Raw genomic sequence first — 144,179 nt, 5'->3', positions numbered from 1 at the left:
CAAACGTACAAAACTGCTATTTTGCAATGCTCAGAAGTCCCTTAGCCCTTACGGCTCTGCAAGTTGGTACAAGTTATTTTGAAACCCGGGGAAGGGGTGCTTTTTGATCCAAAGGAAGTTCAAAATGAGTTTTTTTTTTATGTTTATTTCTCATTCACGATTTAATCTTTGCGAATCAAATAAGATTGCTAAGCAGTCTTCGGGGGTTGGTGAGCGTTAGCGAGCAGAGAGCAAGGCCCCCTAGTTTTGTAAATAATTGTTTTATTGCAATGTATATGCATATTTCTAGTGTATATTATAATATGTAGCATTGCTTTTTCAGTTCGAAGTATTTTTTAAACCTCCCTCCCCATACTATTGAAGTTGGTGGGGGGTGGGGGGTTGAGCACCCTCTTTCAGTTGAAATAGGAAGCTAAAATTCTTCCAGCATATTGCTATTCAGAAGTCTAAAAATATTGAGGGATGTCCCGGTATCTAGGAGAAACTTTTTTTTTTTACATGTAATTTTGAACCACCTTAGACGGCATCTTACTTAGAGTTGTTGTTTAATGATACTGAACTAACTTAGCAGTATATTGAACCACTTATATAATTAAAAATATTAACCCAATTTTTTTATATTAAAGGGCAGTTGTTATTGATACGTCCACATCTGAGCCCATATGTTATTCTAAAGAGAGATAATTTTATACGATCTTTTATGTTAGATATCCGATATTTGAGTTCAAATGTATTAATTTTTTTCAATTCTATTATCAATATACATTTTGATTTAAATTCGCTTAAACCTTAAAGTATTACAACTGGTTTAGTTGAATATTTTCAATCTTCCTAAATCAAAGTAATTTTTAAATATAAACTATTTTATCGTTCTTGGAAATTTCATTTTAATATAAATTGATAAATATTAGATATATTTCAGCAAATAATCCACAGATATTTCAATTTATGTTCCTGCATTTAAATAATCATCAATCTTTCTTACAATTTAGTCATTTGAGCAGAATGATGCCAACCGTTTCATCAATGTCACATATTTCTCCAAACTGTCGGTAAACAACAAATCAATTAACCTTTTCACCGCGGCAATTACTTAAAGAATTCCCAGTCTTATTGTTTAGTTATGACACTGTACATTAATCAATAGCTGTTTTGCCATTTTCAGCCGATATGTCACACGAAAAAATTGTTCTTAAAAACTCACTGTGCAAGGTGAAACAACTCTTTCTTTGACTGTTCCTAAAAGTCGTTGGCATAGTGACAGAAATGAATCTTTCCTACATAGTCAGGGAACGGGTGGCAACGAGAAATAGTTATGATAACTAACAATTTCAAAATGAAAAAACATGAAATTTATTTTGAAATTTATAGCATAAAAAAATTACAATGTATTTTATTATGAAACTTCAATTAAAATATTATTTTTTATTTCTGTTCTAAATTCATTAATTATTCTAAGAGAAAAAATTAAAGTAAGACTTAAATTTGCTGTTGGAATTCTTTTTCTTATTTTGTATGAATTTCTAATTTTTAACCCCCCGACACATAAAGGAAAGTGGTTATAAGTTTGACGTGTTTGTGTATCTGTGTATATAAGTGTCTGTCTGTGGCACTCTAACGCCAAAATGAATGGACCGATTTTGAAAAAAAAAAAGCATTGTTCAAAAGGAGAGTTGATCGAGAGTGTTCTTAGCTAAGATGCTTCGTTGGATAGCAGTAATTATCGCAGATATTAACTAAAAACCTCTAGAAAGATTTTTCGCGATTTTTGCAGTGAAAACATAGTTAAAAATTTTAACATGTAGTACCAAAATAAAGAAAAAAAAATCCGTGTCTAATAGAATGTGTTTGGAACTTCCATATTTCATAGAACTCATATTATAACCTTTTTTAAAGCAGATTTTAATAACTGCTAAGCCTTTATTCACGCGATTAATAACCGGATTCATTGTTGGTCGACAAGGAAACTAGAGTGCCACAGACAGACACACAGATACACAGACACGTCAAACTTATAACCCCCTTCCTTTGTGTGTCGGGGGTTAATAAAACGCAACGATTTAAAATTTTTATCTGTTGCTAATTTCTATTTAATAGCAAATAAAATATCTGACATTGATTTTTAATAATGTAAGGCTTTTAAAAGGATTTTCAATTTCCCCTCTTAATTCCACAGTTGCGACTCAGTCGGGGTTTTCTAAATTTTTTAATTTTATCATTGCTTGTGTATGAATTAGTTGATGATTGTGCAAAAATCGGAGCCAATGACATTGTAAATGAGCAATACATATGGGCACTGAACCTTAGGATTGCCTTATTTGGCACATTTACCTTTTCAAATCTGAGGTATATATTAAATTAATTATCGTCTCATATTCATAAGCTATTCTTCAAGGATATATTATTATTTTTCAAGCTTCTTTTTTTCGAATAACATTCCGTGGACCATTTCAACTTTCAAACACGCAAAATAATATTGACTAAGTAAACCAAAATGAATTTCAATGCCAAGAAGCTGTTTCAAAATAAATAGCCAAAGCTGACTTCACTTTGAAAAACATTTATTTTCTGCCTTACATCTTACTTCGTAACATAGTTTTAATGATTCTCATAAAGAGAAAATGATGAGTTTTTTGTTGCTAAAAGTATATGACAAAGCTTTCCGAGGAATGGAACTGTTTTTTCTCGCTATTTTCATACTTTTTCCGAGTTTCCAACTGCGAGGTTCTTTTTCTATCAATAAACTAAGATTTTTTCGCAATCAAATAATTTAAGCCTATATTTTATTCCAAGTATATTATTAAAAGTAATGACACTTTGATTTTTTAGACTCTTGGAATTGATAGTCATTCTGCAATTAGTAGAAAAGCGAGTTACATAGAAATTAAATTTAAAAATAAAATGAACAAAATCGAAACCGATGACGATCGATTGCTTGTGTGCTGTGATAAAAGTTTTGCTTGGCAAAAATATCGTGAAGGGTGAGTTTAAATCAAAAATCATTGAAATTAACTTGGTACATTTAAGTATGTTGAAGCTTATTAGTATTGATAAAAAGGACAGTAGAGAGCACTAAAATAGTATATAAAGTACTAGGGTTCGAAAAAATGATGGATGATTTTTTTTTTGGAAAAAAAAAAGAGCTATTTAACCCTAAAACTTGTTTATATATTGGGATTAAAATCACGTTTTAAATCAAACATAACAATTTATGAATAAAGCCTTGCCTCTCCCCATCTTTTATTGGAAGTTTCAATCTTGCTTATTATTATTATTACTGGAAAATCGCCCGTCAAGGCATGACGGGTGAAAATTGCTTCTACATTTGAACGAAGGCATTGCCGGTTTGGTGATATTTTTATAGTTGAACTTCTAAAGCTAACTCCAGTGGATTAACCCTAAACTCCAGTAGGTAGCGTTCATTGTTGACCATTTTTTCGTTTCTTCATTCCCCTGAAATGACGCAGTTTTACCAGTAAAACAGTCAAGTTGCCGGATAGAGTTCAACCTTGTCACGTTAAAGCCTTTCCCTGCATGTTAAACATTACCAAAACATATTATAAAATTATCATGCCGTGGCGTGAGTTTCATTGTTGAAACATGCGAGTTACTCGATCATCGTCTATTATATGTAAGAGGACTGTGACTATTATTATTCTTTGAAATTGCGTTAACGCTCTTCGTTCCGAATGTTTCCTAAAATGACTAATGGAAATTCAAAAACTTTTGTTTTGTTTTACTTTAAGTGGGGTTTTAACCAGCTGGAGTGGGGCAGGTTGCCTGTCTGTCAAGGCAATCTGCCCCAAAGCTGCTATTTTGTTTCGTTTTGTTTTTTTCGAACAAACTATATACTCGTATTGTTTGATTATGATAGATTTTACCCAACATTAGGATCTACCTACACTAAAAGAGGCAGAAAGTTTTGTTTCTGCTTTTTTCTTCTTTTTTTTTTTTTTTTTTGACTTTTACTGGAGAATCAAGCTAAAAAGGGCAACAGATTTTTCTTCTCAATGATTTTATTCAAGCTGATTAAATCTAAGCTAGCGGCAGGCGATAAAATCCATATTTAAAATTGATTTTTTTCTTACCTTAAGGTGCTTATAACTTCTCTGTTCTTGATTTTAGGTAAGGGCAACAGATTTTTCTTCTAATGATTTTATTCAAGCTGATTAAATCTAACTAGCGGCAGGCGATAAATTTCATATTTAAAATTGATTTTTTCTTACTCTAAGATGCTTATAACTTCTCTGTTCTTGATTTTAGGTATTTGGTGGTTTCCTTTCCAAGGGAAAAAAAAACTTCTAAAATGGTATTTTTTGCCGGCTTTCGAATGCGGCTAAAATGGAATCGATCGGATAATTATTTCGGGTAGAAAGAGCCATTTAATGCCTTTTTCGGGTCCTAAAATTAAAATGTGAACGTTTCGTTTTTTTTTTTTTTTTTTGGTGTTCAAAACACCTTACGTTTCTTTCCGAGTGCCCAAGTACCTCCCTGTCAAATTTGGTCGAAATCCGATGTAAACTGTCATTTTTGTAGGGAACATAAATATAAACATGCATACATATATACGCACATATATACATTCGATTCCGGTTAATAGGGCCGTATTGGGACGGGACCATTTTGGTTCTAATCACCAGCTGGTCTGATTAAGTGAACAGCACCTGTGCAACATGACATAACATGATATACACAAAACATTTAAATTCCCTTATGATTATTGTGAGCCCCATGTGTATGGAAAGCCTACAAAGAAGAAAATTGCAGTTTGCGAAATTTTTCCATTAAAAAAAATAAATTAGAGCGACTCATCTTTCTTTTTAAACTCGTTCAACAACGTGTTTTCCTTTCAATCATTATCGATTAAATTCAATAACCAGAGGTAACTAAAAATGTGAGAGTGAAAAAATAAGTGATAAAAAGTACTAATTCGTCATTACAAATTCCAATGAAATTTATAAATTAAGAATATTACATCTAAACATTCTTTTTTTTTTTTGAAAATTTTTTACATTTTTGAACGTGCTAACTGAACTGAAGAAATTTGAAATTCAATGAAATTTTGATCTCTGCTGGAACAGTGCAACTATGCAATGGGAGAGAGGGAGAGAGTTTCGGTCATCATTTTTTTTTCCCTGCAAACATTGCTGAATTTAACTGAAAGTTACAACGAACCATTATTAATGTTTATTGCATAAACTATTAAATTCGATGATACACTTCAAACTCACTTCAAGCGGTCATTTTTTAATTATTTTTCAATTTGTTCTCATGTTCCTTGGTCCGAATAAAGGAATAATGTTAGGCTTGTATAATGGGATTTGTTTTGGTTCTTTAAAATTTGGTCCGAATAAGCGGCTGTTCCGATCAACCGGTGGTCCATTTAGAGTGGATTCCACTGTATTATCCGTTTTATTTATATTGATTAGATATACTTGCCATCCGTGGTTATGATGTCACGTAAACAAATAACAAATCTTGCAAGACTGTTGAAGTGCCGTGATGACTTAGATTTCGATGACCTACTGAATAGCAGTTTTGCTCTCAGCTGTTGTTTTTGAAATATTTTTTGTTAGAGTTTCTAAAAAAAAAATGCCTCAAAAACAATGAACTACAATAGATCAGGAAAATAGATCTGTCGATCAATTACCATTGCAGTAGTCCCAGAGTGCATAACAGTGAACTCTGACTCTTCAAATTGCTCTTCCGTGCTTTTAAATTCACTTTCAGTAGATCGCCCTTAAATATTTTGTTAGTAGATCACTAAACATACAGATAAAAATTTAATGTTTTGAAACATCGATGCTTTTGGTAGACGTAACAGATACATTAGACTCACGGCGAAGTTACCGGTAGAGAAAAAAGCCACCGTTTTGTATTATAAGGCTTAAAAGTTATACTAAAAACCAATAGAAATAAAGAATGTCTTTTGTTCAAAGAAACAGGGACTCTAGTACCGTTAAATAAATTAAAACAGAAGAACCTTGTCTTTATTACAAAAACAAAAGATTTATGTAATGTATTAAAGTTACAGCTTAAGTAGCTGTAAATCTTAAGAAAAAAGGTATGTCCATGTGTTTTAATGCTTCAAGAGCAAAAGAAACATGAAACGATCTAAAGTAAAGAATTAATCTGTGTACTTTAAAATAAGGTTTATACGCGTGTCAAACTATATCAATGCGAACAGTTTTATCAAATGGAGGAATATGTTTAAAATGTACATTTTCTTTTTGGGACAAAGCCATTTTTTTAACAAATAAAATGCTTACTGCAAAAATATATTGAATATCATATATGGACTGTACAATCTGATAAGTGTTTTGCTTCAAAAATGAAAGCAAGATTAAATTCCCTCAACATAGGTGAAAGAACAACAGTCGTTCAGATAGACAGGTTCAGTTTTAGTTTCCGATTTTAAACAAATGATTTTTTTAGATTTTGTCTCTGATAACATCAACTAGTTGGGCTCGATTTCCTTAGTGGTTCAAATCACGAAATCACAACGCATTGTTTTCTGTATTGAAGAAGGAAATTTAACAACGACTTGCCGTTATACTCCGGTAGCGAACAAATGACCCTTGTCATTGAGAAAACGACTACAATCCCTAAAATAGGTAAAGAAGGAAGAAAGGATGCGTGATATATTTTAGAATTTAGCACCATTTTGGCGATATGAAAAAAAAATGTACTCCTAGTATACTTTCGTTATGTGATTATTTAGACCTGAAATGTTTAAGCTGCAGCAAAAATTGCATTGAGTTGGCGAAAAAGTAAAAATGACCGAGCTTTGCATTCTTTATAGCAACCTTTCTCTCACCCATTTTTCATTTAAATTAATTATAGAAGGCGATGTTATCTCTGACCAATGGCTGCTGAAAGAAGTAAAACCAAGACCTATCCACTTACGCAAGATGTGATCAGTCTAATGAGACATCTGCCTTGACCGCACAAAATTATTACTATTTTTTACCTTTTTGTTTAATTTCTTAAATTCTAAGGTGACGTATTCAAGCTCTAGAACCAATGACGCACTTGTAAATTTCGTTCTCCAACTTTCTTCTCCGTATAGCCCCTTCACGAAAATGAACGCTTCTGAAACAAGGCGGAGTCAAGGGCAACTCTTCGCAGTCATACTTGAATTGTTGAAGAGAAATGTATTCTGAGTCATAGCTCTATTTAAAGAGGAATGTAGCCTTAGATAGTTTCTCTTACAACCGAAGACTGAAAAAAAGTGAAAATATTTCATTAGCTACGAAGGTTATTTTAAACAATTATTTGTCACAATTTCCCAAAACTATGAAGTTCTGAATATTGGAAGATTATTTTGTGTAAGTTTACTGCTTTTGGTGCTGTTTTGCTCCGGAAGTTAATTAACATCCGACAGCATCTCAGTTCCAAATGACAGCTGACAGCTGACACAAAGTCAGTGGAAAACAACTGGATGCCGTCAGCGCTGCGGAAGCAAAAGTGAATGTTTGGTTTCAAAGTATTTTAAAGATGTCCACGCTAGCTATATTGCACTTTGTTGTCTGAACTTAAAACTTGATGTGTAAACAAACGCTATTTCCGAGTTTCAAAACACACTGCCAGTTAAGTTTTGACAGATGCTATTTTGAGAACCGCGAGTGCTCTTGTGAAAATATTTCTTTCAAGCAAAGCTTAACTAGATAACTTTATCGAGTTAAGAGTTGTTTAAAAAATTATAAATGACAGCAAAAGGATACATTATACTTAATTAAAGTAATGAAATTTCCATTTATGTGCATTATTATAACATCGTTAAATACAGAAACAGTCAAAATTTTCGACACTTTTGGATTTTTTAAAAATATTGTATGCTTATAGAAAATGTTCATCATCAGTAGCTCACCAGTCTCTAGCTTTCACAAGAAGAGGACACCGTTCTTTGCCATTAAAGCCGTGGTGGCCAGATCGGTACGGCGACACACTCGTAACCTAAGGGTCCGGGCTCGATGCCAACCGGTTGAAGATTATCGGTGTTCGTCAATAGAAATGTGAAAGGCAGGGCCTGACTGCCGCACAGGCCCCCTCGGACTGTGGCCCCATCCTCGCTAGGGGCCTCAAAGTACTAAAAGAAATATGCATAGCATGACAACTATGCAAAAAAGATTATTTCAAAAATAATAATAAAAAAATAATGACTTAGTAAGAAAAACTTCCTTAAATAATAATTTCTATTTATTCGGTCCGAAGCGATTTTACCGTTTTACCGTATCGCAATTATGAGGGGCCCCGAATGGGATTCATAAATGCACACAGATGATACAGGATTTACCTAGATCCGTGATAGACAAAGGGGTCTTTGAAAATTCATTCCGACGGGCCCTAAATTTGTATATCAACCACTGTATTCCGTTAGAGTTTTCAGGGGGCCTCTAATTTATTGCGGGCCTAAGGCCTCACTTTTATTCGGGCCCTCATAAAGTGAGTGCTAAAGAAGTTTAAACAATAAGTAGAAGGAAAATGGTGAAAACTTTAAGCGTCAAATTTTCTTTTAGTAATGTTAGTGACACAATGAATTTACGATTACCAAATGTCGACAAAGCAAAAACTGATCTAACGAGACTTATTAGGACCAGTGTTGGCCGGATTGGAAGCAACTGAGTTGGACTCAATGCATTTTTTTTGAAAAAACCCATTTAAAAAAACCCATTATTTAACCCACTTTTTAGTTTTTTAAATTTTCTGAGAAGTTAAAAAAAAAATAATTTAAATTCTTTCAAAATTTAAACTTTTTTTAAATTTGTTCTTCACCACAGACAATGGACATAAAAATTGAATTTTGAACTTTAATAGTATTTCTTAACTCTTAACGGCATTAAAAAAATACTTCAAATATTTTAAATAAATATATTTAACTTTTTTCTTTAACTGGTCAATAAATAACTTGACTAAGTCCTGTCACGTGTGATTTTCTCAATATTTGTAGATTGTACAGAGGAAACTACTCTAGCTAAAAGGCTTTCATGTGAATTATTTCTGAAAACCAATACGTAACAAATCTAGAATAAACTAGGTATATTTTTTAGAAATTAACAGATTTTACAAACGGTTGGACAGAAAACAGAATAGGATGTACAGTATTTTCATTATCTTACAAAAAAGTTTAATATGTCTTACTCTGAACACAGAAATAGAAAAACAGGCAACATAAAATTCAAAGAAATGTCTTGATTAAGCTGGAATTCAGTAAAAAGGGATTTAAACTACTTGAGGTTCTACAGTAGTTTTGCATGACAAAATGAAATACAATAAAGTAAAATGCAAAAAAAAAATGTAGTAATTAAAAACGAACAAACAAACAATAGATTTTATCACCCGAGAAGTAACTTTGCTATAACTGTTGATAATCATGGAAACTAAAAAAATCCGAAACTTCACCATTCTTGGGTTTTGTCGTCTTTTATACTTTTCTTCAGAAAACGCTGAATTTTCCAGCTTTTTTTACCCTAAGACAATTTTTGTGCTTTGTCCATATACTTACGCTACAATATGCTACAAGTACCAAACATTTTCCCTAAAAAAAGACAAAAAAAAAACCTGCATTTTTTTGGGTTTTATTTAAAAAAGTCTAAAAAACCATGGATCCATGGGCTTTTTTATAAAAAAAACCCGGGTTTTTGCCAACCCTGATTAGGACATTAGAAGTTCAAAGCACAGAATTTATCTGTTATAGGTTCAACTTCAACAACGATATACCAGATATCAGTTCATAGCTTGTGGGGGGAAAAATTGGCTCGACAATGTCTTATCTAGCAATATCTCTTTGAGAATATGCTAGAAAATCATCTTATTCTGGAAGTCGGTCGCGTTGTGTTTGCTAGGAGGATGACCAGTCTGATTAGTGCAATCGTAAAGAGTCTGGCAAACTGCATGATTATAAATGTCATAGCCGTCTAATATGCCTAAATAAGTGCACTTGTCAGTAAATAGCTGAAGAATTTTATTTCTAGATTATGGGTTTGGATTTGTATGGTAAAATATCGTTTTGTATAAGTTCTAAAGATAAAATAGTTTTCTTTACTTAGTTTTTTATTTTTGGCAAGTGAAAATATTTATTTAGAATTATGCTATATTTTCATGCTAAGGCCACCACGCCTTTGGTGGCTGCTTAAATTAATTGGAAGACAGGATAAAAACTATTTTTATCAGTGTATATGTGTCTTTACTTCTGTCTGTCTGTCTCTCTCTCTCTAACTATTAATCCGTGTATTCTATCTCTATCTAATATATGTTAAACTACTCTCTATTTATTAATAATCTTCACCTATCAATTTCAAGAATATTTAGCAATCTATAATTATCTATCTTGTATCTAAATATCTATATCTATCTAATCATCTGAATATCTATATTTAGTTATCTATCTCTGTATGCCTATATTTATTCATTTAAAAAGTATTTATTTCGAGGAAATACTTTATTTTATCGTGTTAACTATCAATCCATGTATATCTATTCCTATATTTCCTTTAAATTTGTTTTTTGTCTGTTGGGTTTGCATACACCCATCTATATTTATCCAACTATCTAAATCCCTATATATATCATCTATATTTATCCGTCTATCTATTCATCTATGTTTAACTTACTATTTATGTCTCAACATTTATCTATTTATCTCTCGATATTTATCAATATACTAGAAAGTCACCTGTCATGGTATGACTTGTGAAGATTTGCTTCTACATTTAAACGCAGTCATTGCAGGTGATATTTTGGTAGTTTAAGTTTTAGCTGTAACTACAGTGGATTAATCCTTAACTCCAGTAGATAGCAGTCATTGTTGACCATTTTAACATTTCTTCATACTCCTAAAATAACAGTTTTACCACTAAAACAACTAAGTGACCGGATCGAGTTCGGCCTTGTCGCAATCAAATCTTTCCCTCCATGTTATACTCTACCAAATTATATTATCAAATTATCATGCCGTGGCGCGAGTTTCATTTTTGAAACACGCGGGTTACTTTATCCTTGGTTATTACTTATATGAGGATATCAGTCTGTACTACATTAAAAATTAAAAGGGAAATTCGTCAACTGTTTCAATACTGTTGCATCGCTGAATTCATAGCACATTGTCCCCTACTTTTCGCCGACAAAAATCCTCCCCCCCCCTGCTTTTCAGTTTCAAGACTACCTTTGATAGATTTGACAAAGAATGAAAGTTTAAATATCGCCCCTTGAGTTCGCAAAATTCTGTAATTGATTCTAAGAATTACATGACTACTAAAATTGAATTTCGCTATTTACAACAATGCACCAGCACAACAATTAGAGAAAACGTGCTAAAATCACATAAGACGTTAAATATTTTATTTTTCAATTAATTTATCAAAAAATTAAGGGACGAGATGCAACCCAACGGCAAAAACTACATCTGTATACCAAATTCCATGTTTTCCTTTACCGTTTCCCGGGAAGCGTGCTACGCAGACACATAAACAAGCCTGTTATTTTATTATGTACTAGAGCAAGGCTGTCTAACTGGCGACCCGAAGGACCGCTTACGACCCGCCGCCAACACATATTGTGCGACCCGCATCGATGTTGACGTATATCGATATTGACATTCCTGCCCTTGTCAAGAAGGCGGATCGGCCCCAGTTTTCCCATTAAAATTTTAGCGAATTGTTTTATAATCCTTTTAATTCATTGTTTTATAATTAATAATTCAACTATCAATTGTTATTGTATAAAAGGTAAGAGGTTTTGTTCAACTTTTTGAAACTGCTGCCCGCCAGGTGATCAGTGACCGAAATTCTGACCCGTGGCCTCTTTGCAGTTGGACCGCCTTGTACTAGAGGTACCCGCACGGCTTTGCCCGTAGCAGATAATCAAAAGGTCATTTGGTTCGCTGTATATTTACAAATAATAGATGATGAATTTCTCGCCAATTTGCAATGTTCATTTGTCAGGCCCATGTTACGGTTCTACGTTATGATATTTTTCCCAGTAAAATGTTCTTAAAATTGGAATAAAAAAGAATAAAATTGAATTTTCGAAAAATTGCTTCGAGGTGCACACCTCCATGCTATAAACCAATTCTGTGCCAATTTTCATGAAATCAGCCGAACGGTCTAGGTGCTATGCGCGTCACAGAGATCCAGACATCCCGACAGAGAGACTTTCAGCTTTATTATTAGTAAAGAAGATATTAGGTTTAAAAAAAATGTTTTGCGAAAAATCACATAAAATCATACAAAATAATCCTAAAATTAGTTTGAATTATAGTTTAAAATGTAATAATTATAATTTTTGAACAATTAAATTTCTTTTATCACGGACCAAGGAAAAATCTCAGACGACTGGTCTTTCTTTTTTTTTTTTTGGCCTGCCCCGTGCCAGCGATTGAGAATCGAAGGAAAGATTTGCGTATTCACAATACGATGAATTTGAGCACGAATTCAATCGAACTTGTTTTACACATGCTCTTCCAGTGACTTTTGACAATCCAGGTGGCGCAACAAGCTTCCATATACCTTTAGAAGTTCTGGAAAGGAATAAAACAGTTTTCAGCAGACTGTCACTCGGAAAGGCGGAAGTTCGAAAGGGGAACCGTGTCAAATCCCGCTTGACTTAAATTCACTTACAGCTGAAGTTGCGCTTTTAAAAAAAAGAATTCTTTCGGAATCTTGTTTTTCATATTTTTTTACACTTTTGGATTCATGTCGCTCTTATGTTAGGCAACAGATCATGACGTGAGATTTTAACGAAAAGCTAAACAATTTCAATGTTTGAAAATACATTACGTTTTACTCTGACGCGTTTTAGTGAAAAAGCTGGAAAATACATTACTTGATTTCAAAAATACCAAATATTTTCAACACATGTTTTCAATGACAAATTTCTAAGTGCTTCAAAGGAAAAAAACTTAAATGTGGATAATTGTGTGATTAATATGTTTGACAGAAATTTTGACAGTGATATTTTTCAATAGATTAAAGAATTGCAGTAATTACACGGAATTAAAAAGTTTTCTATCATTTACAAGATTCGGAGTACTTAACATTGGTGTATTTGAACATAAAATTATTTTTAATTTGAAAAGATGCGGAAAATTCTTTATGAAGTAATGCTCTATATCATCATATACATTGATACTGAATACGAAACTGAGATTAGATCCAAATAAATCCCCAGAAATCTTCAAGGCCAACAACAGATTTGAAAATCCGAATTATGAATATAGCAGTTCTGTTAAGAAGTTCCCGTTTCGAATACATTAAAAGCTCAAACTTGAAGAAATCATGTTTTCTTTTCCTTACGTTTCAGGTATGTTGTATTTCTTCTTTAAAGTAATATTGCTCATTTGTTCTTTTCTTTGATTCTGTGAAATGTGGAACCATTCTATCAATTATATAGTTATATATTACTGAGACGTTATTATTCTGTCAATTCTGTTGCTGTATTTATTATTTGCCTATTTAAAGAAAAAATCTAACACCATATTAGAAATACATCTGTTTTGCTATAAAAAGAAATTTTATATGAAATTAAGCACGAACATTATTGAATACGTTTTACTGAAAAAAAGTCTTAACCAACTTCAGAGAGAAAACGCTAATTAATTCATACCGTATGAATACATTTTTTATCTATCTTTCTTTGTTTCTTTCTTTTTTTCCCCATCCATAACTATTCATGGGGTAAACCGATTTATTTTAATACATATATTGTGATCTACTTAGGTTTCCCATCTTCGTTAAACAATATCTATTCAATAGAAAAAGTTGTGTGTGTGTGAGGGGGGAAGAATCAATGATTTTCGTGCAAAAGTGAAAGGCTTACTATGGTATTTCTGTATTAATCAGGTGATTAATTACCAAATTCATTGATTGAAAGAATTGGTTACCATAAAACTGTAATGCATAATGAAAGATGGAAACATGTCAAATGATGACGACTCTGAAACGAGCAAAAAAAATATCTTTTCACTGATGGTACTTTCGTCTTAATTTTATTGGATAGCTCGAGAAGACTTCATATAAATTTAGATTTTATAAATTTTTCACACATATATTCGTTGACTTAATCAGCATGATTATAATTAATAATAATATTTAAAGTACGTTGTGATCAAACAATTTACTTATATCTAGCTGTCTAAAAATCGGAGCACGATAAATATAAATACCCTGTTTACACATTATTTGCATTAAAGCTTTTAATTTAACTTGCTGAGAATAATGTGGGGATTTTCCATTTTTGTATAGTGTCATCTAGTAATTTTAAAATCTTCAAAATTTTTAATTTGGTTAGAGTAAAATGTATTTCCTCTTGTTAGCTTACTAAGAATTTTTTCGTGTAAATAAACCTTAATTTTAATTATAGTAATAAATAATAATTTTATTGAAAAAATTTCCAAAAGTTTTGATTTTTATTTCAGATTTATTCAATATCGCCTGTGTAACATTCATGACCTTTAGATGGAATCAATAATTGAATAAAAATTCCATTGAAAAAAGAAAGTTAAAAAATTAACTTTTGAAGTTTCTAAATTAAAAGGTTTTTTTTTTAAAGAATAGTTTTCAATTTCATTCTATATACGGCAGTTATGTTCTAAATAGGAGATAACTCGATCGGACGGCAGAATACGATTTTCCCATGTCAATTGCTTCTCTAAAAGAACAAATTTATAGTACAATTTGTTGTTTTCGTTAAGGTTGGTTCGTTTAATGTTTATTATAGGAAAGGAATGTGGAGCAAAGTGAAATATTGAAATATCCACCTATGATGAATCTCCACCTATCTGGTAATATTTTAACTTTGTGTGTAACACATGAAATGTATTCCAGGCAGGAACAAATTTGCATTGAAAATCAAAGAATATGATAATGCAAGGAGTTCTCAAAAAATGTTAATATTTTTTTGCAAGTCAAATATTATTTTTGTTATTATAAAATGTAAGTTCCTGTTGTTAACATTTTAAATATTTATTGAGACTTATATACTTTATTGAGACAAATATTCTCTGCAGTACTTATTTATTTAACATTAATCTAATTTATATTTTAAATACCGTGTACGACTACTCAAGTGCATACGGGGCAAAGTGAAATAGTACATTTGGTTTACTTATTCAATTCTTTAATACGTATGTGATTCTTAAATCACTTACGTATTCTATTATTAATTGATTCATCACTCGTCCATTTAATAAATCTCTTATGTATTCATTCATTCATTCATTCATTTTTCTAATATATTTATTTATTCGTTTTTTCTGATATTTATGCATTTATTTATTTATTTTCTCAATCATTTCATTTAAAATATGTTTAACTGATAAAAAAGAACATTTTTATTCAAAAATATATTACTTTTCACTTTGCCCCATTGGAAAATAGTTAACAATTACCACTCCTTATTTTTGAAGGTAAGAATTTACTTCCGAAAATAAGAAAAAATGTTTACATGCAGTGTTTAATATAAAACATATTGTTCTTTCTTTATGTATTGTAGTTTTCAAAACAAATTTCCCATATGTCCATTTTGAAAAAGGTATCTTAACTATTTCATTTTGTCCTACATTATTCTATATTTGCCAAGAATAAGAAGCAGTTAGTCTGTAACTAAAAGAACTCACTTTTCTGTATTGAAATACACATTTCATAATATTTTGTTGTTCATAAGGATTTTTGGATTTAAATTGTTTGAACTATAATCAATTTCCTTAGTTTTTGGCATCATTGAAAGTTAAAGAATAACTTCTCTTTGAAACTGAAAATCTTAAGTTATTTATAAACCAATAATAAAATGTATTCTCCCAAAGTAAATTTTTACCACTGTCAAGTTTTTAGTAGTAGGGGAATGTGGGGCAAATTGAAATGGTGAAATATTGACTTGGTTTTTATCACCGATTATCTAGTAATATTTAAAATACGTGTAGTCTATTCCAGTCAAGAAAAAATTACATCTGAAAACCAAAGAACATGATAATACAAGCAATTTTCCAAAATTGATACTCATATTGTATTATTTTGCTGTAAGTCAAAAGTTATTTTTGGTATTATTAAATGATAAAGTTATTGTTATTAAGATTTGAAATATCGTCTGAGTCCTACTATTATTCAGGGCAGTATTTATTTGTTTAATATTATGCTTATTTGTATTTTAAATGCTTTGTACAGTTAGTCAAGTCCCTGCGTGGCAAAGTGAATAAATTTATTTTATTTACTTATTCAGTCTTTTGCCAAATCTACTTATGTATTCATTTATTAATTAGGTCATTTACATTTCTTTTTTTAAATTCCCTTATTAATTCATTCATTCACTCATTTTCATATCCGTTTACTATTTTATTCACTCATATATTTATTTATTTTTTTTTCAACAATTAACTTATTTGTTTATTTATGAATTCGTTTATTGTTTTGTTTTCGTTTCATTCATTATCTCGTTCTTTTATTTACTAAGTTATTTGATTAAAAATGTCTTTAAGGATCGAATAGAAAATGTTTTATTTTTTACTTTGCCTTATGGAAAAAAAAGAGAGAAAAAGTTCCACCCTTTTTCGGAAATACAAATTTGTTGCCAAAAACAAAAAATAATGTTTTAATGCAAGTTGTGCTGCAAAACACATTGCTCTTTCTTTGTGAACCGTAATTTTCAGAAGAAATTTCCATTTTGTTCATTTCGAAAAAAAGTTGTCTTAACTATTTCACATTTCTTCACATACCTCCGGTGCATTGATAGCATGTAAGAAAAGATATTGGTAAAATTAAAGAGCAAACCTGATTAAATTAACTACAAATTCTCTCTCTTCTGTTTTTTTTTTTTTTTTTTTACTTTTAAAAATAGCACAATTGAATCATGATAAATTTGAACCTGTAAGTATCAAAATTTCATTATTTGATTCCACGTGAACAATTGCTTTTTTGTTTCTATTTTCCCAAAAAAGAGCATACTAGTAATTTTAACTGCTCTAACGACTCGAAGTTCATATTGGATACGGATTTTTATTAGTTTACCGTCTGCGCGTTCTTGTCTTGCGCGGTATTGTCTTTTTGTAATGGCAACAGCAAAAAGAAATAATACAGAACAGTTTAGTTGTTGTGGTGGAATGGGAATGATGGGTTTTTCACGCCCCCTATGTTGGCAGATAACGTAATTTATACTGTTTACATAATTATGCAATTAAAAATCTTATTTTATAAAAAAATAAGAAGAATTTGCTTTATTTAGTGAATTACAGAATTGTATTTATTTATTTATTGAATTTTTTAAAGTGAAAAGGAAAAAAAACACATAGGAACGGCAATAACTCATACAATGAAAATTATTTTGTTTATTATTAACATCAATTTTTGTTAATCAATGGTTATTTGAAGTTTATTTTGGTGACTAATCATCTCTATCTCTATAATATCTCTGCATCTATAATATTTTAAAGCACATAACCAATTTAAAGTAGATTTTTACTTATTACCAAAGTTAATACTGTATGGCATTCTAACTAGATTTCACTTCTGTCTTTTTTCACTTTTTGTCGTAAAAACTAATATCGAGCCATTTTGTTATTACCTAACTCTCCATTATATTTTAGTTGTATATCATTCAGTAGGTTCTGTTAAACATTTTATTGAATAAGATCATGATCATACAACACTCGTAAACGCATCAAGTAAGATTTGATGAACAAAATATTGCGTGCATGATGAATAGAGGTGAAAAATATCGTTTAAGATAAAATGTTAGTTTTTACACTTGAAAAAAAATCCTTGCAATTTTTTAGCAAAACTGATGCCGTCATATTTTGCTGTCATCCGAGGATAGCTTTTCTCGGATACATTTACATACATGAACTCACATTTCTTAGCATTGAAAAAGGGGTTCCTTGAACTCCAAAATACGTATCTGCATTAAATTTGCTAACTTGCGCTTTATCTCCGTAGTTTACTAGTGTTACTAAATTTAAAACAAAATAACATTTTCACTCATATTGAGATAAATAGAAAAAAATATAAGAACTAATAGATACAGAGATACATATATAAAGAGATAAAGTGATAGATATAGAAATAGATGGATAGATAGATATAGAAATTGATAGATAGATAGATCTATCTATTGATAGATATATAGATAGATACATATATAGAGATATACATAGGCAGATTCAGTGATAGATTAACGTGCGAGTAGATGGATAGAAACGGAAAAAGATTTCTTGAAACTAATAAGAAGAAAGAAATTGATAAAGATAGATAGATAGATAGATAAATACAAATATAAACATAGACAGATTCATAGATAGATTTACATCAATGGATAGATACAGAAAACGTTTTATTGATGCTAATAAGAAGATCTAGATTGATAAAGATAGATAAATATAAAAATGTGTTAACAGATAAATAGAAAAAAAGGTACAGTAATAGACATAGGCACAGGCAGATACATATATAGATTTACATCTATGGATAGATACAAACAAAGTTTTCTTAAAACTAATAAGAAGATATAGATTGATAAAGAGAGATAGATAAATATTTAAATAGATGGATACAGAAATAACGTAGATTGACAGACCGATATAAATTGATAGATAGATAGATAGATAATAGACATAGGTAGACGAAGATATAGAAAGATTAGACAGATGTAAACAGACTCACTGATATATAGAAACAGATTGAAATAATTTTAATACCTCCTCAAAATTAGTCTATGCAGCCGCTATAAAAAGTGAATTACATCAAAAGTAAATTTCGCAAAAAAAAAAAAAAAAAAAAAAAAAAAAAAAAAACAACGACACATTTAACCGCCCAGGATGGCTTGTAAAAAAATACGAGGTGATATGTACAGTTGAGGCAAGCCTAACCTGGCAGCATTGTGAAGGCTACGTAGATCCTGATCATGGCAGCGACGCTTAGGTTTGCCCCAAGTATAGAGATCCGTGATGCTTCTTGGTAAAGTGGTTAGGCCTAGAAACATAAAATTTGGTTTTTCAGATGTAGTTTTTGTCAACAATGTGCACCATATCACCCGTTTTGCGATTCTTTAAAAAAGTTAGTTAATGTTTTATGTGATTTTTAGAACTTTTCATCAATAGAATTGGAACACATTGTTGTTATATTGCTTCTTCTAATTGTTAAGCATCTGTAAAAATAAAAGTTTCTCCGAGAATTCAGTTCAGGGTAAGAAATAAATATCCATTGTTGTAAATTACGTCAGGTATTTAGGCAAGTAACAACTTTGAAAAATATTTTCACTCCCATGGAAATATATAAATAAATATTAAAATAGATAAGTACAGAGGGATAGGTATGCGTAGATGCACAGTTAGGGGAGGGTGGCCAAAAGCGGGTAGGTCGCCTAAGGCGGGTAGGCCCTCGTATGCCCCCCTCCCATGGTGTGTAAGCGGCGATACGTATGTCGTGTTTGCATGAACACCCCCCGAGTATCAATCAGTCCCAGCAAAGCGGCATGGCGCAACCAGGCTTTAAAAAAAAAGATAAATTTCTTTTAAAAAAAATGAAGTTTTGTAACTTGTGATTAGTTGAAGTCCAGTTTATTTTCTTGATTGTCAATAATACTACGTTATTTTGACACCATCCACTTGTAAACTACGATGGTCATTTCGTTTGTTTCTTTTTTTAAATTTAAGGTTGTAATTATTTATACATATAATAAAATAAGATGTTTGTGTGTGTGTTTGGCGCGCTTCCCGGGAAAACGGTAAGGCCCAGAAATATGAAATTTGGTATACAGGTGCGGTTTTTGCTGAAGATGTGCACCTTGGGCTTCGATTTTTGATACTTTATTTAGAAAAAAAGTTATTTAATGTTTTATGTATTTTTTGCACTTCTTAGTACTTTTTACCTCACAGACCCCGAACCAATCGCACCACACAAATATTTTTTTTACTATAGTGTAGGAAATTTAATTTTAAATGTGATGAATGAAAAAATTTTGAAGATAGAGCATTTTTTGTATTTTTTATAGATTTTTGAAAAAACCTTTAATTTGCATTTTTTCTTGGGTTTTATTTTTTTCTAATATCATCTTGAGAGAAGTATCAAAGCCTCATTTCTAAAATTTAAGTTGGTAATAGTAAAAACCGCCCTCTTCAGAAGAAAAAAGTTCTTAAAAATATGCAATAGTTTTTTTTGTACAATTTTTTTAATGCTGAACACATCATGTCTTTCCACGCATCGGTCGAAAAAAGCTTGGATTTCGATGGAAACTTAATCGCAAACAATGTTAATCTTTTTTTTTTTACTATATAGCTTACTTCTATATTTTATGACGTGATGACCATGTGTTTTTCCGGCAGCGCTTGCTTTTTTTCTTCTTTCCATTTTTTTTTTTAACTTTCTTCTATATCTAATATATAGAAGAAAGTATTGGATTCGTGCAAATTTTCGAATTTCGAATTTTGAGGGATTCGAACGTTTTGAGGTGTGCTGAGTCCATTTCGACTATTTTTGGAAAATGTCTGTCTGTCTGTGTATGTGTATGTGTGTGTGTGTGTCACGTCTGTGTGTGACCAGTTTTTTGTGGCCGCTCTACAACAAAAACTACCGCAGGAAATCGAACGAAATTTGGTACACATATGTGCCCTTATGTGAAATTTTGCCCATTGGTTTTTGGCGCGAATTCCTCCAAGAGGGTGGAGCATTGGGACGTTTTTTGAGTTACGCGGGCTAGCTATTCCTCAGGAAGTAACTGGCGGAATCAAACAAAATTTGGTCCATAGGTTGCCATTAATAGGAACAGGTGCTGATTCAATTTTGGTGTCAATAACTCAACCGGGGGTTGAGCTATAGAACGTTTTTTGTCGTCAATTGTGACTGCTGTATCTCAAGAAATAATGAACGGAATGAAAGAAAAATTTATCGGCAAGTAGCCCTTAGTGGGTATAGGAGCTGATTTTATTTTGGTGTCAACAGCTAAAAAGGGGGTGGCGCAATTGCCCGTTCTTTTTTTCCATTGTGAGTGCCCTATCTCAAGAAGTAATGCTACGTTCTGGTTGAAATTTGGAATATATGTGAATCCATATGTAAACAGACTTTGGTTCAATTTTGACGCCAATCGCTCCCAGAAGTGTTGATTTTTTTTTTTTTTTTTTTTTTTTTTTTGCGAATAGAAATAGCTTTATTAATGCAACAATAGGAAAGATAAATCGTAATAGATTGTCGTCTGCGTATTTGTCGTGATTTTAATTGTATGGAAATGACCGGAAATATTATCTCAATGATTTAAAAATTTTAACTGTTGCCATCTTATGTTTGTTAACAAATAAAATATTTGTAATTAATTCAAGCAAGGCTTTTAAAATAACTTTCAATTTTCGCTCTTTGCTTTGCTTTTGTAATAATTCAGACATTGGGATGGTCGTCAAGTTTTTGCATGTGTAATTTTGTTTTTGTTGGGAATATTGCTTCCTTGTTAAGCATGGGGAGGGATTAGAATTATAAGAAAGATATAGAAGAAAGTTTCGTGATGGCCACAACATACTAGTTTTTTTAAGGATTGCATTTATTTCTTTTTCCATTCCCCCCCCCCCCCCATCTGGACGTTTTGGCATATCTCTATACTAAGTTACATTTCATAGTTGTGCGCATTTAATTCAATAAAAACAGCGAGGTTTTTTTTCTTTGTCAAACGCTACTTTTTTCACACTATGGGAAATTTTGGAGTTATATATTTTTTTCTTGCTCTACTTAAATTTAAAAAAAAAAGGTTTTTTTTTTGAGTGATCTTTGTTTTAATTAGGGAGGTAGATAGCCGCCGAAGGCGGCAATCTTGGCGTAAAAATGTGAATGGCACAAAAAAAAGGATAGAGATGGCTTGATTAATACTGCGGCCAAATTTATTTTAACGGCCGCCGAAGGCGGCGAACTTGAAGTAAAAAGGTATATGACAAGTAAGCCAAACAGTCGCCGAAGGTGGCTGCTTACATAGAAAGGCGAATGGCGTAAGAAGGCGAAACAGCTGGTCGCCGCAGGTGACTAGTTGAATAATAAACATGCCTTTAGGCAAAGCGGGTATTGGATTTAATCATATATTTATTTATAATTTCTTGGTTCGTGTACTGACTTCGATTTCAATAAGATAAGTATGCCTGTTAAAAGTTATTTTTTACGATGGCAACTAATTAGTCTATTAATTTAATCAGTTATTTCTTTACGTTTTATAAACAAAAGAGCTGTCTTTTAATTGGATAAGTACAACTTTTTTTATATATTTTTTTTATAATGGCAGGTAGCTAGCCAATTATTTTATAACTTCATATTTGATTGGCAATTGCACCAAATCACAATTAGTTAAGCTTATCCGCTTTTCGATCTCTGGTAGGGCAAAGCGGGTTTTTAAATGTTTGTTATGTTTGACAATAAATAAATATTGGGTTTAAAATAATAAAAAAATCATTTTTTATTTTGAAGTTAAAGAACCCTGTTAGGAAATAAACCGTAATTGTGATAAAAGTCCAAAAACTGCAAGTCGCGAGCGTTCTTTGAAAACCTACCCGCTTTGGGTCACCTTCTTCTATAGATAAACATTTCTTGAAATAAATAGAATATATATATTGATAAATATGGAGAGGTGTAGGTAAATATAGAGATGGTTGCACAGATAGATAGACATATACATAGAGATACGTAGCTACTGAAATCAATAAATAATGTATATTTTTCATAACTAAATTCAAAAATATATTATTTTGGTTTAAATAGTTTTAGAACTACAGTCGAAAAAATAAGCAACAGCCAAATTAGGAAATTTTTGCCAAGAATGGTAATGTCGTAAAAGCGAATTGTGCGAAAAGGCGAACCATCCACCCAACGAAGACGTTAGTTAATATATAAAAGCTAGAAAATCGCCCGTCAAGATATGACGGCTGAAAACTACTTCTAAATTTGAACGAAGCAATTGCATGTTTGGTGATATTTTGATTGTTGAAATTTCAACCCTCATTCTAGTGTATTAGCCCTAAACACCAGTAGATAGGGTTCATTGGGGACCACTTTTTCGTTTCTGCAACACCGTGAAATGACAGTCTTACCAGTAAAACAGATAAGTTACCAGATCCAGTTCAGCCTTGTCGAACTAAAGCATTTCCCTGCATATCAAACATTACAAAACATAGTATGAAACTATCATGCCGTGGCGCGAGTTTTATTGTTGATGACGTCAGGAGCGTTACTCGATCATTGGCTGTTATATATAATGAAGATAGTGCTTCAAATCGTCAAAACTTTCTTTCAAATTAAATCTTTTTTTTCCGTCATTTTTCTTTGTAATTAAGCATAAACTGCTTGTTATCCAGAACAGAAAGGAAATAAAAAGGTTATCTCGTTTTATTTTCAGAAAAAATATTCAAAGCTTAACTTTTTGTGTCTGGTTAAATTTCGGATAAATCTTTTTTTTTCCTCTTAAATTTATAATCCTCATTAAACTAAATATGTTAATTAGATCTATAATTGATTTTTGCAATAGAATAAAATGAATCTTTAAAGTAATCTAAGTACTTATTACTTTTCATTTTGTTATTTATCTTATTTGATTTTGGTTTTTGTACCTATTTTTGTTAAAGACCGATAATTATACTCAATTCATATAGCTAAGTCTCTTGCAATCATAAAAATGTTTCTATTGTTAGCTAAAAAACGTTTTAAATTCATTGTTCTCATGCGTAACAATTCTAGAAAATACCATAAATACCTTTTAGATTCTCCATCATTAACAAAAAAAAATTGTCAAGATATTTACATTCGACATAATTCCTTAATGCGGTCAGGGGTATTTGTTTTTATTTGATTATTAGAAATGAAAACTATTTACTAAATACGCCTACAAAAAATGTACATTTATGCACATCAACATTATGATTATTTCTAAAAATATGTTGGCAGCACTGATAATGAAGCTAATAAGGAATGGTTTAGTATTCTGAATGAGAAAAAACAAACACAAACAACTACTTCTGAATCTACTACTAATCGTCTGCTGTTATGTATTTTTCTAAATTTAGTATTGTTAAATACATTATATGCATTTACCAAAAAATTTTATTTTAACATTTAGGTTCAATAGGTTCTATGTGATTAACGATTTAAAAACATATAGTTTCTGTATACTGTTCTGTTACGCTTTAGTTGGTACAACGAAAACAATTATTTATTACGTCCATAAATATAAGCCTTTATGTGCATCATCATAACCTTAAATCATATATGCTTTGGAAATATTTACAACACTAATACTGACAAAATTTTGCCTTTTCATAACCTAAAACGCTTTTTTTGCCATGAGTAGTTGATTTTGTGAGCTATCTTTGCCAATTTAAACTTAAATTTCGTCTTAGTACAAATTAAAATGTTTGTTCCTATTATATCGTTATTTCTATTATACCTGTGTCCAACCGAAGCAAGAAAAAAATCAGAAAAACCCATGTTTACTTACTAATTTGTTACTACACACAATCTAATCAATACAGGGTGTAATTAGGGTATATTGGAACTAGGTCTTATTACTTTTATACAAATCAGTTTATTAATATTACTTTTGCTCAAGACTATTTTTGAAAATCTCAGTGCCGGACTAGAACGTGAAAAAGATTTTTTTTTAAACATTAAATTTATTACAGGACTTAAAAAAGTTGAAACAGGTAACTTTGCACCCAATACCGCGATTTACTTTAAATTTATCAGTGAATTGATTTATTTCGTAAAATATGCCTTTAATATCGAACAAAACAGAAAATAGCTATAACTTAAAATTCTTCACACTCTTCCATTTCTGTTTAACACTAGAACGACTGACATTTTCTGTATACCTAGAAGACTGAAGGGGTAAGTGTGGCCCCTACCCATTTTTGGGGTGAATTATTTTAAAAATTCTTCCTGAGTGTGTCCACATGCCCAATGCACCTTCTTTCATGACTAAATAAAAACTTAGTATGCAATTATTTGTAGTGTTTCTCTCTATACTGGCCAAAAGCTTGGATCAGTTTTTCTTTTCAAGAGCAATGGCTACCATTAGGCTGGTAAGCAGTTAGTACTGTTTATAGCATTTGGGTATCCAACTGGCTGTATAAAGCGAAAGTTACAGGTTAAACTAGAGAGAAGGGCCTTTTTTTATGCTAGAACAATTAGGAGAAACGAAAAAAAATTTTTTTTTAATTGTAAAAAAGCTTAGGGGCCACTGTGGCCCCTCCCGTCTTTCTAGGTATAAGGATCAATATTTACAGTACTATGAGGCGTATGATAGAATGATTAAACAAGCATTCAAATAGTGTCATATAATGAAAAGTCAGGAAGTTACATTACGTTCCGTTAGACATTATCCGAGTTATTAAACAACAAACTATGCGAGGGGCCACACAGGCCCCTCCGTCTTTCTAGTGTTAAATTTAGCAATAAACCAGACAATAATTTGGCAATTACGTGTCAAGTACTGGCTTTCTAGCACTGAATCGTTTCTAGTTTATCGGTGTAGAGATGTGAATTTACATAATGATCAAGAGGCGTCAATTTGTGCGAGCAAATTAGTCAGGGCCATTTCGTGAAATTAATTTCGCCAAATGTTTCTTCCAGAAAATCAACTACGTCGCGCCCAACCTCGGTGGCCACAAGTCCGAAATCATATTAAAATATTGCCATAACGTTATCTGTCAAATAAATTTTATGAATGTTGAAAAAAATTTTTTTGTGCATTACTTCAATTTTAAGTTTTTAACCCCTGAAAAAAATACCAGGTATATATGTACATTTGCGATATTTCGCATTATTCATCATCCCCCCCCCCCCAAAAAAAAAGCTTCCGATTTCACATTCTACAGTAACCTGTCACAATAAATTTATGTTAGCAATTTCAAGCCGCACGCTTGCGTGCCAACGTTACTAACTCTGTATACGAAATTCGCACATATTTCAACTTGAGGACTACTTTTGATGTGGTTTCGTGCTATGTTTTGAAAACCACTTTATTATGCTACAGCGTAAACATTTGCGCTTTAATATTACAGCCAGTTTTCAGTTGGCTACATTCATTTATTACTTCATATTGAACAAAATGTTTTTCGAAGGAACGATTAAAATTTCCTTATGTATCGGTATGTATGTTCATGAAAGTTAAAAGTAAATGTTTTGTATTTTATGCTATAAACACAGCATAAAATATAGAATAGCAATTTCTCCTTCTTAAAATAACAAATATACCTACCCTTTTTACGTATTTAGATTCATTTTGTTATAGTACGCTCAAGATGTGCTAAAGCTTATTTCATTTGATTTTTTTTTCTAAAACAAAGCTGATATTAGAAGTGCTGCCAACTACAAATTAGTTTTAATTAAAGTTACCCTGTTTGATCTACACAGAATTCGTAGAGAAGAATACATATGTTGGATTAAATGTATGTTTTTGCCTACTTTCCCATAAAATAAAAAAGACGAAAAAGCATAAAGGAAGGCCTAATGCATCTTTAATCTATCGCTAAAAACAAAACAAAATGGCAAAATTAATTAAATAAATATCTAAAAATTAAAAATTAGAAAGTAGGGTTTAGAAATTTGAAAAATGTGTGTTTGTTGGTCTGTCTGTCAGCCCCTCCCCACGCAAATAACTTTTGAGTGAATAGTGCAATTTCGACAAACATTTTTTGGTTGAAATATCTCAGCGAGGAGTCCTCTTTACGCATGTGTTTTGAATTCTACTGAAACCATAGTGCAAGGTTCCTCCAACAATTCGAGTTTTTAAAACAATGATGCTACACATTTTTTTAAACCTGGTAACCTTACACCTTTTTACGGTGTAAAAACAACGCGAAAAAATATTTTTGACACAAAAAGATTGGGGGGAAAGTGCAGGGTCTGAACATATTCTTAATGTTTGATTTAAAGAAATACAGGGAAAAAAAACAAGTTTTTTTTAAAGATTGAAATACCATATCTCGTAAACATTGAGGCAAGTCAGTAATAAAAAATGAAATGAGTTCAAAGACTAAATCTATTTTCCAGGGCTACGGAGCCGAAGACAAAATAATCAACTCTCAACTCCGAACCCTAGAGTTTTATAGCCGTAGACTCCCGCTCCTTCCTGATGGGCTCAAATTTCTGCCAGTAACATATCTTGCAAAAAACAGAATTGTTTTCCGCTAAAAATCAGTGAACTAGGGGCGTGTTTACAGTAAATGCTGTATGAGATAGCACATTGTGTGAGACTTTTATATTTCAATACTTACCGGTCTCGCCTTGTACGTTTCCCTTAGAGGTGTTTCCACAGGGTGCTAAAACCTTCATTCATTTGGGAATTTTTCAGCAATAAATGATCAGTTTTTCTTTTCTTTTTCAATTATTTTCTTACATTAATGTTCTACTCACGTGTGTAAAGTTTTGTTGTTAATGCTGGCAACTCCTTCTATGTGCAAAGATTTGTTTTTGTGATCGAGTTTTATGAAAAGCTGCAATGACTAAAGTTTTTGAATACGTAATTTATATCGGTCTAAACAGGGGGACTTAAACATTATATTGCATCCTATTATCAGCTAGAAACAAATTTAAGAGAACACACAGTTGAATTTGAAGTTGATAGCGCATTTTTGAAGCACAATCACATAGTTATACCGCAAGGTTACATTAAGCAACACTTAAATACCTATTGGTTTAACATTTTTGTAAACTTTTTTGCGAAAAGTAAATGATATACGATTTTTTTAATTCGTTCAAACAAATGTTTTTAATTGAGTGATGTGTAATAACGGTGATTTTAGCTATCGGTAACTTAATTTCAATAACTTCATTCAGTTAACACGGAAAGAGCTGAGATTTTTCGCATGTAGTATTGTGTGCAAAAAGTCATCTAATGCAGACTGTCAGTGATTGATCACTTAAGCTCAGTTTCGTTTTTAAAAAATTATAACATCGTTAAAAAATACTTACAGTAAAAACAATTTAATTCATAGTATATATTTATATTTTGTAAAAACTCACTCAGGAGAACATTTTCGGTTCTTCGGTGGATTTTAAGGTGAATGAAATAAAAAATGCCCACCAACACAAGGGATGAACATCTACCAAACACCCACAAACGAACGATTTTCAAGTCATTTTCTTTCAAGGAATGTATTGAAGAAAGATACTACTGCCAATTCATTTAAAAATTTTGAAACAAAAAACTTTTTTTTTTTTGTACATAAAATTCCGAGCTGAATAAATTTTCGAGGTGCTCATTGACGGTGAAACGAGAGAATCACTAACTAGTCACTATACCCAGTGAAAAACAACAACATTTAATACATGATAGGGTTTTCAAACGATCAAAATGTTGACTTTACATGAAAACAAGAAAACAACATTTTAAAAGTATACAATAACTATGCAAACTGCGATGTTTCGAAATTTTTTTAGAACAATTTTTGCAACACGATTTTTTTTTTTTTTTTTTTGGACACAGAACTCACTAGAGTGAGTTCTGTATTTCGGTTTTATGCCAAAGAAGAAGTGGGAAAAAACCTAAAACAAACCAATAAAAATATAAAAGATCGGTTTTGATAATTTTTGAAATTCTTTAGGGAGAAATACCACCCAGGACTCTCTCGACTTGGTCTAACTGTTCATGATTTTAAGCTTTGCCCCCCTCTGGCCCCTCAGAAGAGTGTCAATGGTAATATAATGCTCCCTGCCCTTCAAAATAAAAATAATGGCAATGAAACTGTTGAAAAATTAAAAAAAATGGGACTTCATTTCCAAAACGTGGGACGTATAGGGGGAAAACGCTGGTCATACTTGGATTTAGGCGCTCATTTTATAGCAAGAATTATGTCAAAATCATTTTAAAGGTTTTTTTTTGTCACTTTATGTTATTTTTAATTCTTATAAATCAGTTTTAAACGAATCTGTTTAACTTAGTAATCATTTTCATAACTCTAAACTAGCCTTTCAGGTTATTAATTGCAAAAAGGGCATAAGTCCAAATTAAAAAAAAAAAAGAAGTTGCGCAGATTTTAGAGTGTAAAAACATGCTCATAGGTTTGAAGGAGCAAAAAAATAATAATAAGGTTTATAGGCTTGAGAAATAAAAAAAGTAAAAAAAAAATACATAGGTTCGAAAAATCAAAACGTAAAAAAGATTTAAAAAAAAAGAAATCGCACTGGTATTTTGGACTTGAGGGCGGGAAAAAAATTCTTGTAGACTTTAGTATTTTCATAAATAAAATAAACTCTTTTTATTGAATCCTGAAAACTTTCATTAATTGGACTTTTGTCCTTTCTGAAATAATCGATTCATCTATCTTCCTCACTCAGATCAACAAGTTGAATTAGTTTGCAGTTTTTTTCAATGACATCACAGCGCGCAGGTGTAAAGTGGGTGTCTTACTCCGGACGGCACTCTCGTAAAACGGAAAATACTTAACTCTTTACATAAGTTTTGACAAAAAAGAGGCTACATGTGCGTGAATTCAACAAACTATTCTGAATTCTTAAGCGAGGTGACTAATTTCCCCCAAAACTTGGGCACCACGCTAGAACTACTTTCTTCGTTTGGTCTCAGCTTATCGGTGTGTATTAAATAAATAAATTTTGCATTTATTCATACATAAGTAAAATAATATTAAAATGACAGACATACTAAAATGGTTTCTTTTTAATTTTTTTTTCTTCGTAAAAAATTGCATCTGGCACGATAATGGCAACAACAAAAATGTCTGGCAATATTAAATTCATGTTTCTAAAAGTGTTTAGAATTTAGTGAAAAAGAAAAGATTCATACTAAAATGATTTTAAAATCCATATTTTTACCTCTAAAGATGTGATGCGCACTATTAAACGTACAGTTTACCAACCGTCAGACAGCCCGCACGCTAATCGAAACGCCACAGGAAAAGATATATTAAACAACCAGCTTTTCTAAAATTCTTGTTTTTTCGATGTTGCTAGCTCTTGTACTATTAGTTATTAAAAGACTTTGAATAGCCTGGTATTGCATTGTAAAAGTGCTTAATTGAAATTCAATTTGTAATAAATGTTTATGTTGGTTAATCAGTCAATTACAATGAATAAATACAATGAAATTGTAAAGAACGTAGTAAATTATAAGATAAATAAATACCTTTGTGCTGAATAGTAAAGTCAGAACAAACAACGTAAGTAGAAGCACAAATTTGTGCTTCTACTTACGTTGTTTGTTCTGACTTAACGTAGTAAATTGTTTCCGTCTAAATATGGATCTATTTCGATTTGATTCGATTTGATTTGAAAGAGCCAATTTCAGTGCAAACTCAAAGTAAGGAATGCACGAATAAAAGTTTTTGTATGAAAGTAAACGTTTGTTGTAAGGCTTCTGAAACCTTACAAAAATCGTTTTGTGACCCCCTTACAGGGCATGACTTAAAGTCCCAGACGCATAAAAGAGAGAGATCACGTGGTTCTTTTACTTTCTGATGCTCCTTAAAGCAACCGTTTACTTTCAAGCCAGATTTTTAATAGGGCATTATCCGAAGTTGCGAAAATTGTATTTTTTTGTTTTTCCAGGGTTTGTCACCATGCGCTATCTCTAATTTCTATAGTCTTTACTTATAATAAAGCTGAAAGTTTGTGTCTTTGGATCTGTGGATCTCTGCCTCTCTGGATGTCTGTTACGCTCATAGCATTTGGACCGTTCGGCCGATTTTATAATTTTTAGCCAAAAATTAGTTCCTACCATAGGAGTATGCACCTCGAAGCCATTTTTTGAAAATTCGATTTGGTTTTTTCTCTATTCCAATTTTAAGAACATTTCACCGAGCAAATTATCATAACGTAAACGAACAAACTGCCATAACTTGGACGAGCAAACTACCATATGCGACCATGGGCGAGCAAATTACATAGCAAATTGGCAATAAATTCATCATTCATTTATTGCAAATATACAGACGAACCAAATGACCTTTCAATTTTCTACTACGGGCAAAGCCGTGCGGGCACCACTAATAGAAAATAAAAACACCTCTCACAAAAAGTAACTTAATTGCACGCATTATTAAAGCAAAAAAATAATCAGTTCACATGCCACGAAAATAATCTGTAAGACTAACTAAATATACACGAAGAAGGAAAAAAATATTTTTCTAAAGTAGGGCTTACAACAGGTATTTTTTTTTCTATTACACACCAATCATACTAGTAGGCGAAGTGAACGTTTAGAAATCAAAATTTGATGTTTTTTTTTTTTTAATCGAATCATGAATCTTTTTATAAAAAAAAAACATATGTACATAAATTTATTCATTTCGAGAAATCGGACAACCGTTGCTTAACTTTTTTTTTATACGCACTAAGTAAAATGAATTAAATAGCATTTTAGAACGAAGCAAAAATTTATATGAATAAAATGTGTTAGCGATACAACGTATCGATATTTTACATTGCATTGATAAAAAAAAAGTGTTTAGTGAAAAAGTTTTAAAATATTTTTGTAACTGTTTTTAATGTTTAGACTCTATGCACCTATATCTAATTTTTATCGTAATTATTTCATACTTCGAGACATAAGGCTCTGAATGAAAGTAAAGACAAGAAAAAAAAGTTTATTAAAAAAGGTCTAGTACAAGCAGTTTATATAGCTGTACTAGAGGTGAGTTTTTTTTTTTTTTTTTTTGCAAATCTCTAAAAATATAAACAAAGATTTTTGGCTGTTAACAATTAGGGTCTGGTGGGGGAAATTGGTCAATGGGGTAAAGTGGTCATAATTCAAATAAATGGCTATACCTTAGAAATAAATGTTCTAATGAATGTGAAAATTTTATTTTAGAGTAGTGAAGTTAGAAACTACATTTTGAATACAAAATTTTACAACTGGCAAAATTTTATTTGGTAAAAAAAATATTTTGTGTGATTATGAATTTTTTTAAAATATAAACATCTTTTTTAACTTCCTTGTGAAATTTTGTTTGTTAGAATTATGAACAGATTGACTGCGCAGGAAGCTTCCTACATGTCTCAAGAACTCATACTCATTAGCAGTTAGCTGAATCTATTTTGAATAATTTTTTAGAACAATTTTAGTAAGATGGGGTAAAGTGGTCATAATATTAGGCTTAACGAATATTGTTCTTTTAAAATCACTTAATCTTTAAGTATAAGGCAGATATAAATTAAATATTAATTTCACTTAATATGTATTGTTTTTGCCGTAAACAATGTTAAATATATGAGTATATGCGCATGCATACGCATATACTCGTGTAGGCACATATATATACGTATTCACATAAATGCACCAATAAACACGTATTTGGTATCTCGTAATATTTTTTTTTTATCTATTCAGATATACATTCGACTTTACACGTATATACCCGCTTATACTCGTACATATACGAACACTTATATACTCAGGTAGACACGTATATACACGTACGTGCTCAAGTAAACACTTCATACAAGCATACGAAATACAAGTATACAGGGTGAGTTTAAACTCTTGAGCAAATTATTAAAAGGTGTTAGAGAGGAGGATAAGAAGGAAGAATCATAAGAAACATATGGCCACAAACTCAACGCTGACGCGCTACATGCACGCAAAGACAGAAACTAATGAATGCAAAGCAGGTCACAAATTTATTACAAAAAAGACAATTTTACACAGAAGAAAATTTAACTTAAGAAAGTTTTAAAGTGATTGATTAAACTTGCGGCCAGCATCTGTAATACATGCGTCGCAATCACTCTGTTGCAATTACGAGACTGTTGAAAAACTTTCACCAGTCGCTGCGCCTTTGTTGCGATAATTGTATTAGAGCTACTACAGGCCTTACTTTTTAACAACTGTCTAAATATTTCGTAAGAATTAAAATGTTGGGTAAAATCATCTTTGTGTAACAAATTTGTGACCTGTTTTCATTCCATCGATTTCTGGCTTTGTGTGCATGTAGCGCGTCAACGACCATAAGTTCCTTATGATTCTTTGCTTCTTATCCTCCCCTTTCACACCACTTAGATTTTGCCCATGATCTTGGATTCACTATGTAAGCATACATGCATATTAGCGGATATACTCGTAGATATACGTGGATACATGTACTGGTGTTTACACGTCAATGTACGTTATACGTCTAACAAGTATAGAATCGTGTTTACACGTAAGCTTACGTATATACTCTTGCTTCCACATATATGTACGTGAGTAGACACGTACCAAACACGTGCTGGATATATCCACGAATTAACTCGTGTATACCCGTATATGTATGTAAGTACACTACGGGCCGTTAAAATTGCTACACCAAGAAGGAATAGTCTGAATGAAACAAAATTTTGCACACGTGATGGCAACATTGACACTAGAAAACGATTACGAAATGAAAGCAAAATGATCATTTATTACTGAAAAAAATCTCACATGAATGGAGGTTTAAGTACCCTGTTGCGCCACCTCTAGTTGGAATTTAAGAACCGATACGGTCGAGCATTGAGATACAGCAGTTTCGTACGATGTCTTACGTTTTCTCGTACCAGAGTTGCTGTAAACGCGCCACTAATTTGATCAAACTTACAGGCTGTCCAATTTACCGTCTCAAGTGATCCCAGATATGCTCAATTCGTGACAAGTCACAAATCGCCGACCAGAGCATCACGCAGACCAGAGAAAGTGATAATGCGGAAGAGGAAATCCCTTTACACCCTTGCTGTGTTTGACCGAGCATTGTCATGTTAAAAAATGGTTCCTGGGAGCCCCGTCGTGAGTGCTAACACGTATGAGTTAGATCGAATGAGTGACACGTTTACAGCAACTGTGGTACGAGATGACGCAGGATATCGTAGGAGACAGTTATGTCTCAATGCCCGATTGTTTCGCTTCAAGTACATCGTACATTCACGCTAGAGGTGGTTTAACAGGGTATTTAAACCTCCATTTATTCGAGATTTTTCCAACCATAAATGATCAATTCGCTTTAATTTTGTAATCACTTTCTAATGTCAATTTTATTATCACGTGTGTAAAATTTAGCTTCATTCTGGTAATTTCTTCTTGGTGTAGCAATTTTAATGGCCAGTAGTGTATCTATGTACACTTATATCTGCGTATATGCGTCGACTATACACGTACATACTCAGAAACTCAGGTATGCACGTATATGCTCGAGACACATGAGCAAACAAGCAAATGATGTTCGTTTTGCGCGTATATACTCGCATATACACGTGACTCGTATATACTCGTGTAGACACGTATACACTCCTGTAGGCAATCACGTATACATGCTTATATGCTCGTGTATACACGAATATACTTGAGTAGGCACATGCATGCATGTATCTGATGTATACATGTATTTATTCATATATGAACATGTTTACTCTTGTTTACACGACACGTATATACTCGTGCATACCCACATATACTCGTACATATACTTGTAACTATAAAAATAACCGAAATATACAAATAATAGGGTTATTTGTAACAGTTTTGCAGCTGTTTTAACTATGACCACTTTACCCCATGCTATGACCACTTTCCCCCACCCCATGGGGTAAAGTGGTCATAAATACAAAGGGAAATGAAAATGTTATAAAACTACTTAAATCAATATTTTTTTTCCCTGAAATTCAATGTACGTGTTCTTTAATAATGCAATGTAAAATAATAACAAAAAAAGTTGAAGTATTTAAAGAATTTATTGTATTTATTATCCACCTAAGTTGAAAACCTACGATTTTATGACCACTTTACCCCACCAGAGCCTACTAGATAAACAAGTTCTAATATTTTTCCATTGTTCAATAACTGTTTTTTCTTTGAAAAAAAAGCAGAAAAAATAATTTTAATAATAATAATAAAACAAACAAACAAACAAAAAACAGATTTTTTTTAAAAGATTATTTTTAAACTCAAAATATTATTTGACTTAACAAACCAAAAATGTTTCAGAAGTAACTTCATACCAAATCAATAATTAGCACTTAGAATTCTAACTCTCTAGAAAGAATTCTGAAAGTCGTAAATTGTCTAGACAAGCCTTGTCAAAGAATGGCAGCTGCTGAAACAATAGTGGCGCAATCAATTGCATGATGTCGTTGCAAAATATTATGCATGGTTGGGGACAAACTTGTTTGATAGTATCGTAAAACAATGTGATATTAGATCCTGCCATGCAAGGACAGTGTAGCTAGTATTAAAAATGCCCGCCAATTAAGGAGTACAAGTAAGAAGAAAATACCCGTTATTCTTTTTAACCCCCGACACACAAAGGAAAGGGGTTATAAAATTAACGTGCTTTTGTTTGCACTCTAGCGCCTAAACGGATGGACCGATTTTGAAAAAATAAATTTTGTTCGAAAAGAAAGTTGATCGAGAATGTTCTTAGCTAGGTTGCATCTTTGAATGACATTAATTAACGAAGATATTAATTATAGACCTCTGAAAGGTTTTTTGCGATTTTCGCAATGAAAACTTAGTTAAAAACTTTAAAATTTAATACCAAAATAAAGATTTTTTTTTCGCGTTTGATAGAATGCGTTTAGAGCTTCCATGTTTTATAGAATTCGAATTATAACGTTTTTTCAAAGCAGATTTTAATAACTTCTAAGCCTTTATTCACGCGATTGATAACCGAATTCATTGTTGACCGATAAGGAAATTAAAAGCAATGATTTGAAATTTTTATCCGCTGCCTGTTTCGATTAAATCTATACATATAATAAAATAAGATGTTTGTGTGTGTGTGTGTGTGTGTGTGTGGCGCGCATCCCGGGAAAACGGTAAGACCTAGAAAGATGAAATTTGGTATACAGGTGTAGTTTTTGCTGAAGTTGTGCACCTCGGGCTTCGATTTTTGATATTTTAAATAGAAAAAAAGTTATTTAATGTTTTATGCGTTTTTTTGCACTTTTTAGTACTTTTTACCCCACAGACCCCAAACCAATAGCGCCACACAAATATTTTTTGTACTATAGTGTAGGAAATTTAATTTTAAATAGGATGAATGAAAAAATTTTGAAGATAGAGCAATTTTTGTATTTTTTATAAATTTTTGAAAAAACCTTTATTTCGCATTTTTTTCTGGGTTTAGTTTTTTTCGAAACCCATCCTGCAAAATGTATTGAGCCCTCAATTCCAAAATTTTAGTTAATAATAGTAAAAACATTCTGCCCCCTTCAGAAGAAAAAAGTTTTTAAAAATACGCAAAAGTTTTTTTATTATAATTTTTTAAATGCAGAACACGGCGCGACCTGTAAGCATTGCCGGCTGAGTTCCGCACTTCCTAATCACGTGACCTAACTGAAATCTCTTCACTTTTTTTTTCCAACGTTCAAAGATTTCATATCTTTATTTTCCCAACTTTTTTTTTTTTTCTGGACGTTTTGCTATATTTATGGGTATTTAGAGCCTTTTTTTTGCGTGCAATTTTAAGTAAATAAATAAAGCCCGCGGTATTTTGCATGATTTTTGTAGTGATTGGTGGTTAGGTTTGGTAGATAGAGAGATGATATTAAGTGAGCAAAAAACTTTTTTTTTTTTTTTACACAGAAAAGGATTGTTAATTACTATCAGAGGTAGATATGCATGGATCGTATAGATAGATAGATAGAGAGAAAGAGGGACTATATATAGACAAATATAGAGGTGGATACAGTAGATGGACAGTAAGAAATAGAGGAATTTCAACGGGGGATCAATGACCCCCCCCCCCACACACACACAAACACACACCATGACCTTGAAAAAACAATGCTTTCACATAAAAGTGGAAGTGCTTTTTGTTATTTTCCGACAAAGTTTGCATGAAGAGTCCCTTTGTGCCTCCCCCCCCCTTTAAAAATATTACAAAGGACATAACGGGAGATAGATCTAGAAAATACTTTATTCAACACAAAATTTAGTTAAGCAGCCGCCGAAGAAGCCAACGTTGGCGTAGAAAGGCGAATGATAATATTGATATATAGAGAAAAACATTGATTAATACCGTCGCTAAATTGTCTAATCAGCCGCCGAAAGTGGCAACCCTGGCGCAAAAAGGCGAATTGCGTAAAAAGGCGGACCAGCTGGTCGCCGCAGGCGGCTAGTCTTAAAATAAAACAATGCGTGACTTCCGTTGTTTATCAATAATATTGTATGATACTTCATCTGAGGCACATCCGTTACTGATTTAGTGACACATTTTATCTTTCAGCAAGGTTCTACTCCTTGTCATGTCTCGAAATCGACTCATAGATTTTAATCAGGAAAAGGAATTTCGGTATTACACTGGTCAAGCAACTCTACCAGTCTCAATACGATCAAGAATTTGTGGTACCGTCAAATCTAAAGAAAACGGTTCAAGGCTTGTTGCTCGCCAACAAAATTGAGCTCGTTGCCACTTTGAAGAGGATATGGAAACAGTGTCTTAAACGATTAATGTAAACAAGTGGTAGAATCCGTATGTGAAAGGACTTTAAAGATTAAAGCAAAAAATGACGCATTCTAGTATTGATATTGCTTCTTTTAGAAGTGTCCCCCCCCCCCTTTAATTTGAATATTCTAATTTTTTGACTCAATGTAAATTTTTATAACTGTAAACTTTTGTATTATTCTGTCTAAGATTATTTTTAATTGAGCAAATTTGAAATGAAGTGCGCACTTTAAGGTCTACGAAAGGTAGCACGTTCATTTAAATACCTAATTTGCACTTATATTTGGTTTGATTAATCTTTTTTCCCAAAACGTGAGAAGGATTCTATTATTTTGAATTTGGGTTGTATAAATCATGAGGAGCGGGACTTAGAAGTTTCCTAGAAACAAGATAGTGTGATATTTCTTCATTTTCGTTCTTTCAACTTTAATATTTAAATTTGATTTTCTTTTTTTATTTTTAAAAACAGAAATCTTACTTTGACAGTTTATTTTTTATTGTTTAAACGTTTCACAAAATGCAAATAAAATATCCAAGGGTTAGGAATTTCAGATGTTTTTGTTACACTTAAAGCGGTTAAATAAATTTTAAGTTCCAAGCTGGACACGTGCTGTAATTTTCAATTCTTTAATTTTTAATGTTTGTATGATATTGAAGATAGATAATTTTACTGAGATCGTTAAAGCGTCCAGTTTCCAAAGATGTTAATAATTTTTTTAAACAAGTTCAGTTAGTAAACACACTCATTAAATCATGTATAAATGGAGTTTAAAGCAATATATAATGTATGAACAAGTGGCACGACCCACGCATAGAACCATTTTAGTCTTTACAATAAAAATGGTGTATTAAATTGTTTTAAGTGTTTTCTTTTCTTGCATTTTTTTCCTTTTTGTTTGGTACAAGCCGTTTAACTATACAGCTGTCTCTAGTGTCGCTAATTATACTACTGCTTATGCATACCTTATCTGATATTTTACAATTACTCACAATATTATAAGTACAATTACTCATTATAGTATTTATTGTATTTTAGTTCATTTTTCATGAACATTAAAGCTATAAAAATAATAAACCTTGTAAATAATTATTTAATTTATTTATTTAATTTCATTTATTTCTTTAATTTTCGTAAAAGCCATATAGTTATAAAAACATTTCTAGTTGTGTTAATATGCGACACTTTAAGCGTGCCTTAACACAAACTTTGGTGTTTTTGTAGAGTTAAAGGTAGAAAAATTACTTACAATATCATGCATTACATGTTACCTCTTTTTCATAACCATTAAAAAAATAGGAATAATAGTAAAACTCATTCAATGATTATTCTTGTAAAAATGTTCCGTTCCTTTTGCACAAAGTGTAACTCTTATAATGTATTTTATTTTAGTAAAAGTTTCCCATTCTTAGCAGGCATATAAACGACAATTATGTTTTTTCTCTTTAATGTCCATTTGGCAAGGAATCCAATGAAAGAAGTCGGTGATATATCAGGCAACTAAATCTAACTCGAACTTGTTAGCTAATAAGACGTCATGTAAAATGGAAGTGCAGCTAATAAATTATTTACAAAAGGAACTGCAGACGAAAAAAATGTACTTCTCGTTTTTTTCTGCAAGAGAAGTTCCAATTGAGGAGAAAAGAAAAGTTGTTTGGAATATCTGCATTTAAAATTTTTCTTTATTTATTTTTTTTGTTTTCTAATCATTACTCACACACACACACACACAGCAATTAGGGTATTTTTTATTTATTTATTTATTTATTTATTTATTTTTTGAAGTTCTTTGAATTCGTTTAATGCATCCAAGTACTTTTGCTGTAAAAATATAATGTTCTTGCTGATGGAATGAGCAGTATTTTTTCAATTATCATTATCATTAAAGTGAGTATCGGGAATCAGTTTGCCTAGTGTGTTTCGTTTCCTTAAATTGTTTTCATTAATTTCTTCTCAATGTAAAATTTCTTATACGTGACTAAGTTATCAACACATTCGCACCGTATTATTTTCAATTGAACCTCCCAATAAATCAGAGTATTTTAGTAACATAAAGATATTTTACCCGGAAGAACACGCGGGATTCATTTTGTGAACGCAAGCCTTCAGCAAATACTAATTGTCTAAAACTATCCACCAATTCATTCCTTTCTTATCAGTAGCTGAGTTTGGTCACCCTATTTGCCTTTTGGTAGCAGTTTGAACGGATTTTGGTCATTTGTGCTCCACTAAAACTCGTTTAGTCAATTACTGGGGACATAAAATGACCTCGCCCGTCCTGGATTGTTTCACAGACCACTATTTCGAATGGTCAATACGGTTATTTTGTACCGTACGGTCAATACGGTTACTTCAATATTGAAGGGATTTATATCCCTTCAATATTGAAGGGATATAAATCCCTTCAATATTGAAGTTATTTCATGTAAATACAGTAATGTCAATACCATATGAGAAAGAAATAGGTACTTTTCGAACACTTTTTGCTGAAATTGAATCTAATAATTGGTTTATTAATGAAGAATATGGAGGTAAATATTTTTTTCGAGGGTGGAAATTCGTAGATCATAAAAATTACAGCGAATATGCTATTAAGTTGAAAAGAGATGGAAATACTTTAAATAAAATAAATAACTGATTTTTTAATTGCCAAATATGATGTAAAGTGGAGTAAAATGAGACGAGATTGCCTTGAATGTAGCAATTTTCTTTCTTTTTTATAGTTTTAATAAATAATGAGTGCTGATGAATAACACGATTCAGAAAAAAAATTCAATGAATGCCTACCAAGGATCGCAACTTCAACCGCGCTTTACTCAAAACTTGAAAATGTCCACTTACATTTCTTTGCTTCTCACTGCCTCAAATGTAGTGTTCTATTCGGAGTATTTCCTTATGAGCTACCGTTAAAGGATCCAACTATGGGCCACTTTTCGATGTTTTCAATGAAAATTCCGTGTACATTTTTGATTTAGAAATTAGAGGACTTTAGCATATGGTAGCTATACATTTCGTCTTTAGAATGAAATGTTTTAAAAAAATCTAAGTTGGAAAGAAAAGGAAGGGGAATTTTTTCCCCGTGGCCCATAGTTGTACCCCTACGGGGTAAAACTATGGGCCACCTGATCTCAACCTAGAAAACACATTCATAACTTGATTGGCCTATTGTTGGGCGAGACTACAAGTTGTCCTCTGCTTGAAATTGTATAAAAAAATTTTAGTCCATCATTTACCTTTTTTTTCTTTTTTTTTTTTTTCAAATTTTTAAGACTTAATCATGACTTTTCGTCTTGAGTGATTAATAAAGTTCAACATGGTAAATGTAGGTAACGTTTTTGATTATCTGCCTAGGTTTTAACACAGAAATATTTGATTAAAAAAATAAAAATATCACCAAATAAAGGCGAGGTACCTATAATTTGGTCTCAGAAAATACATAGGTCTGAAAAATTTTAAACGAGATCAAAACTTTTTTTTTTTTTTTTTTTTTTTGAAAACTGAAATTCGAAATCACATTTCTTATTCCAAATCTCAGCAAAATGAATAATTAAAAAAAAAATATCGCAGTTGTATTTGGTCCAGATTTCAGTCAGCACCTTCTTCAAAACATCCCATGAGTACGGGCGATAAAGCGATCCATAAGCTTTCTTCTGTCTTTTCTTGCCATTATTTACAATAAATACCTCAAAATATGACGAAAGCATCCCTACAGAGAATAAAATGAAGCTCCAAGGCACTAAAAACCGTGTAAAATAGGTGGCCCATTGTTGTACCCCAACATTCCCATTTTCGATAAATGTTGACAGCTTGCGAAAACTATGAAACATTTTAAGTCAACAAGCGGCTTAATTCGTAACTGACAAAATAGTAAAGCAAATCTGAACTTACCTGAACTTAAAAACAGTGTAAGTGGTCTGCCCAAAGGAGACTTTTGGCTCATCCACGAGTGAGTCGAATCACGCGCTAAGAACGACTAATTTATGGCAATCTCTGATAAAGCGTCTTTTTCTACCTAAATGGTTACATTACCGTGTGATTTGTTTTTTGGAGCTCGTAAGTTCGAAAAAGAGGCCACTAGAGAGCAATATCATCACCATGGCAACAGTGGTCCATTGTTGCCCCCTTGGCACAAAGTTGTACCATTTGACGGTAATGGGAACAGATACATTTTCATTTTCATAATCACCTGCTTGAAAAAGTATAAATTTTGTGAATTTTCTTGAAATAACTTGTTTTCTTTACAATAATGAATAAGACTTTTGTTTTTATGTTTAGTTTTACAAAATTTTTAATTAGTTTTTTTTTTTTTTAAACAAGAAAGGGGGCTGAAAAATTGTGCAACGTCCTGATTTTAAATAAATTTTTATTCCTTATATGCCATCCTATGATAATATTTCTTTAAATTTGAATTTCAAGAGTAAGCACCGCAGCTAGGGGGGGATTAAGTGATTGTTACTCTCTTTTTAAGCTCAATAATGTCTATTTCACATAGCTAGACTTTCATCTTCAAAGGTGACTTTTTTTCTTCTAATCTGATAAAAAAATTTAAACATAGGAATTAACTTTGTAATATAGAAATATACTATGGTAAAATATGTTTGTGAATCGCTCCTAATTTTCCTTTAAATGGGAAAAAATATTGCATAGTTTTTTATTGGGGAGGGGGCGGGTAAAGATCCATAACAAAAATGATAAAATAAAGCATATGCTCAAAAAAGTGATATTTGTGACTGCCAATGATGTTATTTATATTCCTTAAAATGTCTTGAGATGTTGTTCAAGTTTTGTTTGAAATTTGTCTAAATCTCCACCCTGACCCCTTCATGTTTTGTTTCAGGTTATTATGTATATATATATATATATATATATATATATATATATATATATATATATATATATATATATATATATATATATATATATATATGTAATAAGTTAGAAAATTGTTTGTATTTTTTATTTTTAAAAAGCTATGCAAGAAACAGCGAGAGGAATTATAGTCTGTGCATAACAGAAAAAATTTGATTTTATAATAACATGTTTTCTCTGATAACAGTGAATATAGAGTTTTTTATTTGTTTTTTGATTGCAGTTGGACAAAATTTTAAATTTATTCTCAATTTTTCCTAGGTCAAATTAAAACTATGATTGAAGCACTTTTTAAAATTATTATGACAAGAGTTTTTTTTAGTAAAAATCATAAATAAAAAATTTAAAAATTCAATGAGATTAATTGTTTGTTATTAATTATTTGTTATATGGTAATCTTCCTTATTATGACATCAATGCTTAGTAGAGAGATGATAGTCATCATAATTTTCTACAAATTTTTAAGTCAAAAATTTTGCACTTGTTTATCATAATCATAACAATTAAGAACAAGAATGTATTATAACAAACATTAACTATATATCAAGTTCGGCTTTTTAAACCCAACTCTCTTTTTTTTTGGCTCTATTATATGTTTCTTACATAGTTTGCTGTTTAATGCTATTGTTTGATACAAAATAAGATTTTTATTTGAGCTACTGAAATAGCTTTATCGTTTTCAGAGTTAATGTCGCTTTCACAAAGAACGTACAATAAATCAAGCGTCAGAATGTCTGGTACAAAAATTTATGCTCCAATAAAGAGTTAATATGCTCCTAACACAAAAAGAATAAAACTTGACAAAGGTGGTGATTTAAAGCATAATAACAAGAGCCAAGCTAATATTCTCTTTTATTAGACTAAAGTGTAAAATATTATTGTCTGATTTTTTTGTCGGTTTAGCCAGCTTCGGCTATGCTTTTACCCAAAAAACTTAAATATGTTTCAAAAAGGCAGTAAAGTTTGGGAATTTTTAATGAAACTTCAACTCTTCACTGTTCCAAATAAAATTTATGACCATAAAAAACACTAACCGTTTTTGCTTATATTCGCATATTTTTTTACACATCCATCTTTTGTAGATTCGGTAAATACAAAGAAACTATTAAAGTCATTGTAAGAAATACTAGCATCAGTCCTTGATAAAACCTAATGAAACTATAAAACCATTTAGCAATTTCACACAATTATTTTATTTTCGTATTATTATCATTAGAAGTTTTACAAAAAAAGGAAAAACACATTTTTCTCATTTAAATTAAAAGCATTTTAAAGAAGACCTGCTTAAGCGATTACCTCTGTCGAACGATCATCTACGAAATCTAAAGCACATATGACTAAAGATGACAGTTATGTTGGGTCAAAATAGTTGTCAGATATTGGTTCACTACATTGAGAAGGCTTAAACAATAAGATATACCGCCGTGCTAAGCACTGAAGTCGTACCTGCTTTTTTTTTTTTTTTTTTTTTTTTTGTCAAAATTGAGGTACGGCCACCAGGTGGTTATTTGTCACATATTCTACCTAAATACAACGTTTTATGGTCATTTGTCACTGAGTAATATTTAAAAAAAAAATTAAGATACATCTGGATTAAATACATGGAGGCACACAACTTTAAACGGAAAGTTTTTCTTTTAAACTCAATTGCAGATGCGACTTTGGTGCTTATTACGGAAGTATACTGGAACATTAAGATTACATAAATGTGAATATACCACTCAACTTGTACGAATGAGAAAGATGAATAATTTTGTCCCGTTAGCTTTAGATGAAAAACATTCGAATAATTAGTAAAGTTAACGTGTTGAAGTTAGAATTCGCTTTCAAAGTGCTATTTCGAATACAACTGTTAGTCACGGCGCGGCGGTTAGCTTAAATGATCCGTCGAGATTTTAAACACTGTGCATTGAAAGGTATGCATGTTAAGTAGGTTAGACTGGGAAATTGCTGCCACCTTGGCAAATGCCGCTACCCCTGAAATTTGAGTCAAGGAAACCGGTTAGCCGGTCTGATAGTTCTTGACCTGTAGCGACAGGCCGATGGTAGCCATTGCGTTCGTTGTTTTGTTCTTACACTGACGAACGTTGTTTTGAAGAAGTTTGATCTTGTTTTACAATTTTGAATAATCTGAGGTATCTACTCGTACCTTTAAATGTTACAATGTCTGCATTTGCTATGAACGAACTTTGACTAGACATTTTAGCCTACATTTTAATAAACAATATTGATCACCTCCGTTTGTTTTCATGTCTATAAATATATATTTCTTCCATCTTGTCGGATCGGGGTAATGACACCACCTCTCCGGGGGTAATGCGGCCAAGATGGCGGCATTACCCCCCGTAAGCGTCTTTAAACTGCATAGGTTAAAATCAATATTTTAAAAGAACGAAAATGCGCTCCTGTAAAGTGTGCTTAGTAAAAACAGAGTTAGTTAACAGATATTATTGTTGAAAGAAGAAACTTGTTAAGAAAATAATTTTGTAAATGCGAGCAATGCGTCTGAAGGTGAGTTACTGGATGCAGCACCTTGTTCATCAAAGACACATAAGGAAGTGCTTCGAAAAACGTTTCTTCAATCGCTGGAAAAGTTTTTACCAGTTCCAAAACTGGCAGCAGAAAGGGTAATAGAAAGTTCTAAAAGAGAAGGCCATTCGTCGATTCTAACGGGAACCCCCAATAAAAGTAGCTTTGGAAAAAATAATGGCTAAAAGAAAGGAAAAGACATTAAAAAAGAAACAAATCGAAGAATATTTGCAGCAAAATGGGAATGTCCAACAAAACTGATTCCAAGGCAAAGAAAGAGAAAACAGTGACAACATGGCAAAAGAAAAAGAATAAATATGTTAAGAAAATAGGCAAGCGACTTTTTAGTTTTGAAAACTCTTCAGATGAGGAGGACATCGACGTCAAAAAGTTTGGTGACGACGACGAAAATGATGACCTTTTTGATCCAAGCAATCCAAACATTCAACTTTGTGCCATATGCAATGAATATAGAACGAACGAACTGTGGTACAGATGCACTTGCTGTAGCAAGTGGGTGCATTCAGAGTGTAGCAATGCTGAAACAGCTGAAAACTACATTTGTAATTTTTGTAAATTTTAAGAAAATCAGATGAATTCAAAATACTGTTTTTTCACTCGTATAAACTAAAAACGTCATTTCTTTTGCTTTTCAATTAATATTTTGAAATACTAATTGTATACAGGATTTTCATTGGCTAGTGGCGGTATTACCCCAGCTCCCTGGGTAACACCGCCACAGTGCAGAGGTTAACGAATTGATGCTTTATGACTATTTCTTTTATGAATTTATTAGTAACAAATTTTGTGTACATTCTTAAGATGGCGTACAGTGTTCCAAAACATTGATCTTGCTCATTAATATGATTTTTGATGGTGATAAAAATTGAAGTTCCTTAAGGTGGCGGCATTCCCCTGGTCTACCCTACATACATTTCTCTAATTTTAAAGGGGTCCTCATAGTTTTCCTATAGTCTTCTTTGATAGTTTTTTGAAAGGTATTTTTAAATGGGGTCAGCTAGGTAACAGAGTTTCAATGTTTCAATTTTAGATCCTTCCTTTTCTGTTGAATAAATTGAGATGAAAAACTCTGCACAATGTGACCAAAAATTCACTTTCTTAGAGTAACTGGGTATAAAAAATTTAACGTTATGACTGTTTGTTAGAGAAAAAAATCTTATTTCCTTTTACCCCAGCTAAGTTTCCTTTTTCCCCAGAACTAGGAATAAATGGACACACCTCATTAATTTTAACATGAGGCTGATGTAGGTAGATGAGCGTACTACCCGTAATCAGTTCAGAAACTTAAGAAGGTCTACTTCAACAGTACTCAGTCTGCAGTCCTCAAACCGTACGCGACCTACTGAATTCTCTAAATGTAATCTGAAATCTTATGAAAGGAAAAATCATACAAATAGTTAAATTATGCACTGACTTTATGTAAAATACACGCAAAGTACAACTTAAATCAAAATTTGAGCTTTCAAAAATAAGAAAAACGTAAAATTAGCTATTTCCATTTACTCCAGGGTACAGTATTCAGGCGGTACATGGAAATGCGTAAATTGCACATCAAAACATAGCTAGGAAAGTGTTATTTATAAATTAATGTTTTAGTAACCTTTCGCAAGAGAAGTAAAATCAGTTGAAGACATTTACTTTGCATTTGTGCACACACTGGGGACAAAAACGTAACATCACTAAACAAGAAATAATAATAAAAAAAAAAAAACTTTTTTTACACTGTCATCCTCATACAAGGTGAAACCTACACAAATGTTTGGAAACAGCACTCTCTAATTTTTTTTTTCCATATTTTACCTGGTTTTCACTCACCAACAGTTCAGTTTGAAAAATTACCACAAGTCAGTGTCGTAACACAGTTTGTTTCTATGTACCCCATGTTTACTTTTATCCGAACTTACCCTAAATCAAAATTTCATCCAAATACAGTCGAGCCCGCTTAATGGAATATCGGATAATAGAACATCACGCTTAATGTAATAAAATTCCAATGTACTACACCGTTGATGTGTGTTATTTTTATCCCGGATAATGGAATATCCCGCTTATTAGAATTATTCTTCCTGGCAAATTGCTTATTCCATTAAGTGGGCTAGACTGTATATTATATTATTTTTATTATCATTGCAGATTCGCCTGTATTTGTGCTCGGAGTTGCTGTTTCCTGAGAACGAGACGGATATGTTTTACCTGATGGCTTGTCGTACCGAAAGAGGTTTGTACCTCAACCTTGAAGACTACCGTAGAGACACCTGTGCTAGATGTTATTTCTACCTTCCTCCTTTTGCCTTTCGAGACGATAATAGTCGACTCGTGTAAGTTAATATTCTATATTAATGCTCTATTTTGGTTGTCCTCCATGGCTCTGTGGTAGAAACTTTTATATGCTGAATGACGTGGGTTCGATCCCCGCTGTGCCCTGGGTGTTATTTCTCTATGTGCTGCAAATTGTTCTTGTGGTCTTTTATCTGTAAATAAATAAATAAGATCAATCTCTCGAGACAGTGGCATCAATTATCCCGTAGTGTTTTTTAACTACCCCCGGATACCAAAACAACAACAAATATCTATGTCAAAAAACACCTTTTAATCACATTCAATTTCTGCCTTTTTACAAAAAAAAGCACACAAAAAGAAATCTCATTTGCTGCTGCAAGTATTATTGAAAAAAAGAAATGTAGAAAACTACATTTCCAGTACATTTTTGAAAAATGAATGCTAGATACCTTGTTAAATTTTTAAAATTTATATTCAGTGAATAAAAAATTAAAATCTTCGGAGTAGAAAAAAATGCTTATGGTTTTATCGTTTTCTCATATCTATACATTATATTTTATGAAGTTATTAATTTCTTGAAAGAAATAATGTCCCTCCGTAATCGTTGTATTATTTTAATCATTCCTATGTCATGTTAAATCACGCCGTGAACTTTTGTGTCTTCTTTTTTCTATAAGGTCCTAAATAATTAAATTGACAGCTCCGACAGTGTTAATTTCATTTAGCTTGCTATCTCAATAGGACTCTTAGGAGTCATTCATATTTTTAAAGTATTTTAAAACAAATTTAATTACGTTGATATGTTCTGAATTTTTAAATTTACCAACTTTTTAACATTGATTGTCACGATTTAAATATTTTCAACAAGTCATTTTATAATTTTAAGTCTGGAAGTTCTACAATTTAAAATGTTTAATTTGTTTTAACAGTCATTTTTATGCTATTTGCCACTGTAATTTTAATTTTTCTGTAGTGTGGAATGCATTTTAAACAAATAAATGAATAAAATAAATAAATACATTTAGAAAAAAAAAAAGAATAACAAATATTTGTTACTGATTACTATGATTACTTTCCCTTCAATGTTTCAAAACGTCTAACTCGAAGTTTCCAAACAATTTTACAGTTCGAAAGATTATGTGTGTTTTTTAAAATGTGGATAAAACTTTAAGAGATGATAGTACGCATCAAAACAAAAGTATTTCATCAAATGATGATGATTGTTAGAAATTAGAACGAGAAAACTCTTTTTTCAAGGGAATTTCAAACCTTCAAATTCCTATCCTGTTGCATACTATCAGAAGAAGAACTATAATAATATAGCATGCAAATGTTATACGGGAAAGAAGAACTCCTCTTCGAAACTTTTCCTTTTCTAATTCATGAAAGTCGTATTCCGACTACACAATTGCCATTCATGGAAGGAAAGTAAAACCTTCACTAAACATGGAAGAGCTGATGCGTAACTTATCTGCCTAACTACAAATGGAGAAGGTTCAGAGGCTCAACGATTGTAAGAAAGCTCAATTTTTCCAGCTATAAGTTTCTCGACCGTAAAGCGCTTGCTACTACAGAAGTGTGCAAAGGGGTCCTATCTTCTTCCACGGTTGGATGGAGGACTTGAATATCGTAGCTTCAGAGCAACAATAATATATCTAAGCCTAAAAACAACGCTCAGGTAACCTACTTTTGCTCTGAGTTGACGATGTACGGACGAAACTTTAGTTGTGGAAAATATATCCTTGTTATGGTGGCTCATATGGCAGGCACACCATATATTTTTTGGTCCATCCTTGACCATGTTCACAATGGGCTTTTTATAACTGAATTTCCGCTTTAAGCACATGCAGATATTTCTAGTTCTGAAAAAATTAATTTAAACGACATATAAGTTACATATAAAAGTAAATATATGTAGCATTCATCTCAGAAAGTTATGTTGAGTGACTCATTTGTACTTTTCATTGAATGGCTTTTTTCAAAGGTCCTATTCGCTTAAATTGCGTGAGAAAAATAATCGAATTTATGCTGCTAAAACCAGTGGGTTTCAGGGTTTCAGCAGCAAAAAGCGTAAAATGCATTTTTTGGGCAACTGGTTCTTTTCACGGATAAACGTACCTTCACACGTGGAGGTGCATTTAACACCCACAATCAACATGAAAAGAAGAATGTAAATTATATTTCTGTGTCACACTTTGTACACATAATTTATCAACGACTCTTTCCATCAATGATAACATTTTAAGACTTCATCCTCTGCTTGAATACCTTGAGGAGGCAGCAAAATACGTGCTTCCAGACAGTTTCATCGACATTCCCCACGCATGCGTCTGTTAAGTTTAATTCCAGCAAGAATGATTGGGCCACAGGCTTATTATGTACGAGACACGTAAAGCTATCGGGATATAACAATATCAAAACGGTGGATTCTTCAAGTTAGTTCTGCAGTCACATGCAGGGCCGTATCCAGAGGGGGGGCCTGACGGACCCGGCCCCCCCCCCCCGAAACCCGAAATGTTTTGTACCGTAAAACAGAAGAAGGTTTTTTTTTTTAATTCGTCAGAAAAGGAGAATAACAAAGTTTTTTTAATTCTTAATTTTGCTACTATTCAAGATTTATAATATTTTGAAGAAATACAGAAAAAGCAATTCTATTTCTCATTAGCCACAAGGCACACTTGAAATTTAGACCTTTAATTAGGACTTCCTGCTTTCTTTCCCGATTCAATTCATGACAGTCCAGGGTCAAGGCAGGCCCCTTGTCAGTTTGGTAGACTTTTCAAGTCTGTGCACTTCCTCCTCCAGGGGTGTGCACAGAAATTTTGGGGCTGTCACAAAGGCTTTTTTTGGGCCCTCCCATATTGTTTACCTATATTTTCAACCCTAGATTTAAAGATATTGGGCACCATTTAAGCTCGGGACCGGACCAACAGGTGTCCCTTCTCCCCTCTGTACTCGACCCTGCCCTCTTCCCCCTAAAACTCTTATAAAACTTACACTGTACTGATTTCGAGCCAGGGACTCCCCAAAGGCTGAGCACCTAGTTTCCGATTAGGCGAGTATCTTGTTACCAAGATGTTTCACTATCATGGAAGTTCTTATGTTATTGCTTGTTTTATTTTTTTTCTTACTTCTACTGCATACTGTTAATACCTTAAGTATGAGGAAAAAAATTACACTTACTCTACTCTTTTTCATTTTCTGCACTACTTGTGATTGAAAAAAAAAGTTTGTTTCGAGAAATATTTCATTGCATTTATTAACTTAAAACGGGTGTATCTTACAAAGTTATAAGGGCTTCAAATAATTTCAACTGTTCGAGAGTATTTGAAAATTATTTAAGTTTTTGAAATTCCTTGAAAAGTTCTTCAATTTTGTATCATATCAAGAAAATAAAGTATGAATTGTCCAAATGACCAGAATATTACTCTTCCGTTCTTATTTTCTGCATGTCTACACTATTTCTTTTAAACTATTTTGTACAATTTTCATACTGTAGGGCATTTAATGAAAAAAAGTGGGAGTAGGGGGAGTGATCAAAAACTAACTCCACTAAAAGCCGATATGAGCAGATGACGGGGTAATTCTTTTTTTTTTTTTCCTCTCTCGTTTTTCCTCTCTGTCCATTAATTTTCATGATTTGTCGAGCAAGCAATTTTTATTTTGTTTGATCTTGATTGGCAAAAGAATGTATAACTTTTTAAAAACTTTGCCTTTTTTTTCATATTTTCGTTGTTTCAATTACCTAATATCAGGCCTCAAAATACAGATTTTTTTTTCAAAAATTTCTCGGGGGGAGAAACCGCCGGATTCCCTGAAATTATGGATGTTCTATATCCGACTTAAAGGGGCACTCTCCTGTTATCTTTACCACTACAAGGTGAATAAGAAAAATAATAAGAAATTAAAATAAAATAACAAAATTCAAACAGTGGAATCATTAAAAATCGAGACAAAAAGGGTTCTATGTTAACATTTTTATGCGTTTGGTATGTCTATATATACTATATGTGTGTGTGTTAGGGCAATGTGCTAATCCGGGCCCCTCCCGAAAAAATTTCTGGATACGGCCTTGGTCACATGGAGAGGGTCTTGGATTTTCTGTCACTCATGAAGTGGATAAAAGCCTACTATTATTTCGGATGAGTCATTGATGCTTAGAAGATTTTTTATCTGAAACATATTGTTTGTGTAAAAATGAATATTTCTCGATCAAAAATTATTGTTGTAACAACATATCAAGATTGATGTACACATTAGGGTGGTCACAAGGTACATGGAGAAAAACTTTTTTCAACTAATCTTTTGCGGCATCCCCCTAAAATATGCCAATAGACTAGAAAATGTGATTTGGAAAGTTTCAAGTCATTTTGATGATATTAACACGTGCCGCAAAGAGGCTTAAAGTTTCAACTGTAAAACTGAAACTATTCATTATAGAAACTTCGTTCTGGTCTCATTATATAGAGGATTTTATTCTCATTAAGTCTAATTTCATCTAAATTCTTGTAAAAATTGATTTGAACATTATTCAGGATTTTTCAAATCAGGTCGTAGCTAATATCCGCAAAGTCGCGTAAAAAGAACGAATCATTAATATAAATTGTATTGCTTCTTATAGTTAATGGTTGTAACCCCCTTTCAATGTTAAGCTATCAGAGCAAAAACAGCAATATTATCAGAAATATATGCAGTGAAATCATGTTACAACGAATACCGATACAACGAAATATCTGTTTCAACGAAAGAAATTTTCAGCTCCGATTTGATTTCCATTACGCGTTGCTTGAATTTCATTACTACAAAAATCTCGTTACAACGAAGAAAATTTCTGGTAATTTGAAGTTCGTTGTAACAGAATTTTACTGTAGTATAGTTATGTCCTCTAAAACTCAAAGCAAAACAAATAACTGCATGTAAAACTTATAAAATTAGCTGTAGAGGCCATAAACACGGAACGTTGCTTTCCTCCTCGGTGGCAGTGCTAAACACTAGCTTAAAAATCCCAGTCTTGTAAGGGTTTTCGATCCCTCAGAGAAAGGAAAAACTACGATTCCCAGGAAAGTGGCCTGTGTTCTTAGACGAGAACTTGTTAGGGTTTTCGTTAAAATGACGGTCATTTTATGGCTCCTTTCTGGAGTACAAACCTGCGTTTTGTGAGCACAGTTGTTATAGAATAAGTTTTTGTATTTAGCATGTCTTTACTACATCTTAGAAGTTGGTTTGAAAGCAGTTTTGATTTGCAAAATAGGTACGTCCACTAGTCCTCAACCAGATATTTTTCAAGAATTTCAGGATGAATGGTATAGATAAGAGGCAATTCAAAGCAAGTATAGAAGATAAAAAACAAAATAAGCAATCCAGGTGAAATTTCAAGCTTCCTTTTTGAGAAATAAAAACTGTAGCAGCTTACGGATGCCTATAAAAAGTTCATTCCACTTTGCTTAACGTATTTATGGAGTCTTTCTGCAAACAATGTTACTTTTCGAGTACCTGGCGCTATTCATCACACAACATGGATGCTTTGCACAATATGGTTTGCTTCTCACTACGTCATATGGCAAAGGCCATATGACGTAGTGAGAAGCAAAGGGATGTAAGTGGACTTTTTAAAGTTCCTTATAAAATGCGTTTGAAGTGCAGATCCTAGGTAGGCTTTCGTTGAACTTTTTTTTCTAAATAATGCTATATAACAGCCCCTACCAGAGCTACTAGTACCAGCTCTTGCCCCTAAGCAGAGGAGACGTTTCCCTATTATTTGTAATGATTATCTCAAAAATTTTAATTTTGTCAATTACATTCCTTTGTTTTTCTCTTTGCCTCATATACTCTTTAAAAATATATCTTCTCGGGGATCAGCTTTCCTTAATTGATTTAAAGGTAAAAGGTATTGAAGATATTTGGTTGTTTATCAACAATATTTACGGAAAAGTATGGTTTATTGTCTGCGATCCAGCTTTGGTCACCAACCAAGATCTACAGTTAGTAAAATCTTTGGTTCAATACAAGAGTATTTATGAAGATGACGTAGGCACAGAACTACCTAAAATAATTAATCATTTGTGGTCCCTGAACTCAGAGAAGGATGCATTTCCCTTTTTTGATGATACTTTAGGGAGAAAATTTAAGATCAAAACAAAGACGGCTGCAAAATTAAAATCCGAAGTAGGAGATAATGAAGATGATTGTGATGATAGGGATACAAAAGGCACAGTTCAATCTGAAAGAAGCTTAGTTTATTGGACAATGTAGATTTTTTCCATTTTTCCTCAAACTTTTTAAGAGATACAATTTTTTACAGAGATTCGGAATCGATACAAAGTTTTTAAATACTGATCTTGATGAATAGTGTGAAAACCAATATTATATTAAAGCTAAAAAAAATTGGAAACCGTTTAAGGGTTGTCAATGGCACAGCTGAAACAGATGTAAAACTAATTTCTAACTAACGACAGTTTCTATTACAGGTTATGTCCGAATGCAAGCACATTCTTTCCACAATCATCAAAAGCTGTCGTATCGAAGCCATTACTACTTTAACTTCTCAATGAAAAGTAATAATATAATGATGTATAATTTAATAGTGTAAGCAATAAAATGCATTAGATTTTTTCTTCTCTTTTTTGTAATTTTGACTCTGCTTTCTCATCTGAACTACTTAGTTATTTTATTTTAAATCAGCAATTTGATGAATTTAATTTTTAAAGTACCCCCAAATGAGGCCTTTTTAACGGATAAATTTCATTCAACAAAGAGAAAATAAATGTAATTGAATATTGTAATGATTTTAGATCTTTGCATGATCTTTTAAAAAATGGATAAAACATCTCATCACGAGAATAAAATTTCCTATAAAATGAGAACAGAACGAAGTTTCTAGGATGAAAAGTTTTGGTTTATAAAGAAAAAAAAACTACAATTTTTTGCTAAAAAGTCACTGTTTTTCGGTAACTTTAGCCTCTTTGCGACACGTGTTAATATTATCGGATTGAGCTGCATTTTTGCAAATCATGTTTTCTAGTCCATTGACACATTTTAGGGGGATGCCGCGGAAGAAATTCGAAAATCGATTTTTTGTGACCACCCTAGTACACATCCATATTCAACAAGAACTATGGAAACATTGAAAATTTAAAGCACACATAAAAGCACGCTGAGGCACTTTCCTTTAGAAAAAGGTGTTCCAATTTCCTGAATGTGCACTGAAACAGGTTCCGAATGAGCTTCATTAAAAAGAAAGTGTACTAAAATTTGTTCTGAATGTGTCCCGTTTATTATATTTCTTAAATTTAAGGTTGGTAACACATTTGAAAACATATTGAGAGAAAATTTGAGAAAAAATTTGGAACAACTTGGGCGAACTTGCGATATTATCGCGTCCTTTCGTGAAAATGTAATTTCAACATTTTTTTTAACTACCAGTCAATAGAATCTCTCAATAGGATGCGACTAGAAAAATCGTTTTCGGTTGGTATTGTAAATTCCCCTGAAAAGAATGGCCTTCTCTGGTGACCCAACTCCTCTGCCGTTTGTTGCCCAGTGGCAGTAGACAGCTGCCGCGCTATATTGCTGTAAATTGAACAGCAAAAACTACTGGTATAATCAAAGAATTACTGTAAGTACTGTAAGAAGCGACCCAAAAAGTCTGTTAGGAAGTGTTCTAATAGAAGAAATCAGTGTTCAAAAAAATGTTATTAAAATGTTCCTATAAATGTGCTGAACAAAAACGTTTTCTAAAAAGTGTTTTGAAAGCTGTTCCAAAAAGTGTGTTGGAAAGTTTTCTAAAAACGGAGACAAATGTTTGGGCTCAAAAAGGGTTAAAAATCTGTTCAAAAAGTGTGTATCAAGATTTAGTGTATGTGTAAATTGACTCCTACAAGGTGGTTTGTTTAAACTTTAAAAACGATTTTTACGAAAGATTTCATGTCAAAAAATTTTAAGTTTATAATATTTTCAAAACAGAAACCTTCATTTTTGAGAAATTGCACAAGGAATGCAGTTCTTGATTGTGCCAAGAGCTTTAGGCAATAACTCCCTTTTCAAAATTCTTCATATTTTTTTTTCACGATTGCGTGCATACCAAATGTTGCAATTTGAGTTCTGACTCGTTCTCGGTTATTATATCCAGTGACTGAGATTACAGTCAACTGTTTTCCCGTTTGTATGTTCTGGATTGTGATTACAATCTCCCGCCTACAAAACAAACATTGAAATTTCAATCGGAGTTTGTCAAGCAACTGAGATTGTAATCTTCTTTTGTAATTTTTTTCCTGAATCCAGACTGCGATTAGTCTTATGTCTGCAACGTGTTGATGATCAATGTGACAAAATTGTCATCACATTTTTCTTTTAAAAAAAACTGTTGTTTTTATGACAGAGTTTTTGTATTGCATTACTTCCCCTTCCCTTTTTCATTCACAAAAGGGTTAAATTTATTTTATTTAAAAATTATATTACCTATACGTAGTGATCGAAAATATAACTTGTTTTACAATCTTTAATTGTTTTCTTTTCATTGATTCCCAGTGTTTTTTGCAACATGATCATAATAGAACATTACGAAAATTATTTTAATTATATAATGCTGTGTATTTAAAATGTACTTAGTGTGAATGCAACAAAAAGGCCAAAAATGTTTCTTACGTCAACGCTTATGTTTTTCTTGAATCAAAAGCTGAAATAAAAGTTTTTTTAATCCAGTCATTGCCCAAAATAAAACAAATAAGACGTGTAGGTTTTTTTTTTTCAAAAAAAAAAAAAAGAAAGAAAAAAAAATAAATGCAGAAAACCACCAGTTTTGCATTGTTTATATTTTATACTGGTAAAAAACACATATTTAGTGATCAGACCGTAACACACACTTACACCTATTATAACGTTTCATAAAAGAATTGCTCCAAAGTAAATCAATCTGCACTAACAATATAACGTAAAGCTTTTAAGGTCCTGCAACTTAACCTTTTTCCACACAAAATTAACCGGCATCATGATTGCAATTCATACAGTAATTCTTTACAGGTTAATTGAGATGCTTAAACACTGTTTGAATTTCCAATGAATTATTTTGATCTTGACAGAAGAACATAATGCTGGTTTTGTAATCATACGTTTTTATATAAAGAAAAAAAAAATGTTGCTACAAAAGAGGATGGCTATTTTTACAAAAATAAATCTTCTTTTCCGTCACACAGTTACGATGCATCCACAGGTTATCTCATCGATCCATGGGCCAATAAAACTTATGATGCAGATCCAGAGAACGTCAGCCATCCTGCTTACGCAACGTTTCAGTCGGATCTGTTCGCTCGCAAATGGATTGCATGCTGCCGAGCAGCGTTGGATTGCTGTAGTCAAATGATTTCCGATCCACAGCCTAATGACACAGGTAAGGTGGTAAAAGGCTTTTTGAATATTTTAATTTCTGTGAAACAACTAATTTTACGTTTCATTACGTATATTACTTTATCAACTAATGTTTTCGTTATTGAGTTATAGTATATATTAGATTATTTTTTGAGGGGATTTTGATACCTCACTTTCGTAGCTGAACGTTGTGGAGCAGATAAGGAGGCTCAATATTTAAGTCAATTTAAAATTGCTTTTTTTCCATATAGGCATATTAAATCGCTTTCAAAAAACTAGCGCTGTAATTTAGAAAACTTCATGATCAATTAGAATTATTTTATTAGTACATAGTTTTCTATTTAAAATATTTTCGACCCTTTTTTTTCAGAAATTTTGAGTTATACTGCATGTTTTAGTTATGGTCCTTAAAAGTTTTGGTTAACGATTAGTGTTATTTAAAGCAAAAATTGAACAGAAAATAATTCATAATAATGCACCCCAGCAGCACAAATAACACAACCCAAAAATATGAAAAAAAAAACGTATTAATTGTTTATTTAAAATTTAAATTTAATACTCCTTCTTGTCACTAACTTCTCACAACGTTAGCTTATATAACGGGTGTGTGATTGCGGAAAAGCAATATGATCAATAGTGGTTTAATCATTTAAAATTTCTTAACTTAAAAGAAAATTTGCCGTACTTTAAGTGTTATCGTTTTAAGCACTAAACACTTGCCAGTAAAAATAACACTTTAAGTGATTTGCTGGTACTGTAGTACTAGTTAAGAAATCAATAGCAATGTTGCATATCCTTTACTATCAAACTCTGTTTCTTTCTTTTATTTTATTTATTTATTTATTATTATTATTATTATCATTATTATTTATTTATTTATTTTATTTTATTTATTTATTTATTTATTTTTTTGAGTTGCTTCGCTTCCTACTCCGGGAGCGTTATAAAACTTTACAAGAAAAAACCGTACACAATAATTACATTCCAATTGAATCAGTTGAATTATTGTGTACGTTTGAAAAAACGAAAATATTGAAATATCACTTTAATGTGATTTATTTGTGGATGCAGAATATGCTTCTTACATTTTTTGTATAAATAAGCTCTTAAATGGTATTTAACTTCAGTTTTATAACAACTAACGTAATGTTTCTTGTCCCTAATTTTACAGCTTGCTGATGCGCTTTCGACACATTTTTTTTCCTCAAAATGTTCGTGTATGAATTGATTTCAAACCAGGATTAAAGATTATAACACCACATTCTGCCACAAAAATTGGAAAACAAAATGAACTTCAATTGCATGGAAGTATAATTATGGATTCTGAACAATTGCATTCGCCTGTTGAAACGCCTATTGCATAAACTTCATCAAGGAAAATTTGAATCATGAGGCACATAAAATCCCCTTGTATACACATTATCTACTTAACTGTTTCAATTTCCTGCTAGTTTTTGATCAAAAATAAACACTTTTATTTTGAAAGCATTGCATATTAGAGACATCTATTAGGAAAACTGCGAAGTAAAAATATGAAAAAAAAAAAAAAAAAGCCCCGGACAAATTAGTGGATTGGTGTAAGAAAATACACTGCTCGAGTGATGTACAGGTCCTTCTTTGCTGCCTCGCACGGTGAACGGGCTAAAGAGTTGAATGGTAAACGATCATTTTTGGCACGTTCCTAAAGTTTTAGAAAATACTTAGAAAAAAGAGTGCTTAGAAAATTTTAGAAACTGTCCGCTCAAAAATTATAAATAATTGTTCTTGGGCTGACTGAAACAATCCAGCGTAACGTCAAAATATGCAGTAGAAATGAAGAGGTATTAATCAAAACCACACATATCCATTCTAAACGATTCTTGAGAATTCATGGAGAAACTCTTAGGAAACACGAAAAACGTGTTCCCAAATAACCTTTCATGGGAAATTTATTTAAATATTTATATAGATTGCTTTATTCTGTTTAATAATTTTAAGATAAAACTTTCAAAAATAGGACGGCCAATAAACTTGCAATTGAATTCCTAAATTAGAACATGTCTTAGTTTAAGTAGATCTAATGGATATGTTGATTCTTGAGCGAATTCCGAACTTAAAAACATTTACACACGTCCACCAAAACCGCAACAGAAATTATCACAAAGCTTGAAAAATTAGATCGTCTCCAGCTCACGTGACCAAAATGGGGGCTGCCTATTAACCCAACCGACATGTTGTTTTCTGATTGAAACAAGCCTGTGTCATGTTTTTGTCTGATTTAAATATTTTTAGAACTTTTGAAACAAAATTTAAATATAAAATGAATCGTTTTGACTTAAACTAAGAATACAGTGTTATAGGAACTATCCTGTAACATTTGAATCAGTTGCTAACTCCACTTTATTGGAACTGGAAATGTGTGGTACATCAAGCACAGAATTCTTTTATCATTATGATTTTCGTGCGCTGGAAAAGGAATCCCGCTTCGTTAACGAAGCTTTATTCATTCCAAAAACTGAAAAACACTCCCTTTAATACAGTTGAATTCCCTTATTTCTTGAACATCAATCAATTTTCTCAATGAATACTTCAATGATCAATAAAGTCAATTTGCAATGACCAAAAGAAATATTTACGCAAGAAAAACTCACAAAAGGACAAATTACTGCCATCTCCTGCGGAAGAAAAGAAGAAAAATCAAGCCTAGTCCGTTAAGAACCAGCATAATCCTTTTCGTTCTCAATACATAAGAGCCCTACTTTGTTAGAACCATACAGGAAAGAAGATTTATGTCTGGTTGGGTCAGGTAATTTCTTGATACGTCAAAGAAATGGTCCGAAGAAGGATCATTAAGAAAAGTAAGAAATGTAGGGTTTTCGTTAAACATTTCAGTTTGTATAGGGTTTCCAAACTCTGCACAAAATATTGAAGTTTCAGGAAGTACAACAGAGTACAGTTCATTCAATTTTATTATGTATCTGCATTTTGTTTTAAGTTTTAAGAATTAATTCACTTTGTTCTTTTATTCTCTCATGAGGGTTTTCGTTAAACTGATTGGGGACTATTCATTTTGAGGCAAAAAAATCTTCTTCTTTTTTCTCTCAGGACAAGGCTTTGTTCCAGTCACTTACGAATATTTAGACTGCAGCTTTTATTGTATCAAATTAACTCATGAAACTACAATTTTAAAAACAAGTTCAACATCGTCGAATTAAATAATTCGCCACGTTCAATTTGATATTTTTAAGAGCTTCACAATTTAATGCAACTTATCTATAAAGCAACTTTCCATAATATTTTGCTTGTTTTTGCTCTTTTTAGAATTCCTTTTATGTCCTCGTACTTGGGATGGCTGGCAGTGTTGGCCAGATACTCCAGCTGGACAAGTAGCTGAAGAATTATGCGAAGAACACATTTATTTCATGAGTGAACCTCCCCCATGTCCAAGTAAAAATATTTCACTACATCTTTATCATCATAATAAAACAATAATATTGAAGTCATTATAAAACATGATTCTGTATTTGTATGTATGTTAGTATTAAAAAGTAATGAATACAATTAACATTTACAATATTTAATAGGAATAGTTTTTCGATAACATATCACAACCTTAACAAATATAATAACTGAAAGAATGCAGAACATGGAAATCGGGCAAAACATCAATAAATCTTAAACATGAACTATTATTTTGATATCATTTTATGTTTTGGAACTTAATAAAAAAAAATCGATTGTTTCTTACTAGAAAGCTTTTTGTAGAATTTATGCCACAAGCAATGCTAGCATAATATAAGACTAGACGTTAAATCCCGGTTATCACAAATTTGCCATTTCAACTGCGCTTGCGCACGGACTTAGCTTTTTGTTTTAAGATCTCGTGTTGCTTAGGCTGAGCGAGAGTCCCACCAAATTAATCAATGCGATTAGAATATTTTCACAGCGACTTCGTGATATATTATATGAAACTACGGATATGAATAACTGATAATCTTAAGAGAAAAATGAAACTTCAATATTTATTGGTTTGGAAATATTTATTTAATATAAACGTAAAACACGTTGTGTACTTCAAAAATAATTGCAATATTAGTACAGAAATCCGTCTTTTGCGGATATTTTACGTTAGGTGTAAGCGACTTAGTATTATACATTTTTATTTAGGTTGAGTGTTCGGCTTTGTATTAGAAGTGATGCTGCAATTCTAGTACGCTCTTCTGAGGTTAAAAATTTGGTCTTGAAAAGATACAAAAAAATCAGACACCGAATCCATTAATAATTAAGACGCAAAATTCAATATTTACCGAGGCCTAAAAACTAAATCAGAGAAAACTTTGTGATTTCTAATTTTTATCTGTATCCATCTCATATTTATTACCAAATTCAAAACGTTTGTAATTAATTTTAGCAAGATTTTTGAAATCAGCTAAGTCCGTGCGCAAGCGCAGTTGAAATGGCAAATTTGTGATAACCGGGATTTAACGTCGAGTTAATATAAGTATCAAGTGTTCACAAATTTTATCTCCAGTTAGGATAAAACTTCCCTCAATAATGTTTTTCAAAGCTTTACCTTTTTTACGCTTTAGGTAATATTAGTTTAGCATTATAAAGTGCTTAAAAACACTGATTGTGAACAAGGAAACTACGAAAATTCACTGCTTTTTCTAATTGAGTTAGAAACCATTTCATAATTTAAAACAGAAATTCCATCACAAAATAAAGTAAAGTACTAAAACTTGAGCTCTAACGAGTTCTTAGTTAAAAAATTGAATTAGAAACATGAAGTTACAGTCTTAGCCCATAAATCATTTCTTCTTTTGTAGGATTTGCTTCGAAGCAATGCCTGTCGAATGGTTCTTGGTTTATTAATGATTGGGACAGTGAGTGGAGTAACTACAGCGGATGTGGTAGGATCCAGGTAAGATCTTTTAAAAAGCAACATTTTATTGAAAAAAAATTCTCGCGTCACAAAAACCATATACCAGTAAAATAAAAATTCGATGTAGTTTTGTATCAGTAATTAATTTTACGTGTTTCCCAATTGCAGCCAATCATTAATACCGTATCATATTATTAAGATTCTTTACAAACTGTTAGCTGAATAAAACATTAGAAAAAGTAATATTTAATATTTTTATGCAAGAAAACAGTTTCTTTAACACTTAAAAAATAGAATTTCAGTCTCAGAATAAGTAACGAGGCAAAAAAAAAAAAACTGGAACTCTGATACCATTATGCAAAATAATCTTCTGGATCTAAACAGGACTCCCGTTTCCTCCATCATTTTCTTTTTTTTTCCAGATACCTGCCCCTGTGATTTTTTTTTTTTTTTTAGTTTTCCATCATCACATCACAGTAGGGTGGATCGAAAAAAATGAAATTTTGAATCTTAATTTGGAATACCTACCAAAAGCTGTGCATGTGTAAGAACAATACTCATGTAAAATATTATCAAGTTTAAACAACTCCTTGAGGGTCCTACCAAGGCTTGAATTTCTCCAAAAATAGGAAAAAAGGTCAATTTTCCAAAATTTTTATGAAAATAATTAGGTTCAAAATTTTTGTTGTAATACCATTAAAATGTTTCTTTTTAACACGCTTTTCATGTATCTTCAAAATTATTTACATTCTTTGCAGTATTAGGTTCGCACACAAGTTCCTAAAATTTCGTGAAATTTACAAAAACTGACTTTTTTTAAGCTTTTTTGTACATTGCAATATTTTTTCTTTTAACGTCCTTTTTTTTTGCAATGACTGAGCAGAATGAAGTTTTAAATGGAAATGAAATTACACTTCATTACAGTAACAGCCCAGCACCTACGACAAGGAGCGTAATTGCTTCAAACCGGACCTGTGGTAAATTGTCGCATCTGCCTAGCAATTTACCTATTGGACCTGCGAAAATTCACATGGACTAGCAGTTTCACCATCAAGTAATGTAAACAGGTGACGCAAAGGCTGCTCGCTTGCAGTTCGCAGATTAACCATGGGACAGGATGTCCAATTTTAATTCTCTATGGCCGCAATTGCACCGCTCTTTTTTCTGGTATTCGTGGCCGTGCCATCACAGCCAAAGCTAAAAGATCCTTAAAGCTTAAACAAATTTCCAGTTCAAAAATCACATTGCTGTCGTGACATGTTTTCCAGTTCCAGCAGAAATTGGCGTCACATGACCTAAATAAAGAGAATTGGATTTTTCAACCATGGATTCCTCGCTTATGGCTCTTCTATAGTATCCGTCTCCAACCATTTATTTTTGTCATAGTTTGTCTTTTCGACTATCGAAAAATGTACTTTTCAAACCCTTTCACTTCTAGTTTGCTGGTTTTGAAAAGAAGCACTTACTTTGTCTGTGACACCTGTGACACTTCTGTCGCAGTCTTCGAATTTTATTCCTATCAAGGACTTTGGAGCAATAATTATTCGACACGGTACCAAAATCCTGTAATGTTTCTGAAGCAATTGCTGCAGCACATCGCACATCTGTCAGAAATGCCGTACTGGTAGCACACTGTTGATAGCGTTGGCAGAGGAAGCCTCATTTGTTCCACTTTTGAAGTGCCATCAACACCAAAAGCTGTTGATGACTCTGTTGGCGGGAGTATAGCCGTTGCAAATTTTTCTTCTTCTGGAATTGAAACAAAACTTTGCTGTTCCTGATTAGTGTTATTGCAGCATCTCGTTACGTAAGTGAAAATCTGAAAAAATTATTGATCCTGTCATTCAACGAAATGCCTATTTTTGCCAACCGGAAAAAATTATCTTGCAGTGATCACTGATAAACGAAAGTACATCAGAGAACTAGGTTTGCGAAGATTTTGAAGGCAATACAAGTGGTTTCTGTTCATGAAGAAATGAGAGAATTCTATAATTCAAAGATTAACTTTAATGCATCAGACTACTATGATGTTATCAACCGGCAAGAATGTGCAACAATAGATTAAAAACACCATCGCCGATTTTGCGTTCGTTTAGTTGCCTTGTCACACGCAGGTGGTGGAACGCTGTGCTAATATGGTGACAGAAGCTTCTTTGTTTGTGATTAGTCAATCGGCAAAAGATGGCTTCATATGAACAAAAATCAAACCTCGAAGTATCATCTCCTCGTTTGAATCAAAAAATGATTTCAAAGAGGTTTCATGAATGGATGTGACGAAGTGACTATTTTATGTGGCTTTAACTAACTGATACTTTTCAAGCCCCTCATTTTGTGAAATATTGATGTTTATATGTCAGAGCGACTGTGTGTGAGTAAATATACATTCTTTGTAACCAATGCACTTCTCTCTATGTTTGTTTTAGTTAATACAACTAAATCATTTTGATAGTTTACTTCTAATGTAAATGAATAATACATTTATACTAAATACATGTGGCTCAGCAGATGGAAAAGATAGTGAAACTCGAAATGCAGCCATTTCTTTTTATTGGATTCTAGGCTGTTAATGTAATAAAGTTTAACTTCCCTTCCGTTTAAACTACATTCTGTACAGGCGTTGTAAAAAAGAAAACTGGACCTTAAAAGAAGAAATATTGCAATGTGCAAAAAAGCTTAAAAAAAGTCAGTTTTTGGTTAATTTCGCGAAATTTAACGGCTTATGTGCGAACTTAATGTTGCAAAGACTGTAAATAATTGGGAAGATACATGAAAATAGTGTTCAAAGGAAGCATTTTAACCGTATTATAACAAAAATTTTAAACACCAGTATTTTCATAAAAATTTTGGAAAATTGACCTTTTTTTTTTCTATTTTTGGAGAAATTTAAGCCTTGGTAGGACCCTTAAAGAGTAGTTCAAACTTGATAATATTTTACATGTGTGTTGCACTTACACATGCACAGCTTTTGCCAGGTATTCCAAATTAAGATTCGAAATTTCGTTTTTTTCGATCCACCTTACATCACAGTAATGAGTTTGGCTTGAAGGCAGAGAGCGTGTTATTTAAATCATTAGAAGGACATCAAACATTAAAACGTTCAGAAAGACTTGGCGAGACTTTCTCCCCAATTTTGTTTCTTTCAAGTTTGTTTCACTTACTTGTTACTGTATGCACCGTATGCAAAATAATGTTCTTGTTGTAAAAAAACCGTAGAAGCACTTCACCCCCCCCCCCTCGTCGTATCGTAAGGTGGGTGTTGTTTTCGTTTTGAAAATAAATCTAAAGATTAAATGCTGTTTTGAATATGTCTTGTTTACAATGTTATTTGTATTATATTGTGTTATTAAACTCACCTTTCGTTAGAAGATTGCGTTATGTTGCGACGATCATCCATATTTTGTTAGTTTCCTTACTTTTTCTACTGTCACTTAAAGCTTAAAGCTGACCCAAAGAGTAAAGAAACAAAATTTCCCCGACCATGCGCGCTTCTGTCGTATGCGTGAACGAAAGGAATGCCAGAGGAGAGTTGCGCCGTTACGCGCGTTATGTCACAAATCGGTTTGTCCTCCCATAAGAAGTTATCACTCAAAAAGGAGCCTATAGCCTTCCTCAATAAATGGACTATTCAAAACAAAAATAATTTTTCAGTTCGAACCAGTAGTTCCTAGCGCGTTCAAACAAACAAACTCTACTGGTTTATATTATTCGTATAGATAGATTATGCTTAGCTATCTGAACGAATCTAGAAAAAAAAAAAAAAAAAAGAAAGAAAGAACACCCTTCGATTAAGGTTTTGCAGCAGCAAGGGATGTTTCCGAAAAATTGATTTTTAGACCGTAGGTCTATTTTTCGTCATTAGCCGGCCTCGTAAGTTTTAATATGAGGGGGTAATTTCTTCAAGAAAAAATAAAGATCTCGCATACCGACAGAAAAATAATTTTGAAGATAAGATATTGAAGAGAAGTGTTTATTTTTGAAATTTATACAATTTTTGTTACCGCAGGCTGCTTTAATTGTTATGACTTAGATGGCAGCACGTGTTTATAATTTAACCGCACAGTTAAATACGAAATCAGTTGAACTGAGTTCGTTTTTTGAGCGTAGCTCTTCGAATGTAGTAAAAATGTGACTGGCTATTTGTTTTTTTCCAAAAGAGAAAAAAAAAATAATATTTTACCCATCGAGTTGTTTGTAATTTTAATGTTTTGCTTCGAATTCCAATAAGTATTAAAAGGTTAACTAAATGAAAAGCGTAATTTCAATTTGGGGTAGTAATTATTTTTATTTGTACAAAGGGTCAAAAACTGTCATCAGAAGAAGCTACATTTCAGTATACGATTTTTTTTTCTGAGCAAAAATTATTCTATTGTAGCTTGAAATCTTAAACCTGATACATATATTTTCGCTTGTATAATGCTTTAGTTTTCTGATCGGAGCCCTAAGTTTCAAAAACGGAAGAGAAAAAAAATCCTTACAATTAAGAGACAATTTAGCTACAGGTTGCATCATGTTTTAGGAACAGCAAGGAGCATTCCAATCTCATTTGTATTTTATTGCTTAGCTTGTGTTATTTATTGTGTTTTAAGTGTTCATGTAATGCGTGATTAGTTTGGGTTTTCGATACAGATAGTCCGAGCTGGACCCGAACATTCATTCTTCTGGTTACCAGTCGAACGCTCTGCCGTTCGAGCCATTCAGCTGTGTCCAGTCACAGGTCAAGTTAAAACTCATTAAAATTAACTGAAAACCTCAATCCGGTGTTTTAAAAAAGGTTTTTTTTAACCAAAAAAAAACAGAAAAAATTGTTAGAACGTGGGTGTATTTTTCGTCATTAGCCTGCACAATAAGCTTTCAAATGAGAGGTAAATCAAAGACCATCGATCAAGAAATAAGGAAGATCTCGCGTAGGAACAAAAAACAGGCTTCACAAATAATATATAAGGATTATTAATGAACTTATAAGAAAAATTTGACAATAATACGTATATATATTATTTTTTTACAAATCATTTTTAGCAACGTTTTGGATGTTCTCCGAAAAGTACCCTCGAGATTTCCCTAATGGGCTAACTCGAACCTACGCCCACTGGATCACGATGCGGTTTGCGATGCCCGCGTCTTCAGGTCCAGCCACCATGGCTATGCCTATCCTGCGTTCATAGCATTTTATGTTATAATTAAATTTACCCCGTTACTCGCGTTATGTCACAAATCGATTTACCCTCCCATAAGAAGTTATCACTTCAAAAAGATAATAATAGGTTATTTCCACAAACAATTACCTATTGCTGAGTGTGCGAATTAATATTTTTACGTCGATGGCTGAAGTCAGCGAAGCGAGGGCCCGCACTAACAAAATAGCAACGCCAGAGAACCCCGCCGCTTCTGTGACTTTGAGTTTGATGGAGCTAGGTGTGAGTGGATGAAATTTGTCATCCACATGACAATTACTATGATTTTTTTTATGGTTGACCTTCAAAGGAGTATGGCCTTCCATGGTCCACCCATCTTAGTTCTTCAGAGAACAAACTTGCCGTACAAGTTTTATTTTGTTACATTTTTAAGCACAATAAAGATTAAGAATCAAACTAAGTATTTGGAATACAGCAATACGGGGTGAGCCGAACCATCTCGGGCAACACTCTTATGGGGAGTGACACCCAAACTGCGTTTACGAGTTAATGAACAATTTAAATAGTTTAAAAAAAAAAAAACAAGTTCTAATAGTTTGAATTATATAGAATACTGGAAAACACATGGCTTGCACTACGTATCCTAAAGTACTTTTGCTCGAAATGTTCATGTCTGTCATGAAAATTTAACTATCACGTCTAGTTTTGTAGTTACAAATATGTAAATCAATTGTTATTTCTGTCTTCTGTAAAAAGTTAAATGAATTGCTGTGAAATGCCCCCGTATATTTCGCTCTAAATTAATATTAGCTAATAATTACTTTTTGTTTGCATGTGTTCTTTAGGGTATTAGAAGACTTCAATATTTCCACATCGTAACGTATGCAGTGTCGATATTATTCTTACTTCCAGCACTAATAATCTTCATCATTTATAAGTAAGTAAAGACAGATATTTGCGTTTTAAACCATTTTATGAGGCTATTCTCATAAAACAGCTAATTATTTTTTCGGAAAAAGAAATTAAATTAATTTGATTTTTTAGTATCATACGTATAGTCTCCAAAAGACGTTTAGTGGTATAGCCTCTGATTTCCTTAATATAAAAAATATAGTATTAAAAAGTTTTAAAATAACTGAAAATTATTAGTCATTTACTTTCCACGAAATCATACGGCTGCAGCCAGTACTGCAGTTAGGAAAAATGTTTGGTGGAAGGCAACGTTTTGTGGAGTAAATCTCATGGCTGACGAACAAAAATGGTCAGTTTAAATTACTAATGCACATGTTTGGTTCAAAATGAAATTAATTTAAATTACATTTGCTTTGCATGCAATATACCAGACAGCCCGGTTATCACATCCTAAGACTGCAGTTTCGTTCTTATTAGAACCCCTCAGTCAAGAATAGTGAAGTCATTTCATTGAAGCTGAGAGTGCCAACACACTGATAGATCAAGTGAATTAATCTCACCAGCGAGTGTCTGCTGCATGGTGCGGTTCGACCCGTGAATTGAAGGCAAAGCTACACTCGCTGGTGAGACGAATTCTCTTTATCTACCAGTTTGTTGGCACCCTCAGCTTCATTGAGATGACGTCTGCATCCAGTCCTGTTATTCACTATTCTTGACTGAGAGGTTCTAATAAGAATGAAGCTGTAGTCTCAGGATGTGATAACCTGGCTGCATGGTATACTGCACGTTGTTCTAAAAACCTTAGCCCTGGCTTAGGGACCATAACTTACTGTTAAATACATTTGCTTTATTTCAGGAAAAGATGCCCCCCCCCCCCCGACTACAATACTGTCGACATCCATTGTAATGCGTGAATTATATTAATATTCTATGGGATTACAGATGTAAGACGCGTTTATCCAAAACGGCCTGTATGACCTTAAACGCAGTATTACGCTCATGCACGTTAAAATTTTATATTTTAGTATTTAATGTATTCTAAGTATGATATTATGTCGGTTAACTCGTTCAATTAGTTCTGACACTATGGTTATGAAGAATACATAATTACGCCGATGATGTAAACGCTTATTGTTTAGCTCTAAGGATCAAATTATGCATGTTTATAAACATGACCGATTCAGTGTCTTTTTATACCCAAAAGTGTACTTTTATTGTTTTTTAAATTAATTTGCTTACAAATTTAACATTCAGTAAAAAATCACTTGTTTTTATACATTTTTCTTAATTAGAAAAATAGGAACAGTTTCAGTTAATTTATGAGTTTATTTTATTCAACATTCAGTGTACTTTTTGAAAGGATGTAAATTTGATTAACCTCATCGTCTTTTAGGCAATTGCAAGTGTATAGGATTACCATGCACAAGAACCTATTCACGGCATTGTTGTTCAATGATTTCATGTGCATCGTTTTCAAATGCTACGTAATTTTAGATGAGTTAGAACATGCTGGAGACAGACGGACCATCTTGGAAGACAATGGGGTGAGTAAATCATGTTTAAAAGACACACTTAGTGAATCATTTGTGCCAATCAAAAGCTTTTTTTCGAAGATAAGAACGTAAAGTACGTAAAACAGAAATATACAACATAGTTCAAGATCCCGCTGTTTTTAAAACAAAACATATTTTTTATTCATAATTATGATCAGAGGAACGGGTTTTGCGGGATTGTTTATCTAAATAAGGCCGGAAGTAAGAGCAACTATTGCCTCCGAGTTGGATTTTAGGTGAGCTTTATCAGTTTCCGTTCTATATTTTAAAAACTATTTACTTGTTAGTGAAAATATTCAATAATAAGTTTAAAAAAGTATAAAACTCCCCATAAAAGGTTTTCCCATTCTTATTGCAGCACTAAGAGATGCGGAAGTATTTAATTTCAAATTCACAAAGTTGAAAAACCTACCATCTTCCCCCTTCCTCCCCCCCCCCTGTCTTATTTTTCTGATTCTGCGAAAGGCAAACAAATCATTTTACCATTTTGCTCGAACTATAGTTCAAATTACGCGAACTTTGAAATGAAAAGTATCAGCTCATCTTACAGTTACAGTAAAAATGCAAACTGCTTCTTTAAGGTATTTTTTTGCTCTTTAACTTGTCAATGTATTGAAAGAGTATTTAGAGAAAGGCAATCCAGAATTCGGTGACATTCATGATGAATCAACTTAAAGTTCCCGAGATGCAATAACTAAAGACACTAAAAGTATTCAGATAAGCAGAAAATGGAATTTGACTTAAAAACATATTAGTCTTTTACTTGAAATGTTAAAATGGAGATTAACTGTTAAAGGGTTTAAAAAAGCTGTTGTGCAATAGTTTAAAATTTTGCTTGAAATAACAAAAGTCCTTCTCTTGGTTTTCAAAATGTTAATTCTTCAAGTGAGATGTTTTTGAAAGGTTTTTTTAATGTAAGAAGAGCATTTGTTTTCATTTAGAAAGTAAACATTTTAGCTGAGTTAAAAGAATGGCTCATGTTATTAAAATTCCCCAGCATAAATAAGGAAAATAAACTCTTTTTTTCCCTTCAAAAATTAAAATTTAGACACTGATGAACTGTGTTTCTCTTGAGAATCTTTCTCCAAAATATCTACAAAGAATGAATCAGTTTCTTAAAAGTACAGAATCTTCATAGCATAATGTAACATACTAAATATATAATCACCAGAGTTAAGGTCATTTCGTGCGACTTTGCAGTTTTATAAAATAAATTTAAATACCGTTAATAATTTAAGAATGCTTAGTAATTTCATTAATATTTAGTTTTATGTCTGTAAATGATTTAGAAAAAAACTTCGATTTACTGTTTAAAACTGCATTAACAATAACTCAGTTGATTCGTTAGTTCTCATACATTGTTTCAACTTGGTTGTAAAGTTGTGAGTTTTGAACTCAAGTTCAAGTATTAAACTTTTACCTTTTTTATAATGTTATGACACCTTTAGTAATCTTTACTTTTGCTATTGATTAACTGCCAATGAATTTATTTCATTTCATCCTTTTCTTATGTTCTTCTCTATATACTATACTGTATGTTTACCTTTTCTCAACATTTTTTGGAAATCGCAATTTTAGGGTATTAACGCAAAGGGTCGATGTTTTGAAATAGTGCCATTTAACTGTTAGATATCATCAATAATCATTTAAGTTGAAAAACATGCTTATACGCATTAAGCCTACGAGATTGATTGAATTAGTGGCGTCTTTGCAGTAAATGTGAAACGAGATTTTGTCATGGACTGTACGTATTTCAATTTTGTACCAATAACCTTTTTTTCTACTTTTCGGAACAAAACAAAGTTTTTAATGTCTAAAAAATTCTTAGTTTTTGGCGTTAAAAATAATTTTTAATGTTAGTGGTTCTTGTATGATTCAACTTCGAGTTTTGACTGTGTGCACATGCTTATGATTATCATTTCTTAATTGTTCAAAAAAATATTTATTTAAAAAGGAATTACTAAAAAGCATAGTCCAGTAGTTAGGGACGTTTTAGATTTTAAAACGGGGGCATCATTTTTAACGTATGCACATTTGTAGAACTCTTTAATGTTCAACAAGTACCTCTTACCTAATTGCATCATTAAATTTCTTTTCTTCATTCAAAAAGTGTAAGAAAAGACCTTTCCCCAAAATCCACCATTATTTTATATATTTATTAATGGTTTATTTGAAATATTTACTTATTTATTTACTTTACATTTTTTTATTTCTTTTCTTTTGTTTTTAGGGCAAAGCTTTACAAACTAGGGTTTTGTTTTTAAGGATCTGCTGTACCTTAACAATCATCTATGCTTTTATTTTTACTTTTAGTTTTACGGAAAAATAGGCTAAAAATCGTGAAACATAAAACGTTTCCCTTTATTTTACGTTACAAGAAATTTTCTTCAAGGGTATCGGCAAATGATGGGGTTTCCAGCTAGTAACAATTGAAACGGTCGTAATTAACCGAATAAATCGCTTGGCTCGCTTGGAAAAAGAGTGTCACAATACGAAGTTTTTAATTTTCTTTTATTTATTTATTTTTGTCGCTTAAAGGGCATCAAACGACGTTATTCTCTTAAAAAAATAGTTTATTTCTTATGAAAATTTTATTTTCTTGAGAAAATAATGACAGATTTTTTGGTTTAATATTAACCACCGGAGAGCACAGCAACATTTACTTTTCTTATAGTAAACTTTCTGAAGCGTTAAACTTTAAACGCTTCTACTGTAAAGTTTCATTTCCTCGTAGTGTGGCACTTCGTCTTCCAAATGAGCGATTTATTTATTTATTTATTTTATTTTATTTTATTTATTTATTTATTTATTTTTTAAAGGAGGGGCTGACTTTTTGCAGTATCCACTGATAATGTAATTATTTCAGGTGTTCTTGGTTAACTAAAAAGAATCTATTAGAGTCACATACATTCTTTTAGTTGTTGGATTTAGGATTTAAACAAAAAAAAATATTTAAGAAATTATAATCTTCCTATATAATTGGACAGTAAGAGATACAACAAAGATGATCTTTTATTTCCTTTTTTAAAAACTTGCAAAGTGTTCACCATTCTTAGTTCTTCGAGAAGTGAATGAAATCCATTTCTTATGTGTGAAACATAAGAAAACAGTCAAAACTGGACAATTCTCTAAAATAACTAACTTTCATTGCACATTATGGGAGGAAAAATTATACATGTCTACTTTTTATGTTTTTTGTGTTTTGAATGTTCGACATTTTGAGTGGAAATAAAAAATATTTAAATGTAATATTTGAAACATTTTATTTGTTTTTATAATTCTCACAATGCTAGATTTTTATTTAAAATACCCAGCGCAAAAATAAACTTAGACAACATTTTTGAGGCATACTTTTGAGTTTCAATTCGGGGAATACTCATTTAGAGCAGGTAAAAACATCTCTGATTTACAGCAAAAACAAATTTGTAATTCTGTAAGACACAGGTTCAAAGAAAATGTGTTTTTTCTCCTCTTTTCAGGTTGTTTGTAAAGTTCTTTACATAGCAACCAAGTACACTCGCATGACGACATATATGTGGATGTTTTGTGAAGGGTTTTATTTGCATAAGCTTATAGCAGCTTCGTTTGCTGAGCAAAAGTCAATTCAAATGTTTTATTTCATAGGATGGGGTAAGTGCGAATACGTTATTTTAATTGTTTGATTTTTATGTTTGTATTCTAACTACAATCATTTTTTTTTTTTTTACCGTCCATTTTTTCAAACCATAATGCAAATGAACTTACTGATGTCAAAACTGAAGAAGTGATTTTTGCTTTTACTTCAATGATATTATTTAATGATTTAAAATTAATTCAATCGGAAAAATTAAAAAGGAAGTTTTCTGTATACGGAGGCAAACAAATTCTGGTTGTTAAAAAATAATAATAATTATAAAAATAGCACAAACAATCATATAATTACACTTATGTTTTTTTACAAACTTCCGGGAGGAGCATTCTCAATTGATCGGCGTAACGAACACGAAGGGACTGCGATATTTGCTCATTATAACCGGTTACTCGTAAAAACGGGATCACGGAAAAATCAATAAAATTCATGCTTATTAGCTTTTTCTGTTTCTTATTTCTGTAGAGTACCAAACAAGTAGGTCAATGTGCTTTGAACTGCCTTATTGTCTGTTTCTTTCTTCTGTTTTGAGGAATGCTCATGGCATGGAAAAATCTTCATTTGCACACCTGGATTCGAAATAAGTTGGAATTTTTTCTGCTCACTAAAAGCCATTGATTATGTTAAGAGTGGCTTAGGCTAAAATTCTTCATATTTGTCGTTATCTTCATTGCTTTCACTATACTTTTATCTGCTTTAGCTTGAGTTTGAACTACATTATCCTCGAAACTGCAAAGTTAAAGAAAAAGGCCGTCATCACTTGTTCCCAGATATATGACACATCACTAACATTCGGTTGACTTCGGAGCGTTAAACATTTCTTCCAAGATATATACAATTTTCAAGTATTCCTTAACTGTACAAGGTAAAAGAAAAGGGCCGTCATCACTTGTTCTCAGATATCATGACATATCACTGACATTTGGTAGACTTCGGAGTTTAAAACATTTTTCCAGGAAAGGGCAAACTGAGCTGGAGAAAAAAAGCAAATTTTATAAATCACACAGCATTGCTCACTCTAAGCGGGTTTCCAGTAATCCTTTTATGGACTTAACATTGTGCCAACCAAGTTTGTCGAACTTTCTTGATAAATCCGAACTCTCATTAAATCAAGGCTAATTATAAGCGAGTAAACTAGTTGTTTTTCCGCATATGAATTGTGAGTAAGACCACCTTTATTTGTCTGTCCAAGAGTTTCGCAAGACCGGTCATTCCTTAGATGAAAACGATAGAGATAGCGGTTGGTAATTACTTGTGTACATGAAAGTGATTGGTATTTACATTTGTACACGTGTACATGCATGTATATAATCTAGGCTAAATCTAGCAGGAAAAGAAGCTACTGAACAAAACTACTCTAAAATACCTGGGTGTTTGCAAGTACCTTGGATGGAGAATTACTTTTTAAACACAGATCAATCATTTCAATCTGGGATCTAAGAGCTCGAATGATCTTATTAGCTGCTGATTTACTGCTCCTCAAAGATCAACTGACTTTAGGCACTAGAAAACAGGTGTAAGCAAGAGCCGCACGACGCGACTGTCAACCTCTTTTTTTTCTGGTATGTCACAATGGCTGGGGATGCCTCGGAATGTAAGATTTTTGTCTTTGAGGCTTTTCAGCAGTTCACGAAATTTGGGCAGATAGAAATGATAGTCAATAGTGTGCAGGATAAAGAAAGTCTGGAAAAGAAAGTGAATCAGTGGGTATGCAGATATTAACTGCATCAACTGACTTACACTCGTGCTGGCAGAATAGCCGCGAGAGGTTCCATATCAAGCTGTAACAACCAAAGGGTAAGTGGACTTTTTACAGTTATAAGTAAAAAGTGTTTGAACATCATATCCTAAGTAGGCTTTCATTGATTATTTTTATAAATGATGCTCTATGGCTGCACCTTCCAGGACAACCAGTACGATCTCTAGCCTCAAAACAGAGGAGAGATTCCCCTATTGCTTGTATTGATTATCTCTAAAATTTTTATTTTGTCACTGCAGCCCTTTGCTTCTCACTGCCTCATATGTCTTTAAAATCTACATTAAAATCCAGGCAGAAAAATTTTGCTCCACTTTTACTGTTTTAAACCGCATTACGCAGATTAAAATCTATTTTACGGACGTACACAGCTGATATTTTAATGATATCAATATTTTGTGCAAACAAGCACTGAAATATCTCTATATTACTTTTTCAGCGTTGCTATTTGAAAAAACCACTGGTGTAATAAAATACTTTATTTTCTCGTGTTCTATATTTAATATCATAGCTAACCCTCTGCACTTGGAATCTGTTTCGCTCAACTTTCAGTTTGAGTTTAAATTCTAGAGTTTCGCTCCTCCCCCCCCCCCCTCCCCTCCAAATTTCAGCTTAATTTACTTCTCTCTAAAATTTTCCCCGCTTTCTCTCTCTCTCTCACACACACACACACACACAAATTCATTCCCCCAACTTTTGTTGGGAGTTGCGCAAACCCCCAACAAAAGGGGGTTCCTCATGTTGCGCTGGAATGAAATTTATTCCCTGTAATTAGTAATAAAAAGTATGTTCCCCGCGAAATGGAAATCCATATAATGATCATGCTAGAAATACGATTTTCCTCATTAAGTGGAGTTTAAAATATCAATTTATTGAAGTAAGCAATAAAACGCTGTGGTTCATAAAAGTTGTTAAAAAGCCATCAAATTGATTACTTAAGTAAAGGATCCCCCCCCCCCAAAAAAAAGAGGGTCTTTTATTTGCAAAGCTCGAAAAATCCAAGACCAATCATCTAGAATTTAGTTTGCTAACTTTATTAACACTCTTAATTATTTCTATAACATTTTTTTGGCAACGATTGAAAAGCCTATTGCACCATCTGAAGTATACAATAAAAGCACGTGATGTGAAAGCTTTCAATTACCATAATTCCATTGCTTATCATTGAAAGTATTGCACTTGACGAATCATACGTTAGTGCTTAAAAAGAGTAATGCATAATTATAACGCTGGTGCAAAAGATACAATAAATCAAGTTTCATGATGTTTTCAATAGTTCCTTTGCATTCTTACAACACGTATAGCTATCACAGGGGGTAGATATTATTGAGATTGCTTCCTTGACATTATTTTTTGAGAAGTATTCAGTTAAAACTTTTCTACGTTTGAATATGTTTATTCCGAATGATTACCCAAATCCAAACTTTAAAATGTACATTTTGCTATTTGAAGACACTATTTTTCAGCCAAAGTACTTGATTAACAGACAGTCGTTTAGGTGTTCGGAGCTACCGTGATAATAGTCGCATAAGTAAATATATGCTAATGTAGTCCAAAAAGCAACCAAGCGTAGACCCAGTTCTTTTAAAACTGTTAGAAAGCCAAATTGTATTCTTAGTTCAAACAGAAATGAATCCATTAATGTTAGTTTTAAATAAAGAACGACAGAGCTTCCAACAAATCTGCCATTTCCCCAATGAAACATTTACAAGCAAAGAGGTGTAAGTACGAAAATAAAAATTTGCAGATTACTAATTAAAATTCTAGAAGAAAATCTCCTCTGCATCGAAGAAAGAGATGGCACTAGTAGACCTGGTAGGTGCTACTATACATTTTGATTTAGGAAAGCTTACCAAGTGTTTGATCTTTGTACGTGTTGGGCTGAAAAATTGAAAAAGTCCACTTAAATCCCTTTGCTTCTCATTGCCTAATATTGCCTTTCAAAAGAGCGAAATCTTGCATCTGCTTTTAAATGATGACTCTACTGGGAATACATTCTTCATTCAGCTAGTTTATTTTTCCTTCTAATTTCTGCTTCTATTTCCTTTCTCGTCTACTTTTGGAATATTCTGTCCTAAAACTATTTGAAGCAATTTCGTTTCAATAAGCGAGAGTTTCAACAACGCAAGAGTATAATTAGAAAAGCGTTGAACAGCAATAACATAAGATTTTTTTTCCAGACAGCAGAGCAGTTGGAAAGAGAGTCAATTCATTTCGAAATGTATTTAAATGTCGAAAATCATTAGTTTGTGAATAAACGTTAAGAGTATTTCTTAATTTTTATTTTTATATCGAATGTATTTTGTTAAAGCATAGCCAGAATATACCACCTGGGAGGAGGAGAGCATGGATAGTCCTTACATGTGCATGAATTTCTGCTCTAGGAGTGGTTTAAATGTTAAAACAAATAGATTTCGGGGTTCGACCTCCAAAACCTTTCTTGCTGAGCCCCTGAAATAAATGCAAGGCACTGCATAGTCCAACCGAAAACAAATGACATTGGTAAATCATTTTAGAAAAGCATTCCATTCCTTAAAATGGGTAGAAAGAAACAAGAACGCTGACATTATTACGAGTTTAACGACATTTCGGCGATATGAATTGTATTTTTTTAACAAATTTCATAAAAAATGAAAATTTCAACGCGGACAAACACGAGGCAATATTGTAGCAAACCGCTTGAAAGTTACCGCCTACATCATTTATTTTTTTATTTCATTGAATATTTCAATTGAGATTGTTGTAAATATTTTCAGTGAAATATTTTAATGCCTAATTTATCATTTGCTGATTACAGCCCTTGATGTTTATTTTTACTACAAAAATGACGTATGTAATTTTGATTACTTTAATGCTTAACATTTAGAATTAATTGAAATGGAAAAAAAGAACATATAAACTTAATATATTTTTTGTTATGTGATTTTTTAGACCTGAAAAGTTTAAGTTGCAGTAACAACTGCAACAAGTTGGCGAAAAATAAAAATAACAAGCTTTGTTTTTTATTGCAATCCTACTCTCGCCAATTGTCAATTCAAATTAACTATAGGTGTCACTGCAGCCTCTGATCAACGGCTGCTAAAAGAGATGAAACCATGTCCCATCCGCTTACGTATGATGTGACCTAAACAATGACACATCTGCCTTGACCGCACAGAATTGAAATGATTAATTGCCTCTTCGGTTAATTCCTTGAATTCCAAGATAGCGTTTTCAATCTCTAGTATCAATACCACACTTGCAAATTTCATTCTTCATTTTTTCTCTGCGTATCACCCCTTCATGAAAATGCATTCTTCTGGCATGGTCATTGGTCAAAGGCCGTCTCCTGCCTGCCAGACTTTAGTTTCTTTTAAATAGCAATAAAAGATATAAACAGGGGCATAACGGGGGAAGAGAGGGGGGAATCTTCTAGAGCCCTTGAATTTAAAACTATTTCAAATGCTAATCTAGTAAATTTTTAGGCAAGGACTGATGACCAACCCCTCTCCCTCGTCCGCGATATAAATTTCTGTCTGCGCTAGGGAGACAATCATTGATAAATTTTAAAAATATGAGCAGCTAACTGCATGTAAGGAAAGAAGAGAATCATGCAATCATGTCCCAAACAAACAATTCAAAATGAACCATTTTAGAGCGACGTCAACCATTGTGTATGGTTTTTTGTAAGTGGCTCAGGGGCGGATCCAGAAATCTTTGTAAGGGAGGTAAAGTTTCAATGAACAGACCTGAATCGTAAAAAAGTATCAGTAAGCAGGTGTGCCCATCCCCCTAAAAGGGACGGAGCACCTCTCATATGCTATGGAGCACCCTCCACCCCAACTGAGACAAAAATCCTTTCAAATTGCCACCTCCCCTTCTCCCTAAAACTTTCAACGGCGCAACCTGTACCATGGGTCATATTCCTTCAACTTCTCATCAAAAGTAACATTTTTTTAGGCAGACAGGTTGATCACGATGAAAAAAGCACGCGCACACACACACACATGTGGTTTGAGATGGAAGAGTACTCTGGGAAAACGTTAAGCTTATTAGAGATGATTCTTCTTTTGAAAATGAACAAAAACTCAAAATAACAACAGCCCAGTAAACGAACCCAGTCATTCCTTTGAATTATGATGCGCTGAAAAGAAATACCTTGCAGAATCAAGTTTTAAAAAAAAGTAAACATTGACTTCACGTACTATTTTTTGAATCTAAGAAATTTAACTTCAAAAATGATCATAATAAAATTCTTGTCACATGGGGGTCAGCTGACCCTTTGAACCCTCCCCTGAATCCGCCCCTGAAGCGGCAAAATACTATTTTCCAAAATACAAAGCATTATACACGTTACACGCTTGTAAATAAACATATCTGCTCAATCAAGTAATTAGAACTAAACATGTTCATTATGACTGAAATTTTTTCGCCAAGATTTAGAATCAGTCATTCCAGAGCACAGTCAGAACTAATGAATCATAGATGGTATAAATATCTTCGCCACAGAGCAACAATAAGATATCTTACTATTATTCCGAGAATTAAATATCTTACAGTTGCTCTGAGGCGACGATAAAGGATTTGAAACCAGCAATTTGCGCTAATTCAACTTAGGATAAAACTATCAATTGAAATGGCTTTTTAAAGCAGTATTTCTGTTTTCTCTAAGTTCGATCAACATAGATCAAGTTACTTTCCGAAATGTCCCTTCATTCGATTTTAACAATTCATTATTATCGTTTGGTCATTAATTTAAAAATAGAAAGATTTTAATTTTTCTTCAATTTGAACTACTTTAAAAGCATTTGAATGAGCCAATCGAGTAAATTGCACCTGGGCACTTAACGGAAGCATTTGAGCCTGTACTAAACTATATCCAGTAAGATACTGCCCTTAAGCCAGGGCTAAAGTTTTAAAACGACATGCGATATACCGGGCAGCCCGGTTATCACATCCGAAGACGGCAGGTTATTCTTTGTTAGGGACTCATCAGTCTTAAAAAGTGAAGAACCAAGCTGCAGGAATTTGTCATCTCGTTGAAGCTGAGAGAGCCAACAAACTGGTGACTAAAGTAGAGCTCGTAGCCATGGTGTGGTTCAACCATTGAAGAAAGAAAAAATGGAGGGAGTGAAGACTTTCAGTCATGAAACCAAGATCCCAAGTAACGTGATAGATTTTAAAGCAAAGTGTTGGAAGAAACCAGGTTTATTTTGCTTCTTTCACGCAAAACGTGCCAACTATTCGTCGTTGTTGAGTCACGTGACTTGGGGGTCTTTGGGTCAGCTTGTGCTAAGCCAATGATTGGCCTTACTCCCACTATTTTTATTCCTGCTCTAAGGGTTCAAACCGTAAATAAAAGGCGAATCCTGGGTATTAATCAGTAAGTCATTCCCCTTTAAGAATGGCTAAGACTGCAGTTTCGTCCTTGTTATGGAATCATCGTTCTGGAATAGTGAATAACTAAGCTGCAGGCATTTGTCACCTCATTGAAGCCGAGAGTGCTAACAAGTTGTTAGCTAAAGTAAAATTTAGCTCACAAGCGCGAGTCAGCAGCCATGGTGCGGTTCAATTCGTAAATTGAAGGCAACGTTTAGGTATTAAGCAGTAATTTACCACCCTTAAGCCAGAGCTAAGACAGAAATTCTTGCAACATACCGACAACTCGGTTATCTTATCATGAGACTGCAGTTTCGACCACCTTGCCATGAACTCATCAATCTGAAATAGTGAATAATCGAGTCGGAGACATCTCCGGGCTGACGGTATATTGCATGTCTGAACTATATCAGTTTAAAAGAGACTGGTTGTCCGTCAAATGATTTAAATTTAAAAACAAAGCTTTGATCTAACAGAAAATTTTGTTTTAACTATTTAAATCATGTGTAATTTAGCTCGAGGTGTTTAAAGTAAACAATGCGTGCATTCAGAGTAATTCAATAGGTATTTTATAGGTAAGAGTTCACTTTATAAATAAGTAATTGAACATGTCACTTATTTATGTCAACAAATTGTGTACTAAAGCCAATAAAAATAAAAGAGGAATAAATCCTTCAAACAAAGCAGTGAAAACTTTTACATGTTTGAAATTAAATAGTAATAGCACTAACAAATAAATAGACATAATTGAACACGCCTATTTACTTATGTTAACAAATTGTACTCTAAAGCCAATAAGAATAAACAAGAAATAGATCCTTCAAACGAATCAGTGAAAACTTTTACGTGTTTGAAATTTAATAGTAATAACACGAACAAATAAGTAGGTACAATTGTTACGCTGTTGTTATGCATAATTGGCAATTAGGGAAATAAAAATCTATAAATTTTGCTTTGTTACTTGGATTTAGACATTTTAAATAATATTTTGTTAACTGTAAATTCTTTATTGAGAATTCTAAGTTACATAAAAAGAAAATAATAACTAAGTGGAAGAAATGTATATATATTTCTGATATAATATATATATAATAAATATATATAAATATAAATATAAAACATATAAATGATATAAGTCTGATATATATATATATATATATATATATATATATATATATATATATATATATATATATATATATATATATATATCAGACTTATATCATTTGAGATGGTATATCTTCATAAAACATCGCATGAATGCTAAATAAAATTTACCAAAAAAAGAAATGTTTCTAGAAGATAATGCCGTTTAGTACTGCCGACATTTGCAAGATACATAATTTTACATTCGATCGGGAAGTGCATTTTAGGCGATGTTTATTTATGGAAAAAAATATTTGTCAAAAAATAAATCGAATGATAGACTTCTTAATAAGATGCTAAAAAGGAAGTTGGAAACTGAAATATGGAGCTTTGATCTTTACCCAAAATGAAATAGATTTAAATACCAAATTATATGAAATGTAAAAATGTAAGTTATTTCATAATTTAAGAAGATCGTAAAGCATTTCAGAGTATACTTTTTATAAAGTAGATTTTATTCAAATTTATTCATTTCTCTTTTCGTGGGCAATTCGCATAAGAAAAAACTCCTTTCATTTTCATGAAGGTAAATGCGATCATATTCAAAAACATTTTTAGATGAAAAATTTAAAATTAAAGCTAACAAACTTTCCGTTTGTGCTTACTGTTTATGCATTAACTAGTGGCACCCGCACGGCTTTGCTCATAGTAGAAAATTAAAAGGTCTTTTGGTTCGCCTGTATTTACAAATATTATATGGTGAATTTCTCGTCAACTGGCTTGCCCATGTTACATGCCCTTGTGATAACTTGGTAACTTACTCGTCCATCTTATGATAATTTTTTTCGGTAAAATGTTCTTAAAATTGGAATAGAGAAAGAACAAAATCGAATTTTCAAAAAATCGCTTCGAGGTGCACACCCCCGTGCTAAAAACTAACTCTGTGCCAAATTTCATGAAAAGCGACCGAACGGTCTAGGCGCTGTGCGCATCACAGAGATCCTGACAGACAGATATCCGGACAGAGAGACTCTCAGCTTTATTTTTAGTAAAGATTAAATTGAATAATTAGTTGCAACCATAGCAGAGAAGTAATTATGCTGTTTATGCGAGCTTTTATAAAACATTACATTCTGTAAGTATAACTGAAAAGGTAGAATATACGAAAATTTTACAAAGTTATCTCAAATAAAATATGCATCTGGCAAACATAACGTTAATGTCTAAGGTTTTTAAAATGCAAAAACATGGTTACCCTAATGATGCATAACAACACAAAATGTAATCGATATTTAATGAGATCATAGAGTTAATCAGGGTTCTGAAAAATAAAGATGGGGAAAGTTTTCTCAAGGAAGAATAGTGAACGCATTATGAAGGGCATTAAAATTAAGAGGACTGATGCTTTCATACAATATTATTTTCCTTGGCTTTCCACGTGCGATTTTAATCTACAAGTAACTAAAATTAAAAATTATAAAAAAAACTGACTGAGTCGAAGATGTAGAATCAAGAGGGAAAGTTGAAAATAAATTTTAAAGCCTTATACTATTAAAAATCAATTATAAGTATTTTATTTGTTAACAAATAGAAACTGGCAACAAATAAAAAATTTAAACCAATGCGTTTTCTTTCCTAGTCGGCCAACAATGAATTCGGTTATCATAGTGTGAATAAAAGCAATAGCCATATTTAAAATTTGCTTTAAAAACATTATAATTCGAATTTTATGCAACATGGAAGTTCCAAGCACATTCTATCAGACGTAGAAAAAAATTATTCTTTATGTAAGTAATACATTTTTAAAATTTTAAATATGTGTTCACTGCAAAAACCACGAAAAACCTAGCGAAGAATACTCTCGATAAATTCTCCTGTCGAATAAAAAAAAAATCAAAAAAGTCGCTCAGGTTTGTGAGGGCAAAAAAAAGAAAAAGAAAAAAAAAAAAAACTAATTTGAATTCTGAAATTTTTAATTCAAATTTTGTATTTCGCAATCAAGAGTTTCGGCAGGACATTACTCATTGGATTTATTGTTTCTAGAAACGGCTTCTGTCCCTCCAAGCCTGCCCCTTCTCTTAGGCGGTATTATAGTTGTGTATGTGTAGGCGTGCGTGCGTTCATGTGTAGGCTAGGCTTGTGTGTGTGTGCGTAGTCCTGTGTGTATGCACAAAGGCGTAAGTGTATGTGTGCAAAGGCGGGTATGTGTGTGTCAAAGTGTATGTGTGTCAGTGTGTACGTGTGTATAGTCTTGCGTGTGTGTGAGAGAGTGTGTAAGAGCGCGCGAGTGTGTAGGACATGGATTCCAGGTATCAGTGGTCAGGACTAGAGGATGCAAAGGCCAATGGGCGGTGGCGCTGCAGAGGCCCCGGTCCAATCTGAAGAAGGGACTGGAACGTCAAGGGCGGTCAAGTAAAAACAATTTGCAATCGCGATTGCTCAATTTAAAAAAAAAGTGCATCCATTTAGGCGTTAGAGTGCCACATACAGACACCCAAACACGCACATACACAAATACAAAAATACACACACACGTCCAACCTTTAACCCCTTTCCTTTGTGTGTCGGGGGTTAAAAACCGAACAAAGCAATGCAAAATGGCGGACGTTTTAACACTAAAATTGCGCAGTCTATCGGACACATAATCGGACAACACTCACTTAACCAACAAGCATGCGAGTAGGTTTGCATCGGGAGTGAATAGGTGCTGTAACGAAAATAAATTCTCTTTTCAAGTAAAGTTGATCACGAACTTAGGATTCAACTATTTTTCATTGGCATTCCAGTGTACTCGAAAATTTAGTACCCTTTTTACTTCCCGTTCTTTTTGAACATTTTTTTTTGTTTGTTTTAGTTTTCCCAGTTTTCCCAGTTGGAACCTTTGCTCTCCTTAGATGGTACTTTGCAGACGAGGAGTAAGTATTTGTAATTATATTTTCTTATTTCAGTAATCTTTAAGCCTGATAAATATTCTTTGAGAAATTAACTGACCATCTGTGCAAATAGAGCTTTTTCTACTTCATATAACCAGTATTTAATGCTGAAATGCATTGAAAACAGGATAACTACTATTAATTGCATTTAATGTTAGAATTTATGTTGCCACTGACCTTTAATCAAACTTTTCAGTGATTCATTACGATTAGTATTTGAATGCGTTTTTAAAAAGAAGACACTAATCGTATGGGATTCCATAATAAAACTGTATCGAAATACAGTGTGATTTCAATTTATGTCCAACTTTTAAAATGCTGTAAAAAAAGAGCCACTGGTCAGAAGGACTTCGAGTTTTAACTGAATACATTTGATGAAAGGGGAAAATTACGTAATAACAAAAAAAAAGTTCTAAAGTTAATGAATCTTTGAAAGAAGTATCGCACTCTGCTGGTCAAGGTCGGCGAGGACGTTAAGCTGTGTCGTAGCAACGTTAAATTCCTTTCGTTAATGGAAGAATATCTCTGTTGCGATGTCTGCCATGAATCTGACGAAAATGATAGGAAGATTCTAACAGACATGTTCTTTTGAAGTGAAATCGGGAAGTGGGGGAAAATTAATTGCTTCGACGTCATTAGAAGATGTGACCAAAGTAATACAGAAAAGAAATATCTTATATATGCCGTATAGTTTCTGACTTTTTCAAATACAGTAGACCCTCCTTTTACGCGGTAGTTACACTCCACGGAAATGCCGCGTAAAACAAAACCGCGTAAATTGAGACTTAAAAATGGTGTTAACATAGGGGTTAGGTTCCGTAGCTGAAAAAAAAAACATTCTAATGATAGAGAAATGTATGGAATAAGTTTAATGTTTACTTATTCCAATACACACGCACAACGTGTATTAAGAAAACATGAATTAATTTAGTGCTTATTAAAAGGAGCTGTTTATGTTATTCTTTGGGCGTACAATATTTTTTATTCTCTGTAGTTCTTTGCGGCGCATTAACGCTTCCATGATCACTCGCTTAATTTCCGTGACGGGATCTTCTTTCACTAATAAATCAAATCATTTGCCATTGTCTAGGAATGGTTCAAAATTCTCAGTATGAAAGCTTTAGGTTGTGTGTCATTGATGTTGTCTATGGTTTGTTCTCCCTTTGTCACTTCTCAAAAAGTTCTTCCTGTAAACTCCAAATTGTGCGAGTTGAATAATTTTACTTCAGGAAAGAACTCTGGAACCAATTGCAAAGAATTTCTCCAGTTGCCCAAGCTCGCTTATTTGCATATCAAAATGCAGTTTATTACTTGTTAACGATCTCAGGAGTTGGATTTTTGAAAGACGGGAAAATTTTGTCTGTTTGCAATGCCGGATCCACGAAAAATCGAAACTCATCCGCGTAAAATAAAATAAAAGTGTCCAATCTTAAACAGCGTATAATCGAAACCGCGTAAAATAAACCCGTGTAAAACGAGGGTCTACTGTGTATCCAGTTCAAACTTGAAGTCATTCTGGACAGCATTCTTTTTGTACAGCTGTAACGAGGAAATCACTTGATTGCATAACAACCTCCTTTGGACCGATTGGCTTTAATTACTTTTTTTTAAGTTTTGGTTAGTAAATCTAAGTAACATTAAGCCAGTATCAAAGGATTTAAGTTTTCGAAATTGATATATTTGCTGTTAGAGATGCTTGTAAACTCTTCGACAAATTCCCTAACTAAAGGAAAGTCTCCCTGAGTTTTCCGAGATGATTTCGCAAATCTTTTGGTCACTGGTGTATGTAACCGCTTTTGGCGCTATTTTAAGAAACAAATTTTCAAAGTTTCTACTATTCAAGGAAAGAGGATACATCCTGATGATCATCGAAGTTATAGGAGCTGTCCTCACTGTACAGACATTGAACTCTCTCCCATCCATATCTTTGACTGCCCTGCCATTTTGGCGAAGCTCTTCAGAATTCATCCTGCTCCCCCACATCAACTTCTCTATCCCTCAGAAGTTACTGATGTGGCAGTGGCTGTTTTGGACACTTTTGGACCAATTTGATTCTATCGCACTGTTCCACTGGACAAGACAGGCACAATATATGATGTGTGAAATTTATGATTTCGGAAATGTTCCTTTTTAACCTCTGGTGAAAGGTTTACTCAATCCTTAGAACTTTCACTTTACTGAAACCTCAGTGATGATGACCTCAGTTAAAATGATTTTTTCCACAAACATACTTTATTTATAGAAGAGAAAAATTTAATCGAATAAATTCTTAAGTTAAGCATTTAGCTTCACAAATTGACGTCAAAAGTTTAAAATGTAGTGTAAGTCTCATCACATCATTTTTCTTCGATAGGAATATCAAATTGCTTGAAACATATTTCAGGAAACATGTCTGTCAAAATCAAAGTAATAGTAATTCATTGGAATACAATTGTTTTTAGACTGTATATTGTGATTTAAAAGGCCTTATACTTCTGTAATGGGCTAGAAAAAGTAAACCACAAGCATATTGAATAAATTTTTACTTCTATACGAGATGAAAAAAAAATTTGTGAACATCTTGTTCCAACTTATTGTTCTACTTGTTCCAACTCTTGTTCCATCTTATCCAACTAAGTTATGGTAACCAACAATGTTATAAAACACAATGAATAGCATCACTAAAAATTGGTTTTAAGCACTTAATTGATTGTACGTTCTTTACCGTAGTTTTATATTTTAAGAATAAATGACCAATCTCTTTTAAATATCATCATTTGTAGACAATCCATATGATTAATGCTTTTTCAGATGCTGGGCAGTGCCTGTGAATCCATACGAATGGGTCACGAACAGTCCAAATCTCTTGAGCCTTGTAGTAAGCAAATAATTTTATTTTTCTTCCAATACTTTCGCATTATTCGTCAAATTTCTAGGTTTGCACAAAAAGGGGGGGGGGGGGCGCGGGAGTTCTCATACAAGTATAATTATAGAACACTACAAAAGTACTGAGATTTACTGCTAAGAACCAATCAGAAATAAAAGCTAAAATTTTAAATTCGAGGAATAACGGGCAAAGATAAAATCTAAAAATGTCACACTGTGCAAGTGGATCCTTTAGTAACAATAAGGTAAAATTTACCATGATTGTGTGATTATAGCATACTCTAATGGTTCGGTTTTAGGTTACAAAGAACAAAAGAAATATATGAGAGATATGTACGTTGTTTTCCTTTGGTTTAATGTATCTTAGCTTTGATATTCTCTGAATATATCTTGTTTTATTCAGAACTAGTGGCACCCGCACGGCTTTGCCCGTAGTAGAAAATTAAAAGGTATTTTGGTTCGCCTGTATTTTTACAAATAATGTATGATGAATTTCTCGCCAGTTGGCTTGCCTATGTTACGGTTCCACGTTATGAAAACTTGGTAATTTACTCGTCCATCTTATGATAATTTTGCTCGGGAAAGTGTTCTTAAAATTGGAGTAGAAAAAGAACAAAATCGAGTTTTTGAAAAATCGCTTCGAGGTGCGCACTCCCATGCTACAAACTAATTCTTTGAAAAATTTCATGAAAATCGCCGAACGGTCTAGGCTCTATGCGCGTCACTGAGATCCTGACAGACAGAGATCCGGAAAGACAGAGGTGAGATCCAGACAGAGAGACTTTCAGCTTTATTATTAGTAAAAATAAAGATACTTGTAAAATGTTCTTTCGCTTAGTTGCTTGCATGAAATTAGCCAATTTCAAACATGATTTGCGCAATGCTAACTAGTTGTTTAAGTTTCATGTTTTTCTTTTATTATTATTATTTTTGTATTTCCCTTTCTTTTCCTGTTTAGCACTCAAGGATTACTTTTCTTTTTTTTTTGCACATTGAGTGGCATGCCGCTCCACTTTAAAAACCATCATTTGAATTGAACAAACATATAATCATACGTATGTTCATGGCCCCACTGAATACGCTTACGGGCCTCGACAATTTTTGACTTTTCTGTGTTAAACCGATGCAGCTCATGCATTCGCCAATCAATGTCAACGTCTCAATGCAACTCATGCATCCACCAATCATAATCAATGTTTCAAAGTTTGTTTGTATTTCTGGTTGAGCGTCGCCCATTTTGACCGCAAGAGGCGCCACTGGGAACACCTGCATTTTTGTTACCATGTGTTTCAGCGATTGCCACGTCCTATAAAAATTAAGTAGGGCCATGGTATGTCACAGTATCTCCTCGATAATGGTCGGGAGATCAAGCTTGAGTTAGGTAGTAAAATTCGGTAAAGTTTTTGGTAGTAGATTTTCTATGAATCAGCAAAACCCAGTATGATCTCTGGGAGAAATTATAAGTGCACACCTGAATTTTTAAAAGCTATAAGAAATTGGCCATTTTCCGTCCGTAATTTTCAAGATATCTCAGTTCTTTGTTGAAGATAACGCAGGTGTATTAAACATTTTGGCAGACTTTCCTATCCCCGCACAGTAATTCGATTAATACAAGCTAGGTAGACCAAATCAGAAATGCATCATTTCGTTACACAAAGTTAAAGTGTTCCTAAATTCATGTGATTTAATTGCTCAAGATGAATATAATTTATAATGGCAAGTGTTTTTTTCTAATTTAATTACTCTATCTAATAATTAAACAATATTTTTTTTTAAAAAAATGAAGTTAAACGAAGAAGTTTTTGCTCATTTAAAACCTTTTAAGTGATGGTAATGATTTTACCCGTTTGTACCCGGGCTAAACTTTCTGTATATAATTGCTGCACTTTCCCTATTATTATTGAAGCGTATTATAGTCAGCACATTCGAGTACAAGATTTTTCCTACAGAGTACTTTCTTTCGAGTAGGGATTTCTTTGAAGAAGGGTTGAAGCCCCCAAAGCTTTGGTTAAAAAAATATGTTGTACTCGAATGTGCTGACTATGATATGTCTTATTAACGGGAAAGCAGCAGCTACTATATACAGAAAATTTAGCCCGGATACAAATGGGTACAAGTCATTACCATCACTTTTTAGTTTTAAAACGGGTAAAAAATCCTTCGTTCATCTTTAAAAAAAATTACATTGTATAACTATCAGATAGATTAATTAAATTAGGAAAAAAAACACTTACTAGTTTAAATAACATCCATCTTGAACAATAAAATCATATGAAATTAGGAACACTTTGATTTTTTGTGATGAAATAATGTCTGGAACTCAAATACTTTATTCTATTACAAACGGATACCTACCTTTGAACCTTATTACTCACGTGACGGAAGAGAATTAGACGTAAACAAAATAATTAAGTATAATGTTTTCGTTTATTGTTTACATTATCCCAATACCAAAGTTTAGAATTTTGAACATGACTTTTGTCCACCTAGTTTGTACTAATCGAAACACTGTTCCCCGCACTGAATTTTAACTTCCATAAACACACAGACAGAAACATGGAACTCCGAACAGTATGGAATACTCCTAGCATATCTCACATTTATCAAGTCGAGAAAGCATTTCTGACCACGCTTTGCTATAAATTTTGAGTTGTCAGGAGACATCCTACCCTTCTTAGGAGTTCTGAAACCTTTAACTGAGATATATATGTTCACCAATAACAAAACACATATGCAAAGTTTAAAACTACAAACGAATTTTATATTCTTTACATAAATCCAACTCTAAAATCAAATATTACTCTTTTTTATTCTTCCGAAATTATTTCTTTGCAATGTGTTGGTGACATTTGCTCTGAATTTCAAAGCATTTTTCAACTGACTGGAATTCGCAAGCATTTATACGTGAAAATATGTAAAGGCAATAACGGCATAAGTCAAAACTTTTCCTTCTGTAACTTTTTTTACGTTTGTATTCGCAGTTATATACTTTTAGCGAGATATTTGGTGACTTTCAATAAAATATATGTTTGTTATCTAGTGTGTTGCTCTTATTTTTAAAATTTATGGTTGGTTTTAATCAATCAAAGATAAACTAACAGTAAAATCTGTTTCATGTGTTGAGTATTTCATTTAGGAAACAGCTTAGTGATACGAAAGAAAAGCAATATTTTTTCCATTAGTACAAAAGTTGCATAGAAAAGAAAAAACAAAATATTTAAACATTAAAAGTGAACCCATGAATGATGGATTTGATGATAAATTTTCTTGTGACGCTGTTGAATAGCAGTGGTTTAAAAAATCTTTGTGAATTTAATTTGGTTTTATAGCATTGGATTTTGTAAATTTGTAGAAAAATGTATTTTGAATCGAATCCATATTCAATCTCGATGGATTTTAAGAATAAATGCTGGTGTTTTATTTCTTCTTTTTGATTAAGATTGTAGCAAAAACATAAAAACGAAACAAAATCCTGGAAAGGGGGAACCTGATCAAGAAATATCATTGCTGTTCTAAGAATTCTCTGATCTCCATGAAAAATACCTCTCCTTCTATTCTGCCTTTTACGTATAAATCAAATATATCATCAACTTTAACTTTTAGAGTTTTTGATCTGGGTTTGATTGGCAAGTAAAAAAATTACAAGGATCAACGTATTTTTAAACAATCTTTTTTGTTAAGAATTATAGAGTATTCCTATCTTCTGTTTTTTTTTTAATGGTTTTTATTGCATTTCCATGAGCAATATGAAAAATATAATTCATGTTTTTCTTAACATTTTTTTTATTAACATTTTTTTTTCATAACTATGCGCATTCTTTTGCTGATATTTATATTCATCTAAATTACTTCATAAAGCATAATGCATTTTTCATTTTGAAAAAATCTAAAACGGCTTAGAGTAAGGATGGGAGCCTTTTTTTTAGCCAGAGGCTTAAATACGGTGTTAATTTTGTCAAAATGTTATCAATAACAGCTCGCAATATTTCTCACATTCAGGGTTCGTTTACCAAAAAATATATATATGCAAGAGTCCCGTATTTTTAGGAACTTATTTGCATGCATAAAAGTGCTGAAATTCTTTTTAATCTGCAAAATTGCACCGAAGAGAAAGTGCTGGACCTAAACTTCCGTGTAAATGAAACCCTGTTTAAAAGCAACAATTTTGAAAAGTTTCATAAATTTCTTTAGACCATTTTTCCTGCGACATTCACCCAGGGTTATGTTGTTGTGCATTTGACTCATAACTTCTCTCCCAAATTCATTTTTCTGTGTGCCTGTTGCAGCTCAATTTCGCATTCCTGTGCAATATCATCCGCGTCCTGGTGACGAAGCTACGAGCGACGCATACGAATGAGCCGAGTCAGTTCAGGTGAGAATTTCTATTGCAAGTTGAATTCGGATAAAACGTAAGCAAATAAAATTTCGCTAAATTTTGTGCTTTAGAATTTATACTATTTTTCTATGCATAGTTTAAAAAAGTTCAAAACATATCTGAAGGTTTTATTCCTTAGCTTTAAGCATTCATACGGGCTTAAATCATTTAAAAATGATTGCTAGCATGTTAAATACTCGTCATATATATTGAAATTGATTTATATATTGATTTATATATATATATATATATATATATATATATATATATATATATATATATATATATATATATATATATATATATATATATATATATATATATATATATAAGGTAGGTGCGGGTAATAAGGCCTACCTAAGGCAGATTTGGAATAAAATGGAAAGAAAAGGATCCGAATCAGCAAATGGCAAATTTAATTAAAATACCATTCAATTACTACACGAAAATAACAAAAAACAGCCTTTCTTGCCGAAAACAAACATAAAATTAATTATTTAAAAAAACCTTGCAATTAGGCCTTATTATACCACGGTAGGGTAATAAGGCCTAATATTTTAACACTCGTAAATAATCAAAATAAGCTATTAACATTGGTAATTGAGATCATTTGTAATATCCTTAAGCATTACTCATGCTGAAAATCTTCAAAATAAGAAAAAAAAAAAAAAATAACAGCCGTCAGGGCACTCAAAAATATCTTCGTCATCGGCTGTCAAACCGACGCATTGCTCATGATACCACCTGTTGCATTTTGAACAGGGCCTCATGTCAATCATTTTACCCTCCTCACAAGCGTGACAGCACCAACTAGCATCGTTTTTTTTTGGGTATTTTTTTTTATCGTCTTTCTTTGAAGGTTGACGTCATTTTTTGCTTTTTTTCTCTTTTCTATATTCTTCAAACAGTTCTTTCGTGACTTTAATTGCTCGATAATTAATAGATTTTCTTCTTAAAATTGATGTTTTTTCAGTATTTTTCACTAGAGTACGCATAAACTCCTGAAATGTTTTTTTTTTTTAAGTTGAGCTAGTGGTACATTGTCCTCTTCATCGTCCGAACTAGAACCGTAAACCATGCCGTACGTCATTCCAGGAGGTTTGTTTGGGGTACTATTAATTATTTCGTCTTATGCTGTCGATGTGGAAGGCCATGGGGTTATTGGCGTGAGGGAGGTGCGAGGTTGCGAATTTTTTTCTTGAAATTTGTCAGCTTCGGGAGCTGGAATTTCTGTTAATACAGACGGAGCAAAAGCTGTTTCTGAAATAGCCTGTGAATTCAATAGATACAAGCCAGTGGCTTTAAAGCCGCTTGTAATGTTACTATGTGTCATGCATTTAGACCAGACATTTGAAAGAATAACATTAAACCGTGCCTTGGTGAGCTTTTTGTCTGGGTTTTGTTCCATAAGTGATAAAACTTCTGCATCCCAGTGACGTTCAAATGATCGATATACGGCTTTATCAAGGGGTTGGAGTTCATGAGTGGTGTTCGAAGGTAAACAGTATAATGATATATCGAGAGAATCGGCGACTTCAACGATTGTTAAGTCTAGGTGACAAGCCGCTCCATCAAATATTAAAAGGGACTTTCCTGCACTTTTAAATCTAGATAGGTGCTTTAGAAATTCTGTAAAAAGTTCATTAGTCATATAACCCTTTGTAGATTTTTCTACCAAAGAACCCGGTGGCAAATTGTCATATAATTCTGCCTTCAACCGTTTGCCTTTAAATGTTATCATTGGTGGTATAGCAGTACCAAGTGCATTCACACATCCAGCTATTGTGACACTTTCGGCGTGTTCCGAAGACTGTAAATGCACTCTTTTAGTCCCCTTCTTTGCGGAAACAGTCTGCTGGTGGTGAATTGTGAGACGGCAGCCTTTCTCATCCTTGTTGTATATTCTTTCAGGATGACTTCTCAAGTCCAGATTATCATAAATTTCATTCAGTCTGTTAAAGTGATCATTAACGATAAATTTGTTAAGCTTTTGAGCTCTGGCCGGGTTCATAAATTGAGCTTTTCGTCTAGATATTTCCGGGTGTCTTTTCATAAATGCTTTAAACCAATCTTTACCAGCAACTTTAGCAAGTTTATTAAAATTATGCTTTATGTTATTAAGCTCACAAAATTTATAAACCAAGCGTCGGAGAATACGTGTTATCACAGACAACCCTACTTCAGCAAACCTCAAAATTCTGACGACAAGATCAGCTTCCTGGTCATCACTGAGAATAGAATTTCTACCAAGTGTTTTTTTTTTTTTTCAAACTTCCGGTCTGGAGATGGTTTCTAATGGCTCTCCTGGGAACATTATACCTCACAGCTGCTTTATATGAGCTCAGCATACCTCTTCTTACTGCTTGGACAGCCGACACTAAGTCATTATCAGACCACAGTGCTCGTTTGGGGGGCACTCGTGATGTAGGCACTAAAATAAGAATGAACCAAGTCGTAAACAGCCGCAATTACTAATAAACACTCATACCATGTTGAGAAAGGTTCAAAATAAGATGCACAGCTGAAAATCTACGTTACAAAAAAAAAGGAGTATAAAAAGGCCTACGGTCAACTTTCGTAGGCCTTATTAGCCGCTGAAGTCGAATTTAAAAAAATACAAAAAAGTACAAGAATTCGATCATATTATTTCACTCAGACATGAAATATCGATAGAAGCATTCAAGACAGATAACTGTAGCGCAAAACTATGCATAAAAGTATGATATTACAAAAATTACTTACATTTCAATCTGACGATTTTTTATTATTCGTGTCTTACAAGCATTCCGTGAAAATGAATCTATGCTCGCTGGTCAAAACAACTGAGCATGGCGTTGCGACCAGTTTGAGGTGTCATCTGGGAGTGTAAACTATCTACGATAGCGTTTTTGAGCGGCTACAACCATTTTAAATTATATTTTCGCTGTTTAGGCCTTATTACCCGACAGGCCTTAATACCCCGCACCAACCTTAGTTGTAAATAAATCTCCTGCGTTTTCTCAAGAACTGTGTCGTCATTTCAAGAAAGTTTGAAGCTGCACGAACTCTTAACAATATATATACTGCAATTTCGGATTTAATTGTAGTTATTCTCATTCCTTACATCCGTGTTTTTTCTGTAAAAATGCAAACTAAAAAAATCATTTCATAATGCAGACTTTGCTTAAGTTAAGCCCTGAAAGAAACTAGCATAGCACAGACGATTTGCAACCCTTGCGATGAAAATGAGTGTCCCTATAAAATTTTAAACTTGCTCAGGGTTGCCAGGCTTGGTTGTTATCAGCCTTTTTTTCCGCTAATTTCAACCACACTCAACTGAGGGTGAAAAATTCAATAGCAGATATTCGGCTTTTTTTTAAAGCGAAACCATTATTTGATTGTTGCACTTTATTATATTTACTTATTTTCTTTTTTACATTTTAAATAGATTTTCTTACTTTTTAAATCCCACATCTGCAAGACACAATATACAAACTATATCTAATACTCTATACAAATGTCTCGACACGGCAAGAAAAAAAAACGATTGAATTAAAGTCTCAAGTTTTCGGTTGTTTTTAACTATTTGCCTCCCCTAAGCAACACCTCACATTTTGCTTTTTGTAAAGTAGAATAGCTCGTATGATCATAATTATTGTGAAAAACTTTCGGTGAATTCATTTCTCTTCGTTTTCTCCGTTTAAATATTTCCAGCCTGATAAGACTATTAAACAGTCAGGCAGACATACTGTGAATAATATTACAGGAAAAAGTTTGCTTTCAAGTATCATGTCAGAATAACAGAATTTTTATAAAAACATAAGCACTTTTCAGAATGCACTCAAAAGGACAAAATAACTTTTCTGGGTCGGAAAGAACAATTTAAGTATACCTGCAGTTTTCAATTATTCGAAGAAAAAGATTTCACAAACGAAGAAAAGTGCGCTCAAGTCAAATCGAGAATTTCTCTCTTATATAACTAACTAGCTTTCAATCATAAATTTGAGTGTTGCATATTTTTCTTAATGGGAAAGATTGGTTTGAAATGTCCCTTTCCAGAACTGTTTTTTGAAAACCGTGGTTAAAATTCATTGTAAAGGCCTCGTTTAAATTTCTTACAAACATTTTATTTGTACGCAAACAGAAGATGGCAACAAATTTTTTTAAATCATCGATAGTTTTCGATGTTTTGTCGGAGCATCGCGTCATTTTGACATTTTATCCTGCATTTGTTTTGTATCACAAAGCAGTGCTTTCCAAAATTTGAACGATACAAAAATGTTGTCTATTTGTGTGTGCCTGTGTATTACTGTATTGAGAAAATGAGTGGTTGGTGTTTTTTTTAATCGGTGATCATCGTCTACAGCGCTCTATACAGTAGGCGCCATTTAATGTGATCACGGTTTATGTTATCATTCGCTTAATGTTATCAGAATCACGAAGTCCTGGAACACTTGTACGTTAACACACGTTTAAAAAGTCGTATATTGTAATCGGCGTCTTCGTTTATTGTTATCACTTTTTCATATACTTTCAATCTTTTCCCCGTTTTTGTTCCTCAATTAACAGAAATCCATAGGCAAACCCTGACGAGACTAACATTCTGTGTAGCATTTTGTGGTTTTCAATCACTGGGAATGAAGCTGCAGAAAGTTCGCCCCCCAGTGACCACAAACTCCCCCTAAGAAAACTTTCTTTGGCACCCAAAAAAATTCAGTCGCTGGACATGGCATTTATGTAGGACCTCTATTGTTGCCATTACTTCGTAAACTATTAAAGAATTGTGTCGAGATTGAGAAAAAAGCAAAGTTAAATTAAAATTTAAACAACAAACAAAACCATGCTGGAAAAGATAGAAGAGCTGAATGTGCTTTGAAACTGGTTTACGAATGTCAGGGAAAACGGTCATGTTTTACTTCACCTAATTACTATGTGATTAATAATTGCATAATTTAGCTTTAACTTTTCATAATTCAGATATTTTCATTCTGTTAATTTAATAATTTGTAATTTGAAACTGTGTTCAGTTGACTCATTGTGATTTTAACTTGAGGTTGCCAAAATAAATGCATCGTAATTGGAAAAAAATCATTATTTTGTGTCTCCTGGATTCTTTTCGGTTATTGTTATCGGTCGGTTATTGTTATCGAATTATATTTGTCCCAAAGTGTTCACATTAAGCGGCGCCTACTGTATTTTGATGATTTTTGTTACAATACTTTATTTAAATGAGGGGGTGTCACTTTACGTATGTAAAAGATGTGAATGCTAAAAATGATGTAGCTATTAAATTTAGAAGATAAAAAATGTGATGGGTACACAACATTACCCCTGCTAAATATTTTATGTCTTTTTCTAACTCAAAAGAACAGATGCTACACATTGGAATATACGCACCCCTTAACTTAATAATTTTTGACACCTTTAAAATATGTTATATAAGAGTTTGAGACTTTCAAATTCAAAAAAATTTGGATGTTTTATGTGTTTTAGGCATTCAAAATCTGGAGGAAAACACTGTATTGCTTCGAAAGAAATGATATTCGTAGTAACTACAGTAAAAATAAATACTGCAGATAAAGCAGGATTTGAGAGCTGTACGATTCTCCAAAAGGTTATAATTTAAAAATTCAACAAAAAATGTAACGAAAAGAAATTTTAAAAACAGTTTTGAAAAAATTCAGAGGAGGTTCAAACCCTAAAAACCCTCCCCTAAAATGCGATCTTGAAACTATTACATAATATTACATGATATAATAAACCATATTCTAAATACATTCTACATTTCTCCCTATTTTTAATAATGAATGAATCACTTCGATACAATCGAAAGCCCGATTTTACGTCCTCCGAATTTACGTTTTTCCTGCATTTAAAGATTTTTCATCAAATCCCGTCAACAGATTTGCTGCTACTTATTTCCCGTATCACACGTTTTTTAACCCAATCCCTCGAGAATTGTAAAATTGGATTTTCACTCACATCATTTTAAAATAGTTTCTTAAACAACTATCGTAAACATTAGATATGGTGATATTTTCAAAATAAATATTGGATACATATCGTCCTATTAAATATCATGGTAGAGTAACACCCCCAGTAATTGGCAGGTCACCAGTGATTGGCACTTCCAACAAAAATGTACTAAAATTAGATTCGTACACAATCTTTTAAAAGTCGAAGGCTATATACCTACTGAATGTACATTTTAAATATTATAACTTCAATTTATTTTACTAAACGGTAGAAGTGTGTAGGAAAGAGAAACAATTGTGGCTTGTGTCAAATCATTCATTTTTGTTGCAAAAGCTTCTTCTCTGGCTTAAGGGAAGCATGCGCATCAATCCATTAAAATCCGACTTAAAATATATTTTAAAATTTTGTTGTCAAAAGTTTTGTTTAATTGAAAGGTGATACTTTGAGTGGGTAGAAATATATTTTTTTCCCTTTTTGGTTTTTTGAAATAATGATGGACGCCATTTAGTGGTGCTTCAGTTTTGCTAGTCTCCAGTCATTGGCACATGTGCCTATAAACACAAATGTGTTGTGCAATGTGACACTAGTTTGATTTCTGATACTTTTTCAGCAACTATATTATATGGGTTCTACTATTGATTTGAACCCTGCGGAATATACTGTTAAATTTTTAAGAGAAACAGTAAAAAAACAATATGTTCGGCCATCAGTCAGATATTGCGACTGCAGAGAATCGGTTTATTTTTTATAGTCATTTGGAATCATTGGGTCAATGTTCCTTTATCTGTGGAAATAGCTATAATTCAAAAAATCGAAACTGCATACCGACTAATGATTTTTTTTCCATGCAACACTCCGAATTTATTTTTATTTCTCTAAAATACCTTTTCAACATTAAAATGTGTGATTTAACATTAATTTATGTAAAGTTACCTTTATGTACTTTAATTACTTTAAATTAACATTAATTATGTTTCTTATGATGATAAAATTTTTATGTAATCTAAAAGTGATTTTCCAGTTCTATTAACGTGTGCCAATTACTGGATCACAAGGTGTCATACACTTGGGTATCAAGTGCCAATTACTGGTGATTTTGCTAACTTTATATATATATATATACATATATATATATAGATATAGATTTAAAAACATATAAATTCAAATATTTTTGACTTTAGTGAACTAAATAGATGCACAGATGTGCATTCTTTAATACAAAAATAATTGCAAGGGAATATTTTTCTCTAAGTAATAAAAACAGAGGTATGTTTAAGGACAAACTCTTAAAGTGCCAATTACTGGGGTCGTTACCCTACATATCGACCGATACATATTGGTGAACCCATTTTTGCATACGAAAATGTGGAATATGACGTAGAAAAGAAATCAAACAGTTTGTGTTCAAATTGAAAATGTAAGGGAGGGAAAAAAGGTTGATAAACTGGAATTTAATTTTCAGCAAGTGTCACCTCAACGAGTCTCCAAACACACAAAACTTAGGGTTCATTTCAAAATACTTTTTAACGTCATTTTCTTCCCTACACTGAAGAAGCCCACGATCCATTCAAGATAATATCTGCACCCCAAAGCCAGACTGATCCCAGTCGAAAAATTGCGGTTTTCCGCTGTTTAGTGCATTGCATGTGGAAGCCTATTCGGTATCGAGCCTGTGAACGCAGGGTTCGTACTCTATTTCAGAAAGAAAATGAAGGAGTTTTGAAGGAGTAAAATGAGATTTTAGAGGAGTACTAAGGGGGCTGTCATCAAATGTCACACTTTTTTCCAACAAATTTGACCCCTTCCTCTTTATCACAAAGTGTCAAACTTCAGCCAACTCCTTCTCCTGTGTCCTGTCATATGTCAAATTTTTTACAAACATACTGTTACAATAACTATGCGATGTCATTTTGTCACCCTCTCTCTTCCCCTTGTCGCAGTTTCATGAGCCCGTCTCCTCCTGAAAGCAAGACATACTTGTGGATGACAATTTTTATTTTACAATATCATAACTTTAATTTACTAAACAGTTGTTTTTTTAACACAATCACTTAATATAGTACATCTACTTATATTTTTAAATATTTAAATAATGATTAGACAACCTGACTTTTGCTGCTGAGAGTGTGGAGGAGGGAAAAACAGTAATCATAAAACTTGAAAAAAAAAAAAAAAAATAGGCCAATCACCAACATGTTTTACTTAAGTTATGAAATGTTTTACTCTTCTAATAAAATTTTCACCTTCAACTTTTATGACTTAACTATGATCAATTTGTAAATCACATCTTTTTGAAAAAAATAAATGCACGAAATGACTACATAAAAATCATCCTCGTCATGACATTAGTTGTCAATCAAAGTATTTTAAGTTATTGTCATAGAGGTAGATTATGTAGTCTTGAACTAAAAATGAAGGAGTTAAAACCAAAATGAAGGAGTTTGAAGGGCCCTTGAAAAAAATTTCCTAAATGAAGGAGTATTGGAGGAGTTTCGAAGGAGCGTACGGACGAGCCCGTGAACGTCATTCTTTTCAAAAAACTCCTTTTAAATTTTTTACCAGGGTTAAAAGAGCGTGCATTTCTCATCATACAACTGACTGTAAGTTCTATGATATATTTTTTCGCAAATTTAACTAGTTTCTATTAATTGTTGCATGTCTTATTATCATATTTTGTCTTATTATTGTACCAAGATGTTGCGAAATTATTCCTATGAAATTGTATTCATGATTTGCAGTTCAGTAGTTTCAATATATTCGTGGGGTTCGCATTCTTTTGTATTGCTTAAATTAGACGCAATGCCAAACGAATTCCCTGATCCATTAAGAAACATTTGTTAGAGATTATCATCTATGTAAGTTTGTAGTGTAGTATATTAAAAAATGTATGTTAAATATTGACAAAAAGATCGATGTTTTAAAACATCGATGTTTTTGGTCGATGTATCAATACCATCGATGTTTTAATTTCCAACATCGATGTCTAGTGCAGGCATTCCAAAACATTGGGTTACCTTGCCGTCAGTTCTGTTTTTAAAAGAAAAAATTCAAACAAAAGTAGTTTCACTTACGGAGTTCATCTTTCCTGGATTTTACTTCTTCACTCTTTCCCAGAAGTAATTAAATATCTTCTTTTGTTTTTACTTCCCAGTGCCTGCAATTGCAGTTCCTGTAATTAGAATCAAAAGATAGAGCATAGGTTATGTATTCAAACCGATTTTAAACAATATACATTATCCTATTCGCAAACATTTCAAAAATAAGTTCCTCCCAAATCGAACATTTTAACTAAACAGCACACAAAAGTTTCATATCGGGGAGTCCGAGATTTAAATCGTAAACAAATTGCGCAAATGGCACCGACCGCTGCAGAAAGGCAAAAAAGGAGGCGAGATAAAATAAAAAACAAAGGAATGAAGATTACAGAAATTAAAACGAAGTAAAAGCTAAAAAGAGCAGAGGCTGAGAAACAAATTCATTCATTCATAAAAACCTAGCTAAATTACCAAAGTTAGTTCAGAATAAAGCTAGAAAGAGAAAAATAGAATAAGAGTAGAAAAAAATAGAGAGCATTGAGAAGTGCCAGGTTTCAAGTAACAGTTGCATTATCCCCCTTAAAAATAAAACCTCGTTAATTTCTGTTAGTCCAGGGGTTCCCAACCTGTGGGCGGCCACCTCCAAGGGGGTCGCGACATTACCCCCCACATTCAAAAATATGTCATTGCACAGTTGAAAAATTCAAATACATAGGGGGAAATAGAGTAGCATCGATTCTCGAACGCAATGTCGAATCAAAACCCTTGTGCCTAAAACTATTTTTTGAGAAACTACGTTTTGTGAGAAAATATCAAAAACAGAACAAAATGTGTCAAAATTATTTTTTTGATTATTTAATATTAAGTAAGTTACCGCCCTATAGCCAGGGCTAAGGCAGAAATACATGAAATACACCGACAGCTCAGTCGATTCCAGCCGAGGACAACAGTTTCGTAACCAAACCATTGTTTCGGTCACTCGTCTGGTCAGTGCTAATTTTATATTAGCTACCAGTTTGTTTGGCACTCTTGGCTTCCTTAAGAGGTTTTCCACCTCCAGCTCGGTCTGTCCTATGCCGGGCTGATGAGTGCTAATAAGCACGAAACTGCAGTCCTCGGCTGGAATTGACTGAGCTGGCGATGTATTTCATGTATTTAATATTTATCCAACGTGACCAATTCAAGTATAAATATATATGTAACTTATTTCTACAGCTGATTTTAATCTAGTTACGTAAAAATTAAATTCTTCATTAAAAATTTCAATTTGTATACAGGAGGGTTTTTTTTCCCACATAAATCAAATTTTTTGACATTTATGCATGTGTGCAAAATAAAAATTTAAAAAAATTGACTTAAATACAAAAAATTACAATTTTTTCTAGTTACAGAACGTATTATATTAACAATATGAACTAAAAACAGAATAGCACAAGTTTTATTATGTAAGTGTTTAGTCATCAACTTCTTGTTCTTTAATCCATGATTTGAAAAAAAAATTCCTTAAAACATCATGTAAATATTATTTGCAAAAACTTTTTTAAAAATTAAGCATCTTTTTTTTTTTTTGCACCTAAATATTGCACATTTTAACAACATTCCTTTGTTACAAATGGAACTAAAATTACTTCTCTTGGTAGTGTCATGAATTTCCCTTTATCGTACGTAACCAACTGTTACATAAGGAAGTTTTTATGTAATAGATATTGGAAATTTTTTTAAGTAAAATATTTTTTTAATTAAGATTTTGGAGAAAAATATTATCAAATACTCATTATATATATATTTAAACCTCATTAATATCTATATTTATGCATTGTGAATGTTGCAGTAAATACGAATTGATTATGTTAAAAACCACCTATTATACCTCAAAACTCAAATTTTGAATTGGTAGCCAATGGCTACCAGATCCTCACAAAATGGTAGCCAAATCTCAAAAAATGATAGCCGAATTTTATTTTAATTTAAATTTTTTAATTAATTTTATTCCGTTTATTTATTTAGTATGTGTGTATACGTCATTGGCGTAGCAAAGAACGTTTCTTATAAAATAGTAATTAAAAATAAATAAGTAAATAAAAAATATTTAAAAAAAATAAAAAACTTGCTAAAAACAAAAAAGGAAAAGAGGGTTGAGGAAAAATTTTGGAGGGGGGGAATTGAACTTGGGGGGAACGGGCACCCCTGCCCAGATATTGTTTAACACATCTTTTGCAAATTATAATCTGCATTAATTTATCTTTAAGCAAAACACATCCCGATAAAAAAATAAATAAAAAAAAAGATTATCATTATTATTATTAATTTTTTTCAGCTTTCAAAACTTCTAGAAACATCATAGCTTTCAACCAAAACACGAGTTAGTTCCTTGATAAAGAAAACAACAAAATACCAAAAACTTGAACAGAATGTAAAACCTAAACCATTTGCGATTCTACAAAAATATTTTTTTGTTTTTACAAATGCATGCAGAATTTTATAAAAATCGAAGCCTGAGTGTCAAAAAATGAATAATTAAAAGAAAAGTAAACAATATAAAACAAAACGAAAAAAAAAAACAAAAAATGAAGTAAAAGATCCAGCAGAAGAAAAAAATGGTTTCAGCCGTATTCTTTCCACCTTCTCTAGACGCAAAGGTGCCGTTTTTTTTTTATTATTTATGTGTTTTATAAATACGATTGTACTTCTCTTTATTTATTTTGGAACACACATTTTCCTCTTCTAACTGGTGAAAATGGACACTCTACAACGCGGCCCCATTTTGAAAATTTCCGCGAAACTTAAAAATAACACCTTTTTTAAGGAGAAATAAAATAAATAAACGGATATGTCCTCTCCTCCAGTAGGTTTTATATTTTAAAAAGAAAAAAAAAAAAAAAGAAAAACAAACAATATGATTAAAACAAAAAATCAAAAATCTTGCTTTTTTTTTTTAGCGATATCGTTTTTACCTTGTCTCGGTGCATTTTGACTCAAAGGCGCCATTTTTTTTATTCATATGTAAACCAAATGTACAAGATTAATTCTTTTCAATTCTTTTTATTTTGAAAAGAATATTTTCTTCTTAACTGGTAAAAATGAACAATAGCAACGCGACGCCATTTTGAAAACGCGTAGTTTAAAAATACCGCAAAACGAAGAAATAGCCATTTGTTAAGGAGAAATAAAGTTGAAAAATGAATTTAAGATCAAAAAAGCATAATTTACTAAATTGGTGTATGGAATTTGTCGATCGATTTTTACGATCGCGTGTAAAGAAAGCCGAGTTTTCGAAATAGAAGTTTTGTAACGAATTTGCCGTCGTGATTGCGATTTTTATTTTCTATTCAGAACAAGAACACATAGCACAATTAGCCCCAATTGGACAATGCTTCCCCCCCCCCTTCCCTCCTTCACCCCGGCGATCCGATAGCCGAACTTTTAGTGGACAAAAGAATTTGGGGAAAGGTCATATGTCAAGACTATAGGTCAGGGAAGGTTGCATTGGCGAATGGTAGCCATATTGGCGACTGAAGTGAAAATAATGGTCGCCAAAATTTGAAAATTGGTCGCATTTGGCGACTGGCGACCGCGAGTTTTGAGCTTTACCACCTATCCAGTCCTAAACCAGTTTCGGACAGTCCAAAAACCAACCCCGGTTGAGTTGACCGATACCAATTGAACAAGATTTGTGAAAACTTTTGAGCTTGTCCCAATTAATTAATCAGCATAGAACTGCATACATATGATTACATTATACATTTTACTAGAGACGTACCGAGTAGCACTTTGGCCGAGTATCCGAGTACCGAGTACTTGGCCGAGTACCGAATACTCGGCCAAGTTACCCAGTACCGATTATGCTTTAAGAAGAACCACCAACACACATGTGATGAATTTTGAACTTATTGGAATAGTTGTATAGACCTCCTTGTCCATATAATAGTTTTTAAAACTAAATTCCTGCTGAAATTTAATTACGCATTATTTAAAAAATTTTGATTAAGTCAAAAATTTTACGAAAAAAATATTTTTTAAATTAAAAATAAATAAAATAAAAGGTAGGATTAATCAAAACAAATTATACCAATCTATTATACTTCTAGTCCACCAAACATAAATAATTTTTAAAAGCAAATAAAACAAATGTGCAGGAACAATGCAGACACGTGTTTCTGTGTTACAAGGAACGTCTTTTTCAGCCTATAAAATGTGAGCTAAAGAATGTAAAGACATTCGACGGAAGAATCCGACTTTTGTCGGATGCCCTTTAAATCAACGAGCTAACATTTTGTGCATTGAAAAAGGAATTCCTTGTAATGCCAAAACACTTGTCTGCACTGTGCTTGTAACATTGTTTTATTTCCATTTACTTTTTAAGCAAAGGTACTTTTATATTTCTTATAACTAATTTTTGTTTGTAGCAAAAATCCATTTTTAATATAAAAATTCCATGTTTTCTACACTTACTTTCTTTGCACAATTTTTAATAAATAAGTTTTATTAACTTTGGGGACATTGAAACAAAGATTAATTCCATTGAAGTATTACAAACTTTATTATTCTCAAAATTTAAATTTGACTTGTAAATGATTGCAGAATATTATATGTGATTGCATTTTTTTTTAATAAATTTTAATATCTGTCTTAGACAATATTCAATTTTTTGCAACTACTCGGTATTGGCCGAGTATCTGATCAAAATTGGGCCGAGTACCGAGTACTCGGCAAATTGGCCCAGTAGGCCGAGTACCGAGTGCTTACCGAGTACTCCGTATGTCTCTACATTTTACAATCTACTTTTATTTTTGATTCAACAAAAGTTTAATTATTATTTATGAATTCATTATAAAAAAATATTAACATACATAAAAAAGAAGAAAAAACTGATGGCTGAAGTAATGTTATTTATTTATTTGTAATTTTATGTTTTCCTTAAATTTTCTATAATTTTGAATATAATAACTATGTATACAACGTTGCAACAACAACTTCTTTTATGTGTTGATACTTTTCTCCTTAACCATTAGTGCTTTTAGATAACTTTTTAATTTTCATTGCATTAAATGGCTACTTATAGTTAAAAAACAAATTATAAGTGCTCCTAAATTATCCTGCTGACCAGAGACTACCCTTAATATTTTCATGTTTAGTTTGCATAATGTAATTTTATGAACAATAGTGTGATAGCGGGATAAAAAATTGGAATGAAATTTAAAAATTATTTGAGAAAATAATTTCTCTTAAGTGGAGAAAAATAAATAGTCTCTTAGTAATGAACTTACGACTATTTCTAAAGTCAAAATAAGAGAAAACATATGATCAAGAAATCGGCAGAATCAAAAATAATAATTGCGACTCGCCGATTAATCAGCATATTTACTTATCGGGGCATCCGTACTTCAAATAAACTTTCAGGACTTTGAACGAAAATATCGATTTTCCATATCTGGAATTTGTTTTTTCCCTATGACTATCCAGGATTTACATGACCTGTACGAACCCTGAGCAGAGCTTACAATGCTACAAAATGTCAAAAAAAAAGAAGTTTTGAACAGCTAATCACCTTCGTGGCTACTACAGGAGCCCAAACTGAGGGAGGAACACAATATTGCAAAAAAAATTACAAGACTGAATTTTGCAACACAGTATACAAACATCATCTGGTCACTGGTCCACTACAAAATTTTACAGCTCTAAACACTTTTACTGGTCCATTTTCTGTCCTGGTATAAAATAATGAAAAATTAAGAGTATGACCGAAAACAGTGTCATCGAATATTTGGTTTGGTTTAATACAAACCAAATTCCCAAATCAAACAGTTAACACATTCGACTATTCAACAATAAACAAACACATATTTTCCCATGCAACAAAAGAAAGTTATAGAAAAGTACCAAAGTACAAAAATTATGATCAATGTAGATTAAATTCAATCCACTCAAACATTAAATTTAAATTATGTTGCTTTTGACATTTTCTCAAATATTATGACACATTAAACTCACTTAAAGTTTTACACCGTATGAAACATCAATTATTGTTTAAAAACAATTCAAAAAATTGATCATTGTAAAGAAAGTTAAGCAATGATAAACTGTAGTATATTACTAAATATTCGATATTTGGCAAAATATGGCGTTTGGTGCATCTCTAATACGAATATCAATAAATGCTGTTTAACTTATAGTTTCGAACTAAAAAGCTGAGTGATTTCATTGTTTTATGAAAATGAAATGAGAAAAATTCAGAGACAGAATAAGATACCGACGGAGCCAGTCTTTAGTTTAAAATGGCGCCGCTTCTTTTGTTCGAAGTGACGAGAAACAGACAGAAATCACAAGTCATTTTTGTAAAGAGTTCTTATAATTCTACCTTCACAGATACAATAGATGTAGAACATGAAATAAATTTCCAACTGGGGGGGGGGGGGAATGATTATAAAACGGTACCTTTCAAAATCGCAGTAGATTCACCTTTGGCAGCTAAAAAAGCACAAATAATGTTCTTAAACACTCGAACTGGTTTTTGAACCAAAGTTTACATTTCTTTACATGATAGAAAGAAATTTATTAAAATGAAATCAAGTAGAAAAAAACATGACCAAACATGAACCAAACAAACAAAACACATTACACTATATTAAGTAATTGGAATAGTAAAAAAGAAAAGAGATCTTTGTAAAAGGCTCCTCCTCTTCGCGAAACACATGGAGCAGAAGAAGTATATGTTACAGCTATTTTGCTTTGTTTTATATTTTCTTATCTTGCAGAGATTTCATATAGTACAGGGAAATAGCATTTTAGCTGTTTTCAGGCATCGAGCAAGATAAAAACATATAAAATATTCTTTTTTTTCCCTTGAAAATTCTTCCCGTGCTCTTGAAAAAATAAGTTAGAATATAGTTAGAATAATTGTCATTTACTGTCAAGTATAACGCTTATTTGTGAGGCGGGAATATAAATATTTAATTTATGTCAACAACCAGATAATATATTGAACAATTCAGTTTTGAATCAGATATGTACAATTTCTGAACATTTTGAGGCTTCGAGGAAAAAAGATAGACACTTTGATTCTTTACAATTTTTTTTTTTTAAACAGTGATGTTTTGATGAAAATAATTTCATGAATTCACAAATATTTTCAATATTTCAAGTGCATATAACATATTACTTTTCAGGAAAATCCAAACTCAGGAAATGGATAGGTACCGTAGCAAAAGAGGGTTGTAGTAAGTTTATGCTCTCTGACGCTGTTTTTTTTTTTTTTTTTTTTTCTGGTGCACTTAACAGTAGTTGGCACTTGACATCAGTTTAAGAAAGTAAAGGTACTGAGTTATTAAAGTAAGCATAAATAGTGTCTTTATCTCTGTTGTGCTGTGTATTTTCTCTGTATTGCGATTCCAGCGGTTGTATACGAAATTGTTCAAAGTTGTATGTAATATTAAATATTTATTTGCAATTAGATATATTTGTGATTTGTGCTTATCCAAGTTATTTGAGATAATTGCAATATAATGGCTGGAACTGAAAAGATACTTAATTCTATAATAATTGCTTAAAATTGTATCTGTAAAAATTATCATAACCACAAAAGATTACATAATCTGAAAGGTTACTTATTATATCATCCTACTTGCTGGAGTAGTAATTGCTTGTTAGTATTTTAAATAAAAAGCATATATGCCTTCAAGATTTTGATGCATAGAAAAATGCTCAACTAACTACATAGATTTGAGGAAAAAAAGAAATCTCTTCAACTAACGAAATCCCTATAATAGCATATTATTATAGTGTATGTTGTTATATTTTCTTATTTTCAAAAACAAAATTTGAAATGTTTTAATATTTTCTATTTTATATCTAAATGTGAAAAAGATAATTTATAATTATAAAGAGTATTTTGATATTATGGCAAATATGAGTTTAATCTAAACTTCTCATTAATATCTTTCAGTAATTTGATTTGTTTGCATCTGTTAAAAAAATTGACTTTTTCGATTACATAATTTTTAATTTTGTCTCAAGAAATATAGTTCAAGGTTAGGAACTTAACTTTAATAAAAGTTTAAATAGTTGTACAAGACTTTCAGTTGTATGTTGCCGTGGTTCGCTGATATAGGTATATCTATATATGATATTTTTCAAATTTATTTTTGGAACTAGGGTAGAATGCACTGTAATTTGGTAAAAAATAAAATGCATATTTGAAACATAATAGTAATGTTTATTATTTAGGTTTGTTTAATTAAACTGCCTGTTTTAATATCTATGTAATTTTCCCTGCCTTAGGTTCAAGTTGTGCCGCTTGTATGACCTCTTGATCTTTTCAGCAGGGAATCTTCTCTCACTCTCTAGAGATGAATGATACCTGTTTGTCCACACAACAGAGCATCTTCGACCGTCTGGCTTTGAACCCGCAACTCTTTAGTCCACTTCACTGATCTATGATTTGGTAAGTTTGCTCAATAATAAAGGCAATTATACCTAAAAAGTTTTTTTACCGTGATTTTTTAAATTTTCTTTCGGACCAGTGATAAAAACCTTCCAATTGGGAAAACATAAAATTAGAGCAATGGCTAAAATGTACACATATTGTTAAAAAATACTCTTGTCTAATATTGAGAAAAATGTGTAGTCTTTACTTTTTTTTTTTGGTTTTTGGATACGATTTCACTTATAGCAGAATCTGTGCTGACATTTTTTTGCAAATTTACTTCTTGGTTGGCAATAATAAATTAAAACAGCTTTCTAATTTTTTAAAATAGAAAACATTTATCTGTTTTTGGAAATGTTAAAGCATTTCCATGTAACATAGTAAATTTATCTATGTTTAGAAAAATTATTAAGCTGAAACAACACATCTAAATTGATAATTTCTTTCCTGATACATGATTTGGGTCATTCTAAAGTTAATGCAACATGTAATGTTCAAGACTTTAAGTTGTAGAGTAGTTCTCAAAAGGTGGGAACAAAAACGTTGCTTTTGAGCCATTTTTAAAATTTTGGAATTTGAAATCAATTTTGCTTTTATTGCATAGCATGTATACCTAGAACATCATACACAAACATAAAAAGACAGCAGGTATTTATGCAATTTAATAAATAGCAAATTTAATGATAGGTCTGTAGGTAACAGATTTTGGACAAACAGTTGTCCGGTAGGTAACAGATTTTGGACATCATCATAATGAAAGTTTCAATTTTTAAACTTTTCCAGTGAAAATTTTATCTATTTTAAAATTCTGCAATGAAAAATAGAGGATTTATGAAGTACATGAGTGACCTTATATACTGGTCTTAAAATAATAAAATTTTGTTATGGTTTTGTAGAATCCGAAAAGAAAAAAAAAACATCCATTTTGCCAGCGCAGGTGATCAAGTCGCCAAAACCGACGCTGTTGGCGAAAACCTGAATTCCTCTCTGGTAACCCTTTGCATATCGTACGCTGTGAGTTGTCGCCAATCGGGGTTTGCTTGGCAATTTTTGCCGCCTTTGTTGACTATTCGTTACATCATAACTTGAGTTTCTGTTATTTATGTAATGTTTAATGCATAATGTATTAATTGTGCAAAATAGCAAAGGATTAAAGAAATTGACATTATAATAGCCTTTAGTTAGTAAGGTTACAAGATAGAAGAGCATATTATAATATTGAATAAATGGACAGAATTATCGGCGTCTAGATCGTAACGCAATTTGGACATCTCACATATATGTTTAAGAAAAGTGATTTTGCTTCAAAGATACTGCATAAAAACATATGAAAAAACTTTAAAATGATTAACAATTGATTTTAAGGATCGAAAAATACCTTTAAAACATATAAATCATATATTTAGTACTCAAATAATAGCATTGTCAAGATTGTAACTTTTAGACATACAGGAAACTTCCAACTTCCTTCTTTTTTAAAAAATTTTTACACAATAAATAATCTGTCCTTAATTTTTTAATTTGTAGGAAATATTATAAAAAAATATTCAGTTTGAGATTCATACCCTTAATTTTGTTTTGAAACGGTTGGAAATAATTAAAAAAAAAATTTTTTTGATGGTACATTTGCCCAGTTAACGTTTTGAAAGTCCAAAATTGTGCCTTTTAGCAAAGAAAATATATTTCTAAGGGTATTTGAGGAGCATTTTTTCCATAATTTTTAATATATTTAACAATTATTTCCATTTATCATTAATATTCCATAATTTTATTTTTCCATAATTCTTGCCTCTAAACAGTATTATTATTTAACTCGAAACATTTTTGAGTCAATTAAAATGAAAGTTATTTTGTGTTGAAGCTTCAAAGTCGAGGTCTGTGCTTGCTCCCACCTTTTGAGAACTGCCCTATAACCTTTTCCCAAATTTTACTCCAAAGTTAAATGTAAACATTAAAAATGATAGGTCTGACATATTTTTAACCGACTTCAAAAAGGAGGCGGTTATCAATTCATACCGTATGTATGTTTTTTTTTTTTGTTTGTCCACTCATAGTGTCTCACCTAGTGAACCGATTTTGATGATTCTTTTTTTAATGGATAGGGGATGGCTCAACTTAGGTCCCATTACTTTGTTTGACCATATTTGTTCTTTAGAAAAAAAGTTATGGGCAAAAAACAGTAAATTTTATGCACTTTCCCTATTAAATGATTAAAATGATATTGTAGCGAAGTTCGCACTTGGCATCCGTGGATAACGGTGGCTCAGTGGTAGAATTCTCGCCTCCTTTACGAGTGACCTGGGTTCAAATCCCGACTAGGACGAAGTGAATTTTACTAAAATTTCTTTTCTACTGTTTCCTGTATTTTCTCGAATCTTCTATTAATTTCTGTATCTTTCCAAGTCTGGAAAATTCCTGCACTTTCTCAAGTTGTATATAAGGAGATGTAACGTTCATTCGTGGTTCTGAATAAAGATCTCGAGTTGAGACTAACGAGTATTAGCTTCATTTGGCTTTCACATTGTCTTCGCTATCTTCATCTACGCGACAATATGAAACTCATTGTTATAAAAGTTTGGTGCCATATAACAGTAACATTAATTAACATTAATTGTAATGATAATTTTGAATGAAGGCTTCTCTGAAGCAAGCATCAAATTTCTTCAAGGGATATTTCGATAATGGGGAATCTGGCGCTGTCGTCTCATTTTTGGCGTAAATAATTTTAGTTTAGTAACCCTGCTGATTTATAGTAACCTTATGTGAATTATCAAAATCTTCCTTTCTTCAGTGCTATTGCTCCATAGTAGGGGTAAACCTAACCTGGAAGCGAGGTGATACAGTGATTAGGATCTGCTTAGCCTTCACAATGCTACCATTAGGTTTGACTCAACTACTCTGTAGTATTTTAATCGTTATCATCTATGCCGATAGCAGATGATCGGAGCTAAGTAAAGAAAATACAGGATTGCACCATGAGCAACTTAGATGCTGTGGAATGTAAATTAGTTAGGAAAAACGTAATACTTAAATGGTTATAATTAAATTAAGTACGCATGATTTCCAGAGAGGAACAAAGATAAGTTCTTAGTGCCAATCGCTTAAAGTTTGACGCGTGTCAATAGTATTTTTTTTAGTATGGAGCATTTTTAAGAAAAAAATGTGAAGCTTCGTGATGGTAGCTTCATATTATTTCTGAAATACCTACATTTACACTAAAAAGAATGAAATAAAAAAATTTTGAAAAAAAAAATAGAACCAACTTCAAAATTGCTCTAAAAAGTGAAAAATAATTTTATTCTTTAAACACCATCGATAATGCTTTTAAACATAATTTTTGAAGTTGGCGCAAAAACGATAGATAAAATCATTCACAGCCATAACTCAAATACAACTACAAATTTAACCAGGACCAGTTTCTTCACTATCACATACGTTATGCATTGATGACAACATATTTGAATAGCGATATAAATGTTTCGTTCGTAACTTTGGATGCTTTGCTGTAAAAAATATGAACGAAGCGTGGTTACACTGGATTTTACGTTTTGTTTTTGCGCCAACTTCTAAAATTATGTTTAAAAGCATTATCGATGGTGTTTAAAGAATAAAATTATTTTTCACTTTTTAGAGCAATTTTGAAGTCGGTTCTATTTTTTTTTTTTTCAAAATTTTTTTTTCATTGATACATTACTAAAATTAAGTACATTTTTTACTTTTTGAATGGGGTTATTGAAATTGTGTCCTATAAAACAACCATGTCCCAACAGCACTTTATTTAGTTTTAAACCTTTTTTTTTTCATGTTATTAATTTTTTAAAATTTGTTTCTTTTTCTTTTCAACTCATTATTAACATATTATACTAACATTTTTTTAAAATAAAATTTCAAATTTATTTTTATTTTATGGAAGAAAATCTTTTGTCTCCTGATATTTGTCTCCTGTGATACTGCCTCCTTACTTCTTTAATTATTATAATAAGAATGTGTTACTTAAATATTGTCAACGATAGCTATGTACTTCTACAAGTTATTAATGTAAAGTAGCCATTTTTTTCGCATGTGCTATTTTTAAGAGTTCCAGGTGTGGAAAAAAGAACTTTAGACATAGGTGTCTTTTTTATTTGTCCCCTGTGTTATTATTAAATTATAGAAAGGTTTAATTATTTTATTGTTTAACCCATGTTAAAACTTTCAGGTTGAGTTTAAAGGAAAAAAAACCATTTGCATTGTTTCCATTAATACAAGGGGAATTTTTAATACCATTTTGTCCCCTGTGTTACCTTGATCTTGGTAACACAGGAGACAACAAAGTAACATAGGGGAACTTAATTGTTTCTAAGTTTGCTATGTAGTTAAATTTTAAAAGAAAAAACATATTTAGGTTGAAAGAATATGCAGTATTTTAAATTATATGAAAAATATGTCTATTTAATATAATTAAGTTAAGAAATTGCAAATGTTTCTTTGGTTACAACCAAATTATATCACAGATAGATAAACAAAATTAAGGAGGATTAAAAGGCACATTTTTCTTCTCTTAAATTCTATTTAGATTTCTGTTGTAAGAATTTTTATCTCTTTTGGAGTTATCATTATATAAGTTCAGTTTTGGTACTTGGAAAATATTTTTAATGAAAAAGAGCACTAGTTTTTTTTTTTTTTTTTTTTTTTTTTTTTTTTTTTAATTTTAAGAAGGGTATAGTGTTTAAAATAAGAAACAGGTTTTTACCTTAATGTTACTTTCTTAAAGACCTGCTTAACCTACAACAATGAGATTTTTAGTAAATTTGCCCTCTCTTTGTTGCAGAGTGCCAAGTATTTTCCTTTTTTCAAATCTGCATATTTTATATTTAATGTTAATTAGTAATGAATTGACATATATATATATATATATATATATATATATATATATATATATACACATTTCTAGTTCATATTAATTTTTTTTACCTGGTTATTGTCAATTTTAAACGAGTTTGTAATTGTAAGGCTGATGCATATGGTCACAAGAATTATGAATTAAAAACAACAAGTTTCAAATTTAACATCTGAATATTTTCCTTCACATTAAAATTACTTTGACAGTCTGAATTAATTTTGTACTGTGTACAAATTATAACTTTCAATGTATTTAAAAAAGAATGTTTCTTTATCGATTATTGAACATTTAAATTTGTTTTCTATTTCGAAATTATTTTCTACATCTGATGACTTTTTCAGAAATTATTTTCCGCATCTATTTATTTCTGCATCTGACAACTATTTTGAAGGCTTTTATATCATAGACTACTAGAAGCAATTATTTTAATAGCTGAAGTCAGTAGTAGCCCTGAGGAGATTTTGTTTTCATGAAAAATAGTGTTTATAGTAAAACTAGCACCAGATTGTCTTAGTAAATTCAACAAAAGTGCACGATTAAGAACTTTTGATTGTGAAGTATCTTTATTTGAATGAAAGAAAATAGATGACTTACTTTAATACTCATTGTATTTTGAACTTATTCAAGCCTAGAAATATGTCTTTATATTCTAAATATTATTTAGAATATAAAAAATATTTCTATAAAATAATAATAAAATTATTTTTAAAAATTAGAAGAATTAGCATCTAAAGCCTCTAGAATTTCTTTTCCTTTTTGCTTGCAAAATACAACAATTAGAATTGTGAGCAAAAATGAGAAGTTTTATGGAATCTGATCTTAATTTAAGAAATTGATCCTCAAAAATCCATACTCTGAACAGTAGTTTGATAGATCATTTTTGAAAGTAATAAAATTAACAATTTATGCAGAATAAACTACTTAATGATAAAATAGATTTTTTCTATTTAATTCAATCTAAATTTAATGGTGGTAAGCTAAATCTAAAATAAAAATTTCTTCAAAGGGATTTTCTCATACATTTAATCTGTATTGAATTTCTATCACTTGTAAATTTTCTGCTGTAATTACCTAGCTTAGGATTGTACTACATAAATTTGTTTGATATTGAACCTATAAGTCTTCTCTCTTTCTGTTTACAACAACAGAAATACACAACCATTCGAAAAAAAATCATTTATATCCGCAAATCAAGTTATGCATAATTTTTTCATTTTGTAATTTAAAAATACTTGCTAAAATAATATGAGGGATAATGTATTTGTATATAAGTTATTTTACAGTGTCTAATAATTGCAAGGGTAAATGGGGGCTACCACTAAAAGCCCACAGTGGTCCACGAGCAATCTTCATGTGAACTGCAAACATTTTAGTTGATGGTGAACAGCATCATTTTTGTAGCTGAAATTAAATTTATCAAAGAAAACTTTTGGAATCATATGATTTCATCACACATAATTGTTGTAAAAAAATATCTCCATTGTATGTGGTGTCATTTATTGGTTTGGGGAAAAGGTACAAGTTGAGACCCCCCCCCCCCAAGCCGAAAAGAAAGAAAAAAAAGGTAGGAATCTGTGAGAAGTTTTTTGAAAATATAAATTTGCCAAAGTAAAGAGTCTTATCAAAGAGTAAGACATGATTTGGAAAATGTTTCGTTACTGTTATAATCAGCAGTGAAATAATTTTATAGTCTTTAATCATCTCCACTGGAGCTGCAAGAATTTTTACCTGAGTGGGAGGGTAGGTCTATAGTCTTGATGTGTTTAATTTTATCTAATTGGTAGCAAATTGCTAACTCTACCGTTTCTACAGTAATAGAATTAGCAGTATATGTTGAAGCTAAGAACTCTGGGGAGAGTTTGACCTTCAAACCATTCTTGTTGTACCACTACTTATGTCAGATTAACTACCAGTTAATTAGCAATATCGTCATTTTACACGGATTTCATTACACACAGTTTAAGATTTGACACCGTTATTTCATTATATATGGATGAGTTTTGATTTATGCAGATGCAGCATTAAAATGCATAAAGTTTTTTAAAATTTTCATATTTCAAACTTCTAAGATTGTTGTAATTGATAACAAATGAAAACTGCATTTTGGCATGCTTATTAGGGAACTTGAGCCATTGGGAGACATTTTTAGAGCTCTTTTCAGAAGTAATGTTATTAAACTCACACAATTCATAGCTCACTTGAAAAAAAGCTTTTAGAAGTGACAAATAAGAACAAAACCAACAACAATACCAACATTGATGATATTCGACCGAAAGCTTCTACATTTAAATTTTGAGCCATATTTTGACAGTGGATCTTTCTGATTTGTTTATAAAGGAAGATCCCATCATGGAAATGATGCAAGTGACCATGGATGTGCTCATGCCCCACAAAGGAAAAGCCCTGCATAGAAAAATGACTGCCAAAGGAATATCATAAACAGCTCTTATTCATATTCCCTAAGTTAATTCATATTTTTTTCATTCCATTGTGTATTTGTATTGGAAATAGTACATATTTTTTATCAATGGAACATAACCTTACCTATTTTAACATTACTGTTAAGTCTTCATTTACACGGCGTTTCTGTGGAACGTAACCCCTGCAAAAAACGAGAGTCCGTCGTATGTAGTTTACAATTTACATGTTGGCTATAAGTAGTAATCCTTACTATGTGTTTGCTTTGCACATTGCAGAGTTTAAAAAAAAGTGTAATTATATTTTAAGTGGCTGCTTTTTTTCTCTCTCTCTTTAGCAAGTGTAAAAATTAAGTGGGATGCTGCGAATACAAATGCTATCAGCCGCAGAATCGGCAGGTACTTGCTGGAGCTGTAGATTGGGATCATCGGTCTCACTGTATCAAATAAAGGACACTGAATGGTCGAAACGAAGACAAAAAAGCTGATAATATATAAGCACAATATATATATATGTATGTTTTAATGAAACATTTATGTTATAAATAATATGTATGTTTTTTACATATTACCTAGCTGATAATATGTAAAAAAAATGAATAAAAAAATTTTTCCCAATGAACTTGTAAATATATAAATTGTTCCAAAATATTAATTTAAGAAAAAAATAAGGATTTTGATTATATCATTTATATGAACGAATGAACGAACAACAACATTTATGATGTCAGTGGGAAGAACTATCATGCTTAAATCTGATCCTTACTCTTAAGAATAATGAATCTTAATTTCTCACAATCTTAACATTTGGCGTAAAAAAAGTAATTTGCTGCTCATTAAAAATCATAAAAAATGAAAGATATTACTGTCAGTAATCTAATTATAAAATAAATGATAAACCGTCAATTTTCCTCTAGTCCAGTAATTGTAGCCGTAAATTATATCGTTTTAAGACGGAAAGGTCGAGGGGCTTTTGACCAGTGCGCTAGGAATAAAACACAAACGCACAGTTCTGGGTTTTATACCTCTAGTGCAGTGTCAAAGCTTCATAGCTATGGGTGCCACTTCTCAGTAAAGACGAATTCCGTTTTTTGAAAAAAAAAATCGTCACACAGATTTCTATCCTTCAATTAAAAGAGGTAAAACAAAACCCTAAAACTGAAGGATGGAAGTCTGAATGCCGATTTTTTTTTAAAGACTGAATTCTGTTTTAGCAGTATTGCCCAACACTGGCTAATAGCTACACATATAATCGGCCAGTGTCACCTGGCCCCATTGGCCAGTACTGGCTCGAGTATCGGCCAATGCTGCAAAAGAGATTGCTACCCGGTATTGGCCAATTTAGTTCTGCCGGTACTGGCCAATGCTCGCATCAAGTATTGCCCAATATTGTTAAAAAGTCAACCGTTCGACGCTGGCCAACCCAACTTTAACCGATATTGGCCAAAACCCGCTCCGAGTATCTGCCAATACTGGGGAAAAATTACCGGCCAACATTAGCCAATTTTGATTTGCCAGTATTGGTCAATACTGGCAACGAGTAATGCCCAATATTGTAAAAAAGTTAGCCGTTTTACGCTGGCCGACCCAACTTTACCCGAGATTGGCCAATCTACCAAACACCGTGGTTATGACATTGGCCGATACTGCTGTGCTGCTGGGGTAACGACCGAACCCTCTGTAAACGATAACTTACATTACAGCAGTTAAAAACAATCACTCGTTTAAACAGTTGTTATTTGAGGGGAGGGGGGATTAGGAATAATCTGTGAGAAATTTATGGCCTTCTCAAATTTAGCAGCATTAGATTAGGGAAAGTTGAGGTCAAAAAAATAGCGCCACACACTTCTACTGAACGGGACACGAAAGCAGGGTCGTCAAGTGCTACGATGGGCCCCATGTCAGTTTTGGTCTCCCTTCTGCCATTTAAATTTATAAAATTTATACTATTCCGATCCCAGATCATCAGCCGGGTCCCTAGTTTCTGATTAGGCTGACATAGCCTCTCGTCGGCCCTTCAAGAAAGGCACGGGAATAATGAATGAACTTTGTTCCAACAATTCCAGCTTCATGGCATACAAACGAAACAAAAAATAGAGTAATTAGAGAGTATTAAAAAATCGTACCTTTGGAACTCTGAATTCGTACATCTTTGGTTTCAAGAGACTACATTCTTTCTACTTCGATGCAACGCTCGATTTTAGTCCAGACTTCGAAATTCATCGTTCGTGCTGCCATCAACGGACAACTATACAAGTAGTCAACAAAAAAATTCTTCTGAAACAATTTGGAGATTTTTTTTTAACGCTTTATTCCTTAAAACAATATAAATGCTTTTTAAAAAATACTAAATAGGTTAAAACTATTGTTTACGCTGAAAAAAAAGGAAAAATATAATTTTGCCTTATATACATGATTATTTACATTAGATAGCGCTACTTAATAAAGGAAAGATAAGAAGAAATTTTTTTTAACGTTTAGTATAAATGGATGAATTTATTTATTACTATTTTTTTAAAGACAATAAATTGCGTTGATGATTGCTACGATTCTTAAATTGGATAATGCATAAATGTGATAAAATTCTAATCGCCACAAGTTGTTAGAAATAATAAAGTTATTTAAAGAGAAAAAAATAAGGCATTATACATTATTTTTCATTTGGTATATATTGAATAACTACATTGAGCATTCACATGAAATGAACTTTACATATGTAAGAGCTATTATTTGAGGAAAAAAATAATTTTAAATAGGACAAAATGAATAGAAAATAGTGAACGTTCTTTGATGAATTTACGTCTAAGATGAATTTCATCAAAGACTGAAAAGCAGACATTATGTTGCGTTTATTTTTAAATGAGTAATTAAATAGCTTAACTCCAAACAGAGAAATATCCAATCCTATTTATTATGCTTAGTTTCATTTAGCATCTTGTTTCATATATCCTTTGCTAGTTCTTTTCTTTTTTATCTCATTGCTATAATGATGTTTTTTTTTTTATTTCTGTTCAGTTTCAATTCACTTCATTTAACAACAATATGGGTGTGTGAATCATTCTTTCTTCTTTTTGTGAAATTGTTAAAAAAAAATAATATTTGTTTGTTTATGATTTCTTCTGATAAAAATACTCTGACTTTCAAATTAATTCTTCTGAACTTAAAAAATTTTAAACACATGATTTAAATTAATGATTTAAAAAATTCAACTGATTTTATTTAGGTTGATAGGAAATTTTGACGAAATCTTACATTGTAATATTTGATTATCGTACATATTATATCACTTCTACTTTTTATAATGTACGTTTATTGTAACACTAGAAGTATACGCACAGCGATGCCCTTGCTAAAAATTTAATGGAAGTCCGATGAATTAAAAAAAATTGACGCCCCCTCACCCTCTGATCTGAAATAATCATTTTTCTTTGCATAAAATGCATACACACCATTTCAAAAAAAAAAAAAAAAAAACTATTAAAATTTCTTTGGAATTTAACCAAAGAAACAAAAACAAAAAAAAAAAAAAAAAAAAAGACATCAAATAATATCTTCCAAATGCAAAAATAGTTCCGCAACAAGTAATTTTTCACTCCTTGTTCGGGAATTTATGTGAAATTTGGGCCTTAATTGGAATAAATAAAGAACTATTTATCGGATTTTTTCGAATTATAGCCTATGTCACTCAGTACGAAAGCACCTTTCACATAGTGAAGGAATTTTTCAATTAGGTGCAGTGGTTCCGGAGATTACCTCGAACATATAAACACACAAAAATTCGCCCTCTCTCTTTATAATATTAGTACAGATAAGGTTCCACCCAGATTTAGCATTGTTTATTAATATGCAAGTATCCAAATATTTTATTGCTTTATTATAAAGTATAGGAGGAGATTATGAGTATGAAGGGGGGGGGGACATCTAATAAATTTCGTGTCCAGTGTCTTCAAAAACCATAGTCGGGCTCTGCAGAATTCTGTTTATTGTTATTGAAAGTGTAATGCTTAAAATGACATAAAAACTAACTTCAAACTCAATGCAAAAGTTATTTTATTAGTACAAGTTAAAGGTAAACAACGACATATAAAAAGCACAACATTTTCGTGAAACATTATAAATATGTTAAGGAGCTCCGTTTTTAGTGCAAAAACATAAATTAATTGATGTGAAGAAGATTTGAGAGATACCAAGAGGTTCCGTAGCTGATTTTTCCTTGTAACCCTGAAACTCATGTTTACCATAATCTGCAAAATTATGCTTTTTTAATATTGATTATAATTACTCTTCAGCACAAACATTTGCGAGTTCTTGATGTTTATAGTTTTATTTCCACAAAAATAGGGTTTATGGACTGTTTTTTCCCCCCTCTAAATGTTTTATTTTGAATCACATTTCCTATATTTTGAGTGGAAAAACTTTTACAACCAGTTATGAACCAAACAATCCGAAGTTACACATAAAATCTCTTGAGTTTAGGATTACTGTCAAACACACGAAAAAGCAGGTGCACTTGCCCATAGTTGATGTTCTTTTTCTTTTTTGCCCCAACTTTTATTGTGGAAAAGATATTTGGCCTTGACATGCCGATTCTAAATACATGAGCTATAATACAGATAAAAAATTAAAAAGTAAATTGAAATGCTCAGTTAGGAGGGTTCCCTCACAAATAATGTCACTGTTTGAGGGTGAGGATAACAAAAAATGTGACATCACTGTTTTCTGACGTTATTTATTTGGACAGTCCACAGCTTTCAGAAACAGTGCACAGCTTGCTGCATTTGTTTTAGATTTTTTTGTTTTCTTTACCATCTGAAACGAAAAAATGAAATAGAAAAATCGCAACTCACCATTACAATTTCTTTTATAGAGAACTCTCTAGTCTATTTTTAGAAGGCTTTATTCTTGGATTTCCACCATTCTCAACCGACTTTATTTTTAACAGGATGACAGAAACAATTTATCCTTTCTATTTCTTTCCGCAACCATGAGATGATACGGAAACTGTTTGACCAGAAAACTCGTGGGGTAGAGAGTTGGTTGCACAATGCCTTCATTTAGTATACTATAACCAGGGCCAGACTAAGGCATGGGCCATGGGCCCAGGGCACCAATATTAAGGGGAGGGGGCACCAAATCTGAAGCCAAAGTTTTAAAAATGGAATGAATAAATTTAAATTGCACCATAGCCAGGGTTGGCAAGTTTCTGCCGAGGCGGTTAAAACCACTGGTAGAAACCGGTTAAAACTGGCATGGCAAAAGCCACTGTCTGCCACATTTGTGGCAGAAACTGGCAAAAACTCACAAAATGCCCAAAAAAAAAAAAAAAAAAAAAAAGTTGTTGACATTCAATAGAAAATGCATGGAAAAGATAATGAATTTGTTACCAAAGCACAATTTAATTACAATATTAACACAATTCAAAATCAAATGTTACATTGCTTGGCCCCTGCATTTAGCTCTTAGAAAAGATGGTTTCTAAAATCTAAACACTTTCTCGATTTAATATGCGCAAATGAGAAACTTTAGCATATTCTTGCAACAGAAGAGCTAGCAGGCAATGCATCAAGGAACAAGCAATGTTCGTGAAACTTTCATCTAATTGTACTGGAAAAATAAGTTTGGAGAAATAGGGCCAATTTGTTCTGCAAAGTTTTGACACTAGGTACAAAATCTACGCTAATATGGGCAAGTAAAATTCTGTCACTTTCTTCTTGAAGCACATGATAATTTCAATCACAAAGCAATTCAGATGAAACATATAAGCGAGCAAATTACAATCAGTAATGCCTGTTTAATTCTGTATTGCACTCCTCTTTCCTTATGATTTTCCGTCCTTTGTTAGACTAATTCAAATATTACGAGCATCTGCAATAGCAAAGTTACCTTTCCAAACTAAATCGTGGGTACTAGCACAGTATTTTATTTATTTTTTAATTATGAAATGAAGTTCACTTCTTTAGTTTACTTAAACAAATATCTTTCAGTAATTACTTGAGTTATTAAAGATGTTTTTAAGTTCTTGCCAGTTTCTGCCGGTTATAACCAGTTTTTGCCACTGGCACGGTAAAAACTAGTTTCTGCCGGCAGAAAGCCAAACCTGGCCATAGCAAAGCCAAGTATTAAGTCCAGCAAAAAAAAATCTACCTAAAATTCACAAATCCCGAAACCACTCCAGGCTTAACCAGGGTGCCCACATAAAGGGAGGGAGGGGTCATGGGGTAGACTGCGGCATTTAAATTGCTAGGAGGGTATTTTGAGGGGTATTTTCCATTTTTCGGGGGGAGGGGGGGTAGGGCTCCCCTAACATTATGCCATATTTTATTGCATTTTAAATCTTTTTCCGAGATATTTTTGATATTTATGTCTTATTGTTACCAGGCAAAAGTTTGACAACAACATACGTATATTATAATACTTTCCTTGAAGCAAACATTCCCCCATTTAGCGTGAAGTATCAAAATATTTTATTGAAAGTTTGTATAAATAAGGGTAGGGGGGTTCATCGAATGAAGCTCATGCCCAGTATCCTCAAAAGCCTTAGTCGGGCCCTGACTATAATTATTAAAAGGCATTTGCAGAAATATCATCTTCTCTACCCCTAGCTAGATGACGAAAATGACACCAAAAACAGGAAATAAATATTTACAAAAATAAAATTATTCTTTACAAAAAAAAAAAGAAAAAGTACAAACACTAACGAAATTAAGAAAACTTATTGACACTAATGAGTATTAGGAATAGAGGATTAAATGCAAATCAAAATTATACAAAAAAGAAAGAGGAACCAGATTCTGCCATCGAAAAACAATGTGTGTAAAATCAATGGAACACACAATACACTTGTGCACAATCTATTTTTCCAAAACTATGCTATTGAGAATCAAGACTTAGATGTTGATATTAACATTCAAACTCCCGCATATTCGTTAGACTTTTTTTTTTGTTTTGAGTGTCAATTTCTTGAGAAATTCGGTTTGACAGATAGAAACAGATACAAAAACAAATATTTGTTTTGTTTGTGGCCTGCAGTAGTTATGGCATTCAGCTAATAAAACATGAGCTTTGTGAGAAGAGCAAGAATTGTGACACTTTGAGACAAAAGGGGGCAGGGGGCCAAATTTGTAGGAAAAAAATGCAGCACCACCTTTAGACAGCCCTTTTATGGACTTAACAGGGATGGTTGTTTCTACCAGAGGGTAGGAGAAGGGAGTACACTAAAAACTGTCCCTGCCACTTTTTGCAAATATGGAAAAAATATTTATTTGGCATGCAACGGTTTTGTTTTTACAAAATTTAACTCTAATCTTCCGATGATAAAATTTAGCTGAGAATATCTAAGGCGTCCTTGAAACGTTCATCTATAAGTCAAATTTATACTGTTTGATTAAATCTCTTTTTTCAGTTAGTACTATGATTACAGAACATTAGAAAGGGTAGAGTAAATAATAACAGGTTCATACTGTTTCAAATTAAAGACATCAACAATTAAACAAATGAATAGTCTTCAGGATTAAGGAAGAACAATTATTTTGTTTCAGAATGAAAATAACTCTGTTTCTTATTAAAAGCGACCAAACCATAATCAAAGCTATGAGAGGACAGCTCCACTAGCTTCAAAAGCCCTCCGGTCAGGCACATCACAGTTAAAAGCTGCGAGGACGTTCTGCATATCTCGTTCACTCAAATAGGCTAATATGTCGTTCAGGATCGTTCCCGGCAAAGGAGGGAGACTCCCGAACAACGTCTCAAAGCATTTCAGGCAGGGAGCCCTCACGATTCTCCTCCTTTCAGCCTTCTTCACTTTGAAGTCGATGAAGTCTGCATAATTGGGGAATTCCCGCGCAAAACCACCCCCCAGCAACGCATCCCGTAACTCCCGGCTCTCCAGATAGTCGGCCACCTTCCCCACATGCCTACCAGTTACTAACCACAACGTTCTATGATCGACCGGTTACCGCATCGATTACCATTCTAAGCAGTTGATTGGTTCATTGGAGCACGTGATTAATTAGCTCGTCGAACGTAAGCTAAGTAAGATTGTCAAACACTTAACAATTTGTATTAACAAAACCGAAAGCGTGTACGGTTTCAAATTATGAACACATTGAGTATTAAAAACTGATAACAACTAGGATTTTTAAAAAATGGTGCTCATATTTTAATATTTTGTTGTCACTCAAGAACTTTTTTTTAAAACGTTTTCTTAAATTAGTCAAGTGCATGCTGGGTAAAGTGACATAGTTCAATTCGCTTACTTGTTCAATCATTTTAAGTATCAATTTATTAATTAACTAACAATTGCCTTATTCACCCCAATTGAATTTATTTCAGAACTTTAGTCGACTCTGAGCTGATGAAAATAGAAAATTGTCAAATTTTAAGAATTTATCTTGAAAAAAGTATAAAAGTTATAATTCTAGGAAATATAGTAGCAGCAATGTTTCCTAGAAGTATAGTTGAATGATTGGTGATAGTAGCTGACGAAAGGGAGGGGGGGGGGGGGCAGACCAGCTAAAGTTGAAACCTAGTAGTAACGAAATTAGTACGAAAGGATTTCTAATTGTCATTGTAAAACTTCTATCGTCATGTGTGACAGTTTTCTTTTTATAAAAAGAGAAAATTCTGTTTGAAAACTGTTGGAAAAGGGGAGAGAAGGGACTGGGGAAAAAATTCTAGATTGCTATGCACAATGTACAAACATTTTATGATTTTACTATGAGCTATGCCTCTGAACTTGCACTAAAAGATCAATAATGATAATCGATATCTACAAATGTTTCAAGACTAAAAAAAAAATCTGGAAAAAAAAACTAATATTTAAAAAATTAATTTGAATTCTGAAATTTTTAATTCAAATTATGTTTTTTGCAATCACGACAGGACCCTACTCATTTGACTTATTGCTACCAGAAACGAAACCTGTCCCCCCCCCCAAGCCTGCCCTTCCTTCTGGTGGTTACGTGTGTATATTTGTGTATATGTGTGCATGTGTAGACCAGTGTGTATGCACTTAGGCGTGTGTGTATGTGTGTAACGGCGTGTGTGTGGGAGTGTGTATTGTGCGTAACAATGCGTGTGTGTGAGCGTGCGTGTTTGTGGGACATGGACGCCACCGACCAGGAAAAGCGGCTACCGGGGGACAGTCGCGCCTGTAGAGGGCGGTGGTACTGCAGAGGCCCCTGGTCCAAGCTGAAAAAAGAACCGGAATGCCAAGGACCGTCAAATGAGAACAATAAGCAATCGTGATTGCTCAATAAAAAAATCCGAATTTTTTGATTAAAAAAATTAAAAAATCACAAACCCCGATGTTAAGTAGTCATTTCTAATAACCTTTATCAATATCACCAAGTATTTGCGAATAGAATTTTAACATGGAAAATGTGTTTCACGTATGAGAGTCTTGCACAGTAAAATATTTGAGTGCTTTTGTCTGTATTTGATGTAAAACTGAAACTCATATTTTTAACTGATATGTTCTTCATTAAATTTGCTGTAAACGAATTTGATTTTTTTTTCATTCAAAAAATTATCGTAGTTCACTTTTAATTAACAGACATTTTTCAGCACCATTTTCATTTTTTGAAAATAAGATTATCAACAAACTAGTTTATATTGTAAGTAGTTATTTTTCACCTGGCATTAATTCATATGAATGGTAAATAGAAAAAAAAATATTCTAGTAATGCTTTTTTTCATTTCCAAAATACTTTTTAGAGAAGTTGACTGAATACTTTCATCAGTTGAGGTTACATGAACTTTTTTGTTCATAGGATTGATTTTACATCCTCCAAATGTAACAAATACCAATTCCCAAGAACGTTCAACGTTTGCAATTTTTTCGTCCAGTTTTAAATAACTGTTTTCTTGAATCGTAGCTGTTACATATATTAAGTCTATTTCATGTAAATGCGCAATGTACTACCTTATTACTCTTGTCTATTTGAATAATTTTACTATTACTAACATTTGCAGGCGATTTGAATTTTATCATGTTAAAATATTACTCAATTTGAAAATTTATTTATTCACCCATTTATTCCCAAGAGTTACCAAAAATAATGCATTCTTCCTCTCTTTCCATTATAAGATTGCACTATCTAATGTAAATAATCATGCACGTAAATGAAAAAGTATTTTTTCGTTTTTTTTCCACCGTAAACAAAATTATTAGCCTTTTTAATTATTCGAATATTTACATTCTTGTTAATTATAAAGAATAAATGAATACTAAAAAAAAGAAAGAAAGAAGGAGAACCAGGGACCGATTCACTCACCTGGGGGCCCCGGGCACTGACAATTATGGTGCCCCCCCCCCCCACAAAAAATATGAAGGTAAGTGTTGGATATTATTTTGATAGAAATAAAACTTTAAAATATCGATTTCATACGAAAAAAGTTAATAATTAAGATGTTTTGCAAAGAAATCATTTAATATAAGTCTAAAATAAATTTATGGTTTTCATATTAATTTTTTTTTTTTTTTTTTTTTTTACAGTTGCAGATGGAAAAACTATGATACAAATGGTAAAGGTGCACGGAAAGCATAATGTGCTTTCTGCGCATCAATGATTCTTTATATATTTTCTCCTTTTTTTTTCTTGCAGTAAATTCATCTATAATGTCCTCATAATCAAGTTTTAGGTCAAACTTCTTTCTATTGATAATAGAGCTAAATAACAAAATTTTTTTGTTCCCTTTAGTTGGAGGCCCCGAACACTGGTTCCTAAATTTAAAAAAAAAAAATGATGACAGAAATTTGGTACCCCCCTTTCCTTTGGTGCCCCGGGTCCGGGCCCCGATTGCCCTGCCGTAAATCAGTCCCTGATGAGAACCTCCATTAATAGGGCTTTGCAACCTTATTTTTATAATAATTACTGATCACTCTTTTATAATAATTACTGATTACTCTTACATTTATCCACTAGATGGCAGCATCAACGATAAGAAAATCACGCAGAAAAGCGAAGACATGACTCTTTCGAAAACTTTCGGTCCGAACGTGTCGAGACGACTATTCATGGAGGCTATAGGTGACTTAAAACCAGGCCCGAATTTAGGGGAGGGCAGGCGGGGCGGGGCTACTGCCCCGGGGCCTCCACAACAAAGGGGCCCCCACAATAAAACCTTTACAAAATATCCTAACTTTCACGGGTCGAAAATATCGGAGAAATACATATGTATCAAAATATTCGTATATATATAAAGGTATCGGATATTTTCGAAAATAGGGTGATCTTTTCGAACCCTGCTTAGGGGCCTCCACTCCTTCGTTGCCCCGGGGCCCCCACACTTCCAAATCCGGCCCTGGATGGGAGCGATGCTCAAAGGGGCCCTGTTCTTGATGGGAGTGCTTGCCTTCACTTTTAATAAACGGGCAACCATGCGCTAGTTATGTTTGAAGTCTAATTGGTTTAATTGGTCTTGAAGGTCTCTCTCGTTTTTATTGAATTTTTTTTTATCCCTAATTTTTTCAGTTTTTTGGTCTTCAATATAGAAATGCCCATTGAAACACTCTCTAAAAAATTTGATGTCGCAGTCTGCGTCATAGACCCCCCCCCCCTTCAATAGACGGCTCATATGGAGGGGGAGGGGCTTCTGTCCAGGGGCGGCATTTCAGCATTTCATTTGGGGGGTCGAGATTCTTAAATATGTACTACCACAGTGCGGAACCAAGCACACATTAGCTAACAGGAAGTGGTCATAAAATCGGTTTAATATGAATAAAAATTAGTGCTTAGAAATAATTAAATTTTGATTCACTTTCTAATAAGTTATACAAAAGATCTCGATACTAAAGTTTTTATACCTTTTGGAAAAGTTTTAATGCATGATTTTTGGAATTCGGAAGAGCAGGGAATCGTGTTACTAATCTATCAGTGCCCAGTGTCGTGCTGTTTTGCCAGTACAGCTAAATATAAAAGATGGTGGAAAAGCTCATGTCCTTAAGCATGTATGACTTCAGTAAATTACCGCCCATTAGCCAGGGCTAAAGCAGAAATGCGTGAAATACACCGCTAGCTCAGTCATTTCCAGCCGAGGACTGCAGTTTCGTGCTTATTAGCACTCATCAGCCCGGCATAGGAAAGTGACTGAGCTGGAGATGGAAAACCTCTTAAGGAAGCCAAGAATAAGGAAGCCTTTGGCTAATGGGCGGTAATTTACTGAATATACCTTGCCTCGTGTTCAATCCTCGAGTTGAACCGAACCATTGCTTCGGTCACTCGTCTGGTCTGCTAATTCTATATTAGCTACTAGTTTGTTTCGCACTCTTGGCTTCCTTAGGAGGTTTTCCATCTCCAGCTCAGTCACTTTCCTATGCCGGGCTGATGAGTGCTAATAAGCACGAAACTGCAGTCCTCGGCTGGAAATGACTGAGCTGGCGGTGTATTTCACGTATGTATGACTTCGTTTGAATATTTTTCCCATTGTGCTTCGAAAATAATTCTCTAACCTCCTGAGACATAAAAAATCTTTCTCTACTAGCTGAGATAATTGAAGTAACAAAGATATGTATGAAAACACTTTTTATATCTTGCTCTTCAAAATCACCCAGGGCAACTTCAAAAATTGTGAGCTGCTTAATTTTCCATCAGTGAATGATCTAGTCTCGTCGGCGCTCTCAGCTTCAATGAGATGTCATCTGCCTCCAGCTCTGTTATTCACTATTCAAGACTGATGAGTCCATAACAAGGACGAAACTGCAGTCTCTGGGTGTAATAACTTGTCTGTCGCTATATTGCTTGTAATTTTTCATGCCTCGTGCTAAAAATTTTACTCATAACTGAAACATTTTATTTTTCGTTTCAAAAATCCAATCCAGATAATACAGAGCCAACCATACAGAAAAATAATTATCATTAAATCTTGTGTTAATTTCATTCGAAACTGAATCTATTACTTCATACAAAATTAAAAAAATCAAAATTTGACTTCACATCATCATGTGGATTTTTGTCTTTTTTTTTTTAAGTTTCACGCTTGATTGAAAAACACATCTATGTAAAATCTATTTTCTGTTTCAATTGTAAATTGAACTATGGTAGTGTGGTGCACAGATCAGTTGTAGATTGAACTGTGGCTTGAATACTTCGAAAAGTAAGGGTAACGGATCGAAGATGTTTTTATAGAGTAAAGTATTTTTCAAAAACTTTCCTCAGTACAAAAAAAATTGAATAAAAATGAAGTCGCTAAAAGGCATGAGCTTTTTCACCATTGAAAGAATCGTTTTGTAATAATTCTTCCAGTCGTCAAATCACTGCTTTGAAGTTATAGAGAAATATTTTTATGGTTTTAACTCTTGAAGACCATTTTGTGTCACTCCGAGCTTGCATAATTATACGCATAACAGGTATTTGTTGATATGTTTTTTTTAATTCAATAATCACATGCATTTTTAAGAAGTTTTTTTGAAAGCATATAATGCATTGAGCATCTGAAACGTGTTTCTAGCAGAAGAAAGCGGTGGACACTCATTAAATAAATATACATTAAAAAATGAGCGTAAAGTGAATGTAAAATATCAAGAAATTTTCTTGCGAAAACCATGCAGCCGCACCACTTTGCACGAGCCTCTCATATTGGACATACCATCGTTACACTGGGCACACAAGTATGAAATATTTAGCCTATATGAGAAAATGTCTTCCTTAGTTAATAAAATTAACCATGGTTATCTATCAGTTTTCTATGTTCTGAAAAGACCGGAAAATACTTCAAGAATTCCTAAGTCATTATCCAAATAACGAAAAACACTTTTTATAGTCTGGGAATGTGTCGAGTTTCATCAAATAGTTACTGAGAACCAGCGAGATTTCTTTTAATGAACAATGATTTCCGACTTACATAAATTGAATTCACCCATTTTCTATCATTCAACGCAAAAAATTTGGGGGTGCGACCGCCCCCTCTTGACCCCCCTATTTGCCGCCCCTGCTTCTGTCCTCCCACTTTTCAAAGTTAAAAATTAATGATTGATTGAAAAAAAATTTACAGAGTGGATTAATTTTTTTAATTAAAAATTCGAAATGAATCTTCTTTTTATATCATTTCATAAGAATGGAAGTTTAAATTAAGGGGTCGGGGTGCCCCTTCCCCCAAGAGCAACAGCGCACTCCCCTTTCCCACCCCAAATAACCTCGTCAGAAGAGTGAGAACACCACAAAAAGAGAAAAATACTCCTGAGACCCCCCCCCCTGTAAAAATTTCAATGGTAACGTCTTCAGCATGTCTCACCCCCCCCCCACCCTTTGGATGGGCACCCCTGAGAGTGTCCCAGTTTTTGAGGTCAATTAATCAGTAATTTTAAAATGCAATAAAATTGCCGAATTGTTTTTAAGATAACTTCAGGGGCGCCACCCCTTAACCTCCCATGTTTCATTCGACCACCCCCCTTTTTTTTGCTCCCATCATCTTGTGACCCCCTCTGATACATACCAATGGTCAGGGGTGCACCCAGGAGGGGAATTATGGCTCAAGTTGAGCCATCAAGATTGGGAGTGGGGGATTTTTAATTTTTTTTTTATTTACATATTCTTTTAAATTTATTGATAAATTTTTAGTTTAATCTATTTTATTTTATTTTTTATTTTATTTTAATTTTATTCATTAAATTATTTTGTGTGTGTGTGTGTATGTTATTCGTGTAGCACAGTTTTCTAACAAAATAATAATAATAATTAAAAATAAATAAATAAATTATTCAAAAACATTTTTTCAATAAATGAACAAAATATAAAATAAGGCTAAAAATAAAAAGTAAAAAATGGCAAAAGGGATGAGATTGTTTTTTTTTTTTTTTTTTTTTTTGAGGGGGGAGGGGGGAATTTGCGCCATTGAACTTGGGAAGGGGGAGATGGGCACCCCTGCCAATGGCAAAATTTTTAATCTTGAAAGAAATGCTTTACAAAATTATTAGTACCAATGTTTAGCATAAAATCACAAAATACGCATATATTGTATAGTACTCTTCTTTTTTTTTGTTGGATTTTTTTTCTCTCATCTTCTCTTTCACTTTTCAGGTCTTCAAAAAAAAAAAAAAAGATAGATAGATGGATGGGGGTGCTCACCCCCCCCTCCTCCACTAGAAGTAAAAGAGGTCCCTTTAAATACACTATATAACATTTTATGACTCAGTGTGTGTCATTAACCTCCCCCCCCATGAGGCGCCTCGAATGGGGGGGGGGGTCTCCTCACTTTTCAACATTAATGATTGATTGGAAAAAAAGATTTTTTACAGCGTGTATTGATTTTTTTAAGATTAAAAATGCGAAATAAAAGATTTTTTAATATCATTTCATAAAAATGAAACTTCGCCCCCTAAAAAGAGGAAAAGAAAAACTGCTGAAAACAACCCCCTAAAGATTTTAATGGTACAGCTGCATCCTCCCCCACCCCGGAGATGGGCAACCCTGAGAGTGTCTACGGTCAGCATGCGTCCCCCCCCCCTACACTTTTTTTTTTACGGTACTTGTTAAATTAAATTCTCTTAGCTTACTTTTGCATTACTTTCTTTCTTTTCTTTTCTTTTTTTTTCTCAGTTTCATATTTTCAATATTTATTTTTTCCAGTATTTTGCAGACTTTTTTAAGAATAAGCCTTTTTTTTTTTCCTGCCGGAAGGTCCTTTCGAATTTGCCGCCCGGGGTAAGAACCCCGGCTTCCCCCCTATAGATCCGGCTCTGATAAATGTACAAGATATTGTGAACTGATAGCGGAAAAAGAAAAACCTTGTCCCGTGAGAAGGCGCGAAACGCGCGTGATGCGGATGAGTCACACTCACCTGACTTCTGCCAGACGACACGACCTTCAGCGTCTGCTACGTCATACGATGAAATAAGGTTATGACGTGACGAAAGGAGATTGCAAAATTCACTGCGCTGATCTAGAAACAAGTTCTCGAGAAGAAACTGTTGTAGACTACGCTTAGCGCTACTAGTTGTAGCGCTAGTCCTGGGACGCACTAGGAGCGAATGTTTGACAAAAAGAAAGAATATTTCCGAAAATCATCGATTTTCCATAACATATACCAGGAAAATGATTGGAAATTTGACAAATATGTGTAGAAACAGTTTCGTAGGAAGTTTATTTAGCTAGAATTTTTATTTTGAACTCATTTTTTCTACCATTCCCGACATTTTCTCGAAAAACCCAAAATTTTCTTCCCCTTTCCTCCCTCCCACCTTTAGCTCACCCCCTATGGGCGGGGCCTTTTAGTATGTTTACTTACTAACTACCCCCTAACAGGGCCGGATTTAGCTTTTGAACCACTCCGTGCAAAAGGGAAAAATTGCACCCCTTTTGAACTGCATGTATAACGAGCCCCCCTCCCCCCCAACAAATGAAAAAAACACATGATCTTTTTTACATTTTTTGGCAAACACATAAAATGTGTCAAAGTAACTTGGCAATTAATGTAAATAGTAAATAACAATTTTCAAATCGGTTGATAGATTTGATTCTGGTGATTTCAAATTCTCCATTCATAAGACAGCGATCTGAGAGAGAGAGAGAGAGAGAGAGTAGATCTAATGTCTGTGGTTTAAGTGGGAGTAAAAAAGCCAAACCCTGCGCACGACAGTCCATGAGGGCCGAGGCCTACTGTGCCCAACTCAGTTTTCCTGACCAGGGGCTCTGGGTTGCAAGGCATACGACCCGGTTAGGTGGTCAGCCTAACGCGGAACCCCCAGTGTTTGGTTCCCAAGTGCACTTGGTACTCATTTTATCGACCCACTGAAGGGATGAACGGCTGAGTTCAACCATGCTCCACCCGGGAATAGAAATCCGGGCCTGTGGCGTGGGGGCGCGAAGCGCTAAGAGCTCACAAATCAGGGGACTTGTGTTATCTATGTGGAATCTAGAATTAGTAGAATTATGCTTATGTGTTACATGCATATTACTAATCCTTTTTCTATGTGCAAATAAATAAATAAAACAGTTTGAATTTTGAGATTTTGAAATCAGATTATGTTTTTCTGCAATCACGAATTGCGATAGGACTCTACTCCTTGGGTTCCACTAATGGTTCTTATCGCAACAAAAATTAGAATTTAAGACTTTAAAATTCAAATGAATGCCAGGGGCTGGTTGTTATGTGCTGAATGTTGTGTGCTGAATACTTTTTTCGCGAAAAAAAGATTTTTTACAATCGACGGTCGTTTCTAAATAATTCGATTCCGAGGCACGTGGACGCCTGCATTATAATAGAAAAATAAAATCAAGGGACGGGACGTCGTTCAACGGTCAAGTGAAAACAATAAGCAATTCGTGATTGCTCAAAAAAAAGCAATGTGAACATTGCGTCATGGGTAAATTTTGCGCCTAAATAGGGGGTCTAGGGGTTACACCCTGGAAAGTTTTTTGAATAGTAGCTCTGAAAACGCTATTTTAGACAATCTTTGAGGCTTTGATGATGGAAGAGAAGGAATGTTAAGGGGACCTTAGTTTGGAATTTTTCGAACTTGAGGCTCAAAACAAAATTTTAAACGATTCAAAATTTTAATTCTGTACACAAAATTTGAAAAAGAGAAGGGAAGAAGAGGTTGTCAAAGCGTCTAGAGAGGAAAATTTTCCAAAAAAAAAAAAAAAAAAAAAAATGCAGTTGTTAGCAATCTTTGTCTTTTTTTTTATCTATTTCTAATGAGACTGTGTTAGAGGCTTTGACTTTTGTAGACCTAGTGCGATCTCCCGATGTAGCATCCGTATCAGATGGAGGTACCTGGGCTCTTACAATGCGAAACTGAGCTGGGAATTTAATTTTCCCGAGAGTACTTCAAGCCAAACGAATAATCGAAGGATCTTTCACATGCCGCAAAATCATACGACCCGGGAGCTGTCTATTTTATTCATCTTGAAAATCCATCGATTAAAGCCAGGTTTGAACCTTTGTCTTCAGGCATAAGATGCCAACGCCTAACCATTACACCACTCGGTCGGCCGGCAACACTTGTTAAAGTAAGGGAACGGAATGGGATCTGGGATCATCTCCCATACATTTTTCGTCCAAAATACGTAATTGTAAGTAATTGTAAGAGAAGGAATGGGATTGGAGAAATCTTCATTAGTCAGAAGTTTTAATTTCCAAAATCGCAGTTTTAGACGATCTTCGGCATGTTAGGATGAGGAGAATTTAGTGCCTCTCCCCTCGGAATTTTTCGAAATTGAAATCGTTTAAACAAAAGTCGACCTTTAAAGGTGGAAAGGGAAGGTTGTAAAAACTTCCGCGAAAACTTTTCAAAATTGAAATTATAATTACGCAAATTGTAAGCAATCTTTGATGACGTTAGGGTAAGGGGTAAGATTTGCGGAGACTTCCTCGGAAATTTTTCAAAATTAAAGTTTCGAAAACAACTTTAGACAATCTTTGATGATGTTATAAGGATCAGGTTTTAGAGTTTTAGGGTTTCACCTAACCCTGGGAACTCTTTCAGAATACAGTCCTAAAACCGGAAATATTAAAACTTTTAATTTTCACCCTTACCTTACATTTTAACATGTTTGAATTCAAACGCTTACAGCCCCAGAAGTATATTTTATTGATTTGGACGGAGGTGTTTTTATTTATTTATTATTTTATTTTATTTTTGACTTTTGTGTGATAACTATGGTCATTTTTCTACTATGTTTCATTTTAAATATCGTGTCTTATTAATCTCCTGCAGAGTTCTTGTTTTAACCTTCGTTTTTTCCCTTCAACCATTTAACAACTTCTAGTGCGACTTTTCATATCAATCGTTTAAATCTCACTTCTCTCTATCTCTCTCTACTTTGATTTATCTGTTTGAACCATATTTTAACGGCATATACATTTTTCAGCATTCAGCTTTGAGATTTTCATGGTAAGAAAAAAATGAAAGTAAGAAAAACAGAAACAGAAAAACATCAGCACCCCAGACGCTATCTTGTTTATTTATAAATTTATATCTTTTTTAGTCTAAAGCGTGCCTTGAGTTTCCAAATCGCACTGAATACTGTAAGAGCATTTTTTTCGCGAGGCTTCAATTTTCGCAACCCCGTCATAATAAAAAATTTTAAACCTTAAAAAATCTTTTTACGTCGGATTTTTCAATTTTCGCTTCTGTTTGCAAAAAAAAAAAACCGCGAAATTTTGTTTTCCGATGGGAAGTCACTGTAATCTTCCAAAAATTTCATAATTCGGGACATTTTGCCTGATGATTCTGAAAATTTGAAGACATAATCTTTACTAATAATAAAGCTGAAAGTCTCTCTGCCTGGATATCCGGAGGATGTCTGGATGTCTGGATCTCTGTGACGCGCAAAGCGCCTAGACCATTCGGCCGATTTTCATGAAATTAGGCACAAAGTTAGTTTGTAGCATGGAGGTGTGCACCTCAAAGCGATTTTTCGAAAATTCGATGTGGTCTTTTTCTATTCCAATTTTAAGAACAAAAATATCATAAGATAGACGAGTAAATTTCGAAATTATCATAACGTGGAACCGTAACATGGACACAAGCCAATTGGCGAGATACTAAATTATAACGTGGGACCGTAACATGGGTGCAAGCCAAGTGGCGAGAAAATTCACCATACATTATTTGTAAATATACAGGCGAACCAAAAGACCTTTTAATTTTTCTATTACAGGCAAAGCCGGGCGGGTACCACTAGTTGAAATAATAAAATGCCTAAATGTAATTATTTACTAAAGATGTAAGCACATGTGTGAATATCCATAATTTATCATTCTGCAAAGTTTAGAGATCCGTTCGGCAGAAAAGTTCTCTCCTCTTAAAAATTTAAGTTCGAGGCGCCCCTGCTGGTGTTGATCCTACTTATGACAAAATGATTTTAAAATCTCTGTAATTAGTATAAAAGAACTAACACCTTTTACTTCAAACTTGTGCAGACTACGGTTATAGAATAGATAAAGGGATATCGCGATGCGCCCTCTTCATTTGTAGATGGTGCCAGTATTTTTTCCAGAGAAATTAGTTTTTTTTTTCAGCAGCTCAGTTGCAAATATTTTTCATATTTTGATTTGGCAATTTTGCGCCCCTCAAAAATCTTTACTCCGTGCCGGGGCACGGACTGACGGAGTATTAGTCCGGCCCTGCCCCTAACAATATTCTGAAGTCAAAAATTATCGCAAATTCCATGCACGCTACACCCCTGTTTTGAGCACTCATTGACTGGACTACCAGAGAAAGCTTCGTTTCGTTCAAAGAAACGGTAAGATAAAGTTAAGGGGAAAGTTTGAGGGGATTTACAAATAACCAAAATGATTAGGCATGCTTAAAATTTCGTTTATGCATAACCTTTTCTACAACGTGAAATTTCGATTCATGGGTGTCTTAGATACAGTGACCAAAATTTCTTTCCCTTAAACTTAATTTTAGGCAACATAAAAAAAAAAAATAAATAAACAGTTTGCGTTTATTACTAAGAACGGAAATTAAATCAAAAAGGAGAATAATCACTAAGTCAGTTTGCGATCAATGATTAAATACAATCTGAGACACTCTGTCTTTTACTTCCTTTTACAAACTAGTATGTTGTGGCCATCACGAAACTTTCTTCTATATTTTTCTTTTTTTTTCTGATCCCTCCCCATGCTTGACGAGGAAGCAATATTCCCAACAAAAACAAAATTACACATGCAAAAACTTGACGACCATCCCAATGTCTGAATGACTGCAAAAGCAAAGCAAAGAGCGAAAATTGAAAGTTATTTTAAAAGCCTTGCTTGAATTAATTACAAATATTTTATTTGTTAACAAACATAAGATAGCAACAGTTAAAAATTTTAAATCGTTGAGATAATATTTCCGATAATTTCCATACAATTAAAATCACGAGAAATTATTTGCACTATTCATTGGTGTTTTTTTTTCCGACTCAAAATCAGCACTTGAAGCCATACGTAACGGTATGACAAGATTGACACAAGAAATACATTTTTTTCTCCACTCACTCAAGACAACCTGCATTCTCCAGTGGATCCCAGCTCATGTCGGAATCGAGGGAAATGAGCGTGCAGATGCCCTTGTAAAGGAGGCACGTGACCAAGACCAACCACTAACAGCCAGTGGCGTACCGAGACAGATAGGGGCCTGGGGCGGTACTCGAAATGGGGGCCTACCTGGTATTAAAACTGAAGTTTCTCAAACTATGTGTACGTACCGTATATTACAGTAATTACTTTAAGTGGTACATTTTTACATATTTCAGGTAGTGTTGGTTTGATTTCGGACACTATTGTAAATACCACAGTAAAACACATGGTTTTAAGTAAAATTAAATAAATACTATATTTTTAATAAAATTGTGTTTTGTCAGAAAATATCAAAAACAGAAAAAAGTCCTAAATTTATACAGTATCTTAAAAATTTATTGCATCTGAACATCCAAGTACAGTGAACAGAAACGTTTAGGTATTCCAGATTTAATTAATTTTAGGATAAAAATTGGCTTTTACAGAAAAAAAACCCTTTACTATTCCTTTGAGTAAGACACACCAGGGAACTTTTTACCTGATGACATCACCTAATCTCAGAGAAAAATATTTTTAAAACATACTTACCTAAATAAGGATGAAATTCACACGTTCACAGTCTAAATAAAACTTTTCTGTTAGGTCTCACTCACAAAAAAAAAAAAAAAAAAAAAACGCTCTTTATGTTCTTCAGATAAAAAAAAAATGACCCTATACTTGCCTGGCGTGTTTGAATGAAGTGGAGAAAACGCTCCGCGCGGCTTTTCTGGTAGAATTAAAAATATTTAATGTTCGACAGAAATTAAGACAAAAAAATTTTGCGTATGCGTGGATTTAACTAACTAATCCGATTTCTAAAGCGAAGAGCGTAATTTCCCCCCGATTATCGGACAAAGGGCTAGGCATAGGTGGATTTAGGACTAAATTCCTGGGGGGGGGGGGGGGGCAGGATCTTTTTTGAGCAACATTTTTAATTGCCCCCCCCCCCCATGTTTTGGTTTCTTTTCCTGTGATGAATAAGGCCATGCTTTACCTTTTTTTGTGTGTCGTTTTCATTAATGTATGTTTTCATGCTGTCCTTTTTGAATTGATCTTAAGAGGGGTGACTGGTATCAAGAGTGACGCAGGGCTCTCTTTTAAGTTGGATATAGAATATCTCCAATTTTAGGGGGTCCGGGGGTTTGTCCCCCGGAGGATATTTTGTAAAATGGACATAAAATTCTGCATTTTGAAGCCTTATAAGAGTTAATCGGATAGACGAAAATCTCAGGAAAATATAGACAAATTTTAAAAAAAAAAGTTTTATGATTTAAATGTGCTTTGTGATGTAAGTTAATACTTTAAAAGAAATGGTGTACAGATTTAGAAAATAAGTAACATGAGAGTAACATACTACTTATTTGAACAATTCATAATTTATACACTTGATAAGAAATAAAATTGAAGCACACTTTGCTTAGGAGTTTCAAAGACTTGTCTAACTATTTTCAAGGTTTGGTTGGTTAGATTGGGTGTTTTGGCACAAGAGCCCTAGTAGGTTATATTGCGCCAATTCTTTTCAAGGATTTTAGAACATTTAATAATTTAAGGCAACTCATTTGCATTTTCCAGTCTCTGAAATTGAGTACTAGGTTATACAGTTCTACGGTCTTGTTCAAACTTCGTAAAAAAAACAGCTATTTTAAGCCTAAAAGAAAAAATAAACTATAGAATTCTCATTACAATAACCTTTTTTTAAATTATAAGCAGTGCAGAAAACAAGAAGGGCTGGAGGTAGTGTATCATTTTTTTTCTGGGCTAAACAGATTAACAATATGCAGTAGAAGCAAGATAAAAGCAATCAATAGAAAAGAATTTCCAAAATACTGCATTCGGGATTAAATAAATAGCAAGATATGAAACATGTGAGTCAGAAAAATTTATTTCAAGCAATATGTTACAAACATAAGAACCATGATTTTTACTTTTTTGATGCAGGATGTAGCAAGGAGCTGAATTTGACATATTTTGGCATTCCTCCCCCTACCATTTGTTAGAAATTTTAAAATTTAAGGTTTGTAGCCACACGTTTCCAAATATTCAAAGCTTTCAAGCTCTTGAAAATGAAATTAGTCTTTTCAAGCACTTTCCATTTTTTAAGGAGCGAATGATGCATTTTTTGCGAGTTACCGGCCCGCTTCAAAGTAGTGACCCTAAGCTATAGCTTGTTTATTTTATAGGCAAATCCTTCCATGTATGTAATTCACTCTTGCCTGCAGATTTTTGTAATTTTTACGAAAATTCGTCAGTTTTTACAGTTAAAGGGTTTTTACAGTTTTACCAATCTGAACGTGTGAATTCAGAATGTTCTTCAAAATCTTTCGTCTGTAACAACACAAAATATCTAGTTTTTGAAATCACGCAAATTGAAAATAAACATTCTGAAAAGAAAGAAAACAAATTATAAAGAGTAGATCGTTCTGTTAGCGTAAATGGGGGAGGAGGGTTTCCTTTGTTTTAGGTTCTAATTTGAAAAAATAATCGTCAATTATTATAAGTGTTGCAGCTGAATGCATAGCTCGCTTAGCCTATAGTTCCATTTATATACTTGCCCAAATGATTTTCAGTCAAATGGTGAATTAAGACATATTTTCAGCACCCCAGTGACAGCTGTACTGTTTGTATTTAATGTTCTTTTTTTATTTTTATTTCTCCCATCAGAAAAGGACAATCGCAAACCTCTTCATTTTCATTGAACTATTCAAAAAAAATAAGGAAGATGTAATGTTATTATGTGAAGTCCTCCCAAAACTGGGGGCATTGCCCTCTATGCCCCCCCCCCTCTTATAAATCCACCCATGCCCTTCTGAACTATTCAACAAAGAAAAAAAAAGTAATATTTTTTTAAAATTTTTTGGAAGATATGTTGTTACTACATAGTCTTCCCAAACTGGGGAGGCATTGCCCCCTTTGCCCCCCCCCCCATAAATCCGCCCATGGGGCTAGGAACTATTTCTTTTGCTTGGCCGCAGCTCATTTCTCCATAGTCAAGTAAGCTTGCAATCGAGTATAGAATGGATGGGAGTAGGTATTATGCAGTCAAGGTCAAAAGTCCCGAAGGATTGACCAATTAAACAGTTTTACGCTGTCGAAAGGGGCATAGCAAAAAGGAAGTCCCCTTTGCTTGAGTCAGAAGGGGTCCGATAAAAAGAAAAATTTATCTGACTGATTTTTCCAACGCCACAAATTATAGACAACTTCTCATTTAGAAATGGATTTTCTTGGTTATATGTTTGAATTTGGTTTCAAAAATAGTGTATGAATTAAGACTAGACCATCGTAGTCTTAATACACAAAACAAAACATAAAACAGATATTTTAGCTGTATACTGTAATGATCAAAAATTATAAACGTGCATCTGTTATGCATTAGTTTTTTTTTATAAATCGTTCGAAAAAAAAAATGCATAAAACTTTGCTGAAAGCACTTAACAAAATAAAAGCAAATGATTTTTATATTTTTAGTTAATTTAAAAATTTGGGGCCCCCATTAAATTTGTGGCCCAAGCGCTCATGTGCCTTTGTACACTAGGACGGGTCACTATGAAAAAAAGTCATATTTAACAAAATTTATGATATATACTCGCATATATAGGTAACTGATTAATATTTCTAATCATGATGTATATGACAGATCTACTGGAAAAAATAAGATACAATTTCGGGGCTTATGTCAAAGCGGGGCCTGTGGGACACAATTTGCCCTCTCTTTGTTTAGGGAAGAGTCACTGAGAAAATATTCATTCTACATAAAAAGTCAACTTTTTATTTATCTAAACCATGACATAAGGCACGTCTGGCGAAAAAGAAAACGAATTAAAATTTTGGGGCCTATGTCAAAGCGGGGCCTGGGTATCATAAACCCTCCATTGATCCCGAAGAGGTATTGATTGTATCCCTGAACAAATATTTGGTCTTTAAAAAAAATATGATTTATTAAGCCAACTTGTTTAAGCATTCAAACCATGATATGCGACAATATTGGTGAAAACCAAAAATTGAGATTTGGGGGCCTATGTCAAAGCGGGGCCTGGGGCAGACCGCCCCCTCCGCCCCCCCCCTTCGGTACGCCACTGCTAACAGCCACCTTCAAAGACGTTAATGCTGTAGGCAGGCGAAGGATCTATAATCAGCAAGGCAACAATCCCTAACCTCCACTGTCCAAGAAACCTCTCTTCTACAATAGCTAGGCTACGTACTGGACATTTCAAGGGCACGAAGATTCTACCAAATAATATTAAATCCTATCCCATCTGCAAGCACTGTCCCTATTCACAACTAACCCCGGACCATGTCTTTAATTGCCAGGCCATTATTCGCTCCCTCCTCCAACTTGGAGCACCACCACATGAAATCCTTTACAGTCATCGGGCTCCAGAATAAGCGGATCTTGTTTTTAAGACTTTTGGAGTCATTTAAACTTTCGCACTCTGCACTTCTTTGGACACGACAACAACAACAACAACAACACGAGAAATAAGCAGGTGATAACCTATTACGATTTATCTTTCTTATTGTTGCATTAATAAAGCTATTTTTATTCGCTAAAAAATAATGATAATAAAAATAAATCAGCAACTCTTAGCGCGATTGGCGCCAAAATTGAACCAAAGCCTGTTTACATATGAATTCACATATATTCCATATTTCAACCAGAACGTAGCATTACTTCTTGAGATAGGGCACTCACAATGGAAAAAAAGAACGGGCAATTGCGCTACCCCCCTTTTTAGCTGTTGACACCAAAATAAAATCAGCTCTTATACCCACTAAGGGCTACTTGCCAATAAATTTTCCTTTCATTCCGTTCATTATTTCTTGAGATACAGCAGTCAAAATTGACGACAAAAAACGTTCTATAGCTCAACCCCCGTTTGAGTTATTGACACCAAAATTGAATCAGCACCTGTTCCTGTTTCTGGCAACATGTGGACCAAATTTTGTTTGATTCCACCAGTTACTTCCTGAGGAATAGCAATCACGCGTAACTCAAAAAACGTCCCATTGCTCCACCCCCCTTCGAGGAATTCGCGCCAAAAACCAATGTGCACAAGTTCACATCGGGGCACATATGTGTACTAAATTTCGTTCGATTTCATGCGGTAATTTTTGCTGTAGAGCGGCCACAAAAAACTGGTCACACACAGACGTGACACACATACACACACATACACACAGACAGACAGAGATTTTCCAAAAATAGTCGAAATGGACTCAGCACACCTCAAAACGTTCGATTCCGTCAAAATTCGAAATTCGAAAATTTGCACGAATCCAATACTTTCTTCTATATATTAGATATAGAAGAAAGTAAAAAAGGAAGTATTGTATTCGCGAAAAAAATTTCACTCAAAAATCGACCTTCATTTCCATTTTACTCACCCCCGAATCAATGTTGAGTTTTTTTTTTTTCTACTCGACCACACGCGGATAAGTGCCTAAGAACGTGTAAACACCCGAAATATCCATTTTGACATTCCCCGAGTTAATTACAACAACTTTTCACGTGACGTCAGTATGTACGTATGTATGTGCGTATGTATGTCGCATAACTCAAGAACGGTATGACCTAGGATATTGAAATTTGGTACGTAGGCTCTTAGTGGGATCTCGTTGTGCACCTCCCCTTTTGGTTGCATTCGGGTGATTCTAAAGGGATCTTTTGCACCTTTTTGGGGGGAAATCATTGTTAATTTCGATGTATACTTAAGTGGTATTATAATTTGGCGAACACTTGGCGATATATCACCAGTCTTTTGGTCGCCAAGTTTTGTCGCCAACTTGACGACAAATTTAGAGATCTTTTCTTTTTTTAATTTGGTTTCAATTCGGCCACTGTTGGTGATATTTAGAGAGTAGACTATTGAATCACATCAAAACTGCCAATAATTGGGAAATGACATTAAATTGGAGTAAAAGGAAGTCATGTGATGCACACATCAGCTCGTTTCTTTGAGCAATCGCAAATTGTTTATTAAGCTCCCTTCACCGAGGTTGATGTTGTTCTAATTTTTCAGGTTATCATGGTGATGAAATTTTCGTCACTATGGTTACAAATCGTTTGCGTCCATTCAAGGCTTAACTTAAGCATAAAACGTTACTATGTAATCTCCACTGTAAGTATGCAACAGAAATAAAAAAAAAAAAAATTCAAACCAACATTCTTCTCCGTACTTTTACAAGAATTACATTTATTCATGAAATTCTCCTATTGTACACTCTGTCGCAAAAAAATATATGCACCCAGAAAAAATTGAGCTACACTCATGAAACTTGGCAGGCATGTCGTGTATAAGGAGATAAGGAGTTGATTAAAAATTCAAAATGAAAGATAATTTTATTAAGCAGTTACAGCATGCAAAAGGTTACAAATCAGTAAGTAGTAAAGTCACCTCTGGCAGCTATACAAGCTGAAACACGACGTGGCATCGAATCAATTAGGTCACTTATGACCCCCTGCGGTAGATCAGGCAATAATCTTTGCAACTGCGTCGTTAACTGCCCCGTATCCCGAGATGGCTGCAGTTGCCTTCCCAGATGTCGCAGACATGCTCTATTGGCGAAAGGTCTGGTGACCTGGCAGGCCATTGGAGTATGTCATATCCCTGAAGACACTGTTGAGAGATTGCGCAGTATGTGAACGAGCATTGTCCTGCTGATAAATAGCACCTGGGCGACTTGATAGCATGGGCAGAACAATCGGCATTAAAATGCTGTCCACGTATTTGCTAGCTGTCAAAGTGCCTTGGAGAACAACTACAGTTGATCCCGTGTCCCAAGAAATCGCTCCTTACACTGTCACACCTTTTGAAATGACTGTATAACTCTCGGCAACAAATTCCGGATCGGAGCGCTGGCCGGTGCGGCTCCACACACGTGTACGGTGATCATCAGCACTGAGACTGAATCGGGATTCATCGCTGAAGATCACACGCCTCCAGTCTGTCACACTCCAAGCTGCCCGAGGTCAGCAAAAATCCAGTCGACACTGTCTGTGATGTGGGGTCAGTGGCAAGTGTCTTAATAGACGTCGGCTCCTTAAGCCAACTTCGGCCAGTCATCTCCTAATGGTTTCCCTTAATACCATCGGATGCTTGGAATACCTTCGTACCTTCCTTAATACCTTCGTACTGCCGTCGGTTACGTCTTAGAAGGCATCTTAAGTCACAATACAGTCTACCGAAGTCAAAAGATCCGATTGAATAGCCCTACGGCACAAGTACTCATGCTTTTAAACTCTCTCACCTGCTCATAGCGCGCTTAGCCTTGTTTCATTTCAATGATTTGCATATCGGCTACCAAACTGCATTTGTGCCGAGTTTCATGATTGTTGCTCTAATTCTTCTAGGTGCATATATTTTTTTGCGACAGAGTGTATATATATATATATTTTCAAGGAGTTTAAAACATACGCATGGTGAACACACCAGTTGTGGCCAGTGCTTCAGCAGCGGCCACTTCAAGGTTTATATTTGAAAAAATAGGACTCCAGGTCTCCCAATGAATCCAAAAGTGCATCAAACGTGCAGGAGGAATGTTTGAATCCATTGGGAAACCTGGAATCCTATTTTTTCAAACATAAACATCGAAGTGGCCACTACTGAAGCAAT

The 144,179-nt window shown here is 32.9% G+C and overlaps 1 protein-coding gene across 1 annotated transcript; it reads left to right on the top strand.

Moving 5' to 3' along the window:
• Nucleotides 1-44,985: 44,985 nt before the first annotated feature.
• On the top strand, nucleotides 44,986-90,871 carry LOC129220927 (calcitonin gene-related peptide type 1 receptor-like). Its single transcript, XM_054855363.1, has 11 exons — nucleotides 44,986-45,264; nucleotides 46,902-47,086; nucleotides 56,240-56,433; nucleotides 59,712-59,837; nucleotides 61,217-61,311; nucleotides 67,250-67,341; nucleotides 68,710-68,860; nucleotides 72,349-72,499; nucleotides 83,552-83,612; nucleotides 86,421-86,487; nucleotides 90,782-90,871. Exons 1-11 carry the CDS (start codon nucleotides 44,986-44,988, stop codon nucleotides 90,869-90,871), a joined length of 1,491 nt encoding a protein of 496 aa, XP_054711338.1.
• The last annotated feature ends 53,308 nt before the right edge of the window (nucleotides 90,872-144,179 follow it).

The sequence above is a fragment of the Uloborus diversus genome, chromosome 4 (assembly GCF_026930045.1).
Source record: "Uloborus diversus isolate 005 chromosome 4, Udiv.v.3.1, whole genome shotgun sequence".
NCBI classification, from domain to species: domain Eukaryota; kingdom Metazoa; phylum Arthropoda; class Arachnida; order Araneae; family Uloboridae; genus Uloborus; species Uloborus diversus.
Note: the sequence above shows the minus strand (reverse complement) of the source record. Positions and strands in the feature narration are given on the sequence as shown.

Excerpts from the sequence above, each read along its gene's own strand:
- LOC129220927 (XM_054855363.1), top strand. The coding sequence starts at position 44,986 with ATGGGAATGTCCAACAAAACTGATTCCAAGGCAAAGAAAGAGAAAACA. Across the intron at positions 72,500-83,551 it reads GTTTTATTTCATAGGATGGG|TTTTCCCAGTTTTCCCAGTT; the intron begins GTAAGTGCGAAT and ends TGTTTGTTTTAG. Across the intron at positions 83,613-86,420 it reads TGGTACTTTGCAGACGAGGA|ATGCTGGGCAGTGCCTGTGA; the intron begins GTAAGTATTTGT and ends ATGCTTTTTCAG.